General features: G+C 49.0%; 4 protein-coding genes across 6 annotated transcripts; 2 read left to right on the forward strand and 2 right to left on the reverse strand.

The window, feature by feature from the left end:
- Window positions 1–7,039: 7,039 nt before the first annotated feature.
- On the reverse strand, window positions 7,040–41,809 carry LOC115093403 (intermediate filament protein ON3-like). 2 transcript variants are annotated; one of them, XM_029605093.1, is made up of 9 exons: window positions 41,475–41,809; window positions 31,750–31,958; window positions 31,292–31,352; window positions 24,961–25,056; window positions 24,649–24,813; window positions 17,388–17,513; window positions 16,734–16,954; window positions 8,677–8,726; window positions 7,040–7,393 (listed from the first exon to the last, which is right to left on the reverse strand). In XM_029605093.1, the coding sequence occupies exons 1-9, from the start codon at window positions 41,736–41,738 to the stop codon at window positions 7,233–7,235; spliced, it is 1,353 nt and encodes a 450-aa protein (XP_029460953.1). In that variant the 5' UTR covers window positions 41,739–41,809; the 3' UTR covers window positions 7,040–7,232. The 2 variants fall into 2 exon arrangements, with proteins under 2 accessions (XP_029460953.1, XP_029460954.1); XM_029605094.1 differs by having other exon boundaries at window positions 7,252–7,426; window positions 41,475–41,807.
- A 370-nt stretch (window positions 41,810–42,179) lies between these two features.
- On the forward strand, window positions 42,180–59,331 carry LOC115093404 (keratin, type I cytoskeletal 18-like). 2 transcript variants are annotated; one of them, XM_029605095.1, is made up of 8 exons: window positions 42,180–42,581; window positions 44,301–44,383; window positions 49,245–49,401; window positions 54,896–55,060; window positions 55,563–55,688; window positions 56,716–56,936; window positions 57,388–57,416; window positions 59,041–59,331. In XM_029605095.1, exons 1-8 carry the CDS (start codon window positions 42,216–42,218, stop codon window positions 59,136–59,138), a joined length of 1,245 nt encoding a protein of 414 aa, XP_029460955.1. In that variant the 5' UTR covers window positions 42,180–42,215; the 3' UTR covers window positions 59,139–59,331. The 2 variants fall into 2 exon arrangements, with proteins under 2 accessions (XP_029460955.1, XP_029460956.1); XM_029605096.1 differs by lacking the exon at window positions 57,388–57,416.
- An 892-nt stretch (window positions 59,332–60,223) lies between these two features.
- ARPC2 (actin related protein 2/3 complex subunit 2) lies at window positions 60,224–102,197 on the reverse strand. Its single transcript, XM_029605097.1, has 10 exons — window positions 102,018–102,197; window positions 92,677–92,711; window positions 91,932–92,044; window positions 88,473–88,518; window positions 85,499–85,685; window positions 69,611–69,704; window positions 68,932–69,058; window positions 66,998–67,098; window positions 66,059–66,159; window positions 60,224–60,645 (listed from the first exon to the last, which is right to left on the reverse strand). Exons 1-10 carry the CDS (start codon window positions 102,089–102,091, stop codon window positions 60,621–60,623), a joined length of 903 nt encoding a protein of 300 aa, XP_029460957.1. The 5' UTR covers window positions 102,092–102,197; the 3' UTR covers window positions 60,224–60,620.
- A 7,808-nt stretch (window positions 102,198–110,005) lies between these two features.
- LOC115093416 (tigger transposable element-derived protein 3-like) lies at window positions 110,006–111,532 on the forward strand. The gene has a single exon (XM_029605110.1). It carries the CDS (start codon window positions 110,006–110,008, stop codon window positions 111,530–111,532), a length of 1,527 nt encoding a protein of 508 aa, XP_029460970.1.
- The last annotated feature ends 30,856 nt before the right edge of the window (window positions 111,533–142,388 follow it).

The raw sequence follows: 142,388 nt of genomic DNA on the forward strand, positions 1-142,388 counted from the left end.
GTGGATGATAGTGAGGAGCCTTGTGGTACGCCCCTTGTGATGTCAATTGGTTCGGATTCATGGTTTTCGATTTTTACCTTGAAGTGTCTGTCACTGATGTAGGATTTAAACCAGAGAAGTGAGGTCCCGGCTATGCCTATGTCAGCTAGTCTTTCGAGTAGGATAGAATGGTTGATAGTATCGAAAGCTGCTGATATGTCTAACATGGCTAGTATGAATGTATGGCCTTTGTCGAAGCCTTTGATGACAAAGTCTGTGAGGGAGAGAAGAAGCGTTTCAGTGCTGAAACGTTTCCTGAAGCCATGTTGTGATGGGAATAGTATTTGGTGTTGGTCTAAGTAGTTTGAAAGTTGGGTGTTTACAGTTTTTTCTAGGATTTTCGCGACAAAAGGGAGGTTGGAGATGGGGCGGTAGTTGGTTAGGTCAGACGGATCGAGTTTAGGTTTCTTGAGGATGGGTTTTACAATAGCTAGTTTGAGTTGAGTCGGGACTTCTCCAAAGGAAATGGAGGTGTTGATGATGTCTGCTAGCGGTTGTGAAATGCTGTCAGTGATGGTTAAGAGAGTTTTAGATGGGATCGCATCATGGGGGTGTGTGGAAGGGCGCATCTTCTTGAGGATTGTGGCGATTTCAGTTGAGGAGGTGTTTTCGAATGTGTCCATTTTGAAGTCAGGTACTTTGAGGGTATAGTTGGTCGGTGGATGAGTGGTGGGAAAGTGGGAGGCAATCGTTGTAATCTTATTGTGGAAGTATTGGGCGAGTAGGTTGCATTTGGTTTTAGGGTCTTCGCATGGTGAAGTTGGTGTGGATGTTTTGGTGAGGTTCGAGATGAGAGAAAACAGGGCTCTTGGGTTAAATTGGAAGTCGTGGATTTTGGAGGCGTAATGGTCACGTTTGGCTTTGAGGGTGTTGGTTCTGTAGTTGTGTAGTAGATTTTTGTATTTGCTGAGTTGCTTGGTGGATCGGTCTTTGCGCCATATTTTTTCTTGGGTTCTTTCACTCCTCTCACTCCTCTTTCACTCCTCTCTGCACACATCCAAAATAGTACTAAATGACATTTCATTCACTCTAATATCACCAAAGCCTTCCTCCTTCCTTTCTGAATACACCACCAGCACCCTTATCCCCTCTCTCATCTCCTCCTGCTTACACTATTACATCCTGCTCCTCACAGGACTCCCAGTGATCCATCTCTCTCCCTGCAATCTGTCCTAAATTCAGCTGCACGACTTATCTTTCACCAAAGTCACTGCACCCATACCAGAACCCTTTCCTCTCTCTCATCTCCTCCTGCTTACACTATTACACCCTGCTCCTCACAGGTCTCCCAGTGATCCATCTCTCTCCCTGCAATCTGTCCTAAATTCAGCTGCACGACTTATCTTTCACCAAAGTCACTGCACCCATACCAGAACCCTTTCCTCTCTCTCATCTCCTCCTCTTACACTATTACACCCTGCTCCTCACAGGTCTCCCAGTGATCCATCTCTCTCCCTGCAATCTGTCCTAAATTCAGCTGCATGACTTATCTTTCACCAAAGTCACTGCACCCATACCAGAACCCTTTCCTCTCTCTCATCTCCCCCTCTTACACTATTACATCCTGCTCCTCACAGGTCTCCCAGTGATCCATCTCTCTCCCTGCAATCTGTCCTAAATTCAGCTGCATGACTTATCTTTCACCAAAGTCACTGCACCCATACCAGAACCCTTTCCTCTCTCTCATCTCCTCCTGCTTACACTATTACATCCTGCTCCTCACAGGTCTCCCAGTGATCCATCTCTCTCCCTGCAATCTGCCCTAAATTCAGCTGCACGACTTATCTTTCACCAAAGTCACTGCACCCATACCAGAACCCTTTCCTCTCTCTCATCTCCTCCTCTTACACTATTACATCCTGCTCCTCACAGGTCTCCCAGTGATCCATCTCTCTCCCTGCAATCTGTCCTAAATTCAGCTGCATGACTTATCTTTCACCAAAGTCACTACTCCCATACCAGAACCCTTTCCTCTCTCTAAACTCCTCCTGCTTACACTATTACATCCTGCTCCTCACAGGTCTCCCAGTGATCCATCTCTCTCCCTGCAATCTGTCCTAAATTCAGCTGCACGACTTATCTTTCACCAAAGTCACTGCACCCATACCAGAACCCTTTCCTCTCTCTCATCTCCTCCTGCTTACACTATTACATCCTGCTCCTCACAGGTCTCCCAGTGATCCATCTCTCTCCCTGCAATCTGTCCTAAATTCAGCTGCATGACTTATCTTTCACCAAAGTCACTGCACCCATACCAGAACCCTTTCCCCTCTCTCATCTCCTCCCTCTTACACTATTACATCCTGCTCCTCACAGGTCTCCCAGTGATCCATCTCTCTCCCTGCAATCTGTCCTAAATTCAGCTGCATGACTTATCTTTCACCAAAGTCACTGCACCCACACCAGAACCCTTTCCTCTCTCTCATCTCCTCCCTCTTACACTATTACATCCTGCTCCTCACAGGTCTCCCAGTGATCCATCTCTCTCCCTGCAATCTGTCCTAAATTCAGCTGCATGACTTATCTTTCACCAAAGTCACTGCACCCACACCAGAACCCTTTCCTCTCTCTCATCTCCTCCTCTTACACTATTACATCCTGCTCCTCACAGGTCTCCCAGTGATCCATCTCTCTCCCTGCAATCTGTCCTAAATTCAGCTGCATGACTTATCTTTCACCAAAGTCACTGCACCCATACCAGAACCCTTTCCACTCTCTCATCTCCTCCTCTTACACTATTACATCCTGCTCCTCACAGGGCTCCCAGTGATCCATCTCTCTCCCTGCAATCTGTCCTAAATTCAGCTGCATGACTTATCTTTCACCAAAGTCACTGCACCCATACCAGAACCCTTTCCACTCTCTCATCTCCTCCTGCTTACACTATTACACCCTGCTCCTCACAGGTCTCCCAGTGATCCATCTCTCTCCCTACAATCTGTCCTAAATTCAGCTGCATGACTTATCTTTCACCAAAGTCACTGCACCCATACCAGAACCCTTTCCTCTCTCTCATCTCCCCCTCTTACACTATTTCATCCTGCTCCTCACAGGTCTCCCAGTGATCCATCTCTCTCCCTGCAATCTGTCCTAAATTCAGCTGCATGACTTATCTTTCCCCAAAGTCACTACACCCATACCAGAACCCTTTCCTCTCTCTCATCTCCCCCTCTTACACTATTACATCCTGCTCCTCACAGGTCTCCCAGTGATCCATCTCTCTCCCTGCAATCTGTCCTAAATTCAGCTGCATGACTTATCTTTCACCAAAGTCACTGCACCCATACCAGAACCCTTTCCTCTCTCTCATCTCCTCCTCTTACATTATTACACCCTGCTCCTCACAGGTCTCCCAGTGATCCATCTCTCTCCCTGCAATCTGTCCTAAATTCAGCTGCACGACTTATCTTTCACCAAAGTCACTGCACCCATACCAGAACCCTTTCCTCTCTCTCATCTCCTCCCTCTTACACTATTACATCCTGCTCCTCACAGGTCTCCCAGTGATCCATCTCTCTCCCTGCAATCTGTCCTAAATTCAGCTGCACGACTTATCTTTCACCAAAGTCACTGCACCCATACCAGAACCCTTTCCTCTCTCTCATCTCCTCCCGCTTACACTATTACACCCTGCTCCTCACAGGTCTCCCAGTGATCCATCTCTCTCCCTGCAATCTGTCCTAAATTCAGCTGTGTGACTTATCTTTCCCCAAAGTCACTGCACCCATACCAGAACCCTTTCCTCTCTCTCATCTCCTCCTCTTACACTATTACATCCTGCTCCTCACAGGTCTCCCAGTGATCCATCTCTCTCCCTGCAATCTCTCCTAAATTCAGCTGCACGACTTATCTTTCACCAAAGTCACTGCACCCATACCAGAACCCTTTCCTCTCTCTCATCTCCTCCTGCTTACACTATTACACCCTGCTCCTCACAGGTCTCCCAGTGATCCATCTCTCTCCCTGCAATCTGTCCTAAATTCAGCTGCATGACTTATCTTTCACCAAAGTCACTGCACCCATACCAGAACCCTTTCCTCTCTCTCATCTCCTCCTGCTTACACTATTACATCCTGCTCCTCACAGGTCTCCCAGTGATCCATCTCTCTCCCTGCAATCTGTCCTAAATTCAGCTGCACGACTTATCTTTCACCAAAGTCACTGCACCCATACCAGAACCCTTTCCTCTCTCTCATCTCCTCCTCTTACACTATTACATCCTGCTCCTCACAGGTCTCCCAGTGATCCATCTCTCTCCCTGCAATCTGCCCTAAATTCAGCTGCATGACTTATCTTTCACCAAAGTCACTGCACCCATACCAGAACCCTTTCCACTCTCTCATCTCCTCCTGCTTACACTATTACATCCTGCTCCTCACAGGTCTCCCAGTGATCCATCTCTCTCCCTGCAATCTGCCCTAAATTCAGCTGCATGACTTATCTTTCACCAAAGTCACTGCACCCATACCAGAACCCTTTCCACTCTCTCATCTCCTCCTGCTTACACTATTACATCCTGCTCCTCACAGGTCTCCCAGTGATCCATCTCTCTCCCTGCAATCTGTCCTAAATTCAGCTGCATGACTTATCTTTCACCAAAGTCACTGCACCCATACCAGAACCCTTTCCTCTCTCTCATCTCCTCCCTCTTACACTATTACACCCTGCTCCTCACAGGTCTCCCAGTGATCCATCTCTCTCCCTGCAATCTGTCCTAAATTCAGCTGCACGACTTATCTTTCACCAAAGTCACTGCACCCATACCAGAACCCTTTCCTCTCTCTCATCTCCTCCCTCTTACACTATTACATCCTGCTCCTCACAGGTCTCCCAGTGATCCATCTCTCTCCCCTACAATCTGTCCTAAATTCAGCTGCACGACTTATCTTTCACCAAAGTCACTGCACCCATACCAGAACCCTTTCCACTCTCTCATCTCCTCCTCTTACACTATTACATCCTGCTCCTCACAGGTCTCCCAGTGATCCATCTCTCTCCCTGCAATCTGTCCTAAATTCAGCTGCTTGACTTTCTGTCAATCACTGCATTAGGTTATCCTGCTCCCTCCTTGGTGCCATTCAAGCCCCTCACCTCCCTCCATAAACCCATCTTTTGGAGACTATTTTTAAATACGGAACCTCCCTGGCCCTTCAGATTATTGAAAACAACCATGTTTTCAATTTCTTTTTGAAGTATGAACAACTTCAAAAAGAAATTGAAAACATGGTTGTTCAACCAAGTCTACCCAGATTAATAAATCACCAATCCGTGCCATTGTAGACCTCAATACGTCTACTCCCTATTTCCTCATATTGAGGAACTATGTTTTTCACTCCAACTCCTCTCCGCGAGGTACCTTGTTCGTTGTTTTACCCTATCTTTTCTTAGCTGCCTATCGTTACCCCCTCTCCCAGTTTTGACCTCCCTGTTAAAATGTAATTTCCAAACTTAACCGTTTACTGTGAACCGACATGATGTCCACGACGAATGCCGGTATATAAAAATGTTTAAATAAATAAATAAATTTATTTTAAACATTTATATCCCGCACGTATTCACCACTCACGGCCGGGTACAATTACATCGTACACAAACTAAGAATAAAACAACCAAACAGAAAGCAGAAATGTACTGGTATCGTCCATTTGTCTCAAGTAGACTAAGCTCCAGGGAGCAGGAACTTTAATTTTACTGCGATCTGCCATAGGATAAGTGATCCGAGCCTCGCTTACTAAGGACGCGATTATGTAAACAACCAGGCAGCAGGATCGGGCCAGGACGCCATTATGGGCTCTCTCTGCAGCCCATCCTCACTCCTCTAATCCCCCCCGCTATTAACTCAGCTGCACGGCTTTACTGCTTAGCTAAGGTCCGGCTCCTGCTTGTGTGGCCCGTCCCATAAATTCCGGCCTTGCACCTTACCTTTGGCCCTAAACGCTCGCGTAAGCTGGCCTTTTGAGCCTCTTGGGATTCTGGTGTTGCGGAACAGGATGGCGCCGTTTTCCCCGCCGCTCAGAGGAAGCCTGGGAAGCGATGAGCGCTGGGGGAGAGAGAGAAGCCTCTGCGCAGCGGGGGGGAGCGTCCGGATCCTGGGAAGGAGGAGCAGGCCCTGGGCCTGGGTGCTGGAGGATCGCCTAAGGCCTGCTGCTGCTTCCAGGGCAGCAGGGGTGATGGCGAGCCCCCCCCCCTGCCTACTCCCAGGCATTTGCCAAGAGGCGCAGGGAGGCGGCGCAGACCCTTAACCTCTCTGGAAAGCTCCTGCTGAGGAGAATGAATTGAAGCCTTGCGGGTACCGAGGAGCTCGTAGTGGTAGAAGGGAGCGGAGGCCTTGGAACCTCTACCCAATGCAAGCGAGGAGCTGGAAGAGAGTTTGTGCAGGGTGCAGTTTGATGTTCAGAGGGGGGAAATATCAAGTTTGATGCTTTCCCTGCCTTTCTGCCTCCGACCTAGGTCCAAGCCAACACCGACAGCAGCAGTGGGTTCTTTGAACCTACAGCACTGGCACTAGGATCACACAAAAACAACGGTAGGCTTTCCCTGGGGATTATATTTATTTTATTGCCGACATATTTTGGAAAAAGGCCACACCCCTTATTTTATCTATTTCCTCTCTCTCTCTCTTCAGCTGTTGCTGTTTTACAGGCATCAGTTTGATATTTGCGAAAGGCTGGTGAAGGTGGAAGGGAACTCTGATGATGATGATCAGCACAGCGGCGCCCCTGCTTCCATAGACCAGGCATAGCCCAATCCGGTCCTCAAAAGAGCCACAAACCAGCCTAATTCTCAGAATGTGCACAATGAAGAAGCATGAGACAGATCTGCATACACTCGCTCATGCACAGTCAGTCATTGTGGCTATCATGAAAGGCAGGCCTGGTGGTGGCTCTCGCAGACTGGGAAGATGGCCACCCCTTCCGTAGCAGATAATGGGGTCTTCAACTCCACCCTCCTAGCACAGCACTCAGAACAGGGGCAAAGCTCGAGAAAGAGTACTCACTGCTTAGACAAACCAACTTTATTTAAGTGACTTATCCCTGCTATCAAGTGCACCTCGGAGGGAGACAGACACAGGGGTGGGACAGCCGCAGACTGTGCACGCACCCATTCCCGATCAGCGCATAAGCGAGACGCGCAAGCACCGTGACCCAGCGCCTCGCATTCACCAGAACAGCAACGGATGAGAGAAGCCTGGGCTAGTTCAGGGAGGAGCGGCTGGCCTCCGACCGCCTTCCGCCATCCAGCGTCTCGATGGTTTTGATGAGGACGGGTTTCTTGGAAATGGTCTGCTGCGTGGATAGGGCCTTGGCACCCGTGGTCCTGGTGACGGGCTCAGAGTCGTTCCTCAGGAGCCCCGCTGCATAAGGAAGCCAGGGGGGGTTTTAAAAATCTAGTTAAAAAATTAGAAACGTCTTGGTTTAAGGGAAGAGTTTTTGATTGGTTGAGAAGCAACGGAGATTGCGGGGGGGGGGGGGTTGGGGGGCGAGCCAGGGCCGGATTAAAGCAGACACAACACGGGCAACTGCCTAGGGCGTGAAGTTTTGAAGATGCAAAACATCCAGGGCAGAGAGGGCTGCTGCTGGCTTTAGGGACACGTTTGGTGGCGCGCCGGCTTCGGGCACCCAGTTCTTAAAAACAATGGCCCTGGCTGTAGGAACCAGGGCCAGCTCCAGGTCTCTTAGCACCGTAGCTAAATTTTGAATTGTGCTGGATCTGAAACGGTGGTGGCAGAGGGAGGTAACTTCTGCCGTCAGCCCTGACGTTGTGGCCCTTCCCGCGTCTGCCGCCCTAGGCAAGCACCGGTTCACTTTCAGCCTTGAGTCGGCCCCTGGCTCACCCCAGGAAGAGGAGAGGGTCCCTTTTCCATGCAAAATCAGTCCAGGTACAGGAATCCCACCACCATGAGGGATCTGACAGAAGGTGCACGAGTGCGACCGCCTGCTACAGAGAAGCTGCATCTTATTCCTGACGCAATGCATTATGGGCTTTGTAGTTCTAGGCTGTGATGCAGGTTTCATTTTATGGGATTGGGGCTGTGGCTGAGAATGTTGTTTGTAGGTCTTATATGTAAGAACAGGATATCAGGTCACACTCAAACATTACTTCAGCAGGAAAAGCACGAGCACCAAAAGTCCCCCAACCCAATAAATGAACTTTGGGCCCGATGTCATTTAAAATGAAAGCAGAGGCCCGGGCCCTGCTGTTCCTTAAGCTCTGGGCCCGATTGCGAGAGAAATCCTCAGCCACTGCAGAGCTGCCGTGTCGCCCCACGATCAGTCCACCACTTCTGACGAGCGGAGGTCCACACCCACCCCGCTGGGGGTGGCTTGAGATTCACACCTGGATCAGGACCATTGCCCCAGAGGGGCTACGACCACCTGGAGAACCACCGCTGGGAATCCCAACTGACTCCCTGGCAGCGGGACAGGCTTTTTGCTCTGTGGCTCCAAGTTTACCAAACGCAGGCGAGAACTACAAGGTCATAAATGCAGTGGGGGACTGGCAGGGGGTAAACCCAGGACTGCTTGGCCCCAACTCGACTGACACGGAGCTCTCTGCTGCCCAGCACGGGCTTCACACAGTCTACGCTCTGCACTAGTAGTACTGACACGTGCGCGATGACGGGATAAAAGCACTCACCCAGACTGTTGATAGCACTGAGCTGTGAGTTCGGGAGCTGGCCCACCATCCTAGGAGAGAGCAGAGGAAGATGTGAGAACAGAGCAGCTCCAGCACCCTGCCCCCACTGGCTCTCATTCAGGGCAGGTGCTTTCTTCAAATATATTTACATTTTTTAAGAAAAAAAAAGGTGTGTATGTTTTATTACAGACCTACCCTCAATTTTTAGAAACTCCCTGTATTCATGCTTTCTATGCATCAGTCTGACAGCTGCTCAAGTCTCTGATGATTTGTTCTTCAGCTATCTATACTGTGTTTATGCTTTATGGGGTAGAGTTTCAAAGGGTTACGCGTGTAAGATACGCACGTAACCCCGAAAACCTACCCCTGCGTGGGCCGAGCCTATTTTGCATAGGCGCCGATTTCGGAGCGGCCTTGGAGGGAACAGGGAAAGCCATCGGGGCTCCCCTAGGGCTCGGTGCGCGAAAGGTGCACAAGTGTGCACCCCCTTGCACGCGCCAGGTAGCGCGCACAAATGTACCCCGCGCGCGTAGGATTAAAAATCTGCCCCTATATGTATCAGGAAATTGGTGCTTACCTGCTAATTTTCGTTCCTGAAATAGCACAGATCAGTCCAGACATGCAGGATAGACAAAGCACCCCTACACTGGGTGGGCACCCAAAAGACCTGCTCTCACCTTCTTGCCAAAACTCTGCTCCCCCCCGTGCATGAACATCCAATCGGTAATGCCGGGAGAAAGTGTGCAGTGACGATCACGTTGCTGCTCTACAGCTCTCCTGTGGTGACATCAACTGACACTCAGCCCATGAGGCCGCCCTGGCTCGCAACCCCTCTGGAATCCTCTGACCTTGCAAATATAAATCAAAAAGATTGACTACTGGTTGAAGGAAGCTATCGCGCCCTTTGAAACTTTGTTTCCCTTCCTTGGTCTCCCAAATGATACAAATAGGTGATCCGACTTCCTAAAGCTGTTAGTGACCTTCAGGTATTGTAACCGCACCCATTGAACATCCAACGGATGGAGCTCTCTCCCCTCTGGAGATTCAGAAGACCAGTTTGGAAACGCAGGGAGTTCCACCATCTGGTTAGGTGGAGTGAGGACATGACCTTGGGCAAAAATGAGGGGACCATACGCAATGATATCCCATCATCCGAAATTCTTAAAATTGGTACCCTATAGATCCTAAATTCGCCTGGCTGAACAAATTGCCACCAGAAATACCACTTTGGCGGAGAGGTCCTTTGCTGGAGGCCTGCATAGCTCAGTGAGCAGCAAATTCAAGCTCCATGCCGGACACATTCTGCGAACCGATGGTTACAAATGCTTGGCCCTCTTCAAAAACTGGACTACATCTGGATGAGACACCAACGTCCTTCCTTGCAGTTTACCTGACTCCCCCCAATGCCACCACCTGTACACTCAGGGAATTAGACACCAGACCCTTAGACAAGCCCTGCTGTAAAAAGGCTACAAGATGAGGGATATCCACTCTCAACGGGTCTAAGCCGCCCTCCCAACTCCATGCCTCAAACACCTTCCATACTCTGACATATGCCACGGATGGGGGTCAGTCTCCTGGCCTGAAGAGAGGCGTTTACCGGTTCCAAGAACACTTTCAATCTTCAATGCTTCCTCTCAAAAGCCAAGCTGCGAGACAAAAGTGATCTGCCCGATCCCAGAAGACAACAACAGACAGATTAGATAGCCCGAGGGGGTCTATCCACGGCAAGCTAGATCAGATCTTTGAACCACAGCCGCCGCACTCTGGCGCCACAAAAGTCACCCTTCCCAGATGCCTTTTGATGTGCTGCAACACGCGGCCTATTAATGGCCACGGAGGAAACACTTACACCAGAGTCCCTGCTAGCCACAGAAGAACCAAGGGGTCTATGCCCTCTGCCTAGACTTCCTGTCTACAACTGAAGAACCATGACATCTTGGCACTGCATTGCGACACCATTAGATCCAGCTGCGGGTTGCCCCAGCAAACTCGGCTGAGGTCAAAGGCCTCCCCTGACAATTCCTATTCCCCGGGTCCAACTGATGCCTGCTGAGATAGTCTGCCTGCACATTGTCCGCTCTGGCTACATGTGGTGCTGTGATCCCCTGCAGATGCCCTTCCACCCAAAGAAAAATTTCCTGGGCCTTGAGAGCTACAGCACAACTCTTCATTCTGCCCTGGGCGATTGATATACACCATAGTCATCGCACTGTCCAAGAATACTTGTAGCACTACCTTGGATTTGGACCTGAGGAAGGAAAACCATCAGCACCCCGTGCACCATCCTTGTTTCCGAGCGATTGATTGACCAAGTCGCTTCTACCGGTGACCACTGAACCTGGGTTGTCCATCCTTGACAGACTGCCCCCCCAACCAATGAGGCTGGCATCCATAGTCACCACCACCCAGTCCGGAGTGTCCAGTTCCACCCCTTTCTCCAAATTGTGAGAAGAAAGCCAGCACGATAGACTGGACCTGGATTCTACCTGTAATGGTAACGGCTGCTGATACTCCTCCGACAATGGCCTACATTGGAAGTCACAGGTCCCGCTGCAGAGGCCTCAGATAGGCAACTGCCCACTGCACCAAATCTAGGGTAGATGCCATAGAACCAAGAACCTGTAAACAATCCCAGGCCTTGGGAACTGGCAGATGCAAGAACTGCATCTTTTCCACCCTCTCCAAGGTGAGAAAGACCCTGTTGACCCACAGGTAGTCCAGAGACTGAGTTGGCACCAGGTGACTCTTGGCCAGGTTTATCACCCAGCCAAGTGACTAGCATTTCCATTACCCTGCGTATTGCTTGTGAACACTTCTCTTCGGATGTTGCCCAAATGAGCCAATCATCCAAATATGGGTGAACCAGAGTCCCTCCCTTCGCATGGCTGCCACCACCTCCACCACCTTTGTGAAAGTTAGCGTGGTGACAGTCAACCCGAAAGGAAGGACCCGAAATTTGCAATGCTGTCCCAGCACCATGAAGCACAAAAACTTCCAATGCGCCTGCCGAATGGCTACATGCAGATAGGCCTCCATCAAGTCCAAGGACGCGAGAAACTCTCCTCTTCGGACCGCTGCGATTACAAGTCAGTTACATCTCCATTTGAAAATGTGGACCCTGCAGCACCATGTTGACTTTCTGTAGATGTAGAATGGGCTGAAATGTGCCCTTCCTTCTTGGGGACCAAGTAGTAAATGGAATACCTTCCTCACCTCCACTCCAAAGTAGGTATTGGCACAATTGTGTCCAGCTTCTACAAGTGGTGGAGAGTATCCCAGATGGCCTCTCGTTTGTTTTGGGACACCATAAAAGCCTCTTATGGGACAAGAAAATTCTAATGCGTAACCGTTTATCACCTCCAGAACCCACTGATCCGACATGATCTTGGCCCACTTCCAGTCGATGGACTGGAGCCACCTGAGTCCTGCAGGCACCCCAAAAGGACTGTTGGCTTCCCGGGGTCTGCTTCTGCCCCAAGACAGAGGCACTCTTGCCTGAACAAAAACGCCTCACCTCCCGAAAATAGGAGCATGGAGGAAAGGTCTTCTTAGCCACTTTCTTATCCTCCAGCAACTTGTTGCCCTTGTACTCACCCAGAACTTTCATCAGGTCCTCACTTAAGAGCAGCTTTTCTTTAAAAGGGAGATTACAAAGTTGTGATTTGGACCATACATCCACCGCCCAATTTCGTAACCACAGAAGCCTCCTTGCTGCTACTGCAGATACCATATTTCTGGCAGATGTCCAGACTACGTTAGAAAGCGCATCTGCCACATAGGCCACCCGGCCTCCAGCTGTGGCACCTGACTGGAGACCCCAGAAACAGGCCCCTTCTCCTACGCAAACAGGCCCACTGCATCAGGCTAGCACATATCGCTGCTTGGAGGCTTAACACAGAAACTTCAAACATTCTTTGCAACTGGATTTCCAATTTGCAGACCTGCTCATCCTTCAAGGCAGCAGACCCTGCCAATGGAAGAGTGGTCTTCTTAGTAACCGCTAGACAGTCGCATCCACCTTAGGAAGCCTCAGTAAATCCAAGGTCTCTTCCATCAGCAGATACAACTTCGCCATCACCCTGCTGACCTTCAAGCCGGCCTCTGGAGTATCCCATTCCTGGTTTAACAGCTTCTTCTTCTTCTCTTCAAAGGAACGTCTTCAGCAGTATCCACAGGCCATCCAGCTCTGGATCCATCCCCTCATATCCGAATCTTCCTGAATAACCTTGATACTCAGCTCCCCCAAAGTCTGGGGAATGAGGGGTCTTAATTCCTCTTTCTGGAATAGCCACACGACCCTAGGGTCATTCCCTTCTGTCACCAATGCTTCATCAGGGTCGACCCCATCCTTAAAAGTCCCTGGGTCGTTAGCAGGGCCATCCACTGGATCATCCATCAGGTCACCTCCAACCAGAAATAGGTCATCTGGATGTTGTTCAACTGCGTCATAGCCTTCTCTCTCTTTTCCCTCCCCTGAGGGAGACGCCAATAGAAGACACTGCAGTAAGGACCCCAAACATCCAACCGGGCCCCCTTGGACCATTTTAAGGGACACTGCGACTTCCCCTCCAGGAATTGCTTACCCCCCAGCTCCCTGTCTGGCCAAGTAGGCCCTGTGGAGGAGCAGCACAAAATCCATAGAGAAATCCTCCAGCTCCAGATCCCCTTCACCCCAACCTTCTTCACATGGGGGCATTCCCATCGGGGAAAGAGGAGGGGAATCCCCAGGCCCTGTGCCAGCCGCTGCTCGTCTTCCACGTGCCTGCCTGGCTGGAGCTGTATCTTCAACCCCCACAGGAGGAACCAGCGCCGGTCCCTGCAGACGAGGTCCCTCCGGGCGTCCGCGGCCACTGCGGCGTTTCCTGCACCTCCCGAGGCACAATCCCAGCATAGTGCGGCTGAATTGAGCCGTTGCCGCTGCGTGCCACAGGCCTTGCACTCTTTCACGTGCCGCAATGCCATCAGGCCTAACACTTGGCCGCTGCATTCCAGGTGCGCCTGAGGAAAACCCCCGCAACGGCCCTGACGGGTTTCCCTGATTCACCCCGGAACCACCGGCGACTTCAGGCAAGCAGCGCAACTCCTCCCCCACACAATAGGAGGGCGCAATGGCTCGGCCAGCTCCCACTCCCCATCTTACAAACAAGGAGCCACTGACAAAGAAAGGACAAGTAAAACTAAATACTTTCCTGGTGCTGGCCACCAAAAGGGGAAGAAGCTGTTTGAGGGAAAGAGGAAGCCAGGACCCCTGGCTATCAGACCCTTGGTATGATACGGGCAAGGGCAGTCCTGGGATCACCAACCCCCGCTCCACCTGAGGGATGGTCCACAAAGGTACCTAACGCCTCAGGGAGCTTCAGAAGAAGATTCTGTCTCTTACATTTTTTTTAAACTACTCTAACCAGCCTGCAGGTCTGCACCTCTCCCATCTGCTGGAGACAGAGAAATACTGAGGGACTGCAGGGGGCTCTCTCTCTCTCTCTCTTATGTAGCAGTGCCTCAAAGTCTTTGTTCTCTGCCTCCATCTGCTGGTAGGGATGCAAAACACACTTGTCTGGACTGATCTGGGGTATGAACAGAACTGCTTTTCAGCAGTCTGTGCTGTATTCATGCTTTACGTGGATCAGTGTGACGCCCGCACGGGGCTGTGATGAAGATCTGCTCTTCAGCTGTCCGTGCTGTATTCATGCTTTATGTATATCAGTGTGATGCCTCATGGGGCTCTGATGAAGATCTGCTCTTCAGCTGTCTGTGCTGTATTCATGCTTTACGTGGATCAGTGTGACGCCCGCACGGGGCTCTGATGAAGATCTGCTCTTCAGCTGTCCGTGCTGTATTCATGCTTTACGTGGATCAGTGTGACGCCCACACGGGGCTCTGATGAAGATCTGCTCTTCAGCTGTCCGTGCTGTATTCATGCTTTACGTGGATCAGTGTGACGCCCACACGGGGCTCTGATGAAGATCTGCTCTTCAGCTGTCCGTGCTGTATTCATGCTTTACGTGGATCAGTGTGACGCCCACACGGGGCTCTGATGAAGGTCTGCTCTTCAGCTGTCCGTGCTGTATTCATGCTTTACGTGGATCAGTGTGACGCCCGCACGGGGCTCTGATGAAGGTCTGCTCTGTGCTGTATTCATGCTTTACATGTATCAGTGTGACGCCCGCACGGGGCTCTGATGAAGGTCTGCTCTTCAGCTGTCCGTGCTGTATTCATGCTTTACGTGGATCAGTGTGACGCCCGCACGGGGCTCTGATGAAGGTCTGCTCTGTGCTGTATTCATACTTTACATGTATCAGTGTGACGCCCGCACGGGGCTCTGATGAAGGTCTGCTCTGTGCTGTATTCATGCTTTACATGTATCAGTGTGACGCCCGCACGGGGCTCTGATGAAGATCTGCTCTTCAGCTGTCTGTGCTGTATTCATGCTTTACATGTATCAGTGTGACGCCCGCACGGGGCTCTGATGAAGATCTGCTCTTCAGCTGTCTGTGCTGTATTCATGCTTTACGTGTATCAGTGTTACGCCCGCACGGGGCTTTGATGAAGATCTGCTCTTCAGCTGTCTGTGCTGTATTTATGCTTTACGTGTATCAGTGTTACGCCCGCACGGGGCTCTGATGAAGATCTGCTCTTCAGCTGTCTGTGCTGTATTCATGCTTTACGTGGATCAGTGTTACGCCCGCATGGGGCTCTGATGAAGATCTGCTCTTCAGCTGTCTGTGCTGTATTCATGCTTTACGTGTATCAGTGTTACGCCCGCACGGGGCTTTGATGAAGATCTGCTCTTCAGCTGTCTGTGCTGTATTTATGCTTTACGTGTATCAGTGTTACGCCCGCACGGGGCTCTGATGAAGATCTGCTCTTCAGCTGTCTGTGCTGTATTCATGCTTTACGTGGATCAGTGTTACGCCCGCATGGGGCTCTGATGAAGATCTGCTCTTCAGCTGTCTGTGCTGTATTCATGCTTTACGTGGATCAGTGTTACGCCCGCATGGGGCTCTGATGAAGATCTGCTCTTCAGCTGTCTGTGCTGTATTCATGCTTCACATGTTTCTCTGCGATTTCTACTAACCTTCCCATAATATCACTCCTGGTGGAGCTGGGAGCTGGGCCCCTCTGCCCTTTGACTGAACCCCATTTGCCACCATCTTCTGTTGCACATCCCCTAAGACTATAGAGAGATGAGAAAAGGATCCCTGGTAAGACAGCAGGGCTGGAACCCTGCCCCGCTGAGATTCATCGCCTGTAAAATTCCCAAACGTAACCCAGCACCAGCTCCCTCGCTGGGTCTCGGGCTCGCTCTCTCCATCCGCCTTGCATCCGTCCCAAGCACGATCAAGTCCTTCCCTCTCATCCCCGTGCTGGCCTCCTCCCGCTGTCTTTGGGCTCCGATGAAGTCAACAGCACCGGGATTTGGGGGATGTAACTGCCGCTCTGAACAGGTCCCCCCCCCCCCGCCCCCCGCTGTGCTCCGTTTTGGTCTCATTGGGGAGCCTCTGTTCTTAACCCGCGCCCGTTTTAAATTCCACTACCACTGGCTCTAGCAGGGCACTGCAGGCATCCACCACCCTTTCTGTAAAAATAAAAATAAAAATATATATTTCCTGAGTCTTTCCGCTCAGAGCTTCACATTCCGAGCCGGAGTTCTACAACTTAACCTCCATCCAAAGAGCTTTGCTTTTTGTGCACCATTAATACCCCCCCCTCCTCTAGGGCTATGCCTGTTTAGCTCCTTGTGTACAGACTCCATTAATTTACCTACCAAAGGCACCACTGCTGTGTAACGTGGTGGAGAAGGAGGTAAGGAAGGGGGAAGGAGATCATCCGTGCTGTATGCTCCTCAGCACGGCTGTATAAGGGGAGGGGAGGAGAAAGAGAGGAGGATTATTGATGCTGTGCGACGCTTAGCACTGCAGTCTACGCGAGAGAGGAATATTCTGGGGAAGAGGAGGGCTGCGTGCTTAGGGTCACAGAGAGTGTGTGTGAGGACAGTCTGTGCTATGCATACACAAGCACCCCCCCCTCCCCCGTCTCTGCCAGCCGGGCTGTACCTGGTCTCCTCGCCCTCCAGCAGCTTTCTGTAGGTGGCAATCTCCATGTCCAGCGCCATCTTGTTGTTCATGAGGAGCTGGTAGTCTCGCACCTTGTTTGCCATGTCCTGCTTTGCTCTCTTCAGAGCCTCCTCCAGCTCCTGGATGCTGTTCTTGGCATTTCGGATGGCCTGCTCACCTTGCTCTTCCGCCAGTCCAATGGCATTCTCCAGGTTAGTGCGCTAACGGAAAAGGAAGGAGAGGAAAAAAACACTGAAACCGCTTTCTTAAGCTTGGCGACTTCCAAGACCATAACGGGCTGATGCGAAACCTGCAGTAGGCAACATAAGGCCTAAGATAGGGCAAGGAGCGCGCTACCATGGAGCTATCCTGTCCACGCTAGTACAAGCCCAGCAGCCTTTCACTGAGCTGCGGCTTCCTCATTTTCTATCATAAGGGGATAACTGGATAAGACACGTCAGGTCATTTTGTAATAAGTGGATGACTCAAGTATTGTCATTACACTGAAGAGGGGCAGCTAGCTCTCTAACCTTCTGTCGACAGTGAACACTAGAGGACTTGGTGGCCATCTCTGATCCAGGACAAGTGACCCCTGAACTCAGTAGGCCCATGGGGCAGGAAAGGGAGGGTGAAACAGAGTGAACCTTCTCTGACCTGATTCTTTAAGCCTTCAATGTCTCCGTTGATCCTCTGGGTTAAGCGGTTGATCTCTGTGATTTCGCTTTTAATGTTCTTCAGTTCATCGTTGTGCCTCTTGGATTGCTGCTCTACATCACCCAACTGGAGAACGAAAAGGCAAAAAGACATGAGGTGGGCCGGAGCGCTCGTTCTTCTGGGTAGCGGATTAGACCGAGAGACGAGGAGATGTCTGTTGAGTTCCACCTCCTCCTGGTGCTCTGACAGCTCTCCACCTGTAAGTCCAGACTGGAAACTTATACCCAGAAAGCGCTCTGCCGACTACACCAAATACAATGATCAGCACTGCCCAGACAAAGTGAAACCCCTTCACGGGAGCAGCCCAGCACTGAAATGCTGTGCAGGGAACCCATTCCCCCAACAAAATGTAGCTGAGGAGCAGTAGGGGAATATTCAGATCTCAGGTTGTGTCTGCCTAACTGCAAACCATTTGACTAGATCAACCTCATGGAGCGTCTGTAGCAATGACAGTTTCTTCCTGAGCGCAAGTCTCTCCTTGAGCTCAGAGCTGCTGGATTTGCAAGGCCTCCTAGCATATAACCCTAACCCCACACCCCTCAACACCCTTTCCCTCTCACAGCTTGTCCAGCGTGCTTTTGAATTGACTTAGTGTTGCGGCCGCGAGTGCCTCTGCTCGTCAAATCTTCCATAATAATAATCACCACTCTGTATCATACGGGGGAGGGCACAAACAACATGGCTTTCCGAAGTGTTACAGTGAGGGATGCGTTTTGGGTGGGAAGAAATCTTTGCACGCCTGTGAAGCAGGGCCTGGCTTTCCAGCTGGCCACCCTCCTACCAACGCACATGTCTGTCTCCTTCCCTTTATTTAGGGAATCCCCCTGCCTCCCGGAGGCACGCTGCTAGGTCAGCAGCCGATTACAGACACCCAGCAGTGCTCTGCCGAAGCCTTGAGTTCTTGCAAGTCTGCCATCCAGTACTGTGTGAAGGGGAGAGGACGTGGAGGGGGTGCAGGATGCACACTGTGCGCTTTTACAAGTGAACAGGCAGTATAAACATATTCCATATTAGGTGCTACAACCCAAGAAAGAGATCTAGGCGTCATAGTGGATAACACATTGAAATCGTCGGCTCAGTGTGCTGCGGCAGTCAAAAAAGCAAACAGAATGTTGGGAATTATTAGAAAGGGAATGGTGAATAAAACGGAAAATGTCATAATGCCTCTGTATCACTCCATGGTGAGACCGCACCTCGATTACTGTATACAATTCTGGTCACCGCATCTCAAAAAAGATATAATTGCGATGGAGAAGGTACAGAGAAGGGCTACCAAAATGATAGGGGGAATGGAACAGCTCCCCTATGAGGAAAGACTAAAGAGGTTAGGACTTTTCAGCTTGGAGAAGAGACGACTGAGGGGGGGATATGATAGAGGTGTTTAAAATCATGAGAGGTCTAGAACGGGTAGATGTGAATCGGTTATTTACTCTTTCGGATAATAGAAAGACTAGGGGGCACTCCATGAAGTTAGCATGGGGCACATTTAAAACTAATCGGAGAAAGTTCTTTTTCACTCAACGCACAATTAAACTCTGGAATTTGTTGCCAGAGGATGTGGTTAGTGCAGTTAGTGTAGCTGTGTTTAAAAAAGGATTGGATAAGTTCTTGGAGGAGAAGTCCATTACCTGCTATTAAGTTCACTTAGAGAATAGCCACTGCCATTAGCAATGGTTACATGGAATAGACTTAGTTTTTGGGCACTTGCCAGGTTCTTATGGCCTGGATTGGCCTCTGTTGGAAACAGGATGCTGGGCTTGATGGACCCATGGTCTGACCCAGTATGGCATTTTCTTATGTTCTTACTTACAGCTGAGGGGGATAATGTAGAGGTCTAAGATCATGAGAGGTCTTGAACGAGTAGATGTGAATCTGTTATTTACTTTTGCATATAATAGAAAGACTAGGGGGCATTCCATGAAGTTAGCAAGTAGCACATTTAAGACTAATCGGAGAAAATTCTTTCACTCAATGCACAAAAAAGCTCTGGAATTTGTTGCCAGAGGATGTGGTTAGTGCAGTTAGTGTAGCTGGGTTCAAAAAAGGTTTGGATAAGTTCTTGGAAGAGAAGTCCATTAACTGCTATTAATCAAATTTACTTAGGGAATAGCCACTGCTATTAATCGCATCAGTAGCATGGAATCTTCTTAGTGTTTGGGTAATTGCCAGGTTCTTGTAGCCTGGATTGGCCACTGTTGGAAACAGGATGCTGGGCTGGATGGACCCTTGGTCTGACCCAGCATGGCAATTTCTTATGTTCTTAGATATATGCAATCGGTATTTGTGTCACTTTTACAAGTTCTGTTTTAGGTCTGGAAAGCTGTTGTCTTTGATATTTATGATTGCAATCCATGGAGTGTAAATAATTAGGACCGGCAGAATAGACGTGCTTTTAAATAAATGTGACAGGTCTCCACAGATCAGCCCTTTTCATCACGGCAAAGACCCTTGGTGGGGGAAGACTACTTAATCTCTACGTGGTTGCTAATTCTAACTTTCTGGAATAAAGGGAATGCGGGAGTACCATAGGAGGCCTGACGTTGACCGTGCAACCTAAAGTCACGATGTTCTGCAAGTGTGTGAAATGGCGCTCATCTACGGGGTAACTGCATCAAGCTGCCACTAGATGGCGCACAAATTAATCAAACCCAAACAGTGACAGAACAAGAAGTGCAATCGATAAGTTAAACCTCACTGATAAAACAAGTATTCTGCGAGAGAAGTCCACAATAGCATTGTGTTATTGTAAAGTGGCCATCATACAGTACTAGGGCTGCTTTCAAACTTTCCCATCCGGGGTAAGGCCTCCGAGGGCAAGTGTGGGTTTTAGAGGCCTTACCCACCGGGGTAAGGCCTCTAAAACCCACACTTGCCCTCGGAGGGTCCACCGCCGATCGCGAGGCGATCCCCCGCTGCCTGCACCGCCGGATAAACCCGCCTCCCAGCCAATCTGAGCTCACGCTCTGGCAGCCAATCAAGGGCAGGCCTCGGAGCCCTTTAAATTCTCCCGCCCAACAGCGCCGCGCGCCGAGCGTCGCGCGCCGAAGGAGCGCGTCAAAGGGGCCTGCCCCTTTGTGCGCCCCTTCGTGCAGACCCGAAGAGCAGAGCAAAACCTTAAAGTCTCCTTCACTCACCCGCAACTTCTACATTGAATCCCGCTTCCGGACACCGAACAACGCGCAGACGTCCAACCACCCCAGACATCAGATAACTTCGCACAGTGAGTAAAACGGCACCCGTTACCTCTTCAGCAATTCACATACACAACGGCCAGCCACTCCAGGACTCATAACGCTACTAGTAGTCTGAATCGCACCTCCCCCTCCCTATTCCTCCTACTCCAGATCTCTACAGATAATTATTCCAACAACTCTCCTTTAAATCAGCTGATCCCCTCTCTTACCTAGCCAGACATTCTAGCCAATCCTTCATTTCTCTGTATTCCTAAGCTTGTTCATAGACTTCCATTGTGATGAACAATCATCCTCACAGCATTCACACGGTGTGATGAACATCCATCCTCACAGCATTCACACGGTGTGATGAACATCCATCCTCACAGCATTCACACGGTGTGATCAACAACCATCCGCTCAATATTCATACTGCGTGATCCAGCAGCATTCAGCAGTAGGCAGCTACTCCAACATCCACCAAAGTTCCATACTCAACCATTCAACGCACTCAAATTCTCATCTGAGCTCATCACTCGAGCATCACTAACACCACAGTCAGCATGACGCCGAGATGTCAGATTCCGATTCTTCAACATAACCTACTCACCACAGGAAAAACCACCTTGCTACAAAGATCCCGCAACTACACAGCCCTTATCCCTATTATGATTTCTCCTCTTACCCAATTACTAGGACTAACACTATTTTCCCTTTCGCTATTCAACGCTCAATCTCTCACCAAAAAATCTCTGATCCTCAATGACTATCTTTTGGACTCCAACCCAGACATCTGTGCCATAACAGAAACTTGGCTTAAACCAACAGATATTGCTATAATAAATCAACTCCCCACCGACCTCTACGACTTCTTTTCCCTCCCTCGTCTCAAAAAAAGAGGAGGGGGCATTCTTTTGGCAGCCAAAAAAGATTTGAAATTTAACCAACTCTCAGTCAAAGCAGTCCCTAAACTTGAAATAGGACTTTTCAAAACAGCTCAACTCCAAGTCCTACTCGTGTATGCCCCTCCAAGCGTTCTGGATTCAGATGCCTCCCCCATTGTAGAAATAATTACTACACACTTAAATCTGGAATCCCCGGCTATAATTTTAGGAGATTTTAACTTACATGTTGATAACCCTACACCCACCACCAATTGCGAAGCTCTACTTACTGCCCTCTCAGCTATGGGATTTGAACAGATCATTAACAAACCCACCCATAAAGCTGGACACACCTTGGACCTTATCTTCGTAAATACTGGGATCAAATACACCTCACCTCCTTCCTGCACCCCTGTCCCATGGTCAGATCATTCTCTAATCACCGTCACTTTTTCTCTGACACAATTCAGAAAACATCCCCCATCGAAATCCTCATTTCTCTACAGAAGACCCTGCTCATCCGACGAACTTAACAGCCAGCTCACCTCAGAGCTTCCTCACATTAACCTCTCTGACCCTAACTCAGCCATCCTCTCCTGGAACAACATCACTGAGGCAGTAGCAAACAAACTTTGTCCACTATCAGCAAAAAATCTAAACCCAAACCCAGCAAAAAGACAACCATGGTTCTCAAACAACCTCCATAAACTTAAACAAAGCCTAAGACACAAAGAAAGCAAATGGCGTAAGGCACCCTGCCCCAGCACCTTAGCCGCCTACAAACTAGCTCTACATCACTACAAGAACTCTACCCAAAAATCAAAAAGGGATTACTATGCTAGCAAGATTCATGACCTTGTATTTGACGCCAAAGCTCTTTTTGCTTACATATCTAACCTGACACATATCAACACTCCAGATATTCCCATAGACCTAGCTCAATCTAAAGCCGAGGAATTGGCTATTTTCTTCCAAGACAAAATATCTAACCTGCTAAAGCGACTGACCCCCAGCAACAATTCTCGTCCTAATGCGCCACAGATACAAAACAAAGGAACCTCCTTTGAATCATTCCAACCCATCACAGCCTATGAGATTATTCTGTTACTTAAAAAAATGAAACCTTCATCCCACCCCTTCGACCAAATACCCACAAAGCTCCTCCTTCTAATACCGGAAACGATATCCAAAACTCTGGCAGATATCATAAACTGCTCATTATCCCAGGGTCTATTTCCAGAAGACCTAAAACTAGCTTCGCTAAAACCACTCTTAAAGAAACCTAATCTAGACCCCAAGGACCCCGACAACTTTCGTCCGATCTCCAATCTTCCATTTATTGCCAAGATAATGGAAAAGCTGGTCAACACTCAACTCTCCAACTACATTGAAGATCACAAAATACTTTACCCCTCACAACATGGTTTCCGTAAAGCTTTAAGCACAGAGACGCTACTCATATCCCTGACAGACCACATCATCATGGGGCTAGACAAAGGCCAATCCTTTCTACTTATCCTTTTGGACCTTTCGGCCGCATTTGATACCGTCAAACACTCCATCCTCATCAATCAACTTGCGAACATAGGAATCTCAGGAACTGCCCTATCATGGTTCAATACTTTCCTCAACAACAGAGGCTATAAGGTCAAGATACATAATAAGGAATCCTCCCGCTTCTCTTCAGCTTTTGGAGTTCCTCAAGGCTCCTCCCTATCCCCTACACTCTTTAATATTTACCTTCTACCGCTATGTCAACTGCTAACCCACTTGAAACTAACTCACTTCCTATATGCAGACGATGTGCAGATCTTGATCCCCATCAAAGAAACCATCTCCAAAACTCTTGAATTTTGGGAAATTTGCCTTAAAGAAATCAATCGCCTCCTCTCGAGTCTAAACCTGATATTAAATACAGCCAAGACGGAACTGCTCATCATCTCACCAGAAAATAGCAACCCACCTCCATGTCCTCTAACCCACCATCTTACCACCCAAACAAGGGATTTAGGTGCAATTATCGACAACCATCTTAATCTAAAATCCTTCATCAAACAAACTACTAAAGACGGATTCTATAAACTTCAAGTACTTAAAAGAATCAAACCGCTCCTTCACATGCGAGACTTCAGAACGGTCCTTCAAGCAGTAATCTTTTCTAAGATAGACTACTGCAATTCCATCTTATTAGGTCTCCCTTCTGCTTCCATTAAACCCCTTCAGATGCTTCAGAATTCAGCTGCGAGAATTCTGACTAACACCAGGAGAAGAGACCACATCTCTCCTATTCTCAAGAATTTGCACTGGCTGCCAATACACTTTAGAATTATCCACAAATCCCTCACTATCATCTACAAGACTATCCATCACCAAGCATCCCTCAATCTTCAAATTCCACTCAGAAAGCACACATCCACCAGACCCATCAGAGAAGCCTACAAAGGATCACTCCTTGTTCCACAAACCAAAACCACTCAACACCTAACCTACAGAGACCGAGCCTTTTCCACAGCCGGACCTTCACTATGGAACTCTATTCCTCCCGATCTAAGACAAGAACCATGCCTTCCTACTTTCAGAAAAAGGCTTAAGACATGGCTATTTAAACAAGCCTTCCCAGATCCATATTGAAAGACAGTAACATCTTATAAGACACTACACAATATTATGTAAATTATTAATGTAAATAATTCATCTTTACTACTCAACTATCTTACTCTAATTCTCTCCCCAGTTTTATGACCCTGTTGTAATGTAACTTTTATTTTATTTCTTTGCACTTGTTTATGTTCTGTTTTTTTGTGCACACCCTCTCGTTATTTGTAAACCGGCATGATGGGGTTCCTAATCTCGAATGCCGGTATAGAAAAATCTATAAATAAAATAAATAAATAAATAAATGTACTGAAATTATAATCGGTCAAATTGCTATAATTGTGTTCTTCCAGTACTCTTTTTTTAAGCAACTTTTTTTCTGCACATACAATGATATGTCCACAAGATGGCGAATTTAAACTTATCTTTAGTCCTCCACACCTTGAGTTCTGTGTGCAGTTCTGGTTGTCCCATCTCAAGACATAGCAGAGGGGGGTAAATAAGATGAAAAAGGGGCTGGAACAGCTTCCCAGAAGGGATTGTACACACCTTGGATTTGTACCACTGCTCAGCCTCCTGCCGGCTCTTGTCCAGCATGGCTTGGTACTGGGCCTTCACGTCCTCCAGAATGTGTTTCATCTCCAAGTCCCGACTGTTGTCCATCTCCACGGTGACCATGGTGCTGTGGATCTGAGACTGCAGCTCCCGGATCTCCTGCGGGAGAAGGGAATGCAATCAGGACAGAGGGACCTGCTTCACTCGGGTCACAGCACGAAGACTCGGGAGGGAGGCAGCTGCGGCGAGGGACCAACCGTAAGGAACTTCTCCCCGCACCCCCCGGATCTCACCCCTGGCACTCACCTCATCGAAAAGCTGCTTCAAGTACTCGATTTCATCCGTCACGCTCCCCAGCTTTGACTCGATGTCCACCTTCTGCAGGTACGTGTCATCCAGGTCCTGCAAACCCCAAAGTGTCAGGATGTACACAACACCCAACCTCAAGCAAAGATCCCTACAGAATCCCGGGGCTCGTCGGAGCCATCCCCCGCCTCCCACCATAACCTGACCCAGCGCCCGCGTCCCCTCACAGCTTGCAAGTTCTTCCTAGCGTCTCACCCAGATCTCCCCCGCTGGCATTTACGTCTTGTCCTGTCCCCAGTGGAGGAGAGAGAAGAACCGTGCGGCGTGGGAAGATCGATAAAGGAAGAGCCGGGGAGAGGGGGACTGGTGAGAAGCAGAAGAGCAGGAGAGGTTGTGGCAAGACAGCCAGCAAGCAGGAGAAGGGTGGGGAGCTCTAAGCTCATTTCATCCCAGGTCAACTAAACAGCTGATCCAGTCCGGATCTGCCCCAATGCAGACAGAGAACTGCACTTCTAATGTTTACCCACTGATTTCCCTAAGGGGCCGGTTAGCCATATTAGAAATTGCTTTCTTGGTGATATTCTTCTGATTTTCTGTACTGCATGCTTGACATCTCGCTCTGTTTTTCCAACTATTGATATTGCTAGTCTGTATTAAGTAGTTGTCTTTGCTAATTTAAAAAAGGCTGCTATCTGGTGACCAACGAAAGGGCCACATCACCCCACCAAGCAAGACAGGAATTTGGAGAAGAAAACTACAAAAGTCAATCAGCTCAAAATAACAGAAAAGATGACTAAGAAGAGCAGCAATCCCAGGGAGATGAGCTGCAACGTGAGGACTACAAATGCTCGTAGCTTGAGCTATAGAATCCCAGACCTGCAGGCCCTAATGGTGGACTTTGGACATTGTTGCTGTTATGGAGACCTGGGTCACGGAGTCTCATGATTGGGATACGGCCACCCCGGGCTATAACTTGTTAAGGAAGGACAGAGAGGATAGAAAAGGGGGAGGAGGAGCTCTCCTATGTGAAAAACAATATCCAAGCAACTGAATTACAAGGGACGTGAGGTAGAGAAGAAGCATTATGGGCCATCCTAAAACAAGATGATGGTGCTTCCATTTCTACTGGCGTGGTCTACAGGCCTCCGACTCAAACAGAAGAACTAGACAGAGACCTGATCGAAGACATTCAAAAGGTGGGAAAGAAGGGAGAAGTGTGGCTCGTTGGAGACTTTAATCTGCTGGATGTGGACTGGAGGATCCCTTCTCCAGAAGTAGAGAGATAGTGGATGTCCTGCAAGGGAACTCACGAGGGAGGGTGTGATCCTCGACCTGGTGCTCACTAATGGGGATAAGGTCTCTAATGTTTGGGTAGGGCCTCACCTGAGCTCTAGTGATCAGACAGTATGGTTAGATATCTCAAATAGGAAACAGAGAAGTCACATGAAGACCCGCGCTTTGAATTTCACAAATACAGAGTATGTCAAAATGGGGAAAGTACCTGGAGGAAGAACTGGAAGACGGAGAAAATGGGTGAGGTGGAACAACAGTGGGCCAAGCTAAAAGGAGCAATTACAAAGGCAACAACTCTATGTGTTAGGAAAGTAAAGAAGATTAAGAGGGAAAAACTGATCCGGTTCTCTAAGGAGGAGGCTGAAAAAATTAAGGCAAAAAGAAAAGCGTTCAAGAAATATAAAGGATCCCAAAAAGAGGAGCACAGGGAAGAATATCTGGAGAAAGTGAGGGAGATGAAGAAAGAAATCGGGAAAGCAAAATGTCAGACGGAAGAGAGGATTGCCAAAGAGGTAAAGAGGTGACAAAACATTTTTCAGATTTATCAGAGAAAGAAGAGAGGCCTGAAGTGGTAAAGTGAAAGGTGACGAGGAGCAATGTGTAAAGAGAGAGAGAAAGAAAAGGCAGAAATATTAAACAAATACTTCAGTTCAGTGTTTACTAAAGACAACCCTGGAGAAAGACCCTCGCTGGTTAACAAGACTGCAGATGGGGGTGGAGTAGATGTAACTCCATTTACAGAAGAGAATGTAAGGGAAGAGCTGGGGAAACTGAAAGTGGACAAGGCCATGGGGCCTGATGAGGTTCATCCCAGGATACTGAGGGAGCTCAGAGATGAGCTGGGGGGTCCCCTGCGTGACCTGTTCAATAGATCCCTGGGAACGGGAGTGGTGCCGAGAGATTGGAGAAGAGCGGTGGTGGTCCCGCTTCACAAGAGGGGGAGCAGAGAGGAGGCGGGAAACTACAGGCCGGTTACATCACCTCGGTGGTGGGAAAAGTAATGGAGACTCTGCTGAAGCAAAGGACAGAGAACTATCTACAGTCAGGAGGATTGCTGGACCCGAGGCAGCATGGATTCAGCAAGGGAAGGTCCTGTCAGACAAATCTGATGTTTTTTGATTGGGTGACTAGAGAATTGGATCAGGGAAGAACGTTGGATGTGATTTACCTGAATTTCAGCAAAGCTTTTGATACGGTCCCACATAGTAGACTCGTGAACAAAATGAGAAGCTTGGGAGTGGGAGCCAAGGTAGTAGCGTGGATTAAAAACTGGATGACTGACAGGAGGCAGCGAGTGATGGTAAACAGAACCTATTTGAAGAAAGAATGGTGTTAAGTGGAGTGCCACAGGGACCAGTTTTGGGACCAGTTCTGTCAATATCTTTGTGATTGACCTGGCAAAAGGGAGAGAAGGTAAAGTTTATCTATTTGCAGATGATACTAAGATCTGCAACAGAGTGGACACGCGTGAAGGAGTGGAGAGAATGAGACGGGATTTAAGGAAGCTGGAAGAGTGGTCGAAGATATGGCAGCTGAGATTTAGTGCCAAGAAGTGCAGAGTCCTGCATCTGGGGTGCGGGAATCCAGAAGAGCTGTATGTGATGGGGAGGGGGTGTGTGTGTGTGTGTGTGAGTGAAAGATTGATGCGCACAGACTGGGAGAGGGACCTTGGAGTGATAGCGTCTGGTGATCTGAAGATGGAGAAGCAATGTGACAAGGTGATAGCTAAGGGCAGAAGAATCCTGGGCTGCATAGAGAGAGGAATAACCAGTAAGAGAAAGGAAGTGATGATCCCCTTGTACAGGTCCTTGGTGAGGCCTCACCTGGAGTCCTGTGTTCAGTTCTGGAGACCGAATCTCAAAAGGGACAGAGACAGGATGGAGGCGGTCCAGAGAAGGGCGAGCAAAATGATGGGGAGTCTCCATCAAATGACTTATGAGGAGAGGCTGAAGGATCTGATTATGTATATCCTGGATGAGAGGAGGTGCGGGGGGATATGACACAGACCTTCAGGTACCTGAAAGGTTTTAGTGATGCACAACAGTCAAACCTTTTCCATTGGAAAGAAATCAGTAGAACTAGGGGTCATGAAATGAAACCCCGGGGAGGACGACTCAGAACCAATGTCAGGAAATATCTCTTCACGGAGAGGGTGGTGGATGCCTGGAACGCCCTTCCGGAGGAGGTGGTGAGGATGAAAACAGTGAGAGAATTCAAAGGGGCATGGGATAAACACTGAGGATCCCTAAAGGCTGAAGGAGAGAAATGAGGAAAAGAGTGCATGGGGGTAACTTGCTGGTGTGGCAGTTGCTACCCTTAACAAATAAGCCTTGATACAGTTAATGCAGCTCCATCATTGCTCTCAGACAGCAACTAACAAGGGCCCCGACTTTTATAGTTTGGGGAACAAATAAACATGGGGGTAACTTGCTGAGGCAGCTTTTATTACCCTTAATCACTAAGCCTGATACTTTTGATGCGGCTCCATCATTGCTCTCTGCTTCCACGGCAGGGGTTAGGGAAAATTGGATTTGGACAGCATCTGAAGCCCCTGACTTTTTGCAGCCTGGTAAATTGATAAGCATGAGAGTAACCTACGCAGTGCAGCAGATACTGGCATAAGCTTGCTGGGCAGACTGGGTGCATCATTCGGTCTATGTAAAGAACTACAAATCCCTGCATGCAATGGGGCAAAACCAGGACTGATTCAGTCTGCTCCTTTGACTTCGGTTGAGGACAATGGTAAGAAAATGCAGCAGACAGGTGAAAGGAAGCCTCCCCTGGCTGAGCTCTGAAGCCTAATGGTGACCTCTGACCTCCCGACGCTCCGCCCCCCCCCCCGCTCCAGTGAGCTGCTCCCTCTGGTGGCACAAAGTCAGAAGTGCAGCACCTAATTCAACTTCCACTGCCCACCACTTTCAAAACTAAATAACATTTTCCATGTATTCTTCACCTTTTCCAGAAAAGCTCAAGGTAGATAAATTGTATCACTGCTCCATGGTTTCCTGGGTCACATCCTCTAGGTTTATTACTTCAAAATCCCTGAAAATAAGCTGCTCCCAAGGCAAGAGGAGTAAGGAGTACGGGTCCTCAAATGCAAGAGGCAGTTACAATCCAAAACAGAAAGTGAGGGGGTAACCTGTACAGAGCATCAGTTACTTCCCTTAACAGAAGGCATGGTGTAACCTGCACGAAGCGGCAGTTACTGCCCTTAACAGAAGGCATGGGGGTAACCTGCACGGAGCGGCAGTTACTGCCCTTAACAGAAGGCAGGGGGGTAACCTGCACAGAGCGGCAGTTACTGCCCTTAACAGAAGGCATGGGGGTAACCTGCACGAAGCGGCAGTTACTGCCCTTAACAGAAGGCATGGGGGTAACCTGCACGGAGCGGCAGTTACTGCCCTTAACAGAAGGCATGGGTGTAACCTGCACGGAGCGGCAGTTACTGCCCTTAACAGAAGGCATGGGGGTAACCTGCACGGAGCGGCAGTTACTGCCCTTAACAGAAGGCATGGGGGTAACCTGCACGGAGCGGTAGTTACTGCCCTTAACAGAAGGCATGGGGTAACCTGCACGGAGCGGCAGTTACTGCCCTTAACAGAAGGCATGGGGGTAACCTGCACGGAGCGGTAGTTACTGCCCTTAACAGAAGGCATGGGGGTAACCTGCACGGAGCGGCAGTTACTGCTCTTAACAGAAGGCATGGGGGTAACCTGCACGGAGCGGCAGTTTACTGCCCTTAACAGAAGGCATGGGGGTAACCTGCACGGAGCGGCAGTTACTGCTCTTAACAGAAGGCATGGGGGTAACCTGCACGGAGCGGCAGTTACTGCTCTTAACAGAAGGCATGGGGGGTAACCTGCACGGAGCGGCAGTTACTGCCCTTAACAGAAGGCATGGGGGTAACCTGCACGGAGCGGCAGTTACTGCTCTTAACAGAAGGCATGGGGGTAACCTGCACGGAGCGGCAGTTACTTGCTCTTAACAGAAGGCATGGGGGTAACCTGCACGGAGCGGCAGTTACTGCCCTTAACAGAAGGCATGGGGGTAACCTGCACGGAGCGGCAGTTACTGCTCTTAACAGAAGGCATGGGGGTAACCTGCACGGAGCGGCAGTTACTGCTCTTAACAGAAGGCATGGGGGTAACCTGCACGGAGCGGCAGTTACTGCCCTTAACAGAAGGCATGGGGTAACCTGCACGGAGCGGCAGTTACTGCCCTTAACAGAAGGCATGGGGGTAACCTGCATGGAGCGGCAGTTACTGCTCTTAACAGAAGGCATGGGGGTAACCTGCACGGAGCGGCAGTTACTGCCCTTAACAGAAGGCATGGGGGTAACCTGCACGGAGCGGCAGTTACTGCTCTTAACAGAAGGCATGGGGTAACCTGCACGGAGCGGCAGTTACTGCCCTTAACAGAAGGCATGGGGGTAACCTGCACGGAGCGGCAGTTACTGCCCTTAACAGAAGGCATGGGGGTAACCTGCACGGAGCGGCAGTTACTGCTCTTAACAGAAGGCATTGGGGTAACCTGCACGGAGCGGTAGTTACTGCCCTTAACAGAAGGCATGGGGTAACCTGCACGGAGCGGCAGTTACTGCTCTTAACAGAAGGCATTGGGGTAACCTGCACGGAGCGGTAGTTACATCCCAAAACAAAAAGTGAGGGGGTAACCTGTACAGAGTGGCACCTAAACATCTTGCTGGACAGACTGGATAGGCCACTTTGGTCTTTATCTGCCATCATTACTATGAACTATGGTGCAACCCCATCTGATGCCACCATGAGCAGGCAGAGCACGGCCTGAGGTTGGCAGCTCATGTAACTGTGCAGGACCTGGAGTGGCTGGAGGAGGGCTGCTCTGTTATATTAATGCAGAGAAGAAAATCCAAGCTGCCTGCTTCTTTTGCAAGGTGAAGGAGCGTTAGCAACGCTGGGGTTAAAAGGTGAAGCTGCCTCTAACGTGAGCCAAGGTAGGCGCTGGCTCCGGCTGCTGAGCTGAGACAGGGCCAGGCCAGAACCTGCCCATGTCCAATTACCTTCTTTGTCAGGACGAAGTCATTTTCCAGCTGATTGCGCTGATTAATTTCATCCTCATATCTGCAGACGAGAGAAAATGCAGGGGAGGGAGAGACCAAGAGAGGGAGATTAAACCACTGAGCGCTACGTTGGCAATACATTAACAAAATGTCCAAATCCCTGCAGGCAGAATGCATTGGGCTGCGATGCTAGGAACGGTTTGCAAGAAGGACTTTTGGTTGACCTGTTCTGTGACCCTTCTGTGGGCTAAGGGACATTGCAGGATGCAGGAGAATTACATCCGACCCCCGCTGCGTCTGCCAGCGCATCCTCAGCAGCCCCTAGCATATCGGCTGGCTAAACCGCAGAGAAGGCGCCTGGAGCTTAGAGCTCGTCCCCTGCCGTGTACTGATCACTGAAAGGGAAAGGGCTATTTAGGAGCCATGGACCCGCCCCGTCCTGCCCCCCTCTGGCGCACCTGTTCTTGAGGTCTTCCAGCAGCGCCTCCATACTGGCCAGCTCTGCCTGCAGCCGCCGCTTCTCGCGCAGGAGCCCGTCGATCTGCTGCTTCAGGCTGTTGCTGGAGCTGCTCATGATCTGCTTGATGCCGGATTTGTACGTGTCTCTCTCCTTCAAGAGCCGCAGCTGGGTCTCCAGAACCTTGTTCTGCTGCTCCAGATCCCGCACCTGAAACGAGCGGAGGAGGGGGGTAAAAATCGGCGCAGCTGGCTCTCGGCTGGCAACTCTCGGGCTGTGGGGCCGCACCTCTACTAACTAAAGGCGCCACCCAGTGCAGCTGGTCCCCCCGGGAGGAAGCCCGTCCGAAACAAGCAACATGCCAAAATGATTCACAGCAGCAGCCTTAAACCTGGAACCAGGCAAAAGCGATATCATCATCAGAGGGGCTTGCACTCGCTGCCAGCTGCATTCAAGCTCAATAACCCCCCCACCCCCGAGGAGAGCAACTGTCTCACGGGGGGAGAGGGGGTCACGCTGCCCTGGCTGAGAGAGGATGGAGGGAGAGAGACTCGGGTGGTGGATGCCTGGCAGGGATCAGCAGCAGTGACAGACAGGAAGTCCTGCTTGCACAGCACATACAGAGGGGCAGATTGGCCACCCCCTGGTGCACCAGTCACGTGGTTTTCATCTCAGCTGCTGCTGAGGGGGGTGCTGCAGAACAAGGCCACAACGGAGCCCAACTCGACACGGCCCAAGGGAGGTATCATAGGGGCCACAACGGAGCCCGGCTAGGTGTGCCCCAAAGAGGACTCAGCGGGGCCGCAACAAAGCCCAAACCGCTGCAGCCAGAAGAAAGGCCTACGGCCCAGGATCTGGAGAAGGACGCCATCTGGCGGCAGCAGGGCCACTGCCTCCTCCTACCTCCCCTCTGGCAGTAAATAAGGAGCATCATGGACATGACTAAGGTCCAGAAGAATGTGTGTCTGTGTATGAGAGAAACAGAGCTTGCATGTGTGCATGAAAATGCCTGCATGTGTATGAGAGAGAGAGAGAGACTGCATGTGTATGAGAGCCTTTGGATGTGTACGTGTATGAGAGAGAGCCTGCATGTGTGTATGAGAAACAGAGACCCTGAATGTGTGTGTGTGAGAGAGAAAGAGCCTGCATGTATATGAAAGAAAGCATGCTTATGTGTCTGAAGAAGAGAGAGAGAGAGAATAAAGATTCTGTGGCCCCTTTCACCCAAATCCACCAAACTCTGGGAAATCAAAAGATTTATTTAAAACTTTTATATACCAACATTCATGTGCATATCACATCGGTTTTCAATTAACTAGGGGAGTGATAATTTACAATGAGTGAGAGAAAAATAAAATTACATGTAACAGGGATATCAAAGGAACATGCAGAGAGTCAGAAAATAAAAGGGTCAGATGACATGGGAAAAGTCATGAGAGTAAAACAATAACTATATTACAAATGCTTATATATTATGGATTTTTTGGGGGGAGGGGAGAAGGATATTAGGGGGGGGGTTGTGAAATCAAGGAGGGAAGGGAGGATTGAAGTATAGGCCTGTTTGAACAGCCATGTTTTTAGCTTTTTTTTTTTTTTGAAGGTAGTTGTGCAGTGTTCTTGGCGTAGTTCGGGTGGCATAAGAGTTCCATAGGTGCTGGGTGAGTTTGTGAGCGGATGTAGAGAAGGATCCTTTGCAAGCGGATTTGGTGGGTCTGCTGGAGGTGTGGAATTGGAGGGAATCATTAAGCCAATGACTATTCCTGTTGTGCAAGCTTTCGTGGATAATTGTAAGACTCTTGTGGAGGATTCTGGATGGCATCGGGAGCCAGTGGAGGTCTCGAAGGATTGGAGTGACATGGTCTGATCTGCATGGGTTGGTGAGGACTCTAGCCGCTGCATTTTGCAGCATTTGTAGGGGTTTGATTGAGCTTGCTGGAAGGCCCAGAAGAAGGGAGTTGCAGTAGTCAAGTTTTGTGCATAGGGTGGCTTGGAGGACAGTCTGGAAGTCATTGTGATATAGTAGGGCTCTTAATCTGCAATTTGAAAAAACAGTCTTTGGCCGTGTTGATGATACATTTTGTTTAGGCTGAGGTGGTTATCAAGAATGACAACCTAAATCTCTGACCTGTTGGGGAAAGGAAGAGGGATGGGCTGAGGGAGCGGGGTTGTGGCGGGCTGGGGAGATGAAAAGGAGCTCGGTTTTTGATGTGTTTAAGGCGAGGTTGAGGTTGGTGAGGAGGCAGTTGTCCCAGGTTTTGAGGGCGTTGGGCACAGAGTCCGTGACAGGGATGAGGATCTGTACAGGTATCTGCCAGGTATTTATTTATTTCATGGTATGGAGAGATGAAGATTTTTTAATTTAATTTTTAATCATTTTACATTTTGGGGTGTTATTTCACGTGTCTCCTGTTTAAAAATATTTTTTTTGTTGTTTGGGAAATTTTAGAACAAATTTGTGACTTTTGAAATTATTAGGGGCCCAATATTGAAAGATGGCCATTTAAGTAACTTGGTCGGATTTAACTTATCTGGCTAAATTACAGGGTATTTTCAGCAGCACGGCCGTATCAGTTATAACCGTCTAACGTAGCTGGTAAGATTATGCAGCTAAAGACGCTCCGCCCACTACCCTCCCACAACCTATGCATTTTACTTTTTAGCCATATAAGGGACTTATATGGCAAGCAGCAGCCACTAAAGGTGGCCACTATTTAACCACATCCGTCCTACTTATCTGGCTAAATAGCGCTGAACGCATTTTGAATATTGGGCCCCCTCTGTTTGTCGGCTGTTTTGATATATTCATTCTTTTCAAGGTTTTAATATTATGAATGTCTTATATGTCTTGATTTTATTGCTTGATGTTTTGTGGTTATGTTTCTGTTTTTCCACTTTTGCACTGCATAATACAGTCGGGCTTGTGATTACCAGCGCATGTTTGTGAGCGAGAGAGAACGAGCGAGCCATTTTCATTTATTAAAATCTGTGAATCGCCAAACACGGAAAAGGCCTAGGCGATCAACATAAGAGAACATTCATAATAAAAGCATGAACATATGTTTGAGCAAAAGGACTATTTAAGCAAGTATAAAAGAGAACGACTGAACCAGTGAGCATGTGTGTGAGAGAGAGCATGTGAGCCAGTGAGCATGTACGAGAGAGAGCGTGTGATCTAGTGAGCATGAGTGTGGGAGAGAATATGAGAAACTGTGTATGTGATACTCCCATAGGTTCATGCAATTTTACTGACTGGAGATTGCCTGTTTCATGTATAAAAAGAACTCACTGATGCATAGAGAGACAGAGTAGTACTGCAGTTCTGTACCTCCCAAGGATACCTGTATTGCTTATCGATATACAATAAAAAATTGATATTTGTTTCTCCAAATCTTTGGTGTGGTATCCTTGTGTCTGTGGAGAAGCGCCTTAACAAGGAGATTTATTTTAGCTTTAATTTTAATTATTGGGTGTTTGTTGTGTCTGGTAGTTTGAAATATTTTATTGAGAAATTAAAAAAACAATGTTATATGTTTGTAATCATTGGATATTCTTTTCATCAGCTATTTTGAAATATTTATGAGTTTGGTTTTACTATTATGATTGATGCTTTATATGTCTTGATGTTATTGTTTGATGTTTAGTGAGGAATAATATTTGTTTTTCCATGCCATACCGAGTCTGGCTCGTTCAGTTTTTGTCTGCATGTTTCTATTTATACTTTATTATCTCTTCATTTTGTATTTGGTGAGGGTCTGTCTCTGTTCCACATAGGTGACTGAGGTGAGATATTCTGCTAGTGTTGGGTTTGTGGCATAATGTGGACTCTTGGTGGAAGAGGTGATGACTCCTCCCACGGGGAGGGGCCCCATGGGGGAACCACAATGATAGACTAGACTCAATAGCAAGCGGACACATTGGAAAGGAAGCTTTCTTATACTGCTGTGATGAAGTTGATACTTGTCCAAGGACCGGACAGTGCTGTAGTCCAGCGATATCACAGTAAGGCTCCAGACAGTCTCAGTAGTAATGTAGTTGATGATCTCACCCAGATGTAGCGAAGGTCCGGTAGTGTTCCACAGTGCGGGATAGGCCGTGAACCTGGAGGGTGGAGCGAGGAGAGCTTGGAGCGTAGTACTACTCACGGGGTAGCAGTGATGATAACTTCCTTGGTAGTTGAGTGAAGAGAAGGACCTGTGGTCCGAGGTGCAGGATAGGCCCTCGAGGAGCGAGTACCTAAGAGCACCAAGGGTACCTGGAATAGGGCAGACAAGACCCAAGGGGCGGGTGTCCTGAAGGTTAAGCTGAATAACCCCGGAGGGCGAGTAGAAGAGAGGGGCCCCCGAGGAGTGGATACCCAGAGTAGGTAGCGAAATACCCCGGAGGGTAGTGAGGAATCCAAGCGAGCAGCTTAGAAGCGGTCAGAGTAGCAAAACCAAAGTCCTTGCTAACTCGTTGTACTGGAGCAGAGCGGAGGTTTAAATACCCGAAGGTACTGATGACATGCGGTGGGGCCACCCCCGAGGTTCCCGCCATGACGTGCTTAAGAATGTGGTCAGCGTGTGTCTGAGGAGGCCTCAGGAAGAAGCATGGCGGACGGGGACGCCCCTGCTGGCTCGGAGACGCCGAGGGGTTCGGCAAACAGCAGCGGAGGCAGCCATCTTCCCAAAGGAGGAGGAGAAAGGTAAAAGAGAGGTGACGGACGCAATAGCTGGCATGCAGCAATGCCTCCTGCAAGGAGTGACTAGGTGTGTACACTTTTTTTTTGTGTAACATTTTTTTAAACCAACAATTTTTAGCACCAGCATTAGCTTTCCATTTCAGTATAGAGCAATGAACAATGATGTGAGCGATCGTGTAAAACCTGTGATCAGTCGCGGACGCTGTCAGCTTACAGGAAACTATGGCATCTGGTTTCCGTGCAGGGATCTAACACAGCTTGGCTTGTTCTGTTTCCCTAATAGCAGGTGTACTGGTGTTTTAGGGTCTGATGTAGTATTTGCAGTGTTGCCGTTTCATGCATTATTACTGTTTGAGTGCTGGCAGTTAGTGCTGTTTTTGTATGGGAGGTTTGCTATATTGCAATTCAGTTTACTCAAAGCTTTTGGAAGGCTGAGCCCACACCCAACACCCGTTCCAGTAAGCTCTAATACCATACGGCTGTAGGTGGCCTTTCTGCAGAGTTTTCTGGTTGGTGCCATCGTAGTGCATGTAAATAATAAACATGGTGTACATGATATTTTTACCTTAGAAGCCTGTACTATGAATGCTCTTTTTCTTGTAAAATCTCTTATTATAAATTACCCTTGCACCAGCCCTGGCTGCACAAGTGAAAGCAGGATTCCCATCTGGAGCTGGGTTAGTGGCTCTCCCTCGACTTAGCCAGGGCTTAAAGTTGTTCTTTTTATGAGCCCAGGGAAAAGTATGGATCCCTTCTGGTCCCCTATCCCCTGAAGTAGGCAGGCAGAGTCAAGCCTGGGGAGCCATAAAAGCAGCAGACTGTGTAGCCTGCAGTCAATGGGAATGCACTGGAGTGGTGGAGAAGTGGAGGTACAGGAAGGGAGAGAGCGAGCCAGTGTTGGGGAGGCTTCTGTCTGAGGTGACTGGACGGAGCTGTGAGAGGAACCAGCAAGTCTCAGAGTGGGACTGGGAAAGGGAGGAGGCTGCTGCAGAACGAGGAGAGGCTGGCAGCAAGCAAGACCTTTACACTACGATGAGGCTGTGCTGGAGTGGGGCCCTCACTGTGTGAGTATACAGGCAGCAGCACAACAGCAGTGTGTCAGAGAGAGTGCGTGTCTGTGTCACACAGAGAGCAACACATACCTATACATACACTTTATCCGCATATGTGGGAGTCTCTCTCTCTGACACACACACTCTCTCGCTTTCAGTCTGTGTGAGAAAGTGTCTGAGAAAGAGAGAGTGTGTCAGTGTATATAAAGTTTCTGCAATCTATAAATCCGTTTGTGTGACTGAGCACGTGTGTGTGTGTCTGACACTGGCTGGCAGTGTAGTTGTCGCATTCCTTTCACTAGTTCAAGAGCTGCTTGGGATATTTGTGTTTGTACGTTAACCGATTCGAATGGATGGAACAGGATCTACAGCTCTTGAAGAAATAGAGCACGCTCTAGAGCAGCGTTTCTCAACCGGTGTGTCGCCAAACACTGGCAGGTTGTCGCGTCTACCGGTGTCCACTGCCCCGTTGTACTTTTTCCAGCCCCCCCCCCCGCCGGCCAATTGGAAGCCTCCCTTCTTCCTACCCCCACTGCCCAATGGGAAGCCTCCTTCATTCTGCCTGCCCCCGCGCAGGCCAATTGGAAGCCTCTTCCCTTCTACCTGCCAGTGGGAGTAGGAAGAAGGGAGGAAGCCTTTGATTGGCCGGTGAGGCAGGCATCGCATAGCCCGGGGGTGGGGTGGGAGGAATGACAGTGTCGAATCCTGACGAAGCACAGGAGCCCATCCCTATGATGGCAAAAAGGAAAATTCGACCCCGACCAAGCAAGGCGGCCACGGAAGCACATCCCCGTGGCATCGAAGAGGAAACCCGACCCCGACCAAGCAAAGCCACATGGGAGCCCATCCCCGTGGCATCGAAGAGGAAACCTGACCCTGACCAAGCAAGGCTGCACGGGAGCCCATCCCCATGGTGGCGAAGAGGAAACCAGACACTAACCGAGGCCACCACGGGAGCCCATGAAAAAAGGGCTCCCGTGGTGGCAGTGAAAAAATAAGGCCCGCCAGAGTAAAGCTGTGGCGGAACTAGAGCCCATCCCTGCAGTGAAGGAAGAAAGAAGTTTTTGGTGAGAGCTTGTGTGTCTGTGTGTGTGAATGGGTGCCTGGATGAGAGCTGGTGTGTCTGTGGGTCTGAATGGATGAGAGCTTGTGTGAGTGGGTGTGAATGGAAGCCTGTGTGAGAGCAGTGTGAATGGGTGTGAGAGCATTTGTGTGTGATTGAGAGAGAGAGAGAGAGAGGCTGGTCAGGAAGATGACATGTATGTGTGTGTGTGTGTGAGAGAAACAGAGACTGGTCGTAGGGTCTAATTGGGTGTGTGTGTGTGTGAGTGACTGGTTGTGGGCGCTAAGGAAGAGGACTGTGAGGACAGAGCTTCAGCAGCCCTTGCTGCTTCTAGTGAGTGCTATTGGCCTGGAAGGGAAAGGAGTAGGAGAGTTGCTGGAGAGAGTAAGTAAAGGTGGCTTTTTAAGTTTATTTTTCTTGATTGACTGCCATTTTAATTATTGGATATTATGCGATGTCTGCTGTTTTGAAATATTTTATTGATATTTGGACATGTTTTAATAATTTTTATGAGTTTTTAATTGTTGGATGTTATTCTGTTCAGCAGCTGTTTTGTAACATTTTTAGTATAGCTTTACAATTATTTCTGTGTGGGGCTCTATGGCAGCTTGGCTTATTCTGTTTTCCCAATAGGAAATGTATTAGTGTTTAGGGCCTGGTTTAATAGTTGTGTTTCTTAGACAGGGTTGTTACTGTTGAGTGTGTTCCATAATACAGGTGTAACTTTGTGCGGGTTAGTTTGTGTGCATTATTTCAGATCCTGGGACTATGTTAGGTGCTATATTTCTCTTTCCATTTCTCCAGGTTTGCACTGCATGCAGTGGCTTTTTTGGTTTTCCATTCCAGTTTCTGTCTCCATATTTATAATTTGTGGTTTTTCTGTACTTAGTGAAGGGTGTGTGACAGAGGTGTGAGGTATTTTACTAGCATGTAGGCAATTGTATCAATCTTATTTGTTGTGTTCTCAATAGGACATGCATTAGTGGTAAATTACTGTCTTTTCATAAGGAAGGCTATTGTGCCTGGTAGTAAAGGGAGTTTGTTTTGCTTTTACTGAGATGTCATCACAACCAGAAATCTTTTTTGTATGGCGAGTTGTACAGGGTAATGCCCTAGATCTGCTCTGCATTCATTGCTGGGGGTTGAGGGGATTCCTGTGGATGCAGAGTGCATGTTTACATTTAGCCCCATGATGGTCACATGCTCAGTGTGTCAAGCATGTGAAAACTGTCTGTCAGGTGTGTCCCGGCTAAAAAAAAGGTTGAGAACCACTGCTCTAGACCAGCAGTTATTTAGGAAAAATGTGAAATGTATTTTGGAGATATTTAGGCTGAATTCTGCCAGGTTCCAGAGCTGACTTTTTGTGCTTTAGGGAGCTGTTGACTCACGTGCTGCAGAGAACGTGCACGAGGGCGTCAGATACCCCGTGGGCTGGTTTTTAAAAAATCCACAGGCTGATATCTTCCTGCAGTCCGCCCCTGGGGGAGGGAGGAGGAAGCTGGCTAGGGAAGGCGCTGCAGTGACCCAGTATCAGCGCAGCCGGGCAGAGAGCCTCCTCTGCTGATAGCTCCTCCGCTCCCCTGCTCCCGTGCAGACCTAGCTCAGCTCTCTCTCAGGTACGCTCCTTTCAGTAACAACCTCTGGCCATGCCATGGAAGGGCAAAATTCGAGAGAAGGACAAAGAATCACAGGTCTGGGTGAGGGCTGGAAACCGCAGTGTAAACGATGAGATTTTCCCACGGGGGAACTGTTTGTCAAAGTGCATGAGAAGAAGGGGGGAGGAAACTGCAAAGTCCCTGAGTTGCCTTCTCTGCTCTATTGGTTGTGGGATTTGGGATTGCAATTTTTCAGCTCATCTGTACAACCCCCATCTCGTGTGTAACATCAGCCAATAAAAAGGCAGGGGCAGACCCAAGCAGAGGCTTGGGATATCCAGAGGAGCCCTCCTGGGAGGGAATAGGTAAGGAAGCACTGGAGTAACCTGCACAGAGTCGCAGCCCCAAAGCCATGGGCGAAACCCACAGAGAGAGCGGCAGCTGCAATCCTAACAGGCACGTCCGATCCATGGGGGAATTTCTATGCCCAATCGCTGGTCCTTATCTGCCATGACTTCCTAGGTTACGATGTTTTGTTAATCTTTCTCCCAGTAAAATACAAAACGCTCTCCTGATCCACAAAGAGGAGATTGGAGCGAGTGGTCCCGAGTGCAGCCTGGCATGAGTCTTCAGTTTCTTTAATCTGGAGGTGGATTTCGTTTCCGCTCTCACTGGACCGGGGTGGGTAGGGGGTGAAGGACAGTGCTGAGAGAGGGGATGGATTTCAGATTATGAGGACTGGGCTGGGGAGTTTGTCCCCTGACAATTAAAGAGCAGCGGGGCGAGGCGCAGTTTTGGGGGCACCTTCAGGATTTGGTGCCCGAGGCAAGTAACCTGTGCTGCCCATCCTTAAATCCGACCCTGCAGAGAGAGGGAGAAAAATAAAAGCACCGTCCAGTAGAGGGCGCCGCTGCACTGCCACCAGTGCCCCCGCCCGGGCCACCTCTCATCCATCGGGGGGAAACCCTTCCACCCGCCCCGCCCAGGGGGCACCTTTCCCCAGTCATCCAATGCGCTCCTCGGGTCGGGGCTTCAAGCTGCCCTCGGACGGTAAGGAGCGATGTCCGGCCGGAACCCCCAGGTCCTTGCACTGGATTCGGAGGGGTCCCCTCGGTTAAAGTTTCTGGCAGATCACCTGCATAGGGGGGGGGGGGGGGGGGACCTATCTACCCACATGCACGGAATAAAAGTCGATCAGACACTGAATTAAGAAGCGAGAAGTACAGGAAAGCCAGAAGTGTACAGCGCTGCGTACGCGGTGTAGCGCTACAGAAACGTCACGCAGTCGTTTGGTGCCAGGGCGAGGCACAAATAGCGCAGGGCAGCGGGAGCCCCTACCTTGTCGATGAAGGAGGCGAACTGGTTGTTGAGGTCCTTGATCTGCTCCTTCTCCTGGGTCCGCAGCTGGTGCAGGCCGGGGTCGATCTGCAGGCTGGGCAGCGAGGAGAGCAGGAAGGGGGCCTTGCTGCGCAGGCCGGGCTGGAAGACGGCCGGGGAGCGGTACAGCGAGCCCCGGCTGGGCAGCGAGCCCTGGGACCGGCTGCTGAAGGCCCGGCTGCTGCCCCCGCTGCTGCTGCTACCACCATAGCGGCTGTAATTCATCTCTCAGCCCTCCGCCTGCTGCACAAGAGCCCCGCGGCCCTGCGGGACCGAATAAAAGAGGCAGCGCGCGCTGACCCCGCCCAGATCCGGGAGCGTTCCACCCGCGCATTTACATAGCCCCGCCCCCGGGGGCTGCACCCGCGGGAAGCGGCGGCGGGAAACCAGGAGCATCGCTGTCTCGGGGGGGGGGGGAGCCCTGGGGCCTCCTGACCCGGCACCCTCACCCCCTCCACTTCTGCTCTATTGTGGGAGGGAGCGACCTCCCCTCCACCCTAATCCTGTCCCGCACTTACGCCCAAACCCTCTCTCCCACTCCCACCCTCTCTCCGCCTCTTATTATCATAGCCCCCGCCCACCTGGCAGGCCCTCTTTTCGGATTGGCCCAGCGCTACCTGCGGATGTAAATGAGCCGCCCCTGGCCGGGTATATCCGACGCCGGGGCCGGGGGTAGCCGGCAGTGCGGGGGACGGCCGGATCATGAATTACGCGCTCTCCTTCTCCTCCGCCTCCGGCCGCCGGAGCAGCCTGTCGGGCTCGGGCCGCCTCTGGCCCCTCTCCTCCGCCTCCAGCCTGTCGGGGGCCTCCGGGGGCCTGTCCCTGTCCCGCCTGCAGGCGGCCGTGCCCACCCTGCGCTCCAGCATGGACTCCCTGCTGCAGAGCAACCACCAGGAGGCGCTGCAGGGGCTGAACGAGCGCCTGGCCGGCTACCTGCAGCGGGTCCGCGGCCTGGAGGCGGCCAACCGCCGGCTGGAGGACGAGATCCGCGACATCACGGCCCGCAAGGGCCCCAGCGAGCGCGACTGGGACAGCTACGAGAGGCCCCTGGTGGAGCTCCGCAAGCAGGTGCGGCGGCCCCGCGCAAGCCCCACCCTCCCTCCGCCTCCCCCCAACCCAGGGTACCGATACCCCCTGCAAACCCCGCAACCAGAGTGCGGATACTCCATGCACACCCGTACAATCTCCTCTCCCCGGGGATCTGATCCCTCCTATAGCGCCCTCCTCTTCTACCATGGGCGCCGATACCCCATACAACACCCCCCCAACCCGGGGCACTAATATCCCCTTCCACACCAGAAGATCTGATATCCTACCCGGGGCATTGATACCCCAACCTGGGGATCTGATACCCTATGCAGCCTCCCACCCAGAGCCGATGCCCCCTCCGAGCAGGGGATCGCATACGCCCTGCTGCCCCTTCCAGCCTGGGTTCTGACCTCCCGTTCAAGTCCCTTCTCTGATACCCCCTCCCCCCCCCCGGCCGGTGAGATCTGCCATGGCCCGGGTGCATTCGTGCTGCGGGCAGTGGAATCTGGACCGCTGACCATTTCCAGTGGGGACGGAGGCGCGCGGCATTGCTTGGAAGTGCCAATTGCCCCCTTCCCAGGGTTGCCTCGCTGGACCTCCTGCCCCCCCTGGTCCTTCCTGCCTGCTCGCCCTTTTGCTTGGCTGCTGGAGGAGGGGAGGGCAGTATCCCTGCAGCGGCGGGAGGGAAGCGGGCGCCATGTGCGGAAGGGCGGGGCTGGCAGACCGGACGCTGCTTTCCCTAACAAATCCCGGTTTCTCTTTGCGGTTTCTCCCCGCACCCCCGGGGCCCTTTGCATGCAGCTGCGATATTCTTTCTCTCTCTGTTGCCCTCATTTGCATCAACGCCTCCCCCCTCGTACCCTCTCCGGCAGTGCAGATCAGGCCCAGGGCTGAGGCGAGGCTTTTAGGAGCCCTGGGCAACCATCGCCCTGTCCCCCCCTCCCTCGACTGAGTTGTGCCTAACGGTGGCAGCTTTTGTCCCTTCGGCGCAGGTGGGAAAGGCTCCGCTGGGAGCCCTGAACCGTGACAGCGCCCCCCCCCCTTTCCTCCGGGTAACCGGCCCGTTGGTAGCACTGGCCCCGATCGGCCCGGGGCTAGCAGTGCAACCTCGGCCGAGTCCGTGGCGACTGCAGAGAGAAAGGACTCGGGCCACACGGCTGCCAGCGGGAGGAAGCTGGAGCCCTCGCGCCGACCTCAGACTTATCCCCAGGCCCCTCCTTCAGCTGCATTTATCGGCTCTGATCAAGTCTCTGCGGGCCCCTCCTGCCGCCGTTCCCTTTGGGGGGGGCCCAAACCCTGGAAGAAGAGTTGCTCTTGTTATTATTATAAGCGGCTCCCAATGCCCTGACGTCGTCGGAGGACTGAGATGTGGCGGGGCATTCAGGAGTCAGGCGAGGGGGAGGAGCCTTGATTCTATCCACGTTTCTTACATCTTTATTTTTATTTATTCCATGCATCAATGGGCTCCAGAGGCTCTGCCCAGTGCCCTCCAATGTTACTGCTTCCCTTTTGCTGGGTTGGAAAACTGAGGTTTCTGGTTGAGTTGGAGCTGGCACCCTCGGGGGGGGGGGGGGGGGTGTCTGACCTTCACAACTGCTTTGACCTTCCTACAGACCTGATCCAAGTAATTCCCATGGTCAAAGTGAAGCTCGGGTGGTTCCGTGCAAAACTGGAAGGGGAATCCCTGAATTCCAGGGGGGGGGGGGGGGGCGCTGCTGCTAGCAGGTGGGGCTGACTCTCTGCTTCTGGGTTCTGCAGGTGGAGGACCTCAACATGGACAACGCCAAGCTCTCGCTGCAGATAGATAACGCCCGGCTGGCAGCTGATGACTTCAAAGTCAAGTGAGTAACTTTTCTAATACCGGTCTCTCTGAGGAGGAGGCTGGCATGGGGCCGCTGTATCCTTGAGCTCTGGGGCAGGACACATGAGTTTCAACAGGTTTTGACCCTCTCAGATTTGCTGGTTAAGAAACGTGTGATTGGGATTTGCTGTTGCCCTTCCCCTGGCTACGTCAGTGCTAATTGCCGTATAACTGGAGCTGGAAGACCGAGCACTAGATGGGGGAGGGGCGGGGGGATTACTACAGCTCTTCAGCACCCTGCTCTGGACAGCTCCGGTGCCGGCCACGTTGGCCCTGAGTGCTTTTCACACGTTTGAAGTTTGCTAAAGATCAGGCAACCCGTGTCTAGGTCTGCTGAGCGTTGGAAGGATATGGATGATTCAACAGAATCAGCAGAATTACTTTGATATTTTATTTTTAGAACAAACGTCATTTTCTGATAAGAACATAAGAAATTGCCATGCTGGGTCAGACCTAGGGTCCATCAAGCCCAGCATCCTGTTTCCAACAGAGGCCAATCCAGGCCACAAGAACCTGGCAATTACTCAAACACTAAGAAGATCCCATGCTACTGATGCAATTAATAGCAGTGGCTATTCCCTAAGTCAACTTAATTAATAGCAGGTAATGGACTTCTCCTCCTAGAACTTATCCAAACCTTTTTTGAACCCAGCTACACTAACTGCACTAACCACATCCTCTGGCAACAAATTCCAGAGCTTTATTGTGCGTTGAGTGAAAAAGAATTTTCTCCGATTAGTCTTAAATGTGCCCCATGCTAACTTCATGGAATGCCCCCTAGTCTTTCTATTATTCGAAAGTGTAAATAACAGAGTCACATCTACTCGTTCAAGACCTCTCATGATTTTAAACACCTTTGTCATATCCCCCCTCAGCCGTCTCTTCTCCAAGCTGAACAGCCCTAACCTCTTCAGCCTTTCCTCATAGGGGAGCTGTTCCATCCCCTTTATCATTTTGGTTGCCCTTCTCTGTACCTTCTCCATCGCAATTATATCTTTTTTGAGCTGCGGCGACCAGAATTGTACACAGTATTCAAGGTATGGTCTCACCATGGAGCGATACAGAAGCATTATGACATTTTCCGTTTTATTAACCATTCCCTTCCTAATAATGCCTAACATTCTGTTTGCTTTTTTGACTGCTGCAGCACACTGAGCCGACGATTTCAATGTGTTATCCACTATGATGCTTAGATCTTTTTCCTGGGTGGTAGCTCCTAATATGGAACCTAACATTGTGTAACTACAGCATGGGTTATTTTTCCCTATATGCATCACCTTGCACTTATCCACATTAAATTTCATCTGCCATTTGGATGTCCAATCTTCCAGTCTTGCAAGGTCCTCCTGTAATGTATCTCAATCCGCTTGTGATTTAACTATTCTGAATAATTTTGTATCATCCGCAAATTTGATAACCTCACTCGTCGTATTCCTTTCCACATCATTTATATATATATTGAAAAGCACCGGTCCAAGTACAGATCCCTGAGGCACTCCACTGTTTACCCTTTTCCACTGAGAAAATTGTCCATTTAATCCTACTCTCTGTTTCCTGTCTTTTAACCAGTTTGTAATCCACGAAAGGACATCGCCTCCTATCCCATGACTTTTTGGTTTTCTTAGAAGCCTCTCATGAGGGACTTTGTCAAAACGCCTTCTGAAAATCCAAATACACTACATCTACCGGTTCACCTTTATCCACATGTTTATTAACCCCTTCAAAAAAAAACTGAAGCAGATTTGATAGGCAAGACTTGCCCTGGGTAAATCCATGCTGACTGTGTCCCATTAAACATTCCTTTCTATATGCTCTACAATTTTGATTTTGTTCTGTGCACAATTCTGTTAAGTAAAATTCACTTCATGCAGAGTGGTGGGGTTTTTTTTGTGGGTAGGGGGCTGCAGTTTCCTTCTCATCTGGGGACGGACCCCATTAGCTTTTCTTTATTCACTAGTACCCAAGGATTTCCCCTCCAAGCTCACCTCGTCCAGCACCATGCACCAGGGTGCCATTCAGAACCTCCCATTCCTGGGCCTTGGGTACTAGGCGGTACCATTGCACGATGACTGCTTCAGCACTGCATGCGCAGCATACCCAGCGTTGGCTGACCCCGAGCTGGGCACTGGAGCGTGCCCCTGTGCATGGCACAGCACTTACCACTGGCCTGATGGGCCGTCTCATTAAAAGCGTTCAGTGGGAACTCTGCTCTTTCTACATTTTGAGGGAGATTTTCGAAAGTAAGTGGCTGTTAACCCTGGTGAAACCTCCCACCTTGCATGCAGGCAAAGGCAGCTGCAAAGCTTCACAACCTGCCTGCTTTTCCCTGGATTTTCATGGAAGCCCTCCCTGGAGCAGGCGGAAATGGATGCACTTTTATATTTTAAGACCAATGTGCATTGCTTTTGCTGGAAAAAAAAAATAACCGCAGAAAGGCAGGAGCAAATCTCTCCTGGTGTTTACTCCGCAGGCAATTCTCAAACAGAGAGCTCGTGTGGAGAAATGGAGCAGATCTCAGGGGGGGGGGAGGAAACTATCTGCAGAGTTTTCACTCACCAGCACGGTTCTGACAATTTCTCCTTTCATGTTTATGCTGTGAAATCTGAAAAGCTAAGAAGTAAATCAGTTTTGCAAAATTTCTGGCACAAAACAGATCGTTCTCCACCACCACGTATCCTCCTGCCTCATCCTGCGCTGCCCCACTCTTCCAAAACAGTAGAGTGGCCCTGGGTTCTGTGGCCAGCAGCACTCGTCTGGTGTGCACAGGGACTGTGGGCCAGGGTGGATGCTCCTCCCATAATAGCTGCACTTCCTGGGCCCTGGGGCCAGAAGCACTCCTCCCTCCCAGGCCTGGGAGCGAGGATATATGCTTTTCCCATGATGGCTGCACTTCCTGCACGAGAGGAGGCAGGGTCGCTGCAGGGCCTGTGAGCACACTCTGGCTCACAGTCCTCAGGAGAGGAGGCAGGGTCGCTGCAGGGCCTGTGAGCACATTCTGGCTCACGGTCCTCAGGAGAGGAGGCAGGGGTCGCTGCAGGGCATGTGAGCAAATTCTGGCTCTCGGTCCTCAGAAGAGGAGGCAGGGTCGCTGCAGGGCCTGTGAGCACATTCTGGCTCACAGTCCTCAGGAGAGGAGGCAGGGTCGCTGCAGGGCCTGTGAGCACATTCTGGCTCACGGTCCTCAGGAGAGGAGGCAGGGTCGCTGCAGGGCCTGTGAGCACATTCTGGCTCACGGTCCTCAGGAGAGGAGGCAGGGTCGCTGCAGGGCCTGTGAGCACATTCTGGCTCACAGTCCTCAGGAGAGGAGGCAGGGTCGCTGCAGGGCGTGTGAGCACATTCTGGCTCAAAGTCCTCAGGAGAGGAGGCAGGGTCGCTGCAGGGAGTGTGAGCACATTCTGGCTCACAATCCTCAGGAGAGGAGGCAGGGTCGCTGCAGGGCCTGTGAGCACATTCTGGCTCACAGTCCTCAGGAGAGGAGGCAGGGTCGCTGCAGGGACTGTGAGCACATTCTGGCTCACAGTCCTCAGGAGAGGAGGCAGGGTCGCTGCAGGGCGTGTGAGCATATTCTGGCTCACAGTCCTCATGCACTGGGAGGATGTGATTCTGGCTCTCCCTGCTACTGCTGAAGAGCAAGGCAGCCTGGGTTGCAGTGGCTGCTTGCAGGGAGTGAGGTGAGAGGAAAGCACACAAAAGTGTCAGTGGGAGGAAGGCTAGCAGTGGTGGAGGCTTCTAGGGTGCTTTCTCTACCCCCTGCAGCTTCCTGCCCTAGGTAGCCATCTGTGATGCTTATTGCTTAATAGCTCTCACAAGCCTTGGCCCTATGGAATTGCATCCATGCTCATGTCCCTATGTATTCTATAATGTGTAGGATGGTTCAGTATAATGCTTGCCTAGGTAAGTGTGTTAGCAAAGCTGTCGCCCTTCGGCAGGGGATATATTGCGGCTTCTCTTATTGAAAACTCCTATAAGCTGCTATATCGATGGTACAGGTGTCCTTCCCAATTACATAAATTTACACCTCTTTATCCAGATACATGTTGGCGAGGCTGTGCGGAGGAGGGCACATTTTTCCACATGTGGTGGGCCTGCTCCCATGTCCAAGGGGTTTGGGGGCAGGTGCATCAATGGCTCCGTGCAATCTTTCCTGGCATGCCTGTTTTCACTCCTGCATCTGGGCTATTAGGTCAGGCGATTTCTGGAATGTCACAGTCATCTAATCAGTTAGCCCAGTATGTCTTCACAGCCAGCCGCTGTGAGATGGCGCGATTGTGGAAATCCCCTTCCCCTCCTACAATCGAGGACATTCAGAGTAAAGTCCGGAAGATTTATAGGTTATCTCAAATTACAGCTTATAAAAATAAGAGTGTGTCCCACTTCGAGCGAACTTGGCTTCCCTACCAAAAATGGTATACCAAGGTGTCGGGGGCAATGGGGACCTGAATAGTGTTTTGACCCCGGAATGGCTCAAATCTCGATCTGTCGATCCAGGATATCTTGAGTTGATTTTTTGCATTCTTCTGGCATATGCCTCATTTGATTATCTCCTTGATCTTTGTCTTTGTGTACATGTGAAGCAACGGGGGGAGGGGGGGGAGGGGTATAATAGTCAAATGAACCATGTATAGACAGTGGGAGGGGAAGGCCGGTATGGATTATGTTGTACTATGTTATTGTTTACCATATTAGGTACAGGCTGTTCCCTGTGTTAATTCCATTTACGAGTGCATAATATGTGTACACTTGCATGTGAAGTTTGGTTTGTACATGCTTGTTGGTTCAATAAAAATCTTGAATACAAAAAAAAAAAAAAAAAAAAAGCTGTCGCCCTCTCCCATATGCAGGCTGGAGGCGGAGCAAGCCATCTGTGACAGCGTGCAGAGGGACACAGTGGGGCTGCGCAAGATGATTGATGATACCAACCTGCTACGCATGAAGCTGGATGCGGAGTTTGAGGTGATGAGGGAGGAGCTCGCTCACCTGCGCAAGAGCCACAAGGAGGTAAGGAAAGGCATAGCCTGCAAACCCTCTCCCAGTACATATCGAATGGGCAGGGTATCCACCCCGGCCTGCAAACCCTCTCCCAGTATATATCGTATGGACATGGTATCCACCCCGGCCTGCAAACCCTCTCCCAGTATATATCGTATGGGCAGGGTATCCACCCCGGCCTGCAAACCCTCTCCCAGTATATATCGTATGGACATGGTATCCACCCCGGCCTGCAAACCCTCTCCCAGTATATATATCGTATGGGCAGGGTATCCACCCCAGCCTGCAAACCCTCTCCCAGTATATATATCGTATGGGCAGGGTATCCACCCCAGCCTGCAAACCCTCTCCCAGTATATATATCGTATGGGCAGGGTATCCACCCCAGCCTGCAAACCCTCTCCCAGTATATATATCGTATGGACATGGTATCCACCCCAGCCTGCAAACCCTCTCCCAGTATATATATCGTATGGGCAGGGTATCCACCCCGGCCTGCAAACCCTCTCCCAGTATATATCGTATGGACATGGTATCCACCCCGGCCTGCAAACCCTCTCCCAGTATATATCGTATGGGCAGGGTATCCACCCCAGCCTGCAAACCCTCTCCCAGTACATATCGAATGGGCAGGGTATCCACCCCGGCCTGCAAACCCTCTCCCAGTATATATCGTATGGACATGGTATCCACCCCGGCCTGCAAACCCTCTCCCAGTATATATCGAATGGGCAGGGTATCCACCCCGGCCTGCAAACCCTCTCCCAGTATATATCGTATGGACATGGTATCCACCCCGGCCTGCAAACCCTCTCCCAGTATATATCTTATGGACATGGTATCCACCCCGGCCTGCAAACCCTCTCCCAGTATATATCGTATGGACATGGTATCCACCCCGGCCTGCAAACCCTCTCCCAGTATATATCGTATGGACATGGTATCCACCCCGGCCTGCAAACCCTCTCCCAGTATATATCTTATGGACATGGTATCAACCCCGGCCTGCAAACCCTCTCCCAGTATATATCGTATGGGCAGGGTATCCACCCCGGCCTGCAAACCCTCTCCCAGTATATATCGTATGGGCAGGGTATCCACCCCGGCCTGCAAACCCTCTCCCAGTATATATATCGTATGGACATGGTATCCACCCCGGCCTGCAAACCCTCTCCCAGTATATATCGTATGGGCAGGGTATCCACCCCGGCCTGCAAACCCTCTCCCAGTATATATCGTATGGGCAGGGTATCCACCCCAGCCTGCAAACCCTCTCCCAGTATATATCGTATGGGCAGGGTATCCACCCCAGCCTGCAAACCCTCTCCCAGTATATATATCGTATGGACATGGTATCCACCCCGGCCTGCAAACCCTCTCCCAGTATATATCGTATGGGCAGGGTATCCACCCCGGCCTGCAAACCCTCTCCCAGTATATATCGTATGGGCAGGGTATCCACCCCGGCCTGCAAACCCTCTCCCAGTATATATCGTATGGGCAGGGTATCCACCCCAGCCTGCAAACCCTCTCCCAGTATATATCGTATGGGCAGGGTATCCACCCCAGCCTGCAAACCCTCTCCCAGTATATATCGTATGGACACGGTATCCACCAGGGCCTGCAAACCCTCTCCCAGTATATATCGTATGGGCACGGTATCCACCCCGGCCTGCAAACCCTCTCCCAGTATATATCGTATGGGCAGGGTATCCACCCCGGCCTGCAAACCCTCTCCCAGTATATATCGTATGGGCAGGGTATCCACCCCAGCCTGCAAACCCTCTCCCAGTATATATCGTATGGGCAGGGTATCCACCCCAGCCTGCAAACCCTCTCCCAGTATATATCGTATGGGCAGGGTATCCACCCCAGCCTGCAAACCCTCTCCCAGTATATATCGTATGGACATGGTATCCACCAGGGCCTGCAAACCCTCTCCCAGTATATATCGTATGGGCAGGGTATCCACCCCAGCCTGCAAACCCTCTCCCAGTATATATCGTATGGACATGGTATCCACCAGGGCCTGCAAACCCTCTCCCAGCATATATCGTATGGGCAGGGTATCCAGCCCGGCCTGCAAACCCTCTCCCAGTATATATCGTTTGGGCCTGGTATCCCACGTTACTGCACAGATAGCTTTCCATTATTGATCATGTGAAAATGTGACCCAGAGCTGCATCAGTACCAAGGCAGGATGGACCCAAGGACTTGCTTGTCTTGTCTTTTATGTGCAATTGTCTATCTTCACCATCGTAATCCATGAAAAGCAAGCTGTATGGATTGGCAGAATGGAAATGCTTGGAAAGGAAGAAGTTGGCTCCAATCACTTATGTTGGAAAGGAAACCTCCCTGGGGCTGGAATGTTACTGGATTTATAATCCATAATTTCCCGAAGGTGGGAAGTTCAATTGACTCAGTTTCTGGAGGGAGACTTTGGGCTATTCTTAGTCCTGCCATCGGTACTACAGGTACCAGAATGCATCAGGAGGAGGGGGTCTGAACCGCCAGGACTGGGCCACGTGGTAGTCCTGAGCTTGATGGGCTACCACCTCCTCCTCATGGGCCTCTCCCTAGCATTGGACTGGGGTGAGGCTGGTGCCACTGAACTGGTTGTGTGTGTGTGTGTGTGGGGGGGGGGGGGGTGCTCTTCCTGGCTGCACACGGAGGTTAAGAGAAAGCAACTTCGCCTTCAAGATTATAGCACCTCCCGGCCCCTAGGGTGTCAGTACAGTGCCTGGCAGCAGCTTGGCATCGGACTTAATAACGGGAGGGCTGGACCACTGACGTAGGACGTCTCGGGTGAGCATTGCTCTATCGTCCAGCTCTGCAGCGCTCTGTCCCGGAGGCTGCACACCCATGTCCCCCCTGCTCCTTGTTTGTTCAGCAGACCCGGCTGCCCATCCTTCCGGGCATGAGAAGGCTCCAGCTCACTGTTTGCTCAAAGCTTTCTTATGTCACTCGGTAAACACCATCCACTGCAGACGTTTTGTTTATTATGTTGGTGCTTCTGGCAGGTGACAGGAGAGCAAATAATAAATTTGGCACATTTCGGAGCATAACATCTTATCCAAAGACGTTAAACACCCCCAGTTCCCTGTGTACAGAAATGTGCTCCCCCCACCCTGCCTCACCTTTCTGCCCAGTCAGTGGCTTTTACATTGTTTGCACATTCGTTTTAGTAAGAGTCGCATGTTCCCTTGCAGACGCTGGAGCTGACCGGTCCATGTCAACTATGAGGTCAGGAGATTGTAATGAGCGATGAGAGAGTGGTTTTATATGACTCTTCCAAGCATGGCCACTCCCAGGGAGAGGGGAGCTGCAGAGCTGCTATTTACGCAATTTCATGTGCGCAAAAAAAATTGTGTGCAAAGGGGACACGTTGTTTGAACGCACACATCCGCCTGTCCTGGGCACGCGATGCAAATGAGCTGCTGTGCTAAAAGGGATGGGCAATGGATAATTTGTGCATCCCTAGCGCTCTACACCGGGTGCCCAGAAGTGGCTGTGCACCCACAGCAGCCTGGCCAGAGTTCCTTCCCCATCCCCAGCAGGGCTGTTCCCGATTGGTCCTTTTCACAAACAAGTGTCAGTGAAAAGGACCAATCCCCTTTCAGGACCGCCTTCTGAAATGGGATTGGTCCTTTCCTGACATGTGACAGTGAAGAGGACCAATCAGCAGTAAGTGAAGTGAAATTAATATTATACCCTGTGAGTGCAGGTTACCCAAACGGACGCTCAAATTATGAGAGTCCATGTTATCCTGCAGCAGCTAATTTACTGGCACAATAGGCCCACACAGTATACACAGCCCGGAGCAGTTATATTGTGCACCCCCCAATTTTTAATTTTTTTTTTTTTTTAACATCAACTTGTTTTTTGCACGGTGATGCTTTTCTGTGGTTCTTTCTAAGTAGCGTCACGACAATACTAAGTAGAAGGAACCAAAGAAAAGCAATTTTTTTTTGTTTTTAAGTTGAGATCTTGATGCATGGGACGACTTTATGACAGCTTAAAAAGGGCGCCGAGGGCACACAGGGAATTTTTGCATCGCAGGGTAATAGCCTCATCTGCATGGAATTTACATGTGATGAGCGCTGTCAGCGACGCACGGATCCCCCCAAAACGCTCATCCGAGCGCTCATTAACCCGTGTGCTAGGCTCAGAGCATTGGCCTGAATGACAGAAGATTGTTTAGTGGATAACAGGAGCAGTCTTGCCCCTTGCTGCTTTGTATTTCATAGACTGGGTGGCAGATGATTAAAATCCAATCTGCTATGAGCCCAGGCAGGCTGGAATTTTTTTTCCCAGCCCTCTCACTAATTTTGGTGGCAGTTGGGATTATAACAAACCTTGGTAATAAGTCACTGAAGGGGGGACTTGTGTGCTGTATCAAGCATTGCTCTCATAGGTTTCTGAAATGGCCGACCAGCAGAGGTTATGGAGGCCAGCACTATGTTGGATTTTGGGCGAGCTGGGATTGAAAGGTCAGATAAACGGCATGGGGGAGAGAGGCGTTGGGGTTAAGTTGCATGAGGGAATTTATATGTGCAGCTATCCAACCTGGCTGGATCTCAGCTGGACAGACTGAACGGGCCAGGCCACTTACTGTGTGGCTTTGTCAATAATTCAAAGTACCTGACAGGGAGGTGATATCATGGAAGATATCTTAACCCTGTCCTTGGGACACCCCTATCCAGTCAGGCTTTCATGATAGCCACAATGAATATGCATGAGTTATATTTGCATGCACTGATGCCTCCTGCATAGTCATTGTGCATATCTTGAAAAGCAGACCTGTTGCTGGCCCTCCAGGAGCAGCGTTGTCTACCCCTTTTCTAGAACAAGGGCTCATGATGGAGGAGGCAGATTCAGTGGCAACGTCGGGAAATATTTATTTTCACAGAGAGACTGTCAGATGCATGGAAGCCCTCCTGGAGCAGGAGGTGGAGACTTACATAGGAACAGACTTCAAAAAACCACATGATAAGCACAGAAGATCCCCAGTTACCAAAAAAAAAAGTGAAGACACAGCAGAAAACAGAGGCCGAGCAAGGAACACAACTAAAACTGTCTTGGATAAGGCGCAATATCCTATAGGCAGTCGGGCTGGCAGCTGGTTATATCGTTGCCGTGTGGACTGGAAGAGCTGGGCAGACTGGATGGGCAGGTCGTTCTGTCCTCCACCACTATCTGTTACTGTTACATTTCCTGCTGCATCTGATTAAACTGTACAAAGAAATGCCTTTCGAGGCAGGTAATCGGAGCTTAAAAGCACCCTGTGTGCTTGCCTTCGTGTGTTTATCATTTCTAAGCTTAAGGGCCTTCAGAGCAGCGTCAGGCTGGAGTGGAGATGGCGTTTGGTTATTTGCAAAGGGCAGAAGTTATGGTGGACTTAGGGACTTGCTAAAAGGGCACAGGCTTCATGTATTGCGCGCGCGCGCACACACACAGTAACAGTAAATCTCATGCCCGTGTTTTCTTTCCCTGTCCTCCGCAGGAAGCAGAAGCTCTCAGGGCTCAGATCGCTAATAACAACGTCAAGGTGGAGGTTGATGCCCCCAAGAAACAGGATCTGAACGAGGCCATTGCGCAGGTCCGGAACCAGTATGAGAAAATGGCAGACCAGAATCGGGCCGACGCTGAAAACTGGTACAAGAGCAAGGTGAGCTGGGGGAGCGTTGGCCCACATCTGCCCCATCCTTGGCCCTTGTGCTACTAAGATATTTATCAGTCTCCCTGGCCTCCATTACCTTACTCTGTACCAATGCTCATCCATAGGGACCTCCTGCTTTCCACCATTCTACTGCTTTCATGATAGCACAGGGGTAGGCAACTCCGGTCCTGGAGGGCCACAAAGGCTGGTTTTCAGGGTAGCCCCAATGAATATGCAAATCTCTCTCATGCATATTCAAGGGGCTCCCCTGAAAACCAGCCCTGTGTGGGGCACTCCGGTGCTGGCACCTCTCCTGCTCTTCGTCACCATCCCTGGCTCCAGAGTAAGATTACTTTTCATTTCCAGCATCTTCCATATGTTTCCTTTGTTTTATAAGCGCATCGTCACTTCAGCGTGGGAGGGAGACTGCTCTGGTGGCCTCGTTGGGCATGGGGCACCTGTGTCAGGGAAGAGAGGAAGAAACAGTTCTGTTTTCGTTTCTGACCCTTAGTTTGACAACATTACCCAGGAGGCAAACGTGAATACGCAGGCCCTGGAGCAGGCCAAGAGCGAGTTGACAGAGCTTCGCCGGCAGCTGCAGAACCTGGAGATTGAACGGCAAACTCTTCAGAAAACGGTGATTAACCCCCCCCCCCATTAGCATAGCTCAAGACCACACAGAATCCGTCCGATAGTCCGGCTAACATGGAGGCAGCCATTTTACCTGTGATGTCATCAATGCCACTTCAGGCAGCCCTTATTAAACTGCTATTTTAACTTGTTTACGGTGGTGCACTTGTGCAAAATTGTTTCCAACCCAAGGAAGCAACATACAAAGCAAAAGAAACTAAGCCAGTATCTCTGCAGTGAAGAGACATTTGTCCCCATTGATATCACTGGTAAAACAAATGAATGTCCTCGCATTACCTAAAATATTGAAAGTGGAACGGGGCTTTATCTGATCGCAGAATTGTTGCTGTTTGCCTTCCCCAGCTCCCTTGATTAGTTCATGTTGAGTACCCTGCTCCCGTACTACCCGCTCTAGAACCCTTTCTGGAAGAGTCTTCTATGCTAGCGCATCGCCTTGCTTCCGAGACTCGCTTCTCTGATGCCTCCAGCTGCAGTACGGAAGTGGATAATGGTGGGGTGGAGGCGAGTGATGTTAGGGACACAGGGGAGGGGATTTCTTGCCCTTCATGCTCATAATTCCTCAAGCTGCCACAGCGTTTGACATAAACTTTGACTTGCTCCATTGATGTCATCATGAGAACTCCATTTGCAAGGTGGTGGCAGGGTGACCGCATTTTATTAGTGTTGAAGTTCATACATTTTTTTTTTTTTTTTAAATACCTCTAATAGGCAGAACCATCTTTTGAAAACAGAGCCCATTCAGTTTTTGAAGTAAGAGGAATTAATCCGTGTATGCACGGATCTGAGCACTGCCCCTGGTAATAGAGCTTAGGGCCTGCAGTACAGACCTGTGAAACAGAAAACCCACGTTCCAGACCCCCCTACAGAAATTAGTGCAGGAACTTAATCAAGTCACTTAACTTCCCCCCTGCTCAAATTTAACCTGTAAGCGTGGGGGGACGAGGACTGTTCCCCTAGGAATTCTCTTGCACCAGCCGCACTGGCCACACCCTGTAAGCAGCTGTCCTCCGTAGGTGGAGTCTCTGGAGAACACACTGAGAGAGACGGAGGATTACTATGCAAACAACATGGCCAACCTGAATCGCATCCTGAGCAAGCTGCAGGAGGACCTGGCCGCGTGCCGTGCCGACATGGAGCGCCAGATGCGGGACTACGAGGTGCTCCTGAACGTGAAGACCAAGTTGGAGGATGAGATCAACCATTACCACCGGCTGCTGGAGGGTGCAACAGACAGGTGAGCTGCTCGCCCGTGCCCCGGCATCCTCTGGTCTCAGAAGCTGATTTCTCTCAGCCGTCTTTCCCGATTGCTGCACTGCAAAATTGTTCCAGTTAGCCCATGCTGTCGCTGCTGTATCAGCACCTGCTTGGCATCGCTCGGCTTGTTTATAACCAGCTAACGACGACGGCTTCTTAAGAGACGTCCCCTGCCAATGGGCTGCTTTTGCATGGCACTTGCGTGAATGCATAACTGCTGGCTTGCGTTCGGTTGCTTCTTGCATGGCTGACTCTTTCATATTGTGGTGTGGGGGACGATACTCAGGGCAGCTACGGGGCTGTTGTGCCAGTCACATAGCCAACCGCATGGGTAGAGCTGCTGTCTGCATGCAGATGTCCCGTGCAAGAAGATGGATGGAAGTAAGATTGCAGGAGAGACACACAAACCCTTGCACTGTTTTGTGTTTCAGAGGGGAGCCTAAGCCTCCAGCGGCAGCAGGTAAGCGAAGCTGCGCCACTGGAGCCGAGAGCAGATAAGCCTCGAATAGTCAGGCGCACTACACCCGCTTCTCAGCCAATCAAACCACTGTAATCAGGCGCCCTGCTTCTCCCCAATGACTGCTTCCAATCGCCATGTTTGTTTTAACACGTAGAGGTGATGCCACCATCATCGTGTCAGGTCTTGGGTGTTCCCTTCTGCTGCTTCATGGGCGGGGACAGAAAACGTGGTCAGAGCCAGCACCGGGTGAAGGAGAATCCCAGTGCCACCAGGCAGCGTAGTGCACAGGTTACATGGATTCCTCGTAAGGTGACTTGCAGCTCGCCACACGGCCGGGTCCATGGCTTGAGAGATGATCGATACGATGTCCTGTTTAAATTACTGTCCAGGTTAAAGGTGGGCTTGACTTTACAGTAGCACCACCTCTCTCTCTGGCCTTTATTGGAAACTAATGTTGGTAACGGCCTCTCCATCCACCTGAAGGCATCTTATTTCTAGATGAGGCCGTTGCAACAAATTCAGATTTTGGAACATTTTCCATGTTTTTGTGCTGAATTTAACCACCACTGCCACCTGTTTAGGTGCAGAACGGGGCTGGAGGATTATAGGATCTGATGTTACATGAAAAGTCTGAATTGGCCCCAGCTCACTCTAACACCCTTCTTCCTCTTATCCCTGGTAAAAATGGCATTTGGAATGGCTCAGCTTCTGGGAATGTTTGTTAGAAAAGAATTTGCATAAATGAATATGGGATGAGCTAGTAGATGTTTCAGGCCTGGGAAAAAAATAAACAAACTGGATTTGTTGAAGATTGAAACCCCCTTTAGCGACCAGCTCTACGGTTTGGACAGATGGATGGTCCATGCCTACCTCTCTCGAGGAACTGTAGTAGGGTAGCAGCATACGGGAAAGCAGATCTGCAACCCGTGAGAATAGGTGTAAGTGGAGGTTCGTTATACTCTCTCCTGGCCTGGTGCTGCTGCCACCCAGGTGAGATTAATGCCTTCGATGGGCAGGAAAGCTTTCGAGAAGCAGTACTACTTGAGTTTTGGAGCTCAGAAGAGCCCCTTCTTGAGATAGGACTGCTGGGCTGCTTTCTGGGGTCAGTTGCTTACTTATTTTCATACTTTATCGTCTGATCTGTAGAATCGCGAGGTGCCCTATGCTGGAAGGGGCCAGAGGTACAGAAGAGAAGGCAATGACTCCTTTAGGCTGGAGTTGCTAGTTTGGGTCTCATTTCCATATAAATATTTCTGATTTTCTCTTACCCCTAACCTATCACAGGGGCTGAATGCAGGTGCGGATGATAGTGGGGGCTATAAAGGGAGCCACCTCTTCAGTCTGTAACCTGGCCCGAATCCATCTCCATAGGTCAGCAGGAATCATGGCTCCTGCGGCTCCATGCACTTTACCCCTAACCTATCACAGGGGCTGAATGCAGGTGCGGATGATAGTGGGGGCTATAAAGGGAGCCACCTCTTCAGTCTATAACCTGGCCCGAATCCATCTCCATAGCTCAGCAGGAATCATGGCTCCTGCGGCTCCGTGCACTTTTCAGACTCTCCAGGTGCCTCACCTGCTTTAGGTTTTGCTGGTGTCACAGTATATAACTCATCTGTTGCAGGACCGGCCAGACAGACGGTTAAGAAAGTGGTAGTAACCACCCAAGAGATCGTGAATGGGCGAGTTGTTACGTCCCAGTCCAAGGAAGTGATCCACTGAAGAAACTCGATGCACTGGATCTGCTTTCGAGAGCAGGCGACGACCTCGCATCAAAGACCCAGTGTGTGTGATTTTTTTTTTGGTTTTTTTTTTAAGATCTGATTGAATTGCTCTTCATTTCTCACAGCTCTAGCACAGCCTGGCTTTAACCAATGGTAACTTGTTTTTTGCTGAATAAAAGTCTGAAATGTAATCTTTGTTTTGTTCTGTTGTAGCTCTAGGACTAGCAGCGGAGCAAGGGGGCGATGCAGGAACGGCCCCCACTGCTGCAAAGCTCATGCAAGCGTCTTTCGTGTGGCCTTTGTCAAGGGGGAAGGCACTGTGCCTGAACCTGTAGCCTACAAGCCGGTTCCTTCCCCCTCTGGTGCAGCAGTGCACAAACTTTCAGTGCCACGGAACGGGCAGTTTCCAGACAGTCGCCTTGCACGAGTAATGTGCTTCTTAGCTGCATAACTCACCGTGAAAGCTTCCCTCTTAAAGTAGACAGCCGTGCCCGGGGAAACCCTACCACTGGCTGTGACCTTCACCAGTCACTTTAACCTCCATGCTCGCTCTTGGGGACAGGGGCCACTAATTCGCTGAAGTATCTGGTGCTGTGGGCACATAAGAACTGTTCTGTGAATGTATCACTTTAAAAGTGAAAGCTCCTGTTCACTGAGGATTACTGCAGGGTCAGGGGTTTGATTTTTCGCCCCTTGGCTTTTATTCATGATTGTCCATTTACGTAGTCGGGAACTGGGAGATTTTCCACAGGAGCTCCCATAATGGCACAGGGCTTACCTTCCTCCCAGACATCACACAATGGTGAAAAATAGCACACCCGGGTTTGTCTGGTTAATGCAGGGCGGGACATAGCCGCATGCCGACCCCAGATTCCCCCAAAGGGGGCAGTGTATCTCCCTGCACAGTGTAATCACATTGACCGCTTGGGGACCCCATGCCGAGAGAATACAGTAGACACCATGTGAATCCACTTCAGGTCTGATAAGTTAAAAACGTCTGCCTTCATTCCACCAAGGCTTTTACCCTCCAAGATGGCAGGGCAGCTGCAATTTACCAATGTAATAACCAAGAGGAGGCTTAGGTAAGATAGAAACATCTCATTTTATTAACGACCCCCAAACCATCTTATTCAATTTTAGATTCAGGGCCTCTGAACTCAAATACTTAAAAAGGGAACAAAGTGAAGTCACGTGAAATACAGGATCGCAAAGCAAAACCGCTTGGAAAAAACAAGCAAAAGCAGACAGAAGATTGAAGTTGATCAAAACGTTTCCCCGTTTGTAAATGTTCAAAACTTATGAAAGTCCTTGGCAAGCACAGCTCGTTTCTGCAAATTTTCAAAAGTGTTGTACAAAAAAAAAAAGAAAGAAAGTGGAACCGCTTGGTTTGTCTTCTCCTCGAGAGAGGGCGAGGTGCAGCTTTGCGGCGCTACGATTATCCAGTAGCAGGTGGGGCAGCACGGCAGCTGCAGTCCCCGCCTTAGCGGGATGCAAAGGTCTTCCCCCTGGGAGAGAAAACAGAAGAGAAGGAATAAAGCTCTGGTCAGCCTGCGCCAGCGCACAGCGTTAACACGAGACGTGCGAGAGAGAAAGGGGAGCGATAAACTCCAGGCTCCTCGCTCGGCGACACCGAACATTTAACTTGACCTTGCCGTGATCTTCAGACTACAAAAGGAGACGGTAACTGCAATGGATCTGTCATGCTACATAAACACTGCTCTGTAAAAGGTTAATTCTGTAAAGACCGGGTCCTGAGTAGACGTAGCAGGATTGAGGCTCCGTGCAAGTCAGGAGTGTGCAAACGATGGGTCGGGATCCCAGCTGGGATATGTGCCTCACATATTTCTTCAGCTGCCAACAGCAGCAGTGGGGGGGGGGGGGGGGGGGGGATCTAGAGCCAGAACATGTTCACAAGCCCTGCAGCGGCACTGCCCTCTCATGAGTTTCTGTGGTAGTAGGGAGCAGGCCTGCTGCGGGGCCTGTGAGCTTGCACTGGCTCACAGGCCCCCATGCTAACCTTTGTTATTAAAGCTGCTGCTGCTTGAAGATCGCAGCCGGGAGGGGAAGGGACAGCTGCGTGTGCATGGGCTGGTGGAAGTTGCCACTGCTCCTCCTCCTCACCCACCACTGAACCCTCCCAAGAGATAAACATTGCTCCTATTAGCCTGGCCTAGCTTGAGAGCAGTGGTTGCAGCTGAGCCTGGCCAGGGGGATGGTTTGGAGGAGATGCTGACTGAAGGGAGCGATCAGAAGCAGGAGAAGTTGGAGGGATGGATCGGGATTAGCTATGAAGGGAGAGAGGGTGGATGACAGAAGACTGACTGAGGCTGTAGGAGAGAAGCTGGGAGGGAGAGATCAGCTAGGGAGTGTGTGAGGAAAGGGTTGGAGGAGAGGAGGTGAGGCTGGGAAGTGAGAAAGAGAGAGGTAGGAGATGACAAGAGGCTCAGTTGAGGGTTATAAGAAGGGCTTGGGGGTGACAGAGGAATTGCTGGTGGGGTGGAAAAGGTGAGAGAGGGGAGGGAAGAGGTTCTGGGAGGTATAAGAGGATGAGCTAGAGAGAAAGAGAGAGATCAGCAGTGCAGGAGGATTAGAGGGCACTGATTATGGAAGAGGAACCACAGTCATTCTCTGGCTCAGTGTCCACCTTGAGACAGATGCACCCAGACTAACCCTCAGACATCACTGTGACCGTGGACTGCAGGGTAGCTGAAATCGCCATCTGGGGAGCAGGACAACTGCAGCTCCCTAATGAGCAGAGGGAGACTGACTGCCGCTATCCTGCAGTCTCATGAACTAGCAATAGGAAGGGGAGTGAAGGGCCTTGCTGCTGGCAGATAAGGCAGAGAGTGGCAAACACTGCTGCTACTCTGATGAGAGCCAGTGGCGGCAGAGCTGGGGGGAGATGAGAGTGTGCAGATGTTCCTAGTTATAAAGCAATTGTGCTGCCGTGCTCAGTATCATTTAAACCACTGCAAGGCCCATAGTTTATACGCTGAAAGCTGCCACTGGATCCTATGCCAAGACATTTTGGAACAATTCTGCCATCAGCCCTCAATGCAACGATGTCACAGAAGAGAGCAGCAGTCAATCTGTTACCATGGAAGGACGTTTTAAAGAGGAGATCTGTGCATTTGCTGTTTGCCCCATATAATATCAGAGAGACACAACAGAACGCAGTCCTCACACTCTCCCACTTCTCCTTATGTAAAAATCTGCTGTAACCGCATTAATAAGACTGTCTTCTCATGATTTCCGGGGGACAGGAACCTCCCAGACGGGAGCACAGATTCAGGGATTTACAGCGATGGAGGCAAGGGGGCCCCAGGAGAACGCCAGGCCCCTAAAACACGAAGGGTCTACCAGTAAGTAAGAAGAGATCCCAAACATTCATGGGGGGGGGAGAGCACCCTTCTCCCTAACCTTCAGGGCTCTGCTGCTCACTGCCTGACCCAGCCAGTGCCACCCAGCACCCCTAAAGCCTAAACCAAGGAAGGATTAGAGCTAGCAGAAGTTTCAAAACTTCTCCTTTCAGAGACAGAGCATATTCTTTCTTCTTCAGGTTTGGGTCTGAACAGGGATACCATCTCCAATGGCCAGGAAGGGCCTCAGGACTGGAGTAACAGGAGGTGCTGCAAGCCAGGAGTGAGTCACATTGGCAGAGCTTTGTGTGTGGGGGGGGGGGGCTCAGTACTGGAATAATAGGCTAAGGAATGCCGAGACAGAATTTGAAAAGAAGCTTGCTGAAGAAGCAAAAATTCATAATAAAAACTTTTTCAGGTACATTTGAAGCAAAAAGCCTGCGAGGGAGTCAGATGGATCAAACAGAATGTTGGGAATTATTAAGGAGGAGAACGGAAAATGTCATAATGCCTCTATATCGCTCCATGGTGAGACCACACCTTGAATACTGTGTACAATTCTGGTCGCCGCATCTTAAAAAAGATATAGTTGCGATGGAGAAGGTACAGAGAAGGGCAATCAAAATGATAAAGGGGATAGAACAGCTCCCCTATGAGGAAAGGCTGAAGAGGTTAGGGTTGTTCAGCTTGGAGAAGAGACGGCTGAGGGGGGATATGATAGAGGTCTTTAAGATCATGAGCGGTCTTGAACGAGTAGATGTGACTCGGTTATTTTCACTTTCAAATAATAGAAGGACTAGGGGGCACTCTATGAAGTTAGCAAGTAGCACATTTAAGACTAATCAGAGAAAATTATTTTTCACTCAATGCACAATTAACTCTAGAATTTGTTGCCAGAAGATGTAGTTAGTGTAGCTGGGTTTAAAAAAGGTTTGGATAAGTTCTTGAAGAAGTCCATTAACTGCTATTAATCAAGTTTACTTAGGGAATATCCACTGCTATTAATTGCATCAGTAGCATGGGATCTTCTTGGTGATTGGGTAATTGCCAGGTTCTTGTGGCCTGGTTTGGCCTCTGTTGGAAACAGGATGCTGGGCTTGATGGACCCTTGGTCTGATCCAGTATGGCAATTTCTTATCATTAGATGATAGAGGGATAAATGGTGCACTAACAGAGGACAAGGCCATAACAGAGAGAGTAAATGATTTCTTTGCATCAGTTGTAATGAGGAAGATGTAAGGCAGATACCCCTGCTAGAAGTGATATTTAAAGGTGATGATTCAGAGGAAATGAAATCTCTCAGTGGATCTGGAAGATGTACTAGGGCAAACAAACTAAAAAGTAGCAAATCACCTGGACTGGATGGCTGAAAAATGAAATTGCATACCTAATATTATTAATCTGTAATCTATCATTAAAATTAGCTACTGTACCTGAAGATTGGAGGACGGCCAATGTAATGCCAGTTTTTAAAAAGGGTTCTAGGGGTGATGCAGGAAATTACAGACCAGTGAGCCTGACGTCAGTGCCGGGGAAAATGAGCAAAACCTGGGTTTAGCCAAGGGGAGTCCTGCTTCAGCAATCTGCTTCATTTTTTTGAAGGTGTGAACGAACATGTGGATAAAGGTGAGCCAGTTGATCCAGTATCTAGACTTTCAGAATTCATTTCACAAAGCACCTCACAAGAGACTCTTGTGGAATTAAAGAACCATGGGATAGGAGGCAGGGTTTTGTTGTGGATTGAGAACTGGTTAAAAGATAGAAAATAGAGAGTACAGTTTAAAATGGGCAATTTTCTCATTGGGAATCTGTGCTGGGACCACTGCTGATTAACACATTTGAAAATGACCTAGAAATGGGAATAACGAGCAGGACAGTCGAATTTGCCGATACAAAATTATTCAAAGTTGTTATTCAAAGGACTGTGAGAAAATGCAAGAGGACCTTGTGAGACCGGGAATCTAAATGATAGATGGCATATAATGTGAAGAAGTGCAAGTGATGCAGATAGGGAAGAGGAACCCAAATTACGGCTACACTGGGATAAGCAGCATGGGATCTACTGAATTTAGGAATCTTGCCAAGTACTTAGGACCTGGATTGGCCACTGTTGGAGAGTTACAATGGAGAGAACAATTATGATTAAAAATGTGTTTGTTAATTAAGTTTAAACAAGTTGAACAAAATTACAATAATACATTCTTACAGTATAACTGACATTCAAACATAATTATTGGTGGAACCACATCTTTGCCCATAAACTCAATGAGGTGCACTGGCAGTGCTGTGTGTGTGTGGTACTGCAGGGCAGGAGGGAGGTGCACTGGCAGTGCTGTGTGTGTGTGGTACTGCAGGGCAGGAGGGAGGTGCACTGGCAGTGCTGTGTGTGTGGTACTGCAGGGCAGGAGGGAGGTGCACTGGCAGTGCTGTGTGTGTGTGTGGTACTGCAGGGCAGGAGGGAGGTGCACTGGCAGTGCTGTGTGTGTGTGGTACTGCAGGGCAGGAGGGAGGTGCACTGGCAGTGCTGTGTGTGTGTGTGGTACTGCAGGGCAGGAGGGAGGTGCACTGGCAGTGCTGTGTGTGTGTGGTACTGCAGGGCAGGAGGGAGGTGCACTGGCAGTGCTGTGTGTGTGTGTGGTACTGCAGGGCAGGAGTGAGCTGCACTGGCAGTGCTGTGTGTGTGTGGTACTGCAGGGCAGGAGGGAGCTGCACTGGCAGTGCTGTGTGTGTGTGGTACTGCAGGGCAGGAGTGAGGTGCACTGGCAGTGCTGTGTGTGGGGGTGTGTGTGTGTGTGTGGGGGGGTACTGCAGGGCAGGAGGGAGGTGCACTGGCAGTGCTGTGTGTGGGGGTGTGTGTGTGGGGGGGGTACTGCAGGGCAGGAGGGAGGTGCACTGGCAGTGCTGTGTGTGGTACTGCAGGACAGGACGGAGGTGCACTGGCAGTGCTGTGTGTGTGGTACTGCAGGGCAGGAGGGAGGTGCACTGGCAGTGCTGTGTGTGTGTGGCAGGGGGTCTCTCAGTACTGGAATAGCAGGGTGTGATGCAGCTTAATTATGAGGCACCTCCTGAGAGCTGGCAAAGGAAGCTTTCACTGCATATATCAGTGTAATGCCTTATTTAATGGGGGTTTTTTCATAGGAAGAGACTATTCACACAACCTTTATGAATACTAAAACACACAAGGTAAAAAAAACCCCAAAACGTAAAAGATTTGCTGCTCTTCAGTGCCAGCAGGAATTTGGTGTAATTGCAATGGAGAGACGACACAAAGCTGGAGGGGAGAGGGAAGCGGGTGAATGGCAGAATCCCTGCCAGGGAGGAGCGCGAGAACATCGCAGCATTCCTGCCTTAGAAGGCTCAGACCCGCAAGCTGCTCGTTCACTATCATACAAGGGCGACAGAGGGGCGTGCACTAGAGCCTTAAATCAGAGGAGCGAGCTCAGCCCCGGTGGCACAGCACAGCCTTGCAGAAGTTACCCCCACAGGCCCGCCAGAACCTTTTCAGCAGAACAAGGACGGGGTCTGAGGCAGCCCCTGGCGCTTTTCCTGTCCTACTTACGAGATCGTTTTCATCTCCTTCTTCTCTGCGTCTGGCCGTGCGCGGTTCAGCACCTTCAGGAAGTCCGAGGTCTTTGCTCTCATGCGCGTGTGAATGTAGGCCTGCAGTCCAACGGAGAGAGAGAGAGAGAGAGCGTATGCATGACCGAGGCCGCTGGCACGGACAGCGTGATGGAGACCTCAGCACAGAGCAGGGCCACCGATTCGTTCATAACCTGCTCACCAACCCAATCACCACACGTAAACCTTAACCTACTGCAAACCCACAAGAGAATATCCGGCAGGTTTCACCTGGGCCCCAGAAGGAATGCACGACCTGAGAGAGGCACATACAGGGAACTTAGCGACACAGAGAGACGGGTTCTGCTCGATCGCCTTTTGACCTGGCAGTTTTCTCTGGCTCCTCTGTACTTCTAGCTGAGGGACTGGGTACCAGGAGCCTTCCCATCCCCAGCATGCCTAGTCTGGTCATGGCTGGGGGGGCCATAATTCAGAATCCTGAATCCGGCCACTGGGTGTCACCCTTAAGCAATGACCAGGACGCCCCCTGCTCCTCAGGGTCTGCCAGTGCTACCCTCACAGCATCCTGAGCCCGGAATCCAATGCAGATCCTGGGAGATGCACAGCACTGCCCTGCACCATCAAGTCCCCCCCCCCCCCCCTCACAACATACTCTGTATTTCTGATAATAAATCTAGCAAATCTCATCTGATGCAGGCAGAATTTGAGAGGTGGGTGTGCATGCAGGGGCTACTCATGATGAATTAATTAATCGCGAGCTTGTGTCCTGCTTGCAAGGTCGGGCAGTCCGGATGGACCATGCAGTCCTCGTGGGCCATCACGGTCGCTGCGTTTCTGTAAGACTGCACTGCACACCCACCGCACAGCTTCCTGCCTCCTCACAACGGCTAAGCTACAGCCTCTGGGCCCGGCGCCGCACCTTCGAGCACTTGATGTGGTAGTGCAGGTAATCCCTGAAGGTGTGGATCAGGTTGATGGTGTTATCCCTGGCATTGGCACTGGTGTGGCGGGGGAAGAGCACTGGGAAAAAAAAACCAAGAGAGGAAAGGAAATAAAACTGCTGTTCTCTAAGTATTCATACAGTCCTTACTGCCACCGCTGGCCCTCCTGCCCTAGGAAAAGCAAATGGGGTCCCAGCACTAACACTGCATGCGTTTGCCAGAGCTACAGAACACAATGACTTTCCCAACACCCAGACGGGCGGGGCCTGGTATCGCTCCTGGGGGGTCCTGCTTTTTAAAAAGGGGGCACCAGCACTTCCAGGGAGGCTCCTAGCTCCCTATTTCCAACCATTTTTCTCGTTGCACAGTTTTGGTAAAGAGAAAATGAAACACACAAGTTTAGGATGAGCGACACTCATTCGACATTACCAGAGCTGAGCCCAGAGCTTGGGAAGTCTCTGCTGTACGAGACCCAGTGATGGAGATTAAGCTTTAGAAAAAAGGTGAAGACATTTCTGCTTGTGGAAGCTTTCACTTAATATTGTTTTTGATTGTAGTACTGTGCATTATTTGAATATTCTTGTAACCTGCGTTGTTATAATGCAAATGCGTGAAAATGAGAAAAGGTTCACGTCATCCATCAGCAGGGTCCAGACAGGACAGGAGGACGCCCCTCGCCACCCTCACACCATGGAGGGGGGCACAGCTCACCCCGTCAGCCCTCCAGGGTTACGGCTCATGCACTAGAAAGCTTCTCCCCAGGGACAGGCATTGTCCTGTGTTCAGCTCCAGAACAAACACAGCCGGAGCTCACCGCCCCGAAAGCGAGTGATCGAGATAAAGGAGGGCAGGTCTGATTACTAAAAAGTCCTAAAGGAGCCAGTTACCATTACAGAATGAGTCAGCACCCGATGGCCCACTTACAGGCTGAACAAGCTGCAGCCATTTACTGCATAAGCTGAACTTGCACAGTGCCTTTCATTCAAACAGGATCTCAAGGTGCTTTAAAGCTGTTAATGCTTCAGCAGCCCACCTGTGCATGGCCTGTAGGAAAGCTTTCCAGCTGCAGTCCGTGGTAGAGGGAGGGGGACGCGTGCTCTTATCCGGCCCCTCCTCCCAGCCGTAGTAACGTATGATGGGCTAGGACCTCACCCCTCCTCATCTCACTGCCCTGGCACGAAGAGGTATCTCTGATGTGAACTGGACTGCACGCCCCAGCAAGATAATTAAGATTGAGTCAGGAAGCAAGGACCTCCCAGCTCACTAAACCACCGAGGCTGGAAGCGAGCTCTTCACTCAGCCACAAATGGCTCGCCCCGAGTGCCATCTAAGGACGTGGACGGAGCTTCTGCAAGGTCATTTCCGCTCGATCTCTTTTACACTTTAGATTGTAATCTGCATATGGAGCCCCTTGGTAAGGGTCATTTTTTTTTCCATTTTCTGCCTTGAATGGGTTTTTTATGGAAAGATGGGCTCTAAATTTCAATTTAAAATGACCCTCCAGAAGCGGAGATCTGCAGCGCTGCAACCTGCTGGCCCTGCCCGCCTCCTGCTTGGCAGAAGGGAGGGGTCTGCCAGTACCTGCGTTTCATTCTTTGGAAGGTTTGGGCTCTGGGAAATGCTCTGTGCCCTAGAGGTGGCTGCATGTACCTTTCTGAAATGCATTTCAATCATCTTTAAATAATCACCAATGATTAGAAACGAGCCAGAGGCCTCGGTGCCCATTCCCTGCAGAAGACGGCCATTTTCCGGGTCCCTTTCTTCAGCGCCTTGCAGGCCAGGGATAACCAAGCTTACAGGTGAGCCCTTGCTTTGCAAAGGACTGATATTTTGGCGACAGGGACGGCTAACTTACTGGCATCTCTTCCCTGCAGGAAGCCAGCGCCTGGGTGGCTAGTGATGGCCAGCTTACCGAAGGTGATGTAGCCTATGTTGTCGCCCACGGCAGCGTCTGTGTCCTTCAGCTCCAGGGGCGGCTCTCGGTGGCTGAAGAGGACCTGCGGTGCTGTGTGGCTGGCTCGCCGGCCTTCTTTAAATTCCTGTGCACACAGAGACAAGGGACTCAGCCGCGCCGGTCACAGACAGTTCCCAAGCAGATCAACCCCCCTTCTGTACAGCAAACAGAGTGCCAGAATTTAAACATTCCTTAATGCATTCATACACTGCCTTGCCAAGCAGCCCGTCAGAGTTTGCGGCTTTGCTGACCTTGCGGAACGCAGCAGAGTTTTTATTTTTTTAAATAAAATTTACCACAGATTTTACAATTTACAGCTGACCTAAAAAAGAAACCCAAACCGGCGCTGCTTAGACTCCTCTAAGTTCTAGCAAGGTTGCAAAGTGAAAGGTGTGCAGATGTTACAGCTTCCCAGCTCCCTCCCTGCCGCGGCTGGACCCCCTCCTCAGTGCCGTTTCCATCCTCTCCAATTAGCTTGCCAGCACACAAGGAAGAACCTGAGTCTGAGAGAGCGCGCGTGCGTCTCTGCAGCTCCGAAATCAGCGGCAGAAGCTGAACAAAGACCCGGGGGGTCTGAGCTCCAGGCGTCTTCCGCGCGCGCCTCCGCAGCCCTCGCTCTGCCCCTGCACGTCCGCACCTGCATGAAAACCTTTCCGATCACCACGTCGTCGTCATCTTTGAAGACGGTGCTGAAAACCACGGTGACCCGGTCTTTCTTGGATTCGACGTACCTTTAAAAAAAGGAAAATCAGGACAAGCATAAATATACAAAGGTCTGCTGAGGAACGGAGCACAGCGCTGGATCTGCAAATCAGAAACCGCAAGAGCGCACTCCAATAGTCTGAACAGAGAGGGCTGGAAAACGCAAGCAAGAGGCCACAGTTCAGAACGTAAGGGAGGTTTATTTCCATGTTCTGAGGGACCTTCAACAATCTCCACCATTGCTTTATCATTTATTAGTTGCTCATTTGGAGCGCACAATTTTCAGGGGCTGGATCTAGAGAATACAATGATGCCCTTGGCCTGGCTTTAGCCTCCAGTCACGTCAGCATCTTCATTTTATGCAAAACTATTTCTGTTTCTTCTGTTCCATCCCTTTAAAGACCTTAATCAGATCAGCTAAGAGAGAATTTTTTATCTCCATAATCACCAGCACAGAATTCTGGCAATGGATGCCACACTAACCAATCCAAAAAAAATGGGCATTGCAAGCACTCCAGGCAATGAGCAGGCAGGGCAAGCACTCTGCGGGCAGCCAGCGGGCAGGGCAAGCACTCTGCGGGCAGGGCAAGCACTCTGCGGGCAATGAGCGGGCAGGGCAAGCACTCTGCGGGCAATGAGCGGGCAGGGCAAGCACTCTGCCGGCAATGAGCGGGCAGGGCAAGCACTCTGCCGGCAATGAGCGGGCAGGGCAAGCACTCTGCGGGCAATGAGCGGGCAGGGCAAGCACCTCTGCGGGCAATGAGCGGGCAGGGCAAGCACTCTGCCGGCAATGAGCGGGCAGGGCAAGCACTCTGCCGGCAATGAGCGGGCAGGGCAAGCACTCTGCGGGCAATGAGCGGGCAGGGCAAGCCCTCTGCGGGCAATGAGCGGGCAGGGCAAGCACTCTGCGGGCAATGAGCGGGCAGGGCAAGCACTCTGCGGGCAATGAGCGGGCAGGGCAAGCACTCTGCCGGCAATGAGCGGGCAGGGCAAGCACTCTGCGGGCAATGAGCGGGCATTGCAAGCACTCTGCCGGCAATGAGCGGGCAGGGCAAGCACTCTGCGGGCAGCGAGCGGGCAGGGCAAGCACTCTGCGGGCAGCGAGCGGGCAGGGCAAGCACTCTGCGGGCAGCGAGCGGGCAGGGCAAGCACTCTGCGGGCAGCGAGCGGGCAGGGCAAGCACTCTGCGGGCAGCGAGCGGGCAGGGCAAGCACTCTGCGGGCAGCGAGCGGGCAGGGCAAGCACTCTGCGGGCAGCGAGCGGGCAGGGCAAGCACTCTGCGGGCAGCGAGCGGGCAGGGCAAGCACTCTGCGGGCAGCGAGCGGGCAGGGCAAGCACTCTGCGGGCAGCGAGCGGGCATTGCAAGCACTCTGCGGGCAGCGAGCGGGCATTGCAAGCACTCTGCGGGCAATGAGCGGGCATTGCAAGCACTCTGCGGGCAGCGAGCAGGCAGGGCAAGCACTCTGCGGGCAGCGAGCAGGCAGGGCAAGCACTCTGCGGGCAGCGAGCAGGCAGGGCAAGCACTCTGCGGGCAATGAGCGGGCATTGCAAGCACTCTGCAGGCAGCAAGCAGGCAGGGCAAGCACTCTGCGGGCAATGAGCGGGCATTGCAAGCACTCTGCAGGCAGCAAGCAGGCAGGGCAAGCACTCTGCGGGCAATGAGCGGGCATTGCAAGCACTCTGCGGGCAATGAGCGGGCATTGCAAGCACTCTGCGGGCAATGAGCGGGCATTGCAAGCACTCTGCGGGCAGCGAGCGGGCATTGCAAGCACTCTGCGGGCAATGAGCGGGCATTGCAAGCACTCTGCGGGCAGCGAGCGGGCATTGCAAGCACTCTGCGGGCAATGAGCGGGCATTGCAAGCACTCTGAGGGCAATGAGCGGGCAGGGCAAGCACTCTGCGGGCAGCCAGCGGGCAGGGCAAGCACTCTGCGGGCAATGAGCAGGCAGGGCAAGCACTCTGCGGGCAATGAGCAGGCAGGGCAACCAATACAGACCCAAAGAGCTTCATAGGTGTCTAAGTGTTTGGTGCCTAGACTTTTGAATTTAAAAGTGTTCCTGGGCTTAGTGCTTAATTTTAAGCTCCTAAAATGGGAAGCAGGGGTGGGGACCTAGCTACAGTGCTGGGCTCCTGAGTTAGGGGCCTATACCTCGGGCAAAGAAGAGAACAAAAGAGTGGCCCACTGCAAAGACCAATAATATCAATCAAATAAATACAAAAGCAATTCATAAACTTACAAAGGAACAATATTACAGGTGGTAAAATAGAAATGAATACAATTATATAAAACATATAAATTACTATCAAACATCAGGAATTAAAATGGAAATAAAAAATCCCGACATGATCGCATTTCGGCAACGCCTGCATCAAGGGATACAAAAGTGAAAAGATGGATGTGCGACACCGTAAGAGTGGACTGAGCAGCGCACAAGGGTGGAAATCTCAAGCGAGCTCCTTGGTTTTACAGGGACTGCCACAACTGCTGTCTCTGGTGGAAAAGAGAGTTGGGAAAAGTCAAACCCTCCCACTAATAAACTAAAAAACTGTATTCAAATAGAGCAAGAAAACAGCAAAACTGCACCATCAATAAGGCAAATGTTACTTCTGAGATTTCCACCCTTGTGCGGCTGCTTGGTCCAATGAAGCCGCGTTAATCAGGCTGGAGGAGTTTCTGGGAGGAGCAGCGTTATGCAGCTAACTCTGGTCGCTGTAGGGCTCTCCTACGCCACTTAATATCCCGGACAGGTGTATCTGGCTAACTTAATTAGCCTCTCCGTGGCTGAATATGGACCCCGTCATTTCTCTCTCTCTCTCTCTAATCACCAAAATCCAACTCTTCCTTTCTGAGCACACAGCCGGAAACCTTATCCAGTTTCTCATCACCTGGTTTATCACAATCTATTCAGAAGTCAGCTGCATGACTTACCTTCCTCCAATGTTGCTACAACCACGCAATCCCTTTCTCAAGTCACGGCCTGCAGTTCAAGCTTCTTCTCTTCTCCTAAAGTGCATTTACCCTCCAGCTCCTTATTAAATTTCCGCTTTTGACTCTCCCTACACTCCACTTCCTCGTGACCTCTTTTCATCGGGCAGGCTGATCTTTTTTCTAGGCCCTTCTCCGTTGTGCTTTCCACCTTGCTGTGCTCTATGCCTGGTTCAGCCTCACCTACCTAAAAACCCATTTTTTTAAATCCTAACTCTGGCTCTTCTCAATCACAGCCTTATCAATTTCAACTATGTTTACTGTAATGGAGAAATTACAAACCTGATAATTTTGTTTTCCTTAGTGTAGACAGATGGACTCAGGACCAGTGGGTTATGTGCTCCTCTGCTAGCAGATGGGAGACAGAGTCAGATTTCAAAGCTGACGTCACCCTAGATATACCCCTGCAGTGACCTCAGTCCTCCAGTATTCTCTTCAAAAGCCATTGTGGATATATATTTACTTAAATAACTTGATTAACACTGATTAAACTTGATTGAACTAATTCAACCGATTTATAAAACTGGAGACCGCCAGTGCACTCAACCAATTAACACCGACACCGGACAACTGCGGGTGTCTTGAACTAGGGGTAGGCAACGGCTTACCCGTATTTGCTTAATCTCGAGGTTCGCTTTCCAAGGTCCTCCTTCTCTGGGGCAGCCGTGGGCAGGATGCTGAGTCCATCTGTCTACACTAAGGAAAACGAAATTATCAGGTAAGAATTTCTCCATTTCCTAGCGTGTAGCCAGATGGATTCAGGACCAGTGGGATGTGCAAAAGCTTCTCCCCAACAGGGTGGGAGGCTGCCCGTGACCCACTTAGTATTGCCTTTGCGAAGGCTGCGTCTTCTTGGGCCTGAACATCCAGGTGGTAGAATCTGGAGAAGGTGTGTAGGGAAGACCACATCGCCGCCAGACAGATCTCGGCAGGCGACAGCAGCTTGGTTTCTGCCCAAGATACTGCCTGGGCCCTATAGAATGAACCTTAACCTGTAGGGGTAAGGACTTTCCTGCCTCTAAGTAGACTGCCTTGATTACTTCCTTGATCCACCGAGCTATGGTCGCCCTCGAGGCCACTTCTCCTTGATTCTTCCCGCTGTATAGAAGGAACAAGCGATCCATTTTGCGCACCGGTTCTGATCTTTCCAGGTATCGCACCAGGAGTCTGCCGATATTTAAATGGCGAAGAAGGCAGAAGTCTTCAGAGTCCTTATGTTCATCCGGAGATGGTAGGGAGATGGCTTGGTTCAAATGAAACTTGGAAACCACTTTCGGTAGGAAGGAGGGGACGGTGCACATCTGTATCGTTCCAGGAGTGAACCTAAGGAATGGTTTCCGACAGAATAGTGCCTGTAGTTCGGAGATGCGACGAGCTGAACATATTGTCACCAGGAATACAGTCTTCAATGTTAAGAGGCGTAGAGACAGACCGTGCGTTGGTCTGAAGGAAGCCTCTGCTAGGAAGTCTAATACCAGATTAAGGTTCCATAGGGGCATCGGCCACTTTAGGGGTAGTCGAAGTTGCTTACTCCTTTTAGGAAATGGGCCAAGTCCGGATAAGCTGATAGACTGATTCCATTCTCTTCGGCTCTGAAGCAGGAGAAGGCAGCTACTTGGAACTTGAGGGAGTTGAGTGACAACCCCTTTTTCATACCATCCTGTAGAAACTCCAGAATCATGTCCTGTCTGCAGGAATATCCCGCGGTCCTCACACCAGGCTTCGAATATTCTCCAGATCCGTATGCATGCCAGAGATATTGAGAACTTGCGCGCACGGAGCAGGGTGTCAATCACGGGCCTCGAGTAACCTCGCTTCTTCAGGCAAATCCTCTAAAGGGCCAGACCGTAAGAGAGAATAGAGATGGATCTTCATGAAGAATCAGGCCATGCTGGAGAAGGTCCCTGCGTGGAGGTAGGCACAGAGGGCTCCTCGCAAGGAGTCTTTGCATGTCTGCATACCATGGGCGTCTTGCAATCCGGGGCCACTAATAGAACTAGTCCCCTGTGGTGTTCTATCTTGCAGATGATCTTGCCCAGTAGTGGCCATGGGGGAGAAGGCATACAGTAAGTCTTCCTCTGGCCAGGTCTGGACGAGAGCGTCGATCCCTTGGGAGTGTGGCTCTCGTCTGCGGCTGAAGAACCTGGGGACTTGGGCACTGAGAGAGGTGGCCAGTAGGTCCATGGCTGGGAGGCCCAACAATTTACTATTAGTTGGAAGGCTGTGGTCGACAGCTTCCATTCCCCCGGGTCCAGGATCTCTCTGCTGAGGAAGTCTGCTGAGACATTGTCTTTTCCTGTGATGTGGGAGGCCAAGATCCCGTGTAGGTTTACCTCCACCCATGCCATGAGAGCGTCGATCTCCAGAGACACCTACTGGCTCCTGGTTCCTCCCTGGTGGATGATGTAGGCAACCGCTGTAGCATTGTCAGACATTACTCGAATCGCTTTGCCTTGGAGCTGTGGCTGAATCGCAGACACGCTAGTCTGACTGCTCGAGCTTCCAGGTGGGTTATGTTCCATCCTGCCTTTGCATTGCTCCATTGTCTCTAGGCCGTCAGTCCTAAAAGTGGGCTCCCCACCCTCGTAGGTTCGCATCCATGGTGAGCACGATCCAGTTCGGTGGGGATAGGCTTACTCCTCTGCTTAGGTGGTCTTCCTGTAGCCACCACTGAAGCTGAGAATGTATCTCTGCTGGTAGTTGGAGGTGAATTGAGTAGTCCTGGGACAGTGGGTTCCAGCGTGACAGTAAGGAGCACTGGAGTGGTCACATGTGAGCCCTTGCCCACGGAATGACCTCCAGGGTTGATGCCATGAGCCTGAGGACGTAGATAGTCCCATACCTTGGGGCATCCATTGGTTATCAATCGTAATTGTTCCATCAGCTTCCTTCTCCTCGAGGGAGGGAGGAAGACTTTGTTCTGTTCGGTGTCGAAACAGGGCCCCAGTACTCTAGAGACTGAGAGGGCTGCAGACTGCTATTGACCGTGTTCACGACCCAACCGAGTTCCTGCAGTAGGTTCTTGACTCTACTGGTCACCTGCCAGCTCTCTTCCGAAGACTTTGCCCTGATCATCCAGTCATCCAAGTAAGGGTGTACCCAGATCCCTTCCTTCCTTAGTGTTGCCACCACGACTACCATCATTTTGGAGAATGTTCTAGGGGTGGTTGCTAGGCTGAAGGGTAGTACTCAGAACTGGTAATGGTGTCCCAGTACCGCAAAGCGTAGAAAACGCTGGTGATCTTGATGGACTGGGTTATGAAGATAGGCGTAGGTATCGGAGTTATAGCCTTCAGACTGAGTAGTCTTGCCAGAGTGGATTCCACTGCCAGTCTCTTGGTGTGGGAATGGTAGGGTGATATCATAAATTTGTCCCGAGGGATGCTGCGAAACTCCAGAGAGTAAACTTCTTGAATGATGTTTATTACCCATTTGTCAGACATGATTTCGACCCATTATTGGTAGAAGAGGGAAAGCCGACCCCCTATTTCCTCTTCCTGTGGATGGGTCGGCCCATTCTCATTGGGAAGCAAGGCTCGTGCCTACCCCAGGGGCCTGTTCCTCTCTTGGTTTGTCGGTTCCGAAAGGGCTGGGACCTTCCGGAGGGGCGAGGTACATGGAATGATGAGTTCCTGTAGGGTCGAAAACGTTGGGAGCCTCTGCCCCTAGTTCTTCTGGGAGAGGGCGTTGGGATCTTTTACCTCTGTCTTCCGATAGCCGAGGCACTGGAGATTCGCCCTAATTGATGGCTAACTTCTCTAATTCGCTTCCGAATACGAGAGATCTCTTAAAGGGCATTCTTGTGAGATTCTCCTTAGAAGTCGCATCTGCCGACCAATTCTGCAACCATAACTGCCTTCTGGCCGGCACTACCGAGGCTATTCCTCTGGCTGAGGTAAGCACCAGGTCTGAGCTTGCGTCTGTCAGAAGGCTGTTGCAGGTTCGATCATTTCACAGGCATACATTCCGGCATCATCTGCCTCTCTCGATAGGAGCAAGCAGGAACATACCACCAGCGCGCAGCAGGAAGCTATCTGCAGTGTCATAGCTGTTGCGTCGAATGCTTGCTTAAGGATGGATTCTAATCGCCTATCCCGAGTATCCTTCAGTGCCGCCCCTCTCTCCACGGGAATGGTTGTTCGCTTCGAGATGGCACAGACCACGGCATCCACTTTCGGGAAACGCAGGCGTTTCTTGGTCGCTAGTTCCAGAGGGTACAAGGCTTCCACAAGGCCTGACCTCTTTTAAAGCTTGCCTCCGGGGCATCTCACTCCAGGTCAATCAGTTCCTGGATGGCTTCCATCATTGGGAAATAGCATGAGGCCTTACAAAGAGACGCCAAGATGGGGTTCTTCTTTCGTTTTGTCATAGGGCCCGTGCCTGGGATCACCAGAGTCTTCAGGGTCTGTGAAACAAGGGCTGGTAATTCATCCCTGTGGAAGAAGTGAAGCATTGTTCTGTATGGTTCCAGGCCTGGAGGATTTCCCCTTCCTCCAGTGAGGCACCATCATATTTATTTATTTTATTTATTTATTTTGTATACCAACATTCGATCGAGATATCACATCGGTTTCCAGGTAACAGGTTGAATAGGGCGAGATCTGCCCTATTTTACATTTAACAAGATAACAATTGATTAAACTATTGAAGTAAAAAACATTGTAACATATGAATACAAATGAATGGGAGTATAATTTGTAGCATATATTCTATATACAATATATACAGTTTGACTTGGTTACGATTAGATCTGGTGTCAGGGGCTATGGTGTGAGAGGGAGGGAGTGGGAATGGGGTAGGGGTGAATAGGAATAGGGGGGGAAAAGGAGGGGGTGGTTGTGAGCGGGTGATTGCGGTAGTGCATGTAAGGGTCAAGTGGGCAGGTCTGAGGTGTCCGGGTCTGAGGTGTCTGGGTCCCTGTCAGTAAAATTCTTGGTGAGGCATGTCTCATGGCACCCGAGCAGGGCCGGGAGAGTCAGGTGCTCCTGGCTGGGGTTGGGCCCGGGTCGCAGCCAGGGCTGATTGTGCCTGAACGAAGGCTTGCAGTCCCTGGAAAAATTCTAACCAGGGGACGGCCCCTGGGTCCATGTTAGCCCCAGGGGGAGTTGGAGCAGGAGCCCCTGAAATGCCCTCTTGTGGGGATGTTATTTCGAAGTTACATAGGTCCGGGGTGCTATCGTATGTAGTAGTTCCGGACCCATCCTCAGACTGTGAGGGACCATGCTTTGGTACCTCTTGGGCTTCTTCATAATGATGGCACAGACAGGACTCTAGTTCCGGCTGTGTGGCTCTGATGTGGCAGGCTGTGCAAAGAGAATGCCTTCTGAGCTTCTTGGATGCCAGTGTCAATGCCTCTGTACACAGATGCACAGGTAATGCGTTTCAATATGCGCGCAGTTATGCGCGTGTAGCTATGAGTACAGCTGTGCATGTAGTTATGCTCGCGTACTGACAAGGAAGATGGCGCCGACGCCCCCTGCGCGAAAGATGGCACCCTCTTGGGTCTCCATGTGTCTGGACCCCTGTCCCGGATTGGGGCCTAGTCCATCCAAGGCTGCTCTACCCAATCGGTGCTCCCTTTTTAACCCGCCGGAAGAAAAATGGAATCGGTATGGCAATCCGAGCTCCAGAGATCGGAGACCTGAATTTAAAGTTTTCTGCTTACCTGGTCTCGGCGCTTACCGATCAAGTGCCGGGACGGTCTCCAGCTGCGGGGGGAAAGGGCTTTACCTTCACCGCCGCGCTCTGTTGTGCACCCGCTGCCTTTCAGCCACTCTGGGGGCTAAGTCCACGCCAGGAACCGGCTACCGGACCAAGGCACACCTATGAGGGATATCTGAGATCACCTCAGGAATTCTCAACTGGGGGAGGGACCCTTAGGTATCACCGCAGGAGAGTGGGGCTCAATCTTCTTTAAGGTAAAAAATGCTTTCTTCTTTGCTGTAATTCTTAACACTATTCTAGTATGTGGGATAGTGTCCGCATCTGCTAGGAGACGGAGAGATACTGAAGAGCAGAGGTCACTGCAGGGGTATATCTAGAGTGACGTCAGCTTTGAAATCTGACTCAGACTCCCATCTGCTAGCAGAAGAGCACATAACCCATTGGTCCCGAGTCCATCTGGCTACACGCTAGGAAAAAAATACATTTACTGAGAGCTCGTACTTGTCTGTCTCAACTAGACTGCAAGCTCCATGGCACAGGAACTAACTCTTATGTGTATCTGTCTAGTAGGAGCAGCTGTCCAACCAACCTAGAATCAATGAGCAGGCCTCTCATGCCAACCAATCCACAACTAGACAAGCAGTTCAACCAATCCAATCCACAAGCAACATGCAGGTTTGTCCAACCAATAAGCAAGCAGTCCAACCAATACACAAGCAACGAGCAAGCACCCAACCAACCCATCCTAAACAGCCCGTCCACTAACCAATCCAGCACCAATGAAAAGGCAGCCAAGCTAGCCAATCTTGGAAATGAGGCAATCCAAGCCTTCTCTCTCTTTTTCTGCCATATACACAAATAGTGGTTGATAATTAACGTTTATATTGTTCTCATGTGACAGATGTTGGATTCTTTATTTGTCCATTTATGATTTGTTTAAATTCCATGTATTGTTGGTCAACTTATTTATTGTCCTATTGTACTGACAAGAGCTACTACAATATAATGAATAAAAAAGGTCTGTTTGTTGCAGACTGCTTGGCAGAGGGTCAGCAGTTGCTTTGATAACTCATAATTAGGAATGAGCATTTGGTACTGTGAAACTGGGCCCGCTTTAGACTCATATCAGGAGTGCCAACTATCCCAAAACCAAGCCATGAAATCTGCCTCCGTACATCATGAACAGATTTAAGCCTGGCAGTCCTATTATCTGGAACCATCAGGGCAAAGCCCAGACCTAGCCACAATATAACTAACAAGGTCCCTTATGAAAGCCTCCTCAGGAAGTTGGGAGGCCATGGGATCGAAGGCAGTGTCCTATTGGGGATTGGTAGCTGGAAAAAAGACAGGAAACAGAGGGCAGAACTAAATGGTCACTTTTCCAAATGGAGAAATGTCGTTAGTGGAGTGCCGCAGGAGTCTGTGCTACTTAGCATATTCATAAATGATCTGTGAGTGAAGTGACCAAATCTGCAGATGACACAAAATTCTTTCAAGTCATTAAAACAGCGGCAGATTGCGAGGACTGCAGAAGGACCTTGTGAAAGTAGGAGAGTGGGCAACTGATGGAAAAGTGTAAAGTGATGCACAGAGGGAAAAATAATCCCAACTACAGGTACATGACACTGGGTTCAGTGTTAGGAGTCAGCACCCAGGAAAAGGACCTCAGAGTCCTTGAAATCTTCAGCTCAATGTGCGGCAACAGTCAAAAATGGCAAATCGAATGTTAGGAATTATTTGGGAAGGAACAGAGAACAAAACTGAGAATATCCTAATGCCTTGGTATAGATCCATGTTGCAACTGCACCTGGAGTAATGTGGGCAGTTCTGGTCGTCCCCATCTCTAAAAAGACATAGAGGACATAGAAAAGGTACAGAGAAGAGTGACAAAAATGATAAAGGGGATAGAAAAGCTTCGTTATGGAGAGAGGCTAATCGGATTAGGGCTCTTTAGCCTGGAAGAGAGAAGACAGAGGGGATAAGATTGAGATTTATAAAATCACGAGCAGGGTGGAACGGATAAATAGGGAATGGTTATTATCCTTTCAAACAACACTGGGACTAGGGGACACTCCATGACACTAACAACCAGCAGGTTGGAAACAAACTGTAGGAAGTTTATTTTCACTCAGCGTACAATCAAGCTATGGAATCTGTTGCCGGAGGACATGGTCAAGGCAACTAACATAGGGAGAGTTTGAAAGAGAATTGGACAAGTTCCTGAAAGAAAAGTCCATAAACAGTGATCGTATCTGTTGATCTAAAAAGGGGCTAAAAGAAAAATTGGCTCTTACTGCCAATTTTCATTCCTGATCTGCAAATATTGTTCAAGTTTAAGTTTATTTTGCACTCCTGTTTCATGTGAACCAGCATGATGGGACTATTGTCTTGAATGTTGGTATATAAAAAACTTAAATAAATAAATAAATAAAATAAATATGAGGCACTGGCACAACCATCTCGGAAGATGACTGAACCTTAATGGAACGTCCACCACCAAGTTTACTAGATCTGCAAACCAGGGCCGACATGGCCATTCCGAAGTCACGAGAATCACTTTGCCCGGGTGTCTCTCTATGGGCCATGGGGGAAAGATGTAAAGAAGAATCCCCGGTGGCCACGGTAACACCAGAGCGTCGATTCCTGCTGCTCAGTGTTCTCGCCTGTGACTGTAAAAGCGAGTAGCCTTGGCATTTTGTCTCGACATCATCAAGTGCATGCAAAGTGTTCCCCACCTGGCCTGAACGAGAAGCATTGCTTCCTCTGACTGCTCCCATTCTCCGGGATCCAACTTTTGCCTGCTGAGAAAATCTGCCCGTATGTTGTCCACCCTGGCTATGTAAAGATGCTGCTCCGCCCAGTGAACCAACTGAGCCTCCTGAGAAAACCACCCCCTTTTTGGTCTCTCCCCGTCAGTTGATATAAGGCTTCATCGTTGCATTGTCCAAGAGAACTCGCACTGCCTGACCTGGAAACCATGGCAAAAAGGAAAAACAAGGCTAAGCACACTGCTCTCATCTCTCACCAACTGATAGACTACGATGCCTCCTCCTTTTGGAGTCTGGGGAGCGGTGTGTCAGGGCCAATAGGAGAGGCTGGCATCGGCAGAACCTATCACCCAATCTGGGATTTCCAACTCCATCCCCCATGCCAGAGAGACCTGACCAAGCTCCTCCGCGGGGAAGAGGAATTTGCAACTCCTCTGATAATGGGATCCAACAGGAGAGGAGTGCTCTTTGAAGGGGCCACATATAGACACATACCCAGGGAACTAGATCTAGCATCTATGTCATAGACCCAAGACTTTCAAATAATCCCAAGTATCTTGAGTCGCAACAGGCAGCGAACCTGACTCTGCAGCTTCACCATCCTGTCCTCAGTGAGAAACACCTTGCCAATCCTGGTGTCAAATCGAGCTCCTAGGTACTCCAAGGATTGGGATGGCCCAGAGCCCTCAATCTCTCTAGGACCCACTGTACTGCCAGCTGACAAAGGTGTGCCGACTTTGCCTGAATGAGTCAGTTGTCCAGATAAGGGTGTACCAGCACGCCTTCCTTCCGAAGGACTACTGCCAATACCACCATCACTTTGGTGAACGTACATGGTGCTGTCACCAAACCAAAAGGAAGGGCGCAAAAGTGAAAATGGTTTTCCAGAATCCTAAATCACAGGAACCTCTGGTGCTCCTGCCTGACTGGGATATGTAGGTATGACTCTATGAGGTCTAGTGATGTTAGGAAATCTCCCTTACGAACTGCTATGAATGAATGCAGCATCTCCACACGAAACTGCGTTGACCTTCTTTAAATCCAAAATCAGTCTGAATATCCCTTCCTTTTTCGGGACCATAAAATAAATGGAATACCGACCTTTTCCCCATTCTTCTCAGGGAAATGGCACCATCACTCTTAGCTGTCGCAAGTGGTCCATCGTGTCGCGAACCGCTGTGTTTGGCGCAAATAGTGCAAGGGAGATGATGAAGGCTTCCCATGCTAGGCGTGTAAATTCTGACATGTAGCTATTGTTTTATCACTCCCAAAATCCACTAGTCCTTTGTGATTCCAGTCCACGCCCCATAAAAGTGGGCCAACTGCCCAACAGCCTGAAGAGAAGAGTAGATCAGCCTCGTTTTATTGTGAAGGCTTAGTTCCCCTGGTTCCTTGACCAGGAGTATTTCAGGTCAACTTTCGCTCATCCCGAAAGGACAGGGTCCTGCCCGAGCTTTGCCTCTGTACTGCCGATATCATCTAGAGCAGTGGTCTCCAACCCTGTCCTGGGGGCCCACCAGCCAGTCGGGTTTTCAGGATATCCACAATGAATATGCATGAGAGAAATTTTGCATGCTCTGCCTCCATAACATGCAAATTTTCTCTCATACATATTCATTGTAGATATCCTGAAAACCTGACTGGCTGGTAGGCCCCCAGGACAGGGTTGGGGGATCACTGCTCTAGAGCAGTGGTTCTCAACCTTTTTTCGGCCGGGGCACACCTGACAGATGGTTCTCACATGCGTTTCACACTGAACATGGGACTGTCACAGGACTGTCAGGAACCCCCCCCCTTGACCCCCAAAAATGGGTGCAGAGCAGAACTAAGGCATTACCCATACAACTCACAATACAGAAAAGATATTCTGGTTTTGATGGCATCTCAAAACAAACTCCCTTTTCTACCAGGCACAAAAGCTCTCCTTATGAAAAGACAGTAATTTACCACTAATGCATGTCCTATTGAGAAAACATAAAAAATAAGACTGATACAAATGCCTACATACTAGTAAAATACCTCACCTCGGTCACGCACCCAGAACTGACCTTCACCAAGTACAGAAAGACCACAAATTATAAATATGGAGACAGAAACTGGAATGGAAAACCAAAAAGGCCACTCTGCATGCAGTGCGAACCTGGAGAAATGGAAACAGAAATATAGCACCTAACATAGTCCCAGGATCTGCAATAATGCACAGAAACTAATCCGCACAAAGTTACACCTGCATTATGGAACACACTCAAAAGGCAACACTATAAATATTTAACCAGGCCCTAAACACTAATACACCTCCTATTAGGAAAACAGAACAAGCCAAGTTGCTATAGATCTCTACACAGAAATAATTGTAAAGCTATACTAATAAATGTAAAAAACAAATCAAAAACAAAAAACCCCACAGCTAATGAATAGAATAACATCCAACAATTAAAAACTCATAACAATTATTAATTGTCCAAATATCAATAAAATATTTCAAAACAGAAGACACATCACATAATACCCAATAATTAAAATGGCAGTCAATTAAGAAAAATAAATATAAAAAGCAAGCCACCTTTAGTTACCCTCTCCAGTGCTCCCATTCTCTCTCACACACACACACGCTCCCATTCTCTCTCTCTCTCTCTCACACACACACACACACAGGCGCTCCCATTCTCTTTCAAACACACACACAGGCGCTCCCATTCTCTTTCAAACACACACACACAGGCGCTCCTCCCATTCTCTCACACACCTGCCACCGCACCCCTCCCCCAGGCTCCCATTCTCACGCACATACCTTCAGGCTCCCATTCACACATGCATGCACCGGGCCTCATCATCAAACCTCTTCTTCCTTTGCCGCAGGGATGAGCTCCAGTTACAGACCAGCAGTTCCAGTCCAGCGGGCAAGACCACCATTGACCTCCCTTCTCTCCAGAACGCAGAGGCCCTTTAACTCTCAGTCTGCTGTTTTGGTTACTGCAAATTTTTTTTTTTTTTAATGGACCCTACTCACCCCCCCCCCCCCCAAAAAAAAACAATAAACCTTTAAAAAAAGAACAGAATACTTTCCTCACTCGTCTTCAGAGATGACCAGAGAGAGGGAGAAGCTAGGAAATGAGGGAGCCAGCACTACTGGCTGAGGTCTGAGACAAAAAAAAAAAAGGGGCTACTGACTCCCTTCTGCTCGACCCGACTCTACCAGGGGAATTACCCCACCAGGACCTAGCACCCTTGGGAGTCATTCCTCCAGACAAATATTGCAGGTTTTTCACCTCTACCATCTGCTGGAGACAGAGAAATACTGAGGGACTGCAGGTGGCACTCTAGGTCGGTAAAGCTTTTCTTCTCTGTCTCCGTCTGTTGGTAGGAGGGCAAAACCCATGTCATTCTGGACTGATCTGGGATATGAACAGGAATAGGTGTATAATGTGATGGCAAAAGCCAGAAAGATGCTTGACTGCCTAGGGAGAGGAACGGTCAGCAGAAAAAGGGAGGAGACATTGCCCCAGTATAGGTCCCTGGTGAGACCTCACTTGCAATACTGAGTACAGTTCTGGAGACCCTGCCTTCAAATGGATATAAACAGGATGGAGTCGCTCCAGAGGGGGCTACTAAACTAGTCGGTGGTCTTTGTTATAAATTGTATAGAAACAGACTTAATCTAAACATGTATACTTTAGAGGAAAGGTGGGATATGGGATCTATGAAAGAGACATTTTGAGGTATTCAAAAACCTTTAGCCAGCTAACTCAACTCTTCCTAGTTACGCCCCTGGAATGCCCCAAACTTATTCCGCTAAATTTCAGCAACTTATTAGCCTGCTGGAATTTAGCTGGCTATGGACCACACAGCTGTCCTAAAGTGCGGCTGCATTACTGAATCTCTCTCCAAAGTTAGCCGGATGAGTTTATCTGGACTGTGTCCGAGTATGGACCTCTTAAATACCTACAAGGTATCAGTTCACAGGAGGTGATCCTCTTTTGTTGGAAATTGTCATGGGATGAGGGTGAAAGGGGTAAATTGAGGAATACTCTAAGGAAATATTTATTTACAGAGAGGGTGGTGGAGGCGTGGACAGTATCTGAATTTAAGGAAGCAGGGGATAAGCACAGAGGATCTCTCAGGAAGCTGAATGAGCTGGTGTGGATGGTCTTGTTCTGCTGTCATGTATGTTTCCTACTTTAGTTCAGTCACTGTAGCGACAGTCCTCGCCTGGGGGACAGGGCACCTGGACTCCTTCCGGATCCCTGCAACCGTGAGCCCTAAATCCAGCCACTAGAATGATGACCAAGACCCGCCCCCCCTCCCAGGGCCTGAGAGGGACAAGACATCTTAACAAGAGTTTGGACTCCTCTTTAGGAGACCCTGCCGCTTTCATTTTAAGAGAAGCAGCGAGCGAGAGGCTTACATCGTCTCGTCGTCCCTGTAGTGGATGACTGCTCTCTTCTCTATGTCCTTTCCCTCTTCCTGGAATTTGAAGTACTTCTCAAAAACTGATGCAAAGCAGTTTCGCTTCAGCATCCCGGCCTGGTGGATCAGCGCATCCTTGTTAGGAGGCACGGACTCGAGGTCATAGAGCAAGGAGACGTTGTATCCTGCAAAGAAAAAGACACAACTCTTAGCTAAGCCCTGCTGCAAAACATTTCACCTTTAATAAAAAACACACACACGCCATCATACAGCGAGCCCTAGCAACGGAAAGCACCACCCAGGAAATCTGCAGAATACAATCTGTGCAGACTTCAGGACATTCCCACTCCCTGCGACTGCTCCCGTACACCTCTCCACCGCATTACCTTGGACTCCTGCCTGCTTGGGTGGAGAGGGCAAAGCCACTGCCTCTTCCCTGTCTCCCACCCACAGAACTCACCTCTCTTCAGCTCCATACTCGGTAAGCTGGGGAGTGGGAAAGTTACCCAGGTGTTCCTCCAAATATACCCACCCAAAGTTACTCATGTAAATACTCAGGTAACCTTAGGACAGATTTTCTCCAACCAGACTTCCCCAGCTAAGTGTTGGGCCGATATAGAAAAATCACAGGAGAGCACCCGCTTTCCTCTGCGCGCGATAACAGTAGTTTAATTTATTAAAATTAGGGCCCACGGTAAAAAGAGGCGCTAGGAACACTAGCGCGTCCCTAGCGCCTCCTTTTTGACAGGAGCGGCAGCTGTCAGCGGGTTTGACAGCAGACGCTCAATTTTGCCGGCGTCTGTTCTCAAACCCGCTGATAGCTACAGGTTCGGAAACCAGACGCCGGCAAAATTGAGCGTCCGGTTTTCGACCCGCGTGCCTATTTCAAATTTTTCTTTTCTATTTTTCTTTTTTCTTTTTTACTTTTTTTACCCTTCGGGACCTCCGACTTAATATCGCCATGATATTAAGTCGGAGGGTGCACAGAAAAGCAGTTTTTTCTGCTTTTCTGTGCACTTTCCCGGTGCCCAGAGAAATTAGCGCCTACCTTTGGGTAAGCGCTAATTTGTGAAAGTAAAATGTGCGACTTGGCTGCACATTTTACTTTTTGTATTGCGCGGGAATACCTAATAGGGCCATCAACATGCATTTGCGGGCGCTATTAGGTTCGGGGGGGGGGGTTGGATGTGTGTTTTGGACTCGCTAGTACCCCTTACTGAATAAGGGGTAATGCTAGCGCATCGAAAACGCACGTCCAATCGCGGGTTAACAGTGCGCTCCGCCGGAGAGCACTGTACTGTATCGGCCTGTTAGTGTATCAGGTACAGCACTCGCCGTCGGCACTAGCTGGATACATTTCGCCATGCGCCCGGAATGCCTCCCCTCCTTTTAGTCAATTAAAATTGGTTTGCTTGGCAGGGCAGAAAATTTAAAACTCGGGATTTCTCTGAGAAACCCTTTGCAAAACTGCCCCTTAAGTTTGCATTCCAGCTGAAAACTTAGAGGACAAGTTCCAAAGCAATTGTCCATGTAAAGCAGCCATCTGCAAACTGCCTTCCCTTAATGTGGTGTCCGCGTCCCTCAGATGTGCGGCTGCACCGAGGTGGCGTGTCGCGGTCACAGGAGGAAGGTGACTCGTGCAGATTGCATTTTCAGCTCTGCGGTGGTTATCCTCAATGAAAAAAAAGCAGGTAACCCTGTCCCCACCGCAAGACTGAAAACAAAATCTACACACGTGCATTCACTTTCAAAGTCCTCGGGTGAAACTTGCCTCCATCCTTTTTAATCTCTCACCCATGACCCTTCCCATTCCTCTCAGAATTTTCTATAAACCCAGATCCTCACCCCAACCTCCCTCCCGTCACCCTGGAGCCTCCCTCCCATTATCCCAGATCCTCTTCCATGCTTCCTTCTGTTGCCCCGATCCTCCTCCCTGCCGACCTTCAGATACCCTGGAGCTTTCCTTGTGCCTTCCCCTCCTGTTACTCTAGATCCTTCCCCTCGCATTACCCCCATTACTCTGATCCAGATTAATACTCCCCCCTTCTCTATCAGCTGTGCTGTACTTTCCACTTCCCGCATCTTGAATTGCATTTTCCAGAAAGCCTGTTCAGAGAGTTTGCATGCAAATTATATTCTATAGCACGACAGTGGATTTGCATGGACAACGAACACACCTGGCACCACACATTAACCATGGACATTGCTCAGATGCAATTAACAGCAAGGAGTAATAATACCCCTTCGTATCCCACACTACCTCCAGACCTCTCCCCACCTGGTCCTAAACCAGAGCTTCCATCCTGCGGTGGGCTGTGCAAGCTCGGACTGCAGATGCTTCCCTGTCTCAGGACTCCCAGGCGCAACTCTACAACCGAACGAGTGAAACGGGATGTTTATATATATGCAGTATCTGCCGGGCCGGCCTCGAGGCTCAGTGGCAGCGTTGCGGAGGACCTGGAGAACAGGCCTTCCGCTCTCTGGGCCAGCTGGGGATGGGGACGCTGCGGAGGCAGCGTTCGCAGCCCCCAGGGGAGGTGGGGACGGTAGCTGGTGGCCGGCTTTAGAGCTCATGATAGAGATGGTCCTGACTCAGGGGGAGGGAAGGAGGCAGGGTCTCTTAGTGCCAAAATCCTACTGAGCTGGGAGAAAAAAAAAGAGGACAGGAGGAACTCTCAGGCCAAGAAAAGAAAAAGCTTCTCTGTGAGCTTCTAATTCCCTTGGATATCCGAGTCCAGCACGAGGCAAAACAAAGTGGGATTCAGTGGCACGTTTCTGTTGCAGGAGACATTGGCAAACCTTTTGCTTTCTTGTACCCTGGTGAAAATGATTAAAAGTTTGCGTCAAAACCATTTTTTTTTTAGTTTTGAATTAGTCTTGAACGAAGCATGAAAGGGGCGACTGATCCCACGTGCCTGCAACTCGCATTCAGGCCACTCTGGGTTTACCTTCCCTTTTAAAAGGAGCCTTACCTGATTCTGGGGAGACCAGGAAATTCCCGTACACCCTCTTCAGCAGCTAGAAATGAAAACGGAGAGGTTACCGAGAAGAAAGGTGATCTCCCCACCTCCCTCCCCTTTGTACCCGGCCATGAAATGCTAGTCCTCTTAGCCAAACACTCATCAGTTTATCTCACAATCCTTCCATCACAAGCAGGTATGCGGACGGCAGAGAGTACAGCACAGTGGATCAGAAGAAGAGAGAGCATGGAAAGACTCGGGAGGGGAGGGGGGCTGGAAGCGGAGGAGATGCTTGTAGCAGCAAAATCGGAAAAAGACCTGTCCTGACGATGGTGCGGTTCTGGGCTGCGCTAGAGAGGAGAGACCAGCGTTAAGAGAGGGGAGGGTGGTGCATAGATTCTGCTGCTTCCTAGAGAAGGCCCCAGGGAAATGCTTAATCAGATGTATCTATCTCAGCTGAGAGCCCTGGGAGCTCGGCGGGACAGGCCTGAGACGAGGAAGTACATTTGGGTAACACCCGAGGCAGAAAGGAATGGAGTTCCCTACCCCAGAGCGGGGATCTGGGACAGGCATCGTAGCAGAATGGCCTCCTGGGGCCAACACTCCCCGTTCACGCCTACTGGTTATAGAAATAGCGATTTCCGCGGGTGTAAAAGTGGCAGGGGAGCTTTGCAGCTCTGCAGGCTAAGCTTTCTCCAGCTAATGCAGATTGATTTGCATACTTCCAAATTAGATCCCAGCTTCAACAGGTGATGGGGGAAAGTCTGATTGGGTGTGGAGGGCACACGTACTTCAGTGGCTCAACCCTCTCTATCTGTACATTTAGCAGGATCACTCCCACAACACTGCGTCAGATATACAGCGGGGAGGAACTGTAATCTGATTTCTTCATTTTGGAATGAAATTCAAAAATATATTTCTGTACTAACTGAGCACGTGCTAGATTGGGACCTTAAAATAATGCTCTCCAGTTTGCCGGTGGAACCGGTCCCTTGACAGGGGAATCTTTTGATAGCAGCTCGTTAGCAGAAAGTATCTGCTCCGGAACCGTTTCATCTTTATAACAGACTTAAAGACATCTTAAAAAAATATACGGCAGCCTTTTGAGAGAAAGAGTTAAAAGGGAAAAAAAAATATTCCGCCTGTGTCCCGGGCTGGGTTGTTGCAGGTGGCTCTGTTCTATGATATTTGGGTGTCATTCGAACTTTGCTGTCATATCAGCTGCTGGTACGCATGTCTTTAATAAATAATTTAAATTGAAATAGAAGGGGGAGGGGGGGCGAGAGAGTGAGATACAAGACCAGAGAGAAGGGAAAGGCGTTAGAAGAGGAGAGGGTGAGAAAGACACAGGAGAGAGAGAGAGAGAGAGGACTCTGAAAACGGTGAACGAGGTGAGGGCCCCTGTTTTGTGATGGGTGAGAGCCGCACTCAGGACGTACTGAAGCTGAGGGACCATAGCAAAGGGCATTAACAGTAATCCCCGCATGAAGGAATAAACCCAGGCCGAGGAGACTGTGGCCGGACTGCAGGAGGAGGAGGAGGGAGGAGATGTGAGCACCACAGGTCGGTATCAGCTCAGGGCACAGCCAGAGGCGGAGTCCGTTGGGTCAGCGCTGCCCATCCTCACAAGCTGAAATATTACATTTAAAAATAAACAGAAAGCATCTCAGAGAGAGTCCTGTCCGTCTCATTCCCCCCCTCCCCTCCCCAGAGAGGTCTGCACTCCTAGGACTGAAGCACATCAGGGACTCGTGCAGGTGAGAGGTGCAAGCCCGTCAGTGAAAACTCTGTGCAAAGCCTACGCGGACAGTACTGCAGCTTTACCAGCTCACCGAGGTGGACAAAAGCCTTCCACATCAAATCCACTGAGCCGAACAGCTCCTACTCTCAGCTGCTCGCAGCCGTGTTCTTAAAACTGCCCAGCGCGGCAGCCCTCAGCCAGATTTAAAAACTGCTTCAGGAACTGAGTCAGACTTCCTGCTGTCGGCCACAGAAAGGCCCTTTTCTTCTCTACCATAAAAGGAGCAAGATCCCAGCACGAGTCCCACCTCTCTGCTCAGAGGCGGGCTGCTCACCAATCAGGGGCACAAAAGGCTTTTCTAATAAAAAAAGATTTTTTTTCCTAGATCTTAACCCTTTCTGAGGCTAGCAGGGCGCGTGGTCCCCTCCGGCACACGCCAAGCCCCAAACTCTGCAGAACGCATGCTTTCAGTGGTGTTACTCTCTCCTCCAAAGGACGGAGAGCGGTCCAGTTCAGCAAACATATCGCACAGCAAGCCAAATTTTAAACTGTCAGGGGGCTCGGCCTGCCACGCGCATGCAATGTCATCTGTCACCGGGGTTCTCAACTCCACCCTCGGGTCACACCCGGCCAGCCTGGTTTTCTGGACATCCACAGCGAACACGCGTCCGAGGGAAAATCTGCCTCCTGCATATTCACCGAAAACCTGTGTCCCAAGGACTGGCTCGAGAACCGCCGATCTATTCTTAGGGCTGCGCTCCACGCGAGAAAGAGAAGCTTTTTAAAGCCATGAAGGTGCCATGGGAGGACCTCGGTCCAGGCCCGCATATTTACTCTGGTCCCAAACCAGGCCCAACAAACTCCAGAGGAGCTGCTGCGGCTTTACTTCTATAAATCTCCTCAGGTGAGAGAAAAGGGGGAAAGGAACTGCTGTCAAGCTGCTGCAGGCAGACGCAGTCCTGTGCCGCCTTGTCAGATTACACGGGAGAAAGTTACCACAGGGCCTTGGGTTGCTTCCTTTTTCTCCCTCTCCTCTCTAGTTACCTCCCTCAGTCTGGCTTGCGGCCTGCCCGGGTCTCTCGCCAGGCAGGATGAGCTCCTCGATCCGCCATACTCGGAAACGCCTTGCCTGCCTGCTCTCCCCTCAGTGACTGTCACACACACGAGAGCAAACCATCCGTTTCTCTTGTTACAAGAAACCTGGATTTGGCAGAGATGGGGGGGGGGGGGGGGGGGACACGACGCTAGGTCCTGCTGTTTTATGCAAATTCTTCTTTCTACCACCAAGCGCCAGCGATTGAGCGGACTTAACATTTCTTAAATGAATCCACAGAGTCTTAAGGGAATGTGCGCTGGAAACATAAGAGTGCATAAAATTGTAATTTTAAGTGTTTCAGGACATGCGTAAGCTTGTGCCGATTACATGTCGGATCTCTCAAGAAAAACCGTTGAGCTGAAAAAAAGACAGAGAAACCTGCAGCTTGATGGTGCCAAAGAAGCAGGAAAGATTCCCGCTCCCCTAACCAAGGGCCAGTTAAATTATGCTACCGGACAAGCGTGCTTACCCACTATTCCATCTGCAAACGAGAAAAGAGCCCGCAGGGAGCGTCTGACCGACTGACGCGGGACATCACGGCAGGGGGCAGAGGCGCTGGGGAGCCGGACAGAGCTGCTCTCTCTCAGCAGGCCGGAGAGCTCGCCCCCCCGTGCGCGCACAGGGCGGCACTCACCTCGTCGGCGCCGTGCTCCTGCAGCTCCTTGTAGAACTTCAGCAATATGCTGATCATAAGTTTCGTCTTGTCCCCGTTGGGATTTGAAATGTGATACAGGACTCCATCAAAGTCTGCAAGGGAAGGGAGAGGAAGCCCGTGAGCGACTCGGGTTCTACGCCAGTTCTCCGGTGGAAGGAGAGGTCGCCCCACGCTCAGCGCTGCTCCATCACCAAACCAAAATTTTAAGAACCAGCAGAGGAACACCACAAACAAAACCTGAAAAGTCCCTTAAAATGTTCCAAACTGTGGTCCAGCCTTTAAGTTATGAGATAGCAATGGTTAAAATGTCTCAACGCTCCTCCCGCTGTGCTAAATCTACGTAAAGCGGGCGCTGGCACTCATCAGGAGTCAGGGACGCCGGGCTTCAGCCACAATAAGGGGTGCTCAGCTTTTATTCCCAAACCAGACGCAGCCAGCACAAAAGAGAAGGAACGGAGCAAAAAACAAAATCATATTTTAAACTTCTGTAGGGGGAACCATGTACACTCCCCCCCACCCCATGAGGGGACACAGGAAGGAAGGTTTGAGTGCTCAGCAGAAAACGGGGCTGAGATACCTATTAAAGAAGGATCGGATACGTTTCTCTTCGGCCGGTTTTTCAGTGCCTCCTTACCTCCCTGCTGCTGTCCTATTAATCCCCCCTCCCTCTGGGCTCCCTTGGGGTCTGTTAATCTGTAGGTGATAAGGACAAGGTGACACCTACCTGCAAAGGTAACTTCCACCGCCTCTGGCTTGTTCCTAAAATTTAAAAAAAAAAGGGAAGTCAAAAGGTTATTTATGGGAGGAGGGGGGGTCAAAACAGCAGGAAGACAGGCAAACGCTGGGCTCACATCATTTCAAACGGTTTCCCAAATGCAGCCAGCAAACCATTTATTTATTTATTTATTTATTTTTAATCAGCCATTGCAGATGAAGGGGTGGCTTAATGTTACTGAAGTATTCTAGGAAACGTCATCAGCATCACAGCATGAGCTGTGGCCGCACTCCGAGACCACCAAAACGTCGTCCCACAGAGGGTGGGCGAGCCTCTCTATCCCACATCATCTCCTAATCTGTCTGCGAGGCCGAGAAGAGCCGCACTCCCTTGTGAGCGGAGCCATTCCGGTGAACGGAAGTCTGCCAGTCCTGCAGGCCCCACTCAGGCTCCCCACAGACGTCGCTTAACTTACTCTGGGTTAGCCAGAGCTGTTTATCTGGTTTTTATTTTGGAAGTTCTGTTGTACCCCGCCAAGAATATCAGATTGTGCGGGCTAGAAATGTTTTAAAGAAATAAATACAGATCTCATGCCACCGAAGAGTCCAAGTGGCAGAGCCCAAAGAAAGAGCAAAGATTTATGGCCTGATTTACCAAGCATTCCTCCCCACGGTCAAAGAATGGGAGAGAAGATGGATAACCTTGATCGCTGAGGGGATGATTACAAAACTTGGTAATAAGACGCAGAAGGCGGCCTGGGTGTTGGCAGCAAAGTTGAAGATAGCAAGGCCTGAAATGGTCTAGCAACAGAGGTGGTGGCCAGCACGACATAAGAACATGCCATACTGGGTCAGACCAAGGGTCCATCAAGCCCAGCATCCTGTTTCCAACAGTGGCCAATCCAGGCCATAAGAACCTGGCAAGTACCCAAAAACTAAGTCTGTCCCATGTAACCATTGCTAATGGCAGTGGCTATTCTCTAAGTGAACTTAATAGCAGGTAATGGACTTCTCCTCCAAGAACTTATCCAATCCTTTTTTAAACACAGCTATACTAACTGCATTAACCACATCCTCTGGCAACAAATTCCAGAGTTTAATTGTGCGTTGAGTAAAAAAGAACTTTCTCCGATTAGTTTTAAATGTGCCCCATGCTAACTTCATGGAGTGCCCCCTAGTCTTTCTACTATCCAAAAGAGTAAATAACCAATTCACATCTACCCGTTCTAGACCTCTCATGATTTTAAACACCTCTATCATATCCCCCCTCAGACGTCTCTTCTCCAAGCTGAAAAGTCCTAACCTCTTTAGTCTTTCCTCATAGGGGAGCTGTTCCATCCCCTTTATCATTTTGGTCGCCCTTCTCTGTAACTTCTCCATCGCAACTATATCTTTTTTGAGATGCGGCGACCAGAATTGTACACAGAATTCAAGGTGCAGTCTCACCATGGAGTGATACAGAGGCATTATGATATGATGTTGAGCCTGCCTGGGGGCCACAGGTAGGAAGAGGGATGAGAGAGTGTTGGGGTGAGCGGGGGGAGGAGGGAGGAGGGAGGAGGGAGGGGACTTAGTGTTGAGCTGCATAAGTAAATTTATAAGCGCGTCTATTCAAAGAGGAATAATCTCAATTGGGCAGACGGTATGGACCATTTTAGTCTTTACCTGCTGTCATTTAATGCGTTTCTCTGAAAATCAGGCCCTTAGTTATTTACACTGATGTCACTGGAAGACAAACACACAGCAAGATCTCAATGACAGCAAGTTTCCATCCATAGGTGTCTATGTCTGGACTGATCCGGGGACGTACAGGGAACGTGCGTATGGTTAGATTATGCTTACCTGATAATTTTCTTTCCTTCAGTCCTGCTAGACCAGTCCGTTACACTTGGGGGATTTCCCCACTCCTCAGCTGTCAGAGACAGGAGGCAACATCACAGCAACCCTTCATGACCTAATGCACAGCAACCAGACAAAGCCCCAATTCTTGTCTCTTTTTCTTCCTTGCACATACAGATGTAACTTATTATATATTTCTCTTGTTTGGAGCAAAAAGAGAGGAGAAAGAGCCAGGCTAGTTCGAAGGACTCTGCTTATGGCCCCTGTATTCCTGGGTGGGCCTGGACTGGTCTATCAGGATTCAAGGAAAGAAAACGATCAGGCAGGCATAACTTAACCTTCCTTTTCGCCTGCTAGACCAGTCCATTACACTTGGGCGATACAAAAGCTATGCCCTAGGCTGGGCAGGAAGATGACAGGAATGTCATAAGAATTCGGAGCCTAAGGACCATTTTTCTATGTGCCTGCCCATCCAGCCTGAAGCCTTTCACGAACGAGTGCAGGGATGACATGGAGATAGTCCTGGGGTTAATCGCCGATACTTCTGCCTGGAAGCCGTCTGTGCATAGAGCACCATTGACATTTGTCTCCCATTGAATATATATACACCATGAGATGACCTCTTTGAACCATCTCGCTGTCATGGACTTGGATGCTATCTCTTCTTCTCATGGTATCCAAACCACCCAAATAACTTCCCAGGTTTCCTGAAAGATTTTGCCACCTTTGGATATCTTACTAACCCATGGCGTCCGTCCAGTAGATGCTGGTTGTTGTCCTTCCTCTTGCATCCTTCTCTCCTGAATGCTGGCAGTAACTCTGCTGATTCAGGATGGAATGAAAATATCACCTTTGAGCGCAATGATGGCGCAAATTTCCTCTCATGCATATTCACTGTGGATATCCTGAAAACCCGACTGGCTGGGGGGTCCCCAGGACAGGGTTGGGAACCACTGATCTAGGGGTTACCCATATCACCTCTGAGGGGTGCTCTTCTAGCAAGGTGGGAATCCACTCCAAAGCTTATACTCAGGCCTCAATTCCTCTAGATCTTACCTCTCTTCACCAACTGGGCCTTGGCTTGGGTCGACATTAAGACTACAGATGGCAGTCCCCGATGTTCCATAATTCCTAGCTGAGTTCTCATTCTCCTGAGAGAACAGTCGATACCCACCACCGACATAGCACCGTCTGAGAGAAGAGTCGATACCCACCACCGACATAGCACCATCTGAGAGAAGAGTCACTACCCACCACCGACATAGCACCATCTGAGAGAACTGTCAATACCCACCACTGACACTGACTCGGTTATTTACACTTTCTAATAATAGAAGGACTAGGGGGCATTCCATGAAGTTAGCAAGTAGCACATTTAAGACTAATCGGAGAAAATTCTTTTTCATTCAACGACCAATAAAGCTCTGGAATTTGTTGCCAGAGGATGTGGTTAGTGCAGTTAGTGTAGCTGGGTTCAAAAAAGGTTTGGATAAGTTCTTGGAGGAGAAGTCCATTAAACTGCTAATAATCAAGTTTAATTAGGGAATAGCCACTGCTATTAATTGCATCAATAGCGTGGGATCATCTTAGTGTTTGGGTAATTGCCAGGTACTTGTGGCCTGGATTGGCCTCTGTTGGAAACAGGATGCTGGGCTTGATGGACCCTTGGTCTGACCCAGCATGGCAATTTCTTATGTTCTGATATCTGAGAGAACTCAAGACTGTCTTCCCTTTTATCCTCAGTGGGAAGCCTATAGTGCCAGCCTGATGGCCATCATCTCGACACTGTTTATTAGCTATAAGGCTTCTTCCTCCAACCAGCTCTCTTGAGCTATCTGGTCCTGGTAATATGCTCCCAATCTGGACATATTGGTGCCTGTAGTTAGAACAATCCGGTGTCTGCCTTGTGCAATTCCCAATCCAGATTCTTTCCCCAGGAGGCAACGGTCGCAGGTCTGGGTGGCTGGAACCCAAAAGCTGGAGAACAGTCAAATACTCGGGGGATTCCTTGGCTGCTGAATATCCTTACTTGTTCTATTAATTCGGTGTCCCTCTTAGGGAAACAGGGTCACAGGGCCTTCTGCCATTTCGAAGAGAGCGCGCAAGAACGCGCAGATCTAAGCAGACTCTTAAAAGGCTCTTTGCATGAGGCCGCTGGATCTCCTGGGTGGTTTTGCCAGAACGAGCCTGATGCCCCAGATGGGAATGCCCACTATTCCCTGCTCTCGTATGGCTGTCGCCATTACTACCACGTCCTTGGTGAAGGTCCTTGGGATGGTTGCAAGCCCCAGGGGTAATGTCTGGTACTGGTACTGCTGGCCTAGGGCGTCAACCACAAAAAAATAATAATAATAATAATTTGGAGAGAAGCTCTAAAGTGAAAATGAAGACAAACATTCTCATCCCCTACAGAGAATCCCTCCTGAAGTGGGGGAATCCACAAGAACATGGGCTTCTCCTTTTACATCTAGAACGTGACCGTCTTCTGTTGGAGCCAATCCATCCTGTACTTTCTCTGCCCCCTTTCCTGGGTCTCCAAAACCCCTTGCAAGGTAGATCTCAGCGCCTCTCTTTTGGTTTGTGAGAGGAAGCCACAGCGTGTTTGATACTGGGGATACGTACCCAGGCACAGACCCCCTTAGTACTAGATGTAGGACCCCTTGGACTGGAGAAACCTGGGTCCCCGCTGGATAAAATCATGACAGGCGCCCACACGCTGGCACAATCAGCTAAAGGGCCCTGTGCATCATATGGCGGAGGATGCAGGCTTCCTGCCATTGTCTGCCGTCTGCCCTTGGCCCCTCAAAGAGGGTCTTTCCTCTGTGTCATGCGAGGGGGGTGTTGGGCGAGACCTGAATCGCCAAGGCCCCTTTGGAGAAAGTCAATTTCCGGTTCCTGTGTGGGTTACCACCATCTGAAAAATGGGATCGCCAACCACGGGGTCCTGAAACCTGGAAATGAGGACTGAAAGATTCCCCCCTTACTACTGGGGAGGTGTTTGTCTGTGGTGGGGTTTCCTCCCCTGAAGATCCTTGCACTTTCTGGGGCTTTGGGAATGCGCCGAGATCCATCCCCTGACCAGAGCTCCTCTCTAGGGTAGTCGGAAAGCAGGTGAGGCTTTAGACCCTCCAAATCCCTGCCTGTAATGCCCCATCTTCCACCATTAATACTGCCTGGCCTGACTGTGCTGAAGGTGGTAGCTCCCCCTCCTCCAGAGGGAGAAGGGCCACGTCCGCTGTAGGCCCAACTCTCTCCCACAGTCCTGCCCCTACACGAGGGGGGTCCATAGTGGGGCTGGCAAGAGCTCCTGTCACATGCTGCCCCCCCGTCTTTTTTTTTTTTTTTAAATAATCTGACGATGCTGCGGCAGCTCCAGGAGCCCGAAATGTTAACAAGCAACATAGCCTGCCACGCAGAATCAGTTTCTAGGCTGGGCACGTAAAAGCCACTGCGGCTCTGGCCGAAGCATCCATCTCCATCGCCTGAATCCCCTGCGCTGCCCCCACGGTATTCTCCATCTCTGGGGGAACCCCTACGACCACCGACTGCAGCCACGTTGCTTGCCATGATTTTCTTGTAAACTTGTTAGTCTCACCTTTCTCCCGATTAGCTTTGCACCTAGGGCACAGACCCCAGAGAAGCAGAGGCTAAAGGGAAGGGAGAGCAAAAGGGATAAGGAGAGAGAGCTAGAGACGTCACAGACCCTACTTTTTTTTTTTTTTGATAGGGTCAGGTCTTCTAGGGACCTCCACTCCCTTAGGAGAAGGGAACCTCTAAGCGGGCTATAGCAGGCCAGGCTGCATCCTGGCTCTCAATGTAGGAAGTCCGTCTGCACTTGTCTGCAGCTGCAGGAGACAGAGACTACTGGCAAGGGCCAAGAATTAGGTCACAAAGGGGAATATTGCCCTCTGTCTCCGGAAGCTCAGGAACAAGGAAATCCCCCAGGTGTAATGGACAACTCTAGCAGGCGAAAAGGAAGTACAGATCCGTCTGCACGAGCCTTGGGATCTGCTCTGAACTCTCCCTAATCAAGAAGGAATTTTTATCTGGGAAAAATAAAAGATCTGCGGGATTTTTGCTAATCCATAGTGTGAGGAAAGTGCCTTCTTCCAGCCAAATTAAGTAAACGCTTCTGAACGATTGAGACACAAGATGCTGTTTGAGGTAGGACTGACCCCTCTGCTCCCAGGAAAACCCTGCAAGTGCCACAGGTCTGCAGATTTTTCTCAGTGAGCTTTGGCCATCTAAGGCAGATGGGAGGCTTAGGACCTTGCAGGACATTCTTGTTTGCTAACAGTGTTATTTTTCCTGTGCAAATTCAAGATTGAAATGAAAAAAAACCAAAAAAAAAACAACCCTACAAGAAAAATTAAATCGATAATTCTGAACTGCAAATATCAAACCTCAGTGTTTCAGTGCTTCTGTGTGGTTTAAAAATAACCTTGCTCCAAAAAGCACTCAGCACTTGCCAAAAGAAAATATCAATACATTAAACGATGGTCAACATTTTACTGCTGCACCAATTGTTCAAAATCACAGAATTCATAAAAGTCAAACTCCCCAACAAGCAGCAGCGTCCTCTGCCACCGTTTCTAAAAGCACTCGGACGACAGCCTCACTGCTGGTAAATGGAGTCAGTTCTCACATCTCCATCCTTTATCCTTCTGCATTTTTAAACAAAGCATGACGTCAGAAGGACATTGCTTTTGGCCTGGAAGTTATTTCGGACTTCCAGCTCCGTCACAAGTAACCTCTAATGGACTATAATGCCATAAGCCTTCACTCACAACCACCCAGGGTATTTTCTCATCCCTTCCCAACGTATTCGGCCCAGGCACTGCAGCGACAGTCCCCAGATCACAGCTCCCTCTGGAACACGGCCACTAGGTGTCGCCATTGAGCAATGGCGGAGACTCCTCCCCAGGGGCCGTGAACGCTGCCTCCTCAGCCTCCCTAGATCAGGGCAAGAAGCAAAACAGAGGTCCTGCCTCCTTAGCCAGCTCGAGACATAAGAAATGTTATATGGTGTGATGGCCGTAGTGATGGTTAGAGCAGCAGGCTGAGAACTAGGGAAGCCAGGGTTCAAATGCCACTGCAGCTCCTTGTGACCTTGGGGCAAGTCACTTTACTTTCAGGTACAAAGTCAGGGCCTCATTTGCTAAGCATTTTTCCACCTGACTCAGGCTGGGAGAAAAGCCTTGTTAAACCAGGCCCTTAAACTGTGAGCCCTCTGGGGACAGAGAAAAACCTACTGTCCCTTGAATGTAACTCGCCTTGAGTTACCAATGAAAAGATGGGGAACTCAATCTAAATAAATAAAAACTTGCCCTCGGGACATCAAGCAATTCGATACAAGGGGAAGTCAGGGCTTGAAACAAATGATCTTTCATCCCTCACTGTGCAGCACAGTTTCAATGGACGGTCACCCTAGCCTTTTTTTATTTTGGTGCCAAGCCATCCTCTGCTCTATCTCCCATCTCCACATATAAGGCTGGGGCTGCCGACTCAGGGGCTGGGCGGGCAGGCCAGGAACAGTATGAGTGAACATTTCCTCTTCTCTCACAGGCGCGCTTCCTTCAGACAGTGTCCTCAGAAGAGGAGACGAAGCCACTGTCCCTGGGCTGTGACCCCAGCTGGAAATGGAACTGAAGAGATAAGAGGGAGCTGGGTGGTCAGAAGAGCTGGAACAGCACCTAGAAGGCAGCAGATCTGAATGCACACACATCTTTGCTGCCTAAAAATTATGAGGTGGCCAATTCAAACTATTTGCCCAGCTGCATCTCATCTTTAGCTGCCCAAAAAGGCCAACTTGACTAATTAGAGTTTTCAGCGTGGCCTTTTCTGGAAAATAAGGGTGAAATGAATCTCAAATAATCCTCCCTATCCTTATGAATGTATTATGAGGCTTTAGCCTAACTGCAAATAGGGGAAGAGATTTACTTTTGAAAATGGAACTTGAGACTTGCTACAAAGAGGGATCACTGTAAATTCAAATCATTCATTCATGCACTCTCTCAAGAGAATTAACTGTTAACCAAACGCACTTCCTCAATTTCAGCAAGCCACATTTGATGCCCTGCGTGCCATCTCCTACAATGCTTTGCGCTAGCTGTACGTGCAAGAATGAAATAAAGGGACTTGGGGGCCAGATGTATGATGCCTTCCTTGCCATAAGCACAATATCAGCAAAATCTGTTAGCACATCTGGACCTAAATGAACAATTGTACAGGTCTGCTAAACGAAATCTACACATGTGTAGAAATGCAGAAGCTGTGCTGGCCTGTCTGAAGAAAGTCACAGATACTGTTACAGTAATGTAAACGATTATACATTCCTGCTGCCCGAATGACAGAGCACTCAGCCTTTCCCATGTGGAAGGCAGGCTGCAGCCTGCACCTCTGCAGGTCAGAAAAGCCTTGAGCAGGGGGCCCGCAGATGAGAATGCGGAAGTAACCCAACTTCCTCTTCTTGGGGATATCCTGGGGCACTAACATTTTAAGGCAAAAATGAAAAGCCACCGCGATTCTTTCATCTTTTTAAGGTTCAAAAACCATGAGCAGGCGGTGGAAAATGACAGCCTGAAGGGCCTGGGTTCCCGAGGCCTTTTTCCATTCTGTATCTAGGTGGAAAAAAGCTGAGTAAATCAGGCCTCAAGTCAGATACTCAGGAAGCCCAGACTAAGGAGGCCAATGAGATTTAGAAGGGATTCATAAACACGGGAGGCAAACCTGCTCCTAAGAGAGACCAAGATAAGGGTCTCTGTGATGCAAAGTAACAACCCAATCCAGTCTAAAAAAAACACATCACTAACCTTTCTAAGTTCCTATAATTAATGTGTACACTGTAGATTTCCAGAGTCTGAATAAAGAATAAATGCGGCTGCAGGAATCAGTGGAAGTAAGTAAAGCACCACCCCCCCAACCCAAGAGCTCAGTTTGAGCGCACTGAGGTGACTGTGGCTAGCCAGAAAGCACAAACTGCATTTCATCTCACTGCTGGGGCTCAGGATAAACATTCATTGGCACAGGTTTCTGTGCTTATTTCACCTGATTAAAGCAAGTTGCCAACTCACCCCAGGTCCACCGGATGAGCTGATCCAGGCCTGCTTTTGCCCCGTTGCATGCAGGGAGTTGTAGTTCAGCTTGTTTAAGGCAGTGGTTCCCAAACCAAACCTGACCTGGGGGACTCCCCCCAGGTCAGGTTTGGTTTGGGAACCACTGCCTTAAACAAGCTGAACTACAACTCCCTGCATGCAACGGGGCAAAAGCAGGCCTGGATCAGCCTGTTCGGTCGCCCGGGATGAGCTGGTAAATCTAACCGTTCCTAGGCCCGGGGTAGGCGGGCAGCTTGCTGGGTTACGGCCGTGGTCTCCGGATGGTGGAGTTGTGGCGGAGAGAACCGCTCCGCTGCGGCCTAGAGCCGCCCTTCCCCGAAGAGCTGCAGGCACGGCTCCCTCATCCTTTCAGCACGGGGCCATCAGGAGCCCGGCTCCCTCCCTCGCCCACACTAACCCGGCCGCAGCGCTCTCGAACTTGAGTGCGAGGGTCTCCTCGATGATGCGGTTGTTCACCTCCAGCAGGATCATGGCGGCGGCGGAGACCGAGCGAGAGAGACGGGGGAAGAATCTCCGAGACTCCGGGCCCGCCCTGGACCGGCCGCTCCTCGCCCACAGACAGCTTCCGCCCCGCAGCAGGCCTTCTTTGCCACCCAGGCAACTTCCGCCCCGCAGCCCTTCTCGCTCGCACCCATTTCCGCCTCGCAGGCTTCCTCGCCCCCTCATGCGCTTCCGCCCTGCAGTCCTCACTTAAGCACATTTCCACGCCGCAGGCCTTCTCGCCGACACGCACTGCCGTCTCACAGCCTTTCTTGCTTCTCGTGTATTCTGTTTCCCGGGGCTGCTTTCTTCTCGCACTAGAAAGCCTTGTAGTGGAATTAACTTGGAATCAGTATAATGATGCCGGGATAGCACTGTGTATGTCTAGTAGCGCTTTAGAAATGATAAATAGTAATAGTAATGGAAACTAGTCCTCTGTATCCGTCTCAAGACTCCCATCATCTATTAGTTATTTCTGAATGGTGGCATGGGGCCAAATGAGCCAGTCTCTACAGGGAGACTTCTGCCTCACCCAGCCCATTCCATTTAGGGTTGCCAACTTTTCCATAGAGCAGGACCGGGCACTTGGGCCAGGGGGTGGGTGGCTGGCCATAGGCACCTCCCCACCCTTTCCCCTTCAAATCGAGTGTTGATTTTTTTTCCTAGGCAGATTCTGCCTGCCTGTCTTTGGGGCTCGGGTTCAACTCTCCTCTTTCTCTTCCCAGGAGGACAGCCACGGGAGAGGCAGAGGAGGAGTCAAACCGAGCCCCAAAAACAGGCAGGTGATTGGAGCGCTGCCAGGCTGCCACCACTGATTGGCCCCTGGCCTTGCCTGACTGGGTTTTACAGTGTTCAGTTACTCTTGTAATCGGACCCTGTACAACAGGCTGGAAAACTGGGCTTTCTGATCCAAAACCGGGCAGTTGGTCACCCAAATTCCATTGTGGTACTTGTAGTCCTATGTCTACCCAATGAAAGCAACACTACAGCTACCACCTGGCTCTCTTCAAGGTGGCCGAACAGGTGAAAAAGGCAACGACAAAAGCCAGAAAGATGCTTGGCTGCATAGGGAGAGGAATGGTGAGAAAAAGGGAGGCAATATTGCCCCTGTATAAGTCCCTAGTGAGACCTATACAGGGGCAATATCTGCACCTTCAAAAATATATAAACAGGTTGGAGTCAGTCCAGATGGTGGCTACTAAAATGGCTGGTGGTCAATTCTTTGACACAGTATTTTATTTAAAAGCAACTCTGTGGAGTTTAAAAACAACAAAAACTTAAAAATTGAGTGATTAAAATAAAGTAAACGGACCTTCTACATTTAGTATGAGTTTGTACGTTAGTCAAACCCATCAAGTTGTAGGTCCTACAAATAAATGCAACAGGCACTGCATATGTGGTTATTTTTTACTGTGTATTATTTTTGACCAGTGATACCCCCTTCTTTTTGATGTGGGTCTTTATTATAAATCATATGGGTATAGACTTAAAGATCTAAACGTAAACCTTAAAGGAAAGGTGGGGTAGAGGAGATATAGAGACATTTAAATACCTATAAGATATCAATGCACAGGAGATGGGCCTCTTTCCATGGAAACTGGTCATGGGATGTGGGTGAAAAGGGGTAGATTGAGGAGTAATTAAGGAATATTTCTTTACAGAAAGGGTGGTGGATGCATGGGACAGCCTCCCAGTGGAGGTGGTGGAGACAAGGATATTATATGAATTCAAGAATGCATCGGACAAGCTCAGGGGATGTTTGAGGAAGTTCTAGTGGGCTGTAGAACTAAGCAGTTGTATGAATGGGCAGACAAGATGGTCTTTTTCTGCCATAAACATAGACACATAGAAGTGATGGCAGAAAAGGACCCTACGGCTCATCCAGTCTGCCCAGCAAGATCCCATAGTTACCAGTTTCCCATGCTTACCAGTTACTCAGACCACCAAGGTCAGGGCTCTTGTTGGTTACTGTTTTGAGTCCAATTTCCCCCACCCTTGAATCAGAGAGCAACGTGCAATGTTGGAGTTGCATCAGACATGTAGTATCAGGCTTATTGGTTAAGGGGAGTAACCACCACACCAGCAAGTTACCCCCATGCTTATTTGTTTTCCCAGACTGTACAGTTCAATGTCCTTGTTGGTTGTTGTGTGAATCCAATCCTCTTTTCCCCCCCTGCCACTGAAGCAGAGAGCAATGCTGGAGTTGCATCAAGAGTATGAAGGGTTATTGGTTAAGGGCAGTAACCTCCATGCACCCTTCCTCTTCATTTCCATCTCTAGCCTTTAGGGATCCATAGTGTTTGACCCATGCCTTTTTGAAATCTTGCAGCATTTTTGTCTTCACCATTTCCTCCGGAAGGGCATTCCAGGCATTCACCACCCTCTCTGTGAAGAAATATTTCCTGACATTGCTTCTGAGTCGTCTTCCCTGAAGTTTCATTTCGTGACCCCCTAGTTCTATTAGATTCATTCCAGTGGAAAAGGTTTGTTGTTGATCGTGCATCACTAAAACCTTTCAGGTATCTGAAGGTCTGTATCATATCCCCCCTGTCCTCCTCTCCTCCAGGGTGTACATATTTAGGTCCTTCAGCCTCTCCTCATAAGTCATTTGATGGAGACCTCCCATCATTATGGTCGCCCTTCTCTGGACCACCTCCATCCTGTTTCTGTCCCTTTTGAGATACGGGCTCCAGAGCTGAACACAGTACTCCAGGTGAGGCCTCACCAAGGACCTGTACAAGGGGATTATCACCTCCTTTTTCTTACTGGTTATTCCTCTCTCTATGCAGCCCAGCTTTCTTCTAACTTTAGCTATTGCCTTGTCACATTGCTTCACCATCTTTAGATCACTAGACACTATCACCTCAAGGTCTCTCTCCTGTTCTGTACAAAGCAGCGCTTTACCCCAGATGCATGACTTTACACTTCTTAGCATCAAACCCCAGTTGCCATATCTTTGACCACTCTTCAAGCTTCCTTAAATCCCGTCCCATTCTCTCCACTCCTTCCAGCGAGTCCACTCTGCGTCAGATCTTAGTATCATCCACAAATAGACAAACTTTACCTTCTATCCCTTCCGCAATGTTGCTCACAAAGATATTGAACAGAACCAGTCCCAATACCGATCCCTGTGGCACTCCACTTAACACCCTTCTCTCTTCAGAGTAGGTTCCATTTACCATCACCCACTGTCTTCTATCCATCAACCAGATTGTAATCCAGGCCACCTCCTTGGCGCTCACTCCCAAGCTTCTCATTTTGTTCATGAGTCTTCTATGCGGGATCGAATCAAAGGCTTTACTATAATCCAAGTAAATCACATTGCGTGTTCTTCCCTGATCCAGTTCTCTAGTCACCCAATCAAAGAAATCAATCAGATGTGTCTGACAGGACCTTCCCCTGGTGACTCCATGCTGCCTCGGGTCCAGCAATCCTCCTGACTGTAGATAGTTCACTGTCCTTTCTTTCAGCAGTGACTCCATTAATTTTCCCACCACCAAGGTGAGGCTGACCGGCCTGTAGTTTCCAGCCTCCTCTCTGCTCCCCCTCTTGTGAAGCGGGACCACCACCGCTCTCCTCCAATCCTGCAGCACCGCTCCCGTTTCCAGGGATCTATTGAACAGGTCACTGAGCAGACCCCCCATGTATCTGTACTAAAAACACCAGAAAGGATCTTAAATTTAATTCTTCTTTATTCTAGGAGCCAGTACAGCCTCTATAGAACCAGAATTCTGGCTCTGCCCCAATCAGCAATCTTAGTACCACGTTCTGAAAGACCTGAAGTTGGCCTAGAGGTTCTTTTTTTAGGTAACACTTGATGCAAAGAATTACAGTAGTGGAGTTGACTCATTACTAAAGCCATGGGGCAAAACCAGGACTGGATTATCCTGTTCGCTTGACTAGTGGTGAGACTGTAACCCTACTGAGTGTTCTCATTGGCCTGTGGCCCGGAGAGGCACCACCTCTGAAGTGCACTCTCAGTGCCACTCTTTGGCTGGTAAAGGCTGCCACAGGATGTTTGTTTTGATTAAACTGTATATTCTACTGAGCAAGGGCTGCCTCATATATTTTTGTACAGCTATGCATACATCTTGTAGCGCTATAGAAGTGCCAAGAAGTAGTGGTAGTAGTAAAGAGCATATTGAAGTCAAGGAGACAATCAATGCATAATAACTAGAATTTCATTGAGTCTCATCTTTTGTAGCCTTCTTTAAAAAAAAAATGAGTTTAAAGGATGGTCCAATGGCTCAGGCTTAGCACTTGGATTTGGCATCCCCATCCATCAGAGTTGGTTTGGTCTGGATGCACTATGGAGGTAATACCCACAGTATTACATACATAGAAACATAGAAATGATGGCAGAAAAGGACCAAATGGTTCATCCAGTCTGCCCAGCAAGCTTATGGTAACACCAGCCCGCCATACAGGTCTCTCCCATAAAGATATCAACAGGGGGTGGCATCTGCTGTGGCTTACAAATTACCCCCATTCTTATTTTCTCAAAATGTTAAAATCAGGTCCCTTGTTGGTTGCTGTTTGAGTCCAATTCTCCGTTACCTCTTGCCATTGAAGCTGAGAGCAATGTTGGAGTTACATCACAGGTATAAGGCTTATTTGGTAGGGTAGTGACCGCTGCATCAGCAAGTTACCCCTATGCTTATTTTTCCCAGATCGTAATATTCATGTCCTTGCTGGTTACTGTCTGAAACTAATTTCAATTGTCCTCTTTCCTCCCTGCCGTTAAAGCAGAGAGCAATAATGAGTTGCATCAACAGTATGATGGTTTGTTAGTATTTGTTAGTATATGAGTTGCATCAACAGTATGATGGTTTGTTAGTATTTGTTTTATGTAAGGGCTCCTCTCAAACATTATTTATACGTTGCCTAGTTCACTATATTATCTGTTTTATGTAAGGGCTCTGCCCAATGGTTTGTGTTCACTGTAAACCGATGCGATGTGCAAACGGTCATCGGTATAAAAGAAACGTTAAATAAATAAATAAATAAATAGGGTGGTAACTGCCACACCAGCAAGTTACTCCCATGCGCTCTTTTCCTCATTTCCATACTCTAGCCTTTAGGGATCCACAGTGTTTATCCCATACCCCTTTGAAATCTTTCACCATTTTTGTCTTCAACACCTCCTATGGAAGGGCATTCCTGGCATCCACCACCCTCTCCATGAAGAAATATTTCCTGATGTTGGTTCTGAGTCGTCCTCCCTGGAGTTTCATTTCATGACCCCTAGTTCTATGAAACTTCAGGAAGGACGACTCAGAACTTCCATAGTGCATCCAGACCCAACTAGCTCTGATGAATGGGGATGCCAAATCCAAATGATCTGCCCTGCAGTGCTAAGCCTGAGCCATTGGACCATCCTTAAAGCAAAATATTTAATGGCAGGGCTGCAAAAGATGAGACAATGAGATTCTAGTGATTGTGTATTGACTGTCTCCTTGACTTGAATGTGCTCTTTACTACTACTACTAGTTCTTATAACTTCTATAGCGCTATGTGATGTATGCATAGCTGTACAAAAATGAGGCAATCCCTGTTCAGTAGACTATACAATCTAATCAAGACAAACATACAGGACAAAATTAGAAACATAGAAGTGATGGCAGAAGAAGACAAAATGGCCCATCCAGTCTGCCCAGCAAGCTTCACACTTTTTTTTTTCATACTTATCTGTTTCTCTTGGCTCTTAGTAATCTTTTGGTTCTATTACCCTTCCACCCCCACCATTAATGCAGAGAGCAGTGCTGGAGCTGCATCCAAATGAAATATCTAGCTTAATTAGTTAGGGGTAGTAACCCCCGCAATAAGCAAGCTACACCCATGCTTATTTGTTTACCCAGACTATGTAATTCAATCCTTGTTGGTTGTCTGTATATAGATCCACTTTTCTTCATTCCCCCTGCCCTTGAAGCAGAGAGTTAAGCTGGATATGCATTGAAAGTGAAATTTCAGTCTTTCTCCCCTGCCGTTGAAGCAGAGAGCTATGCTGGATATGCTTGAAGTATCAGACTTCCTCCCCTGCCGTTGAAGCAGAGAGCTATGCTGGATATGCTTGAAGTATCAGACTTTCTCCCCTGCCGTTGGAGCAGAGAGCTATGCTGGATATGCTTGAAGTATCAGACTTTCTCCCCTGCCGTTGGAGCAGAGAGCTATGCTGGATATGCTTGAAGTATCAGACTTTCTCCCCTGCCGTTGAAGCAGAGAGCTATGCTGGATATGCTTGAAGATTGGGAATTTCATTTATTAAGAAAATGATTAAAAATTGAGACTGTACACTGGATAGTCGGGGGTTAAAATTTAAAAGCAGGGTCAGTGGGGTTTTAGATGAGATTTAAATAAGGCAAGAAAGACTCTGTGCTTTCCACCACTTAGCATGTGGTGGAAAGCACAGAGTCGGGAATTGACCTAGAGGATAGGAGTGACTTGTCTGAATGGAGTGCAGGAGGAGTGGTTTAGCGAGAGACGAGAGGAGATGTATGGAAACCACGTCAATCACCTTGTTTATAAAGGTTTCTATTATAAATGTACATGTTATTTAATAATTTTTACATTCTCTTTTTTTTTTATAATTATATGCAGGAAAAGAATAGCAAGGGGATGGAGGGACAAGAGAGAGAAAGGAGGCTATAAAGAGGGGTGAGAAGGTGAAAAGTGGTGGGTACTGCTCAGCGTTTTCCGGTACAGATGATAGAGCCTTACATATGCTCTCTGTACCTGCAGGTGGGTGCCACCAGCACGGTAAAGCAGCGGTTGGGAGCAGGAAGAGGCCTCCTACTGCCAGCAGGGCAGGTCTGCTATGGTCTCGCATAGACTCTGCCCCTCTGTGGTGGTGCTGCTCACCTGGCAGGTGAGCGAAACACCCTCTGCCACATAGGTAAAGTCAGGGCGAGCAAATCCCTAAGTACCTACAGCTCCCCATATAATAGGGTAAACGCACAGGATTTCCCAGAAACAGGAGCTATTGTGAAAGTACGTCCTGAAATAAACAAGAGCCACAATCATCATTTGGTGCACTCGTGTTTTATAACATTTTTCAGCACTGATTTATTTAGATTTAGCTCACACCTTTTCATTGGTTGGCTGAAGGGCAATTAAGATTCAGGTACAGTGGGCATTTCTCCCTTTCTTTTACCGAAAAATTCACGCGCATATATTGGACACATGGTAACTGACACAAAAGGGGTGGACTTCGTGCAAATTTGAATTTTGTTAACTATTTTCCCCTTTCTGGAAAACACTGCAGCCTAAACGAGCAAAACCGGAAAGAAGGGCTTCTTTGCCCGTCCCAAAAATGGCCGCGCAGCGGATCCGGCGCCGTCACGTGGCCGCCGCTGCCCTATCTCGGCGTGACCGCTTTTCCAGCGCTGCTGCCGTTTCCGCTCTCGCGGGACCCCGGGGCTGCCCGCATACGCGCCTGTCTCCTTAAAGGGGAACAAAACCAAAGCAAACCGCGAGGGCGGCCGAGAGGGAAGGAGCTTTCTCCGCGGCTGCGGGGACGGGTGGTGGCCGCTGTCCAGCTCGGTGCAGGGCGGGAGGGAGAGGGAAGGAAGCTGCTCCGCTCGGGCTCTGCTTGTGTGCACGGCTCCTTCCGTTTGAGTGCACACGAGGAAAGCGGGCTCCGGCCGATGGCTGGCCGGCTGCCGAGCGCCTGTGCTGGATGGGAGCCGCGGGACGGCAGGCCGCTCTCCCCCCACCCTCTCGCGCGCACGGTGCGGCCCGAGCTGTCCGCCTCAGCACCTCGGCTCCCCGCGCCCCCCTGCCCCTGCAGTGCCCTTTGGGAGCCCCCCTCCCCCCTCCTAGCAGTCTGTCGAAGTCATTAAACCTCCAGGCCCATCAACCTGCCTCCAGCCCCCTGGGAGGGGTGGGGGCCCTCAGTGCTGGACAAGGATGGATTACAAATTGAAACGTAATGTGCTTTCCTTGGCCAAAAAGATTGAGCTGCTGGCCAAGTCTTCACGACCTGGTGTGGCACGGAAGGATTTGGCAAAAGAGTTTGGCATTGATGTCTCCTGTGTGTGCAGGATCCTGAAAAACAGGGACACCCTCTTATCAGAGTGGCTTAAAGGCGGCAACCAGGATCGAAAGAGGAAGCGCGATGGCAAAGATGCCAGGATCGAGGATGCCCTCTTTCGCTGGTTTACGGCTGCTCGTGATCACGGAATCCCCATCTCTGGGCCGGTGCTGATGGAGAAGGCCAGGGACTTGGCAGTGGCAATGGGTATAGAGTTCGAGCCGACGTCTGGCTGGTTATCCAGGTGGAAGAAACGCAATAACATTGGAAACAATAGATGTCAAAAAGTAGACTCTAGTCTTCAAGCTGTAGATAATTGGTATCTAAATACCTTACCCTCACTACTGTCTGATTACAGACCTGAAAACATTTATAAAGTAGATGAAACTGCAATATTTTTCCGTGAGATGCCCGACAGAGTCTTAGAAAGCAGTGATGTTACTGGCTTTAACCGTGCCAGGGAGTACGTGACAGTTATTACCTGTGCAAACTCTACTGGAAGTGAAAAAATGCGCCTGCTTGTAATTGGGAGGTCAAAGAGGCCGAGGTGTTTCAAAGGAGTGACAATGGATGCCTTACCTGTTCAGTATGAGGCAGACTTGTACACCAGGCTCAGCATTAACATTTTCCAGAAATGGGTACGTGGGATTGATGCTAAGATGAAGCAGGTTGGAAGGAAAATAATTCTGTTTATTGATCACTGCACAGCGCACACTGCTGGAGATCTAGACAATGTGAAAATTGTTATCTTACCTCCTAAATCACCCCCAGCCATTCAGCCCATGGACCAGGAAGTAATCCGGCATCTTAGGCAACACTACAGGAAACAGATTTTTACCAAAATTATTGGGGACTTTGATGGCAGTGACCCACAGTCTGCCATTGATTTGGCACGGAGTATTACAATCCTGGATGCTGCACATATGCTGAATGCTGCATGGAAAGACGTGCAGCCTGAGACGATCCGGAAGTGCTTTGCCCTAGCTGGACTCTGGAAGGAAGTTGTGAACAGTGACCTTCCAACCCCTCTTCCAGAATGGAATCCTTCTACTTGTATACCAGTTGTTGGTTTTCAGCCCTTTCCACTCGTCAATATTAAAACTGAGCCCACAGAGGAGGTGGCAATTGCAGAGATTAGCAGCGTGGTGATACAGCATCATGGTGAGCCGGGTGCAGTTTGCCCAGTTGAGGAAGAGGCAGAGGAGGAGGATGATGATGGTCCTGAAATTGTGCCCCCAACCACCCGTGAAGTATGGGAGATGATGCGACGGATCCGCAACTATGTAGAGACCCGGGAGAAAAATGACTTTGAGTGGTTTTATTCCTTTGAGAGACGGTTAGAAAGCTTGTCTGAGGCAAACGAAATACACTCTAAGATAACCAATCTCAAACAAGAACTATAACCTGACAAAGTAGTTTTGAGTACCTTGATACAGTGATTGGTGTAGGTAGAACACAGCTATTTATTTCTGGTGACACACTGGTGCAGTTTGTTTGAAATGACTGAATCCATGGGGAATAATTCATCAGCAGCCATCTTAAAAAGACTGTAAGTCCATTTAGAGGGTTTGATGATGTTGCCACTTTTTCCTTGTTGGGCTACTAGAGCCTAGAGATGGATTTATTTACCTTATACACAGCTGGTCATATTGTGCTATATGGTGGGGGGACTGGGGGTTGGGGGGGGGGGGGTTTTAGGGAGGAATGATGGCAGAAAAGATGCAGAGCTTTCCAGTGAATGGGACTTCTGGCATGTGGACAGAGGAAAGACTGCATTGGTGGCACCAGGAGGGAGAGCTGTGGGGCTCCAGCTGTGGTAGAATGCGGTAATACAGACTCTCCCTGGCGTTATCCATTGACATGACGTTCCATGGACAGCATTCTGATGTTTGGGCGCCAGAAGCAGAAAAAGCACTCCATATAACTTATTAGCAATTCGTGCATTCCTGAAGGCTAAACATAGCAGTATTATGGGGCAGTGATCATTCTAGTTATGGCCTCTGACTACTGATCATGTCATCCCTGGATATCGAAGAGTCACATTTTATTATATGTAGGGCTCTCAGTTTCAGGGTATTTATTTTGTATGTTTTTCTTTCTTTATCTTCCTACAATTTATCTTTTCTTATGCAATCTGAATCAGATATTCAACATTTGTTTATTCCTTGTTTTGGTTACAGAGTTAAGTGCAAGTGGTTAAGTGGTTAGACTGAAAAAGATCAAACTTCTGGATCTTTGGGTGCAAATGCATAATTCTTCCTGAAATATGAGATACAGTCCTGGATGTTTAGTCCCCTTTTTAAAATGAAATGTTCATTTTGTTTTATGTTAAAGATATTGGTGCTCTCCCTCAATCTCTTCTTCCAGTTAACGCCTTTACATCTTTTTCTCTTTTTATTTCTAGATAAAATTTAACCACAGATATACTTGAAACTTCGAGTTTGTACTTTTTGTTTTTATCTGATAAAATAGAAAACTGGGACCTCTAATTATACTTTAGATAACATTTAATGACCTATTTTGATTTGACTTCAAGGTCCTGTACAGTGCTTACGAGATGCTCATGAAGAGGGTTTTGTGCACTCGGGCAAAGGAGACTTGATGATACCACAATCAAAACTGCTTAGAAACATGATGGCAGCAAAAGGCCATATGACCCCTCTAGTCTGCCCATCCACCCAACTAATTTAATTTCACAATGCCCATCACTCCCTCAGAGACATTCTTTGTTTATCCCATGCTTTTTTTGAATTCAGATACCGTTTTTGTCTTGGGGTAATTGTGGCTGTGAAAAATACACATTACATCCATTATTACCCAAATATGAAGAACTCTTCACTTCAACTGTACCGATTCTCTAGGCCTGGCTTGGGAAGGGCAGTTGAACTAAAGAGGTTGGTTCAAGAAGTGTAGTGTGGTTTTGTAAGAGGATAGTTTACTTTGCAGGCTCACTTGAGGGTTCTGGGTAATTTTGATTGTGGTGGACCTTATCAGTGCTCCTTTTATTTGGGCTCATGCATTGACTGTGTGTTTCCTTATCCATGCCAGACCAGTCCACACAAGGGGTTATGTTCTCCTGCCAGCAGATGAAGATAGAGAAAAAAGCTCAGAACTATTCCCTGTATGTACCCAGATCAGTCCATACTCCTGGGTTTTGCCTTCTCTTTAGCAGATGGAGATAGAAAGTTTTACTGACGCTGGCACTTAAGCCAAGGTGCCACCTGCAGTCCCTCAGTATTTCTCTGTCTCCAGCAGATGGTGGAGGTGCAAAGCCTGCAGTCTGACTTACAAAAAACAGTAAAGTAAAGAATGATCTGCAATTTTCAGCAGTGCTGGCCTCCCAGTGGGTTGTTAGGTCCCAGTGGGACCATCCCCTCTGGTTCTTGAGGCGGACGAGCAGGGGGTCGGAGACCCTTACCTAGCTTGTTACCTTCTCTTGCCGGACAGGGCTGAAACCTGGGGGACCCGGATCACTCGACCCTCCTATAAAGGTCTGGTGCTGCCTTCAGCTCTTCAGTATTTTCTCTGCGTTAGCAGATGGTAGGAGGTATCTTTGCTGGTGCAGCGGATGAAGAAGCTGGGCTCTGGAGGCAACAGCCTTGGGCCTGATCTCACCATTCTAAAAGCCATAGCTGAGCTGAGGGTAGATTGTTGGATGACAGGTGATGGTGGATCTTCTTTCCTCTGAGAACCAGCTCTCTAAGGGGAGGGGTAGTGTTTCTCTGGCTGGTGGAAGAGTGCACCCAATATAGCTACAATGGCTTTGCGCTCTCCTCTACCGCAGATGTCCTCCTGGTGGTGGTTAGTTTACATAAAGTAAAAAAAAAAATGTAGAGAACAGCCAGAGGTTCAAACAGAAAGCCAGATTGGGCCGCAGTTACAGCAGAGTCTTCATGGATAATCAGAGGCGGTTCAGTCCTCTTGAGTGGAGGATAAGCTCCAAGTAAGGTTGCAGGTGTATAAGGTTCATGGAGCCTTGTCACTGGGGAGGTTGACTCATCCTACAGGGAAAGTCCTATAGGTCTTCCCCAACAGCTGGTGCAACTAGGCTGGTAGGAGACTGGTCAGGAGCATGACTTATACCAGTCCCTTTCCCCTGGGTTGAGCCCTTGGGTTCTGGGGGCCAGCAGTTCTTAAATGTGAGTCTCTTGGGAGTTGATAAGAGTGTAGGTCCCAGTCGAGGCTAGGGTTAGAGGGAGGCAGCAGTCAGAGTTCAGGCTAAGGTCAATGGCAGGCGGCTGGCAAGAATGGTCAGAGTTCAGGTTAGGGTCGAATCCGGTAGTCTGAAGGCAGGCATGGAAGATACTGGGAAGGGTGGCGACAGCAGGGCTGGAAGGACGAGGCAGGCTGGGCTGGATAGATGAGGCAGGCAGGATCAGAATAGTAGGAAGGCAACAACTCACTCTACACAGGATGCAGGCGACCCGTTGCTGAGGCAGGGATTGAGTATCCTGGAAGGCCCTTTACAAGGCTGTTTAAAAGGCCCAAGGCCTCCATTGATGATGTGGCACTTTGGGAGAAGAGAGGAGCAGCGGCATCCTGCTGCAAAGCACTCGAATGGTGCCAACCTGCCGCATGTTAGGAGACTGGTCAGGAGCTTCACCTATACCAGCCCCTTTCCGCTTGGGTTGAGCCCTTGTGTTCCAGGGGCCACATGGCTGGTTGGCGGCGCCAGGTGAGTGATGCAGCCCGCTGGTAGGCCGTGTGAATCGTAACAGTATCCCCTTCTTAAGCCCCCTCCTCAAGGTTTGAGGCTTCGGCTTGGAGAGAAGTTATCAGTGGAACTCTTTCACCAGAAGGTAGGGCCTCGAGTTCTTGCTGGCTCCCAGCAGTTCTCCATTCCATAATGTTTCCAGGCAATGAGATATTCCAATCTGTTGCATCGTCTGTGTGCATCCACAATCTCCTGTACCTCGAATTGTGACTCTTCGGCAGAGATTTCTGTGGGCTTGGGAGGTGGTCGAGAGGGCCAGGAATGTACTAAAGGCTTCAGTAGAGACACTTGGAAGATGTGAATTTTCAAAGTAATGGGAAGTTTGAGTTAATACGTCACTAGTCTGATTTGTCACAGAATGGAAAAGAGACCTATGAAGTAAGGAGTTAGGTGGAGAGAAGGAATGCGTCAGCACAGATTTTACTTGCTTAACCACATTAGGTCTCCTACTTTAAATCGAGGTGCTGGTCAGTGTCAGGAATCTGCGTTCTTGGCCTGGGTGGTGGCCTGGGTTATCATTTGGTTTGTCTGGATACAGAGGTCTCGAAGTTCTTCGTGATAGGCCATGGTGAGAGGCAGATGTGGAGGCACCTGAAGATGTTTACCGTAGACCATTTGGAATGGAGAGGAACCAGTGGCTTTTTATTTTGCCAGATCCATTAGGAGCCAGTGCAAGAGATGATATAGCCCAGGAAGGGAAGTCGGCTTGTTCAAAGAAGCATTTCTCAAGTTTTGCATAGAGGTGGTGCCCTCGTAGTTAAAGTACTTATCTCACGTGTTCTTGGTGAGATGTCAAGGTTTGCGAGTAAATGAAGATATCGTCTAGATAAATCATGATGTAGGAATAAAGAGGATCCGGGAAGATTTTGTTTACCATGTTTTGAAACTCGGTCAGGGCACTACAAAGCCCAAAGGGCATAATGAGGTATTCATAGTGTCCATCATGGGTATTGAAGGCTGTTTTCCACTCATTCATTTATTTAACAAATTTCTATACCACTTGTCAACATTTCCAAGCATGTACAATAAAACATTCATAATAAATATAGATAAAACATCACAAAATAATACAAGAAAACATTTAATATAAAACTTAAATAACATACATTTCATTTTTTGATACGAAAGAGATTGAGTCCTAGCTTTGTGAAGATCTTAGCACCCTGCCGGTGATTGAACAATTCTGAAATGAGTGGCAGTGGGTAATGATGTTTTTTGACAATGGCGTTAAGGCCTCTGCAGTCAATGCAGGGTTTGAGGGTTCCATCTTTTTTGGCCACAAAGAAGAAGCTCACTCCTGCAGGAGACGAGGGTCGAATAAAGCCCCTGGCCAGATTTTCTTTAATGTGTTCATTCATGGCCTCAGTTTCCGGTAGGAACAACGGATAGACCCTTCCTCGCGGGGGCAGTTTGTCAGGGAGGAGCTCGATGCCATAATCATAGGGATGATGCAGTGGTAAGGCTTCTGCCCGCTGTTTAGATAATATGTCTATATCGTCTGCATACTGTGGGGGAAGACTGGGCATGGTAGTAGCCATGGCTAAACAAACTGGGTGTTGAACGAAGGCCAGGCAGGTAATGTAACAGAAGGGACTTTATTGGGCTAGTTCCAGTCGATTATTGGCTGATGCTGTTGAAACCAAGTTAGGCCCAAAATAATGGGATTCACTGCTCAAGGGATCACATGGAATGAAATGGTTTCTGAGTGAAAGAGACCAATGGCAGAGATATGGGAATGGTCATCTCCATGAGTCAGCCGGGAAGAGGATCCCCTTAGACAGAGGAAATGGTCACGGATTGCTTCAGGACAGTGGCTAGTATTTTTATATCTGTGAACCAGAGCTTGATCTATAAATGTATTTTGGACATTGAAGCGTGGGCCCTTGGTCGCTGTAAGAGATGGCACCTCCCATAGAGTGGGGCCCTGTGGGAACTTGCAGCCATAGGCTTGCTCAAGGCAGAGATGGACACAGAGAGTTAGCTTTATTGTACTGCAATGTAGATGGTAACCTGAGGAATGGGGGATGACTCCAGCCAGGAGAGGAGGAACCAGATGGCAATGTTCCCTCCATAGGTTGCAGGGTGGAAAAGGCAGTTCCACAGTCTCACCAGGTCCCAAGAGGGATATGGGTCCAGTAGTGGTCCGTGAAGCGGGATAGGCCGAGAACCCAAGCTGAGATGGAGAAGCCAATAGATCCGGTAGTGGTGCGGGGTAGGCTGAGGATCTATGGAGAGAGAGATGAGACAATGCAAAGACATAACTGGAGCGGCAGTACTCACTCTGACGCTGGTAGTTGCAGTAGAAGGGAACCCCCGAGGAGCGGAGGTCCCGGACAAACAAGGCCCCTGAGGAGTGGGTACCGTAGGCGTCCTAGTAATAGGTAGGCAACCCCGAAGGGTAGATAGGAGCACGGCAAGGCCCTGAGGAGCGGGTACCTTAGGCTTCCCAGTTGGTAGGAGGTAACCCTGGAGGGTAAGGAGGAGCGAGGCAAGGTCGCCATGGAGCGGGTACCTAAGTCGTCCTGGAGCGAGAGTACACAGAGCGGGAGCTGGTAACGTAGAGAGATCAGCATGGAAGATTCCTTGTTAACTCGTAAAAGGATCTGTGAGCGGAGATTAAATACCAGAGCTAGTGACGTCATGCAGTGGAGATGCCCCCGAGGTTCCCGCCATGACGCATGTAAAGGACGGGGCTGCGTCCGCGCATTCCCTAGGTGACTCCTGGAGAAAGATGGCGAACGCAATCGCCCATGCCGGACCGAGGACTCCGGAGGGTGCAGTGAGGAGAAGCGGAGGCAGCCATCTTCCCAAAATGAACTGAGTCAGGTAGAAAAAAGTGAGCAATAGAAGGCACAGCCGTCTGTGGCCGGGCGCAACAATAACATTCCTTCCAACTCCAGAATCAAGAAAGACCTCCATGTTCAGCTGGGTTGTCCCCATTGAGATCATGACAGAAACGAGTAGTTGTGGGGTCAACCCTAGGCACGCAAGTTTCCCTGATTTTTCTGGACAGTTGGTTACCACATGCCCTCAGCCTGCACAATATACAGTAGACATAAGCTCATCTTTCTCCTTAGCCCTTTCCTGAAAGCAGCGACCAATATGACCAGTCAGAGAAATCAAGGCATCCAGAGTGGTGGGGATGATTCAGCCCACTAGCTCATCCTTAATTCTTCCTGACAGCCTGTTCAGAAATACGGCCATGAGGCTGTCCTCTCCTCAGTATAGTTCTGAGGCCAGGGTGTGGAACTCAATGACATACTTGCCCGAGGTGTATGTCCTCTGGCAGATCCGCAGCAGGTTAGCAGCTGGGGAAGAGGTCTGTCCAGGTTTCTTGAAAACTAGCTTGAATTGTTGGAGGAAGCCCGGAAGACTTCGGAGCAGGGTGTCGTCCTCTTCCCATATGAGAGAGGCCCAGGCTAAAGCCGTGCCACCAAGCAGAGAGAGGATATAGAGAACCTTGGAGCTATCCGTCTGGAACAGACTGGACTGTAATTCAAAGTGCATATGGCACTGGTTGATGAAACCTCAATACTCCTTGGGATCGCCCATGTAGCAAGGTGGTGCCAGGAGCTGGGGAACCAGTCTGGATACAGTGGTGCGACACACAAATAAGCTTGGGTGAGTGAACTAGGGTCCTAACCGCCAGCGGCAAATGAGGAAACCGCAAGTTTAACAGGCCCGTTGTTGGGTATGGCGGTCATGTTATCAGTGTAGTATGTAACTGTGGCTGCAGGATCGAGCTGCTGCCTTTAGATAGTTCCTTGTGCTTGCTGAGGGCCTGATTCAGTTGTGGAACAAGTGTCCACCCAGTTCGGTAGGGCTAGATCAGGGAAAGAAAGCTGGCTTGCTAAGTACTGCTATGGCAAGTTTAAGTCGAATCGACCAACGTTAAGTCTAGCCACAACCTAGTTAGCTATTTTACGGCTGCTAAAACAGTCAAACTCATTAAGTTCCTTTAAAAAGATGTAAAATCACGGTTTAGATCCAGTTTCCCCACTTACACTCCTCCCCGGAGCACTTTTGGGGCTGGCCTTGGACAGGGACCTGCCCCCAAACCGCCTGGGGTTGATCCTAGAAGGGTTCTGGGGTCTGCGGGGACTGCCTGGTGTTGATGGGTAAAAGGGAAGGAAGGCCAGGAATTTGTAAGCCTCCTAGGTATTTCTTCCTCTGCAGGATGATAGTAGAATGCAAGGCACCAGAAATCTTCCTCCTCATGCCCAATTAATGGAGTTAACAATTTGTGTGGTATGGGACTAATCTATTGTCTCTTGCCCACTATGGGCTGCAGACAAAACTAGCAGGCAGCACAATAGATCATATCATCTACTGGTTCCTATTTAAATGTGCTTTAATCCCAAAAGGTGGAAAGTTTTTGAAAAAATACTTACCTTCGAAGAATTTAAAATAGACTCATATAGTCTTACTTCTGCTCTCCCAAGCTTGACAAAGCCAATGTTTTGGCAATCCCATTGCATTCATCAGGTGTTAGCTACAAGGGCATCAGGATAAAGGCAGAACCCGTAATCTCATCAAGGGCAGAGACTGACTCTGGCGTGCTGCAAGGGGCACAGTCACAGGAACTCTCTCGCTACTTTCATCCATGGAGAGAAGAATTCAAGTCCTCTGCTGCAGGAGATCTCCTGAACTTAAAAGCAGAGCTTAGTTTTGAAGGGATCTGCCTCCCTTCCCCTCAAGCCTCATTGGGTAGTAGCATCTCTTTTGAGTCGTTCTTGGTGGCCTCTTTACATAGAAACATAGAAATGACGGCAGAAGAAGACCAAATGGCCCATCCAGTCTGCCCAGCAAGCTTCCCTCATTTCTTCTCTCATACTTATCTGTTTCTCTTAGCTCTTGGCTCTAATTCCCTTCCACCCCCGCCATTATATCCAATATTCTATCTCTACGGGCGGAAGTGTTTCACGGGTCAGATTTGGGTTTTTCACACCGATGATGGTGAAAAAGGCAGGACCAGTTTTCTTTTTAGGTAGGTCTTTTATGTGCCCTGTGAAAACAGTGCTTTCTAAGGCATTGATTTCAGGAAGCATTGAGTAGATGAGCATTTAGGCAAACTCTTGCTGGAGGAAGCCAGTTCCGGCGGGTTGGTGAACCTGCTTGATGAGGGGTAGGAGTCCTTGCAGGCAGAGTCATAATCTGTGTTTCCAGAGGATAATGGCAGGGCAGCATTTTTGCTCTAAGCACTTCTGTGTGGATGTACAGACCAGGAGAGGCTACACCTTGGATATAGGAATCTTGAGAGCTATTGTGGCTTCCTCCTGCCCAGTCTGGATGGAGCTCTTATATGTCCCACTTTTCTGGACTGGTCTGGCATGTAGGATATGCTGTTAAATTTCCTTTCTTTTAGTCCTGCCAGACCAGTCTAGAACCCACCTAGGGAAGCCATGGTGATTAAGGGCTCTGACAATTTCTGAAACTTAACAGTGAGTACATTATTTCCCCACTGTGAAGGAGGTTGACATAATCCTGATCTTGGTGTAAGGATGATCTAATTCCTCATTTAATAACCATGGCATGAAGTTCCTTGGTTGCATTAGGTTTTGGTTGTGATGATGATTTGGAAACCAGAACATAAGAAATTGCCATGCTGGGTCAGACCAAGGGTCCATCAAGCCCAGCATCCTGTTTCCAACAGAGGCCAAACCAGGCCACAAGTACCTGACAAGTACCCAAACACCAAGAAGATCCCATGCTACTGATGCAATTAATAGCAGTGGCTATAATGATCTTCGGTTGTGTTAGCTTTGACATAGGATACTGAAGTGCTGAAGGTAGCACCAGACCCTTACAGGGGGAGTAAAATCAACATTGAGCTTTTTTTTTTTCCTCTGTCTCCATCTGCTGGCAGGAGGGACTTAACCATCTTGTTTGAATTGGTCTGGTAGGACTAAAGGAAAGGAAATTAATTGGTAAGTTTAAATTTTATCATTTCTCAGCTGAACCTATTAGAATGGTAACAGCAGATTTGCACAGACTATGACCTGATATTTCTAAATGGTGAATATTTATCTTAGCTTATTGTGCTGTTCCATAATCATTGAAAGAAAAGAAAGTTTCTGTAAACATAATTACCAAATCAGTTTTCTTTCCCTATGTTTCAAAGGTATAAATAATGCACAAGCAGTAATATTTTGTTTAGCAGGAAGATTTGTATCCTTTAGTTACCGATTTTAAACAGTTTCTGTCCGTTTCCCCTTTATAAGATAAGGATCTCCAGGGAGAACTTGCCAGATCTTTTTTTTTTTAATGCTTTTTAAAGTTTATAATATGTATTGCAGTTGTTGAATTTTGGTTTCAGAGCAACTTCATATATGGATGTGCTTATCTATGAACATCCATTTCCGTTTTTGCAGTATCACATTAAGAAAAATGGCAAAAGCAGACCAGTGTTTAAAAGTGATGCTGTCACCAGATGTGGCCCTTGACTAGACTTCATCCTCAGTGGTAGGCGATGGCGTCCAAGACACAGAAAATTCCTCCTTTGCCCAACCTGACAACAACTGGCAGTAGCACGGATAGTTAGACATTCACCTCTTTAGTATCAATGACTTGCAGATGTGGGTTGCAGGAAGTCCCTAGCCAACGGTGTTAGTTTTGCTGCCATCTGACTTATCTTCTGAGTTCATCCATGGTGGGAAATTAAAGGTCATGTGCCAGTTCCTACACTACCGGCCAATCAATTTCCAGTCCATGACTCCAAAAACAAGAGGCAATTCCTTGCAGTTTGTTGGACAGGGTGCCTACTCATCACAAGGCCCGATCCATTGGGGTGCAGCTAAAGCAAACACTGGTCACTTTAGGCCAACATGCATTCCCTGGAATTGAAGCCATTGGCTTTCATAGGGTCCTGCACGTGGAGGTTCCTCATACCAGCTGCCAGCTCACAGTATTTTGCTACTGGCAAAGTTTCCAAGCAATACTCCCAACTTGTGTAAGTGAGTAATCAGGTCCCGAGGGCCATTGCTACTATGTCAGTCCTTCGTGTAACCACCAATAGGTGGTGGGTCTGTCTGGCAGGCTACACGGGGGATCTCTGAGGCCAGCTGTTCAGGCAACAGTATTGGTGGTAATTTAGATTATTCCAGAACCTTGTGCTTAGGCGGGGGGAACAGCATCTTGTATGCTTATCTACCCAAGGTAGTAGACTATAAAGGAGGAAAGTGAGAAAACCCCTCCTACATAAAGAGTAAAAATGACGAGAGGTGGGTGGCACCAATTTATTGGGTCAAGAATCCACTTCATCAGATTCATGGTGGGTAAAATAATGGGGATACAGAACAAGGAGAAGGCACCGAATTAGGCAGCATGTGGAAACAGAGTGGTGGTAACGTTGTAGCCCAGCCTACTGACAAGCGAGGTACGTGAGAAAAAGAATGATATCTTATGCAGTGCAATGACTGAATGCGGCCCGTTGAGCTTTTTCCGCCATCCTGTACTATCAGGCCGAAGGAATAAAGTGCACACACAAGATATGCGCTGATACAGAGCGCCCGTTTTCCTAATGCACCCGCAGCTACGTCCCCTGGGTGCCCAGTGCAGTATTCAAATGATATGAAATGTGCACTTCTGGCGCTCGGGAGTTCATTGCATCGGGCCTCCAAATTGTGTGTTTTGTTTTTTGTTTTTTTTTTTACAAGAAATGCACTTCTTTGTGGTTCTATTGCTGAAGTTTATTGGTTTGTTATTTTAGTGCTGGAAAAAGGCATTTTGAAAGCCATACGTTTACCTCCACATGGTGCTGGAAGCTGGCTGGGCCGGTCGGGGCAGTCAAGTGACCCTGGTGTTGCTTGCAGTGACCCCATGTCTGCGGACCCAGCCCCACTGCATGCTGTTTTCTGCTTTTTTTTTTTTTGCCTTTTCCCGCAGCTGCAGCAGTGATTCCAGGGACCTTTGCTTCTCTTGTTGTTTTTTTTTGTTTCCACAGCTGCAGCCTCTGCTCTATGGGCCTGCATTTTTTTTCTTCCTTTCCCCGCAGTGTCTCCGATCTCTGTGGGGCTGTTCTCCCCCCATCCCTTCACTACTGTGGTGACGGAAACACTCCCGCAGTCTTCCCTCACCTTTGCAGACCTCCTGCTGCTGCTTCACCATAGCTGAACGCCTCACCGATTTCTGCCAATGACCCCCTTCTATTAAGGCTGTGGCAAAAAAATAACCCCACCGCCCATGCATCGGTCCTGCCTACCCCTTCCCATACCAGGGCCATCAGGCTGGTAGCCCTGCCAGGATCTTTCCTGACTGCCAATGTAAACATAGGTTTTTTTTCATAGGTGCAAGGCAGCATGTGAGTATGTGTCAGTGGATGTGAGGAAGCGTGTGTGTATGTATCGGAGCAAGGGAGTGTGTAGATGTCAGTGGGAGTGAGGGAGCGTGTATGTCAGTAGGAGAAAGGGAGTATATAGAAGGGTGTGAGAGTGTGTGTGTGTGTCAGTGGGTGCAAAGGAGTGTGTGTGTGTGTGTCAGTGGGTGCAAAGGAGTGTATGTGTATGAATCAGTGGGAGCGAGGAAGCACGTGTGTGTTGGGTGCGAGGGAGTGTGTGAGTGTGTATGTCAGTGGGAGAAAGGGAATGTGTATAGATGAGTGAGGGAGCGCATGTGTGTGTCAGTGTGAGGGAGCGCACGTGTGTGTATGTGTCGGTGCGAGGGAGCATGTGTGTAGGTGTCAGTGTGAGGGAGCGCACATGTTGGTGTCAGAGGGTGTGAGGGAGCACGTGTGGGTGTAGTTGTCAGCGGGTGCGAGGGAGTGTGTGTGTATGTCAGTGGGAGAAAGGGAGTGTGTATAGATTTTTTATTTTTTTATTTATTGTTTTTATATCGATCGAGATATCACATCGGTTTACATATAACTAGAACTAATAAGACATAACCTGCTTATTGTACATTGTAAAAGATAACTGTTTGTAACAAGATAACAGATTGTAACATGTTAACAGGGAGTAACAAGTAAATGACTATACATGATAATTGTATTAATAGATAATTAGATGAATGAAGGAGCGCATGTGTGTGTCAGTGGGTGTGAGGGAGCGCACGTGTTAGTAGGTGTCAGTGGGTGTGAGGGAGCACGTGTGTGTGTAGATGTCAGCGGTTGCGAGGGAGTGTGTATAGACGAGTGTGTGTGTGTCAGGAGCAAGGAAGTGTGTGTAAATGAGTGCAAGGGAACATGTGTAAGTGGGTAAAAGGGGAGCACGTGTGTGTAGATGTCAGCAGGGGCGAGGGAGTGTGTGTGAGTGTGTGTGTGTCAGCAATTATGTAAGGAAAGAGAAAGTTTGTGCACACCCTCGCCCCGACTAATCCAGAAAAATCTCAGGGTGACTGGAATTCTTATTGTTTTAATTATTGGGTGATAGCCAACGTGTCTGTTGTTTTAAAATATTTTATTGGATTTGGGGAAATATTTTTAAAGTATTATATGAGTTTAATTATTGGATGTTCAGCTGTTTTGTAATATTTATCCTTTTTATTACTATGGCTTTACTATTGCTGATTCATATTTCTTGATGTCATTGTTTGATTTTTTTATGAGGAATGGTAATGTTTCTCTTTTTCCATTATTGCACTGCATACAAGATCTGGCCTGTTGTAGTTTCCAGTTCAGTTCTTGCCTGCACATTTCTATTGATACGTTCTGCTTTCTCTGTTCTGTATTTGGGGAGGGTCTGTCTGTGTTCTGCATGTGTGATTGACGTGAAGAATTCTGCTGCTTGTAGTTTCTGTGTAGGGATCTACAGCAGCCTGGCTTGTTATGGTTTCCAAATTGGTGTTTTAGACCCTGGGGTAATCTTTGTAGTGTTGCCTTTTCATAGGTAGAGTTGTCATTGAGTGCTGGCTGTTGCTGCTGTTTTGATATTGGAGTCTTACTATATTTTAATTGTAATTCAGGTTACCCAAGGCTTTCTGAGAGCTGAACCCACATCCAAAATGTGTTACAATAGTCTTAATGCAATTTGGGATCCAAGTGTCTCTTTATTTTTTATTTTACAGGGTTTTCTGGTTGGCACCATAGCACTGCATGTAAATATAATGTACATGCTGTTAGTGATCCATTTACTTCACAAGGCTGTACTTTGAATGTCTTTTTTTTAATGTAAAAACTACTATAAATGCATACTTTTTAATTGTGTGTGAGGAGGAAGGGGCTGGGGAGTATAAGGGAATATAAGATTTAACTAGGATGCCTAATACCCTGGCACCAGCCCTGGCTGCACTGGATCCAGGTGGGAAAGCAGGATTTTGGAGCTGTGCTGCTTTGGGTCCTGTGGCTCTCTCCAGTCTTGGCCATGGCTTCATCATTCTTTTTAAGCCCTGAAGGAACAGTAGAGATCAGTCTTGTATCCCCTCCCCAGCTTTAGAGTAGGTAGGCAGGTCAGGGCCTGGGGAACCATAAAAGCAGCAGACTGTAGCACTCAGCCAATGGGAGTGCACTGGCATGGTGGTGGCGGGAGGTTATGGATGCAAACTACAGTCAAAAAAAAGGGATGGGGGTGACCCGAGAGGAAGTGCCTGTGCAGTGTTGGGAAGGCTTCTGTAGGCTGGACGCTCCTCCTGAAAGGATCAACTGACCGTGGGACCAATGAGTCTCGAGGTGGGAGTGGGAATGGGTGAGGGAGAAGGTTGCTGCAGACTGGCAGCAAGCAGAAGTGTTTTAGATAATGATGTGGTAGTACTGGAATGGGGGCACTCACTATGTGAGCATATGAGCATCAGCACAATGACGGAATGGGTGTGTCAGAGAGAAAGTGTGTGTGTTTTTCTCTGTGAAACAGAAAGACACCCATACGTACACTTTCTCTATGATGCCCCCCTAAACAGAGTCAGAGAGTGTGTGTGTGTGTCTTTGTATCAGAGAGAGAACCCCCCACACACATTCTCTCTTGGACACAAAGTGAGTATTTGAAAGAGTGTGTGTGAGTATTTGTGTCTGACACTGGCTGGCAGTGTAGTTGTCACATTACTTGGCAACTCATTCAAGAGCCTGATTGGCTGACAAGAGACCAAGACTCCAAGATATAATTATGAGAGATTTATCCAGAACTGGGGGTGGACAGCAACCAATCGCATTGATGGAAGAAGGCACTCAGCTTCCCTCTAGGGTGCATTCTACTACTTAGTCATTTAGGAAAAAATGTGAAATTTATGTTGGAGGTTTTGTCAGGCTCCAGGTCACATGATATACCTATGAAGGGTCAGTTTGGCGTGCTTTTGGGAAATGTTGAAACACATGCTGCAAGGAAAAGGCACAAGGGAGTCAGATAGATACCTTGTGGGCCGGTTTTGAAAAAAAAATCTCTGGGGCTGATATTTTCCTGCAATCCACCCCTGGCTGGAAGCCTGCAGGCTGTATAAAGGATAGTACAGATTGGTGCAGGGTTTTATCTCGTGGTGGTGGATGCCTGGAAGGCCCTTCCGGAGGAGGTGGAGAAGACAGAAAATGTGCAAGATTTCAAAGGGGCGTGGGATAAACACTGAGGATCCCTAAAGGCAAGGGGGAGGGCAATGTAGTAAGAAGCAATGGGGTATCTTACTGGTGTGGAGGTTACTGCCCTTAACAAATAAGCCTTCATACTGTTGATGCAACTCCATCATTGCTCTCTGCTTCAACGGCAGGGGATAAGGGGAATTGGAGTCAGACAACAACCAACATTGCCGCATCACAAAAAAGATATAATTGCGATGGAGAAGGTACAGAGAAGGGCAACCAATATGATAAAGGGGATGGAACAGCTCCCCTATGAGGAAAGACTGAAGAGGTTATGGCTGACATTGTACAAACCAGAGAGAGAGAGAACCCACGGCAGGACTTTACTCCTTGATGTTGTCATTTCACGTCAGACAATGAGGAAACTGCATACGAAGTCAGTCTGGGGATTTTGTGGCTATTTCCGGCCGTGGTGCACCTTGTGCACTCTTGTAAATAACCAGCGCTGCCCGTGTGCATTTGAGAAGCTCTGCTGGAGTAGCGGCGTCCTGTGGAAGGCAAACACTTCTCCCCATAAAGATGAAGGGCTGTATTTGCGCACTATGATGATTCACATCCGTTACTGAAGTTAGAAATCGATGTCTCTTGTAATCCATTTTTTAAAATTATTTCTAGTAATTTACAGTTATATCCTGTTGAAAGAACAAGTTGGGAACCTATATGAAATACTGTACAGCAAGTAACAGAGAGAGGACTCTGCCATTTGTCTGACAACCTTCGATTAGTCCCCAAATACTGGAGGGAGAAGAGAGCAAAGGAGAGAAAATTGGAAATAGCCTTTTCCATCGAGGTTTTCTGAGGCCTAGACCTGAATGAATATAGAACAGACCAGCGATTCAGTCATCGGTTCCCTCCATCTACATCCTTCTTGGGATCTAGGAACAATCGAAGCTGATGAGGGGCCAAGAAAACCTATTTCACAGTGCGGTATCTACGTAACTGTGCATTGAGTCTCCCGGCACGGAGCTAGAAACAGCTTCCTCTGGTCCTGAGCAACTTCAGCCAGATGTGGGAAAGCCCAGCTTTTCTGCCCCCAGAACGTACAGACGCAGGGCCATGTTCTAGTCCTGCTCAAAGGCAGCGACGAGCAGCAGCAGCAACACAGCTTGTACTTCTTCTTCCAAAGGTGACCTTTTCAGGACGCCAGACTGCCCCGCGTCTCCCACCTTATTCACGGGGGTGCAGCTTCAGAGACACGTCTCGGGAATCCCTAGGTGAAGTACCCTCTGTCTTAGGGAAGCTTATAAACCATTTTAAAGGCTGTATAAATGTAAAATTCTGTAAAACAAAACGAAGATCGGGCCCTTTCGGTTACATAGAAATGATGGCAGAAGAAGACCAAACGGCCCATCCAGTCTGCCCAGCAAGCTTTCACACTTTTTTTTCCCCTCATACTTATCTGTTACTCTTGGCCCCCATCAGCAACCCCCTATTTCCAGTTTCCCTCCACCCCCACCATCAATGTAGAGAGCAGTACTGGAGCTGCATCCAAGCGAAGCATCCAGCTCAATTCGTCAGGGGTAGCAACTGCTGCAATAAGCAAGCTACTCCCACACTTGTTTGTTTACCCAGCCTGTGCAACTCAGTCCTTGTTAGTTGTCTGAATATAGTTCCTCTTTTCTTTATTCCCCCCTGCTGTTGAAGCAGTGCATTGCGCTGCATATGTATTCCCAGTGAAGTATCAGGCTTAATTGATTCAGGGTAGTAACCGCCATAAGAAGCAAGCTACTCCCGTAATTGTTTATCCAGACTATGTAATTCATTCCTTGTTGGTTGTTGCCTGCATAAAAATCCTCTTTTCCTCTTCCCCCCCTGCTTTTGAAGCAGAGAGCTGTGCTGGATATGCACTGAAGGTGAAGTGTCAGTCTTTCCCCCTGCATGTGATGATTTCCGTTTAATGCGATCTCTTTCCAATCTTGATCAAAAGTCTGAAGTGCTGCTCCCAGTATCGGGTCGTCTCTTCTGTCACTTTCTGCCTCGCTGTCTTCCCATCCCCACAGCTCCAGCTCCCATTCTTCACTCTCTCCTTCACTTTCTAACCTCCCTCCTTAATTTCCCTTTTCCCTCATTCTCTTCCAGTTCGTTGTAGCACCCCTCCTACCCTGGTCCACCCCTTGCTCACTCAGCTGTTAGCCTGATTGCTTGCCTTTTCTGCATGGACAATTCACAGCAATGGGCTGTCCATACTCCTGTGTTTCTCGCATGGGAGAATGGGTTCACTCCCACGCTGCTGAAGCTTCTACAGGAGCTTCTCTCATCGCCACCGCTCAGTCCCCCATCCTGCCTGACCTCCCTCAAGCTAATGTGATCATCACATGCAGGTGGGGGTTAAGTCTGCACTCACAGGCCCTGCTTTTCTGGGTGAGATTTGTGAGTGCCGGACTAGTCCCCTTGCTCGCTGCAGTGTGAAGACGACGTTACCGGAGGGGAGTGGGTGGTGCACAGAGGTTTTCGGAGGGTGGCAGGATGTGCCCAGAACTGATTCTACCACTAGGATCTCGGGGTAGGAAGCAGCCCGGCTGCAGGGCATTGCAGTAAACCAGACTGGGGCCGCCACCCGGTTACTCGTGAGCCACAACCCAGTACTGGATCGCAATGCAAGGTTTTGAAAAACTGTGCTCGAGGGATGCTAAACTGTAGGAGGAGCCGCAGAGATCTACCGCAGGGTCAAGTGAATCGGGGAATTCTGGGAGCCGCAAAAGCCATGGCCCGTTACGCCGTGGCCCATTGCAAATACAGGGAGGCTAGTTTATCCCTCTTTGGGCCAGATGTAGTAACCATTGTTCCCAGACACAAAAAGAGAGAACCATTAGTACACCTGCCCTTTGTCCATGGCAGGTTGGAGCTCTTGCAAACGTTTGTAAGGAGCGCTTAGGCAGTGGCTGATGGATTTGCCAGTTTATCTTAGGGATGCTGATTGGTGGCCCTGGAAAAGAAGGTGGCAGATTTTCAGTGTCCAGCTCCCAGGATCGCTTTCCTTGCCCTCAGACTCTTGAAGGTCCTAAATCAAGACTTGAAGGTTCTTACCATGCTTTTCTTTTTACTCAGGTTCCCAGGGATGAAATTTAGGATTTTGGCACCCTTAGGCAGTGTTGGTGCTGTCACCCCTCCCATTCTGATGTTGGACAATGGCACAGGTCTAATGCAAGGGTACAGCCCTCCAGTTTCCCGTGGCAGCTCTTCCTCATTTCCACTCTATCATCTTCGGCAGATGAGCAGTAAATTCACACTTAGCCCTCTTCCCGTCACATGCCTACCCACAGATCTTTGCAATAATCTAAATAATTCCCAATATCAGCATGGCCAATGCCTAAACGTCTGTCCTCAGGTCCTGTGCACAGCCTGCCAGACAGACCCGGCTACGTGAGCGCCTGCGTTTCCTCCAGGACTTCTAGTTATTACAGAGCCTGCAGCCTGCCAGACAGACCCGGCTACGTGAGCGCCTGCGTTTCCTCCAGGACTTCTAGTTATTACAGAGCCTGCAGCCTGCCAGACAGACCCGGCTACGTGAGCGCCTGCGTTTCCTCCAGGACTTCTAGTTATTACAGAGCCTGCAGCCTGCCAGACAGACCCGGCTACGTGAGCGCCTGCGTTTCCACTAGGACTTCTAGTTATTACAGAACCTGCACCCTGCCAGACAGACCCAGCTACGTGAGCGCCTGCGTTTCCACCAGGACTTCTAGTTATTACAGAACCTGCCAGACAGACCTGGCTACGTGAGCGCCTGCGTTTCCACCAGGACTTCTAGTTATTACAGAGCCTGCAGCCTGCCAGACAGACCCGGCTACGTGAGCGCCTGCGTTTCCTCCAGGACTTCTAGTTATTACAGAGCCTGCAGCCTGCCAGACAGACCCAGCTACGTGAGCGCCTGCGTTTCCACCAGGACTTCTAGTTATTACAGAACCTGCCAGACAGACCTGGCTACGTGAGCGCCTGCGTTTCCACTAGGACTTCTAGTTATTACAGAACCTGCAGTCTGCCAGACAGACCCGGCTACGTGAGCGCCTGCGTTTCCACCAGGACTTCTAGTTATTACAGAACCTGCAGCCTGCCAGACAGACCCGGCTACGTGAGCGCCTGCGTTTCCTCCAGGACTTCTAGTTATTACAGAGCCTGCAGCCTGCCAGACAGACCCGGCTACGTGAGCGCCTGCGTTTCCTCCAGGACTTCTAGTTATTACAGAGCCTGCAGCCTGCCAGACAGACCCAGCTACGTGAGCACCTGCGTTTCCACCAGGACTTCTAGTTATTACAGAACCTGCCAGACAGACCTGGCTACGTGAGCGCCTGCGTTTCCACCAGGACTTCTAGTTATTACAGAACCTGCAGTCTGCTAGACAGACCCGGCTATGTGAGCGCCTGCGTTTCCACCAGGACTTCTAGTTATTACAGAACCTGCCAGACAGACCCGGCTACGCGAGCGCCTGCGTTTCCACCAGGACTTCTAGTTATTACAGAACCTGCAGTCTGCCAGACAGACCCGGCTACGTGAGCGCCTGCGTTTCCACCAAGACTTCTAGTTATTACAGAACCTGCAGCCTGCCAGACAGACCTGGCTATGTGAGCGCCTGCGTTCCCACCAGGACTTCTAGTTATTACAGAACCTGCACCCTGCCAGACAGACCCAGCTACGTGAGCGCCTGCGTTTCCACCAGGACTTCTAGTTATTACAGAGCCTGCAGCCTGCCAGACAGACCCGGCTATGTGAGCTCCTGCGTTTCCACCAGGACTTCTAGTTATTACAGAACCTGCAGCCTGCCAGACAGACCCGGCTACATGAGCACCTGCGTTTCCACCAGGACTTCTAGTTATTACAGAGCCTGCAGCCTGCCAGACAGACCCGGCTACATGAGCACCTGCGTTTCCACTAGGACTTCTAGTTATTACAGAACCTGCAGTCTGCCAGACAGACCTGGCTGCTGGCAGAATAAGAGTGTCATTTGGCCATCCTTGTACACTGGACACTACTTAAGTTGTCTGCTAACCAGTGTGTATTCTGCTGGCAGTATTGTTGGAGATTGTCGCAGGTGCCTGATAAGGAGATTGACAGCCTTGTACTCTTCAAGCTGCTCCATCTTCCTGGGCTGTTTGAGAAAAGTGTGCAGATTCACAGGATGATGAGCTTGTGAGTGTTGATGAAGGTGAGGAAGAGATGGATGCTGGTGAAGGTGCTGCTAGTTTTTCTCCTGCTCCTGGCATCCTCCCCTGCCCTGATTACCAGTTTGTTTAGACCATCCTGCGTCTTCCTAGTGCACCCTGTAACCTGCCTTGCTTGCGGTGCTGATCCGGACTGCAACCATCTGTCCTTATTTATGGGGGAGGGGGTGTGTGCAAGGAGAGGATAGCTGATTTATCCATAGCTACTGATTTTCTAAGAAAACTCTTGCTATATCAGATCCATTGTATGGGAAACAAGCCAAGGGTCTGGAGGAACACCGGTACTGCTCCCGAGGGTGAGTAGGGGATCTTTGCCTTGCTTTTTTCAAAATGTGTTCCCATGCATATTTGTTACTTCATGTACAGCTTGATTTAGTGGAGGAATGCAATGAAACTTTTCCCCTGTTTTAAATTTAGCTGGGCCTGACTAGGGTTGTGATGGCGAATGTCCCTGCAGTGTTTATTGGGCATGCAAGGAGCAGGATTTGAATTGCTCTGCCTGTGCAGTTACTGCTTGGTAAAGCTGCACAGGCATGTTGCACGTAAGCTGACGCTAGCTGGTTCAGGAAAGAATCCGTCCTGTACCTTACGGTGTATTTTCATTGTCAAGCAGCCAAGTGAAACAGGGGAGCCGAAGCAGTAAAGTGAGCAGGATTTACCAGCTCCAAGGTTTGAATGTTTACAAAGTGCGTTTGATTCTCACAGGTCTGCCTGGGAGAGTTCTGCACACAAGCCTTACAAATGTCAAACTAACCCTGTAATTACTCTCTCTGAGTAATAATTAATTTAAAATGCAATGCAGAAGAATTTCCCCAGCAGGATTGTAAAAGCCCATTCTAAGGCTCAGCTTCTCCTCCCTTGACTTCAGTCTCCCTGGATCCTTTTCTTCACCTCTTTGTCCTGCATGCAGTCTCCCCACTTTCTTCCCTAGCTCTTCCTCCCCATCCCAGCTCACTTTTCTACTCATTAAGGTAAACCTGCCCCCTCCCCCACATTCAAATCCTCCCAAAAACTCCCAGACAAGATCCAGCACTCGTCCTTCCAACTCTCTCTTCCCAGCCCTACCTCCCCCCACCCCATACTCAACACCCAGCCTCTAGCTCTCTATCTCCCATCCCTGCTCTCTCATCCTCTCCCCTTTCCCTCCTAGCTCAACCCTTCTCCATCCCCTCAGTCTTCTGCTGTTACTGTTGGGGGTGCTGCCCCTTTAAACCTGCCAGCTGTGACGCACCACTGTACGGAGAGGCTCCGGTGAGGCTTAGAAAAACCTCTCTGTAGAAGGCCAGCTTACTCCCAGGTGGGAGAGGGAACCAGCTATAGAGGTTAGGGCAGGCGGCGATGACTGGGAGTCAGGCCATATCGGGGAGGAAAGGCTAAGGAAGCGCTGGAGCGGTATCGGCTTTACTGGTGGGAGCAAATAGAAAAGCTGCATCCAGCCCGATTCACTACTCGCTGATAAAGGAAGGAGTAAAACCGTGTTTCACAACCGAAAGCTCCCGGTGAACGAGCGCCATGTTGTATTACCCAGCAAGCAAGGTTAGAGTAATGAGAGAGCCAGGAAGTAGAGAACAGTGAAATATAACAATCAGCCACAAGGTGGCAGCAGCTGGCACGTTAGCATCTGCACCAAACAGCCCCAGCCCACAGGGCACCGCCTCCTTTCTCTGTCTGCCGGGGATGGCCACTGCTCCTAGGGCCGATTCTGCAGAGGTGGGGAATCTTGTGCAAATTCTGTACTGTGAAGTTCTGCAGAATTCCTCCAGGAGTACAGAGGGCATCCTCTGGGAATGTATTTAATAGTTTCACAAAGCTGGCACGTTTTTATAAAGAGGTTCTACTTTATTAAAATTTGCTATTCTCGCTCCTTCACCTAAGAATATTAGCCTGGAGACACTTCAGCGGATTAGTCTGACATCACAGTGCTCCACTTGTGACATCACAGTTACTGGGGAAACTGACTGTGACGTCACAAGAAGCAGGACACACACATTTAACAGAGTGGTGGGATCTGAGGAATCCTGACTATGATTGAGAAAGGCACATTGGGCACTGCTTTACAAAATGCATGAAGCATAACATTGAGTTTTGCCGTGAATCAACTTTTCAAACTCTTCCCCGACAGTCACTCATTTCTTTCAAAGAAGTCCATGCAGTGGGAAGAAGGGAAGCGAGCATTGCCTTCTGATGATGAAGCTTGGCAGTCCTCGTAACAATCTCAACGGTGGTGCCTCAAGGCTCGGCTCTCTCGGCTACTCTCTATCAGCTTCTCTCCTATCTTGGTGTGAACTATAAAAGTTATGCCGATTGACATCCACACACCTCATGCGCTGGCTTTCGTATCTCTGTGTTAAACTTTGTTAAAAGATGGTTGATACACAATAGGTTAAAGTTGAATGTTGCAAAAACTGAAATATTGCTTTTGTCTAGCTTTTTGTATAAGACACCCACGGTTCCAATTACACGTAAAGCTTGGAATTTGGGAGTAATCCTTGATTCCGCTCTATCTATGCAATATCATGGTTTCTGCTGTTAAAAATTCATTTTACAAACGATGAAAACCTTTGCTTGACTGTAGCATGGTGTTGCAAATCAGGATTACTGCAACTCATTATAGTGAGGAGTACCTGCATAACACCCCCTTTACCATTCATGCAAAACGCAGCAGCTCGCATCCTGCCCAAGACTGGTTTAAGAGACCGTGAGACACCTGTACTCTCTCCGATTACTTTCCGGGTGCGGTATAAAGTTTTAACTAGGATTTTCAACGTATTACGCGATTGTGCTCCTTGCTTCCTATTTATAAACCAACCAGACCATTGTGCTCCACTGAGAGCGTATTGGAGATTCCTTTGTTAAAAGTGGCAAGACTCGACATTACAAGGAATCGCACCTTTTCTATTGCTGGTCCAGCATTCGGAAAGTCACTTCCTGAAGCTGTCAAAATGTCAAGGACTTTAAAGGAACTTGAAAACGTTCCTTTTTAAACAGGCCTTTAGTATAGAAGTAGGGTCCTTTGTTTTCAGTTGAAACCAATTTTCACCCATAAATTCTTGGATTTTCCCAAAGGCGACAGTTTGTTTAATCCGATATTCGCCCTAATTTTAGGCTGATTAAAAAAACTGCTCCAGAGTTGCGGGTGCAGCCTTTCAAGGCCTCCAATCACTGCTGGAAGCCAATGTGGGCCAAAATGCCTGCTCTGATTCCAGTCCCCCCCCCCGCACCAGCAGCATCGCTCACCCGCCAGCACTGTCCATGCCTCGTTTCAAGTCCCCCCTAAGCAGTCACCGTGCCGTCCGGCGCCGCAGCTGCATTAGATACTTCCGGGCAGACTCCCTGGTAGAAGTGCAGTGCTGAGGGCGAGGGAGCCTTGGCGAGCTGCTGCTGAAGGAGAGAGGAGAAGCCTGGAGCCACCATCGAAACGTTTGAATGCTGTTCCAGCGCGGGTTTGGGGGGAGAGGACGAGAGAGGGACAGGTTAATCAGGGGATGGGGGTAGAGATGGGGGATGCTGCTGAGTGCGTGGGTGGGAGGATCTGATGATGGCTTCTGTCCACCAAAATAAACACCGATCTTTACCTGGGTAAATGAGGCATTCTTTTCAACGAATTGTCTCCTGTTTTTGTTCTTATCACACTAAACCCTGATAAATTCCCAGGAAAAATTAAGAACATTAAAACCGAAAATGAAGGTCCCTCTATGTAAGCTGTTGGCATGATGAAATTTGGATGCTAGGTTTCAGCAGCTTTCATTTCTTGCTTTTGACAGGAGCATTGTTTGCCTATTTTCTGTGTGATAGATTGGTTTTTCCTAATGTGCATGTCGTTTTGTAAACTGCGTCAGGCAGATCTGTAGCCTGCAGTACATATAACGAAATAAATGAACTCTTTCTCCTGCTGTCCATGGTCACGGAGACCTGGCAGTGCGAGAGGGTGAGTTCCCGGGGTGTGGCAGCTCGGTTTACAGGCTAAAATCCCTTACTTTTTCTCTTACTCCTTCCCTGGGTAGAGTGAATGTCCTATTTCTAACTTCTCGTTAGTGTCACCCTAGCCTGCTTATCTGTGATTTAAGGAAGTGTTTTGAATTGATCTGCACTTCTCCATCTTTTTACTGGACTGTAACAGTCGGGGGCAAAACTGGAAACTGAAGTGACAAAAGTGCCAAGCAGATGCACGCATTCTAGGGAAGCCGGAAAGGTGGATTGCATCAGGAACTGTAGTATAGCATGAACATAAGAACATGCCACGCTGGGTCCGACCAAGGGTCCATCAAGCCCAGCATCCTGTCTCCAACAGTGGCCAATCCAGGCCATAAGAACCTGGCAAGTACCCAAACAAATTTCACGTGCATTCATTGATGGTCTTGGCCTTCCTGCATTGTAGCTGATAAATAATAAGCTCTGGGAATGAGTTTGCTGACTCTGCCAGCAAGGAGCCTTTGATATCCTAGGAGGGGCAGCCTTTCTTTCTGGGATAGATTAAGCCTCAAAGTCTTCTCTCGTTGGAAAATGAGAACGAAGAACAAAGTCTTGAATGAACAGAATCCCGACTGGGAATGTGTGCGTTTACAGCGGTGAGCATCTGATTCTTTTTCAAACGACCCAGAGGAGAGGTGCTCTAAATCCATCTTTATCCTCCCCCCCTGAACCCTGGGGGATCCATCTCTGCCGCTCTTGTTGGTGATTCTGAGAAAGGCATTCAAACTGCCGCGGCACCCGGCCTGCCCGCGCCTTCCTTAATCAGCCGAGCGCACTGTTTAACCCACAGTTGGACATGGGCTGTACAGGCGCAACCAAATCTCCTCATGCAATAAGAGGATTAGCGTGTCCAAAGCACCTGGAAATTAATAGCGCTCATCACGTGCAAACGCACGTGAATAAGGCTAAGAGTTATTTACTCCCGATGTAAAAAAAAAAAAAGGCATCCAATATGCACATAGTTGTGCTCAGAAATTAACGCCTGCCCAGAGCGCGTTAATTTCTGAGTGCTCCAAAATATTGTACAGAAAAGCAGAAAACAGTGCTTTTCTGTACTTCCTCCGACTTAATATTGTGGGACCAATCGGCAATAAGTGAAGGAGTGAATAAACTGATATTTTTTAATCGCCTGTATATAACATTTTGCTATCGCCTGTATATAACATTTTTAATCGCCTGTATATAACATGTCTATTACTACTGTTTTTTGTTTTAATGTTATTTGTTATTAGTATTTATTCAATTGTCTCCAAGTTCATTTTCCTGTTCCATGTAAGACTCGCATTTTAAGTCACTCCAATGTTATAGGTAAACCGAAATGATTAGCAACATTGTTGCTAGAATTTCGGTATATAAAAAATGTTAAATAAATAAATAAATAAATATTAAGTGACCGACACTTTAATATTGATTTATTCACTCCTTCCAACCTGCCCTAAGCTCCCTCGGACACGGGTGCCGGCAGTCAGGTTTGGAAAATGGACGCTGACTTTATCAGCTTCTCTTTTCCGAACCCGTGGATGTGCGCCGGTTAGAAAAACAGACGCCGATAAATTCAGCGTCCGTTTTCTTAACCGGCGGACAGCAGACCGCCGACCTCTCTCGGGTGCACGCAGTCGCCCCTAGCGCCTCCTCGACAGCGCGAGCCCTAATTTAAATATTGCATCGCGCCCCCAGGAGAGGTGCCTGGTGGTGCGTTAGGAAAGCGGGCGCTGAACACTCGGCACCCGCTCTCAGCGCACTTTGTTTTGTATCGGCCCCACTGTGGGTTAGCTCGTCGAACAGTCGTATTTCAGCTGCCTTTTGTCACGTGACTACGCAGAATTAAAACGCCACTACACGGTGAAAATGGGATGAGATAGTGAAGCCACCCAGAGGGCGCCCTTCAGTAAACCATCAACAGTCCATCGTCTGATGCTATAAAACTGGAAGAACCAGGTACGATCTTTACCCGCTGTTTTCTCGGTGTAGTGACGGTGAGGGTATGACGTAGGTGGCCTGACTAGCAAATACTGTAACGTGATCCGGGTGTCACTGGGCCGGATGCCTTCCGCTGCAGAGACGAGGAAGAAAGGATTGTATTGTGAACTAATACTGGGCAAAACCTCCTGCCTCCTTTGAAGTGGCAGCGTGTTATGTAGGACCATATTGGGGTTTTCGGTTTACACTTTGCTTCTCCTCCCTCCTTTTCCCTCACTATCACTCTAAACTTCCTCGGCCCCAGTCACTCATTTTTCTCTTTGCCAGGTGTTGCTACTGCCACTCTGGTGCCTTATAGCTCAGAGAGTCAGTATTACTGAACCATGAGGCAGGCCAACGCAATATCGGGTGCTCAGGTCAGCGCGCCGCTTGACACGGACGCGCTAGGCTTGCGTCCGATGCAATACGGGGATTAGCGCGTCCAAGACGCGCATCCAATCAAGCATGTAATTAACAGTGCTCATCACATGTAGATTCCGTAGAGATGAGGCTATAAGCCTTAACCCTGCAATGCCAAAACTTGCTGCATGGCCAAGGCACCCATTTTAACACAGCAAATGCCCGGGAGCAGGTGAAAAGCAGGTCACGCTCAAGGGCTCATGAAAACTCCCCCCAAAAATCCTGCTTTCTGTGATTCTTCCTTTTAGTATCATCGCGATACAGTAGGAGGAACCACAGAAAAAGCAGCCTCCCCGGGTTCTGGCCCAATTGAAGGAGTGAACAAATTAATATTAATTTATTCACCCCTTCACTTACTGCCGATTGGTCCATTCACTGTCACATGTTAGTGAAAGGACCAATAAAAACATAAGAGCTTGCCATACTGGGTCAGACCAAGGGTCCGTCAAGCCCAGTATCCTGTTTCTAACAGTGGCCAATCCAGGCCACAAGAACCTGGCAAGTACCCAAACATTAGATAGATCACAAGCTACTATTGCTTATTAATTACCATAATAGCAGGTCATGGATTTTTCCTCTAAGAACTTATCCAAACCTTTTTTAAACTCAGTTATACTAACAGCTGTAACCACATCCTCTGGCAATGAATTCCAGAGCTTAACTATGCGCTGAGTGAAAAATAATTTTCTTTGATTTGTTTTAAATGAGCTACTTGCTAACTTTATGGAGTGGCCCCTGGTCCTTCTATTATCTGAACCAATTTACATTATCTTGTTCAAGTTCTTTCATGATTTTGTAGATGTCTATCACACCCCCAAGCCCCAGTCATCTCTTCTTCAAACTGATCAGCCCTAACCTCTTTAGCCTTTCCTCATAGGGCAGCCGTTCTATATCCCTTATCATTTTGGTCACCCTTCTCTGTACTTTCTCCATCGCAATTATATCTTTTTTGAGATGCGGCAAACAGAATTGCACACAGTATTCAAGGTGTGGTCTCACCATGGAGTGATACAGAGGCATTATGACATTTTCTGTTCTATTAACCATTCCCTTCCTAACATTCCTAACATTGTTTGCTTTGTTAATCACCACAGCACACTGAGCTGACGATTTCAATGTATTATCCACTATGATGCCTAGATCTTTTTCCTGGTCTGTAATTCCTAATATGGAACCTAACATCGTGTAACTACAGTAAAGGGTTATTTTTCCCTATATGCATCACTTTGCACTTGTCCACGTTAAATTTCATTTGCCATATGGATGTCCAATCTTCCAGTCTTGCAAGATCCTCCTGTAATGTATCACAATCCGCTTGTGATTTAATTACTCTGAATAATTTTGTGTCATCCGCAAATTTGATAACCTCACTTGTTGTGCCCTTTTCCAGATTATTTATAAATATATTAAAAAGCACCAGTCCAAGTACAGATCCCTGAGGCACTCCACTGTTTACCTTTTTCCACTGTGAAAATTGACCATTTAATCCTACTCTCTGTTTTCTGTCTTTTAACCAACTTGCAATCCACAAAAGGACATCACCTCCTATCTCATGACTTTTTAGTTTTCTTAGAAGCCTCTCATTTATTTATTTATTTGTTGAGTTTTATATACCGTCATTCGGTAGAGCCATCATGCGGGACTTTGTCGAACGTCTTCTGAAAATCCAAGTACACCACATCTATCAGTTTACCTTTGTCCACATGTTTATTCACCAATTCAAAAAAATGTAGAATATTTGTGAGGTCAGACTTCCCTTGGGTTTATCCATGTTGGCTGTGTCCTATCAAACCATGTCTATCTAAATGTTTTGTGATTTTATTCTTTATAACAGTTTCCACGATCTCTCCCAACACTGAAGTCAGGCTCATAGGTCTATAGTTTCCCGGATCACCCCTGGATCCTGTTTTAAATATTGGAGTTACATTGACCATCTTCCAGTCTTCAGGTACATCAGATGATTTTAATGATAAGTTACAAATTAATTGAAATAAATCTGAAATTTCATTTTTTTAGTTCTTTTTCTTTCAGTACCCTGCGATATATACCATCCAGTCCAGGTGATTTACTACTCTTCAGACTGTCCTGAAAGGGGAGTGGTCCTTTTCACTGACCCTTGTCAGTGAAAAGAACCATGCTAAACAAATTCATGGTGTAATATTTAATTCCAAATTACTATTCGAAACAGTCAAAAACCTAATCAAGGATCCATTTTCCTCCATCTCAAATAACCACAACTTTACAAAGAGCTCCTGTAATGAATATGCTACATCATTGGTAGACAAAATTAATAGGCTGAAAACACAATTCCCCTCCTGCTTACCAACAAAAGAACAGGAAGAAAAACATGGGCAAGCAAAATGGAACACCTTCAACACAGTATCAAAACTTGAAACCAACCGAATCATAACAAAACTTAAACCTGCCATCCATCCACTGACCCAATCCCTGCAAGTACTCTGAAAAGAGTACACAGGGTTATAACTCCAACAATCACAACAATGAACAACCACTCACTATCAGAAGGATTGATCCCAGATAAAGCAAAACAAGCTGTGATTAAACCAATCCTAAAAAATAAAACTGGCAGAATTGATGACTGGGACAATTATCGACCAATATCCAACCTGCCTTTCATCGCTATCACTATTAGAAAGCTACTTAGAAGACAATAATATTCCATATCCAAACCAATTCAGTTTTAGAAAAGATCGCTCAACAGAAACCCTACTCATTTCCTTAACCGACCCAATACTACAGGGGTTTGACAATGATGAATCCTATATCCTGATACTAATTGATCTACAGCAGCCTTTGATACTATAGACCACACCCTGCTGTGCCATCAATTGAGAAAAATAGAAATAGACCGAAAGGTCATCGATTGGTTCTCTTCCTTCCTGACAGATAGATCATTCCAAGTCAAATTAGACAATCAATTATCCGACACCTTCCCAATTGATTCAGGAGTCCCCCGGGGGTCACCACTCTCAGCGACACTATTATATGCTACCCCTATGCACATTACTAGTGGAACTAGGAATCAACTTCTTCCTATATGCTGACGACATACAATTATATATACCATTCAACAAATCATTTGAAAAAATTGCTTCAACCTTGTCCACTTACATGAAGGCAATACAACAAAAACTATCTCAGCTGAAGCTAATTCTAAGCACAAAAGAAACTGAAATTATGTGGTTAAGGAGAAATTCCACGATAATCAAACCGCCAACCTTAATCCTAGAAAATTTTAACATTACACTCTCAGATCAAGTACGAGACCTAGGAATACAGATTGATGAGAATTTATCAATGAAAAAGCCTTTTAAGCAAATTAATTAAACCAGGATACACCAAGCAGAGAATACTACACCAGATGAAACCATTGCTAACAATTCAAGACCTCCGCACTGTTTTGTAAACATTAATATTTTCAAACATAGATTACTGCAACTCCCTATTACTAGGCCTACCTTCAGGACTACTAAAACTACTGCCGTTACTACAAAATGCCTCAGCTAGACTCTTACTAGGAACAAGGAAATTTGACCACATCACCCCATTGCTGATAGCTCTGCACTGGCTTCCTGTACAATCCAGAATTCATTATAAAGTATTAACTCTGATTTTTAATATCATCAACAACATTAATCCATGTTTAATAGGAGAAACCCGCAGAAAGCCTTAAGATCACAAAACAAAAGACTTCTAAAGGTGCCTATAACACGGAACGCACATCTAACACAAATAAGAGACCGAATGTTTTCCCATAGTGGGCTCTAAACTATGGAATTCTCTTCCAGAGTCCCTACGCCAGATTACAGAAAGAAAGAGAGTTTCAAACGAGAACTGAAAACATGGCTCTTTAGAAAAGTATATGATCTAACGTAAAGCTCCAAAATGCTGATAACATCACTGAGCGAACCTTAGACTATGCTAACAGATTGAGCATTGGTAAATATATCCCGAGTTAAACATGAAGGATAATGAAATGGAAATCATAGGTTATAATTCCATATCAAAGCACCGTAATCACCCTGTACCCGATGTTGAAGTATCGACTCAGAACACGCATTTGCTGTTGAGATGAACTGGACTATGAATAATTATAACCTAGAAAATGTATCTGCTTTTATACTGACCTAGATTATGAACATTGAAACAGAATGGGATTGTTGCCTCAATAACTGAAAGCTGATCTTGTAAACTGTTGTGATCTTATTTTGGAACAACAGTATATAAAACACCTAAATAAATACATAAATGTCACACGTAATTCTTGCCAAAAGGACCAAGCCCGTGTCTGATCCCTGGTCCAAAATCAGGTGAAGATTGTCCAACATTGCTGCTAACAATGGTTTAGTGCTGTGAAAACTCTTGTAACCAGCCTGATGGTCATCCAATTGCCTGACTTGTATTATTTACACTAATTTCTGCCACATCCTCCCCTCTCCTACAAAAGAAATCTGCTAGACCCTCTCTAAAACATGAATGCCCAGCCTACCACATGTATACAATATTCAACCAGATAGATCTAC

The sequence above is a fragment of the Rhinatrema bivittatum genome, chromosome 6 (genome assembly GCF_901001135.1).
Source record: "Rhinatrema bivittatum chromosome 6, aRhiBiv1.1, whole genome shotgun sequence".
NCBI lineage: Eukaryota > Metazoa > Chordata > Amphibia > Gymnophiona > Rhinatrematidae > Rhinatrema > Rhinatrema bivittatum.

What these genes read in the sequence shown, in the direction of transcription:
- LOC115093403 (XM_029605093.1), bottom strand. Translation starts at nt 41,738, where the DNA reads ATGAATTACAGCCGCTATGGTGGTAGCAGCAGCAGCGGGGGCAGCAGC. An exon ending in TGAAGCAGCTTTTCGATGAG is followed by an intron (nt 24,814 to 24,960) that starts GTGAGTGCCAGG and finishes CTTCTCCCGCAG; the next exon opens with GAGATCCGGGAGCTGCAGTC. An exon ending in CAGTGCTATCAACAGTCTGG is followed by an intron (nt 7,394 to 8,676) that starts GTGAGTGCTTTT and finishes TTCCTTATGCAG; the next exon opens with CGGGGCTCCTGAGGAACGAC.
- LOC115093404 (XM_029605095.1), top strand. Translation starts at nt 42,216, where the DNA reads ATGAATTACGCGCTCTCCTTCTCCTCCGCCTCCGGCCGCCGGAGCAGC. An exon ending in TGGTGGAGCTCCGCAAGCAG is followed by an intron (nt 42,582 to 44,300) that starts GTGCGGCGGCCC and finishes TGGGTTCTGCAG; the next exon opens with GTGGAGGACCTCAACATGGA. An exon ending in TGCGCAAGAGCCACAAGGAG is followed by an intron (nt 49,402 to 54,895) that starts GTAAGGAAAGGC and finishes TGTCCTCCGCAG; the next exon opens with GAAGCAGAAGCTCTCAGGGC.
- ARPC2 (XM_029605097.1), bottom strand. Translation starts at nt 102,091, where the DNA reads ATGATCCTGCTGGAGGTGAACAACCGCATCATCGAGGAGACCCTCGCA. An exon ending in AGGAGCACGGCGCCGACGAG is followed by an intron (nt 88,519 to 91,931) that starts GTGAGTGCCGCC and finishes TTTCATTTCTAG; the next exon opens with CTGCTGAAGAGGGTGTACGG. An exon ending in CCTGGTCTCCCCAGAATCAG is followed by an intron (nt 85,686 to 88,472) that starts GTAAGGCTCCTT and finishes TTTTCTTTGCAG; the next exon opens with GATACAACGTCTCCTTGCTC.
- LOC115093416 (XM_029605110.1), top strand. Translation starts at nt 110,006, where the DNA reads ATGGATTACAAATTGAAACGTAATGTGCTTTCCTTGGCCAAAAAGATT.